The sequence below is a fragment of the Pieris rapae genome, chromosome 15 (genome assembly GCF_905147795.1).
Source record: "Pieris rapae chromosome 15, ilPieRapa1.1, whole genome shotgun sequence".
NCBI lineage: Eukaryota > Metazoa > Arthropoda > Insecta > Lepidoptera > Pieridae > Pieris > Pieris rapae.
In genome coordinates, this window is record NC_059523.1 from 9,028,409 (window position 1) to 9,130,632 (window position 102,224).

General features: G+C 31.8%; 8 protein-coding genes across 14 annotated transcripts; 3 read left to right on the plus strand and 5 right to left on the minus strand.

Annotated features, from left to right (window-relative positions):
* Positions 1-906: 906 nt before the first annotated feature.
* On the minus strand, positions 907-13,669 carry LOC110997213 (acyl-CoA-binding domain-containing protein 5). Of its 2 annotated transcripts, none has more exons than XM_022265258.2 (9): positions 13,322-13,669; positions 7,088-7,199; positions 4,645-4,726; positions 4,408-4,558; positions 3,505-3,602; positions 2,901-2,976; positions 2,729-2,829; positions 2,035-2,156; positions 907-1,860 (listed from the first exon to the last, which is right to left on the minus strand). In XM_022265258.2, coding segments are annotated over exons 1-9 (804 nt in total). In that variant the 5' UTR covers positions 13,383-13,669; the 3' UTR covers positions 907-1,859. The 2 variants fall into 2 exon arrangements, with proteins under 2 accessions (XP_022120950.2, XP_022120949.2); XM_022265257.2 differs by having other exon boundaries at positions 3,493-3,602.
* A 231-nt stretch (positions 13,670-13,900) lies between these two features.
* Positions 13,901-16,201, minus strand: LOC110997227 (nascent polypeptide-associated complex subunit alpha). 2 transcript variants are annotated; one of them, XM_022265278.2, is made up of 6 exons: positions 16,097-16,201; positions 15,598-15,734; positions 15,267-15,388; positions 14,907-15,125; positions 14,409-14,570; positions 13,901-14,108 (listed from the first exon to the last, which is right to left on the minus strand). In XM_022265278.2, the coding sequence occupies exons 2-6, from the start codon at positions 15,713-15,715 to the stop codon at positions 14,094-14,096; spliced, it is 636 nt and encodes a 211-aa protein (XP_022120970.1). In that variant the 5' UTR covers positions 15,716-15,734; positions 16,097-16,201; the 3' UTR covers positions 13,901-14,093. The 2 variants fall into 2 exon arrangements, with proteins under 2 accessions (XP_022120970.1, XP_022120971.1); XM_022265279.2 differs by having other exon boundaries at positions 16,042-16,145.
* Positions 16,202-16,258: 57 nt separating this feature from the next.
* On the plus strand, positions 16,259-20,108 carry LOC110997225 (T-complex protein 1 subunit epsilon). Its single transcript, XM_022265276.2, has 8 exons — positions 16,259-16,483; positions 17,001-17,235; positions 17,421-17,653; positions 17,794-18,307; positions 18,431-18,585; positions 18,828-18,982; positions 19,306-19,397; positions 19,520-20,108. The coding sequence occupies exons 1-8, from the start codon at positions 16,376-16,378 to the stop codon at positions 19,654-19,656; spliced, it is 1,629 nt and encodes a 542-aa protein (XP_022120968.1). The 5' UTR covers positions 16,259-16,375; the 3' UTR covers positions 19,657-20,108.
* Positions 20,109-20,281: 173 nt separating this feature from the next.
* Positions 20,282-22,631, minus strand: LOC110997226 (actin-related protein 6). The gene is made up of 2 exons (XM_022265277.2): positions 21,745-22,631; positions 20,282-21,565 (listed from the first exon to the last, which is right to left on the minus strand). Exons 1-2 carry the CDS (start codon positions 22,427-22,429, stop codon positions 21,066-21,068), a joined length of 1,185 nt encoding a protein of 394 aa, XP_022120969.2. The 5' UTR covers positions 22,430-22,631; the 3' UTR covers positions 20,282-21,065.
* A 953-nt stretch (positions 22,632-23,584) lies between these two features.
* LOC110997219 (cytochrome c oxidase subunit 7C, mitochondrial) lies at positions 23,585-27,982 on the minus strand. Of its 2 annotated transcripts, none has more exons than XM_022265269.2 (2): positions 27,295-27,506; positions 23,585-23,701 (listed from the first exon to the last, which is right to left on the minus strand). In XM_022265269.2, exons 1-2 carry the CDS (start codon positions 27,385-27,387, stop codon positions 23,585-23,587), a joined length of 210 nt encoding a protein of 69 aa, XP_022120961.1. In that variant the 5' UTR covers positions 27,388-27,506. The 2 variants fall into 2 exon arrangements, 1 of the variants encoding a protein (XP_022120961.1); XR_002600324.2 differs by lacking the exon at positions 23,585-23,701 and adding an exon at positions 26,729-26,857 and having other exon boundaries at positions 27,295-27,982.
* Positions 27,983-29,468: 1,486 nt separating this feature from the next.
* On the plus strand, positions 29,469-34,353 carry LOC110997215 (protein CDV3 homolog). The gene is made up of 5 exons (XM_022265266.2): positions 29,469-29,807; positions 30,451-30,615; positions 31,609-31,740; positions 32,956-33,130; positions 33,525-34,353. Exons 1-4 carry the CDS (start codon positions 29,631-29,633, stop codon positions 33,124-33,126), a joined length of 645 nt encoding a protein of 214 aa, XP_022120958.1. The 5' UTR covers positions 29,469-29,630; the 3' UTR covers positions 33,127-33,130; positions 33,525-34,353.
* A 1,830-nt stretch (positions 34,354-36,183) lies between these two features.
* Positions 36,184-59,193, minus strand: LOC110997214 (cullin-1). Of its 4 annotated transcripts, none has more exons than XM_022265262.2 (21): positions 58,939-59,193; positions 56,919-57,084; positions 51,121-51,203; positions 50,163-50,262; positions 49,468-49,560; positions 49,117-49,263; positions 48,467-48,613; positions 47,726-47,905; positions 46,854-46,988; positions 46,094-46,252; positions 43,134-43,263; positions 42,147-42,280; positions 41,362-41,469; positions 40,906-40,977; positions 40,150-40,302; positions 39,281-39,399; positions 38,244-38,364; positions 37,654-37,754; positions 37,444-37,549; positions 36,763-36,876; positions 36,184-36,307 (listed from the first exon to the last, which is right to left on the minus strand). In XM_022265262.2, the coding sequence occupies exons 2-21, from the start codon at positions 56,979-56,981 to the stop codon at positions 36,227-36,229; spliced, it is 2,346 nt and encodes a 781-aa protein (XP_022120954.1). In that variant the 5' UTR covers positions 56,982-57,084; positions 58,939-59,193; the 3' UTR covers positions 36,184-36,226. The 4 variants fall into 4 exon arrangements, with proteins under 4 accessions (XP_022120954.1, XP_022120952.1, XP_022120953.1 ...); XM_022265260.2 differs by having other exon boundaries at positions 56,919-57,088; XM_022265261.2 differs by lacking the exon at positions 58,939-59,193 and adding an exon at positions 58,673-58,821 and having other exon boundaries at positions 56,919-57,088.
* A 557-nt stretch (positions 59,194-59,750) lies between these two features.
* Positions 59,751-63,130, plus strand: LOC110997217 (LHFPL tetraspan subfamily member 2a protein). The gene is made up of 5 exons (XM_022265268.2): positions 59,751-60,081; positions 60,459-60,577; positions 60,861-60,971; positions 61,236-61,349; positions 62,086-63,130. The coding sequence occupies exons 1-5, from the start codon at positions 59,906-59,908 to the stop codon at positions 62,226-62,228; spliced, it is 663 nt and encodes a 220-aa protein (XP_022120960.1). The 5' UTR covers positions 59,751-59,905; the 3' UTR covers positions 62,229-63,130.
* The last annotated feature ends 39,094 nt before the right edge of the window (positions 63,131-102,224 follow it).

The following is a 102,224-nucleotide window of genomic DNA, read 5'->3' on the forward strand; positions in this document are numbered from 1 at the left end:
TATTGGTCTTGCAAAAATGCAAGAACAAGACCAAGACTGCAAGACCAAGACCGATTTTGGGCAACACTAATTGCGACTAAGATTTGGTAAAAAAAAACATTTAATTTTAGTCAGTCATCTGTTTCAAATGAACTATGAGATGTTTCGCCAGATACGTTGATTATGAAAGAGTCAACCGTTTTATCTATTTGACTATCCAGTCCTCCAAATTTTAATTCTTCTTTTATGACGTGGCTTATGCAGTTTTGCCATTTTTCAACAGTGATACTATTTAATCCTTCTTGAAGTATAAATTCAACGACCAAACACACATACCACTCACAACAAACTTAACCTCAAAAACGAAACTACACACGAGCGTATCCCAGCACGGAATTTTCTTTTATTTCAGCGTTGAAAAAGAAATTATGTACTACTTATAACAAAACAAACCAAAGTACATGTGCACCACCACAAGTCTTTATGGTTATAACTAAAAGGTTTACAATCTCTGAATACGGCGGTCACTGCATCTGTGTGAGCGCAACGGCAATATGTTTATGCGCGAGCGACAAAGACATAAGATGAGGGGTCATTCTACGAAATTCTTCGTGCTGCGCGTACGTACTATAGTGACTATCAGTTTTAACAATTTTAATTAAGAAATTTAGGTCCTCGTGAAATTAATAAAATTTGTATTTAACCATTTACAATACATTGCATCTTTATTGGTTATTTCTTATATATGTCTCTTATAAGATTTAAGTTATATTCAGTCTACTAATTTTGAAGTATGTTAACTATTTTGTAGTGCAGTTATTGAGTACACGATAAACATATGTTCATAAAAAAATAACCTTTTCGTAGAAATAACATTAATATGTGTATGCGTTTGAAGGCAAGGGCCTTTTAAAAATAAAACAGTATTATTATAAAACATTTATCATATTGAAAAACATTGAAACAAAGCGAATTTGCACTAAAGAAGGTCTCAAATATGCAAATCAAATGTCACTATAACCTACGTATCACAAATAACATAACCTAAATAATTTTAAACTATACGTAACAGGTAACAATAAAATGTATGGTAAAATATGTGGTAATTCTGATCTTAATAGAAAACTAGATGGCGCTGCATAAAAGTTTTTTACGAAACAGATGGTGCCAACAACATTTTTGTAAGTCAATTGTCAAAGTAGAAATATAAATAAAAAAACTGAAACAAAAGTTTGACACCAATCCACTTATTAAAAAAAATTACACCGTTTTTATAAATGAGGGGACAACCCGTTATAAATTTAGTTTTTTTTAATAAATATAATTTCTTGTTGTGGTTTTAAAACAAAATAAACGCTCTCCGAACATAATAGTTTTGGAGCAATCTCTACATTTTATAAAAAAATAAATAGTCTTAGGAATTTTTACAAAATCATTTTTAACCCCAATTAATTTTAACATTTTTAGACCAAATTTCAAGATCACGATCACCTTAAAAATATAAAAATTATAAAACCCATGATACAAAATACCAGTTTAAACAAAACGAACCCAATGAATACAAAATGCAATACTATCACAAGCAAGCAATATTCTCCAGTTATTTCCATAAATTTATTTGTGTAAACAATAATTTTATGTAAGCTCTACTCAGTTAATTCAATAACGAATTTAATCATGAATAATTGCTCATGAACCCTGATGACGTCATCGAATGGTATGAATACTTAATATTGAATTCGCTGGTATTGCATAATTTTATAACAAAAACTGTTGTTACATAACTTTAACTCAATATTATGCTGAATAATAAAATGATGCTTTATGGATTTTCTAATGTATTTTCAGCACGAATGTACACTTAACTTTACACCTTGTTATCTGAAAAATGAATAATTATATTAAAATTAAAGTTAAAAATAACTTTATTTCTCATAAAAATTTAAATTTCGATTAATTTATAACCTATTTGAATTTCTATTACCAAGTTATCATTAAAGTATTGTTATTTCAAATTTAATTCCTTTATCGACATCTTTAATATTGAAATCTTACTAAGTGCTGTGCCTTTTCGTCCTGTTCATGAGTCTGAAGGCCACAAAAGGCCAGATTATGACAAAGGCCAATGTCGGCGCACTCAGCTCCTGCCACGGCCAACGCCATCCACTTGAAACTTGCTGCAATAAAGATATCTTTAGAAATTATACATATTTAATCTCAAAAAATATTATAAGCATCACTAATTTGAGATAATATTTAAATTTAAAATATATTCCAAGACAAAATCTGTTATAACGACACTGAAGGGTCGTAAAAACCGATAGTCGTAACATTATATTAATAACAATTAACATATTAATTGCCTAATACAATAGAATTGAGCCGAGACCTTTGATTTTGGTAAATATAACCGGTATATTTTTTTCTAATACGACAAGACAGAGACAACTTCAAAAAATGTTTCTTGGTAGTGTCACAATATGTATTAAATGTTATTGTATTAATAATATATAACAAGGTCTACTTACAGGAACATCCAAAAATGGAAAAAAAAGGCTAAAAAAACTTTGTATTGACGCCATCAAGTATCATTAGAAGCATACATATTATATTTTTTTTGGAAACTAAACTTATTAAGGCGCTTTCTCGTCAATGCAATATTTTCTTTGTATGAAAAAATTCAAAGCTTTATATCTTTTTTATTTAAGCGCCATCTCGTGTCAAAAAAATACTTTATTTAGAAACTCACATCTAATATTCTCCTGTCCCCTTCAACCGCCTTCCTCAACGCTGCCACATCGGCTTCTAACCGAGCTAAGGTTCCTGGCAACTGTTCTAGCACCTTCAGATCTGAAGAAAGAAAATATTGTTAGTGTTTTGCAAATATTGAAAATGTACTGTTTCATATTTTTAATACTTACGAGTAAGCTGTGATGTTATTTGATATGCGTGTCCGTTGCTTAGTCTTGGTGCACTCTGTGTCACAGGCTCGTCGATCTAAAGATATTTAATTAGTAAGTGATTTATTGAATAATGTAAATAAAACTTTAAAAATATTCCGGCTCGAATTATTAACATACCCTCATATTCATCAAACCTCAACACCGTTTTTAGCTAAAACACTGATCGTGTCCTTATATTAAACACATTTTGCCAAAAACAATCCAAAATCCCTATCAAATTGTTATTGGATTATGCGGGTAGTTTCAAGTTTAGCGTATTTTAGGAAATTTTGTTTTCAAGTGTCATTTTGAGTACGAATTACAGTCAAAACAGTGCTAAGTATTACTTCGGTGAGTCAAAAACTCAATGGATTTTGACATACGACTTTTCGCACTAAAACTTTACTTAAAATCATGGACTACCCGCCATTTATAACAACAATTAAATAAGGTTATATAATTATAAAAAGTTCGTGGCAACACTATAATGATTAATCTTAGATACCGTTCATGATTTATATACATAATAGTATGTAAAAGTTTAATAAGTGTGCGTGTGTGTAACACGTACTGGGGCACTAACATCTACGGTGTCAATAAACTCATCCTCCGAATCATGCCTAGTCCTCGACGATACTTCATCAGGCACTGGTGATGACGCACCACTCACTGAACGAGAGTCTGAAATTTTATTTATTATATTATGAGTGAGCTGAAAAGTTGACGACAGATGGCGCTTTAAGTAAAAAAATAATATATATCTAGTTAGCCCGAAGCTTCACGTATATACATTGGACAACTGTCGTAATTAGTTCATAGATATATTATTTTGAGTAAAGGATTATTGTGTGTTAATAAATCCTTGCCTTTTAATGAAAATACTACTGAAGCCAAGGCTTGACTTGATAAACATAATTCGGACTGCACCAGGATAATCATCCTTTGAGAGTTGTTACCGACAAAAACATCAAAAAAAGTCCGCAAAATATTTTATTACAACCGAAATGAAAGTTGATGGAAGATTTTCGTGTTATAGAGTACTTCGACTATTTCATATTTCCTCCAAATGTTTTTTTAAATTCTATATTTCTAGGTCTAGAAAATACATTTCTGCTACATATTACATTGACGGGCTTCTGGGAGGAAGTAAAGACTGCTTCCCGTATTTCACTAATTAAAATAAAATTTAAAAAATCTAACCAACTTAAATAAACAGGATGTTAGTAAGCACGTGTGCAAAATTTGATTATATAGTTTATCGAAAACTGAGATTATTATGTTAATCAGGTCCATGCAGTCCTAATTTCATTTAAATCGGTTCAGTATCTTTTGTTTCATTTAATCGGTTGAGCAATTTTCACTTTTCACTTCACTTCGGTTTAATTTATCTAAATATCTTTATTGGACGTAGCTCTTAGAATAATGGGATTGTAACTCTCTATTCAAAGAATATCGACGCTGATCTAAATTGCCGTAAAACACTTACAAGCAGGTGAATTTTGTTGCGATTCCTTTTGACAACGCCCCAAAATGTCGCCAGCAACAAGTTGCAAGTCTGCGCTGGGAAAACCTTCTCCGTTGTCGTTCAACGTTAAGAATGACTCAACGTTCGAATTTAAGGACATCGTTTCGACGATCTGTCGATAACATGAAATTTATGTTTTAATTATATTTTAGTATAAGATACAGATTTAGATTTATATTTTAGTCATAACATACAGACCTTATGTAATTCATCAACATAGCATTCCATCGCTTCTTCCTTTGTCATGTCGCCTAGTTTTGCCCACGCCTCCCATTTCGCCCTAAAACCACAAACCTATGATTATCATCTGCTTTATGTAGATGGTTATCATTAGCTATTTGGATTAATAGCTGGTGTGACTTTTCCTTTTTATTAAGGGAATCAGCATTATGCTGAGTCAGGGCCAATTACAGCCACAGACACACGCATTACACATTTGAAACGATCCAAATGAGAAAAGAAAATTTTATTATTATTCTTTAATTTTTATTGTTTTTGATATCTCATTTTTTTTCAAAACAATAATTGTTATTTTGTGTGGTTATGTGTGAGTGTTTTGTTTGTAATAAATGTTATGTCTACCTGTCTGTGAATTAGTTAAAATAATATTTTGTCAAACTATCCTTTGCTGATACAAAAAATATTCTTATTTTATTTAGATATTTCTTATTTTGTTTAGATTTATATATAATTTATAGTATTGTTACACAAACAATAGTTTTATCATAATATACATTATCCTAGTGTCCACTTATGAACGTCAAAAAAGAAATATGCATTGAATGCTTCTAATTTTAAATTTACTCCCAGTTTCTCAAATCAAGGGCGTAGTACGGAAGAGAAGAACCGGCAATAAACTTTCCGCCACTTTTTTTAATCGCCGTGGAATAATAGATGTTAAAGATTACTGCCGTGTAACTTTTTCAAGAGAAAGGTGATTAAATGTTCAAAGGCAAGATGCCTTTTTGGCGTGGGCGAAGTATACAGACCAGAACATTGACGCCAATTACAAATAACTTATAATTATGTTATCGTTCTTATTATATGACATTGTAAAAACTTATGACATTTGCATTCCTATTTATATATCGCTGATTGTGTAGATTTGTTTGCTGTAATTGTACTTGTACAAATAAACGATTAATAAATGTAATTATTACAAAAATGTGTGTAAAAGAAGCGCCAACAGGGCTATTCTATAAAATTGGGAGTTGAGCAGTAAATATAAATTATCATAATATTGTTAAGTTGGCCTATTATGTACTAAAATTATTTTTTATACCAATGGGATAGTGCGACGTCGAACGCATAGTTTATTTGCAATGACAGATCCATTCCGTTGCAGATCCCCGTTATCAATAACGTTGCGCCCACTATATGCTGTCTCCGTAACTATCGGCATATTAATATATTCGTAAAGTAAATTCACGGTATCGATATTGTGTATATTGTGTGTTTAGTATATTTTATTTTTCTCGAAATAAAGAGTAATGTATTTTTGTAATAAATAAATTTATTTATTTTATTTCACTACTACACTACATTTTTCTATCTTAACAGTAATTACTAATACGATAAAATTCCAAGATCCCACACCAACTATTCTAGATAAAAACATTAAAAAATTAAACTTATATTCCTAAATCTATCTATTCATAACTAACAATATATAAATAACTTCATCTATTCACTAATTTCGATGTAACTCGAGTATCCGCTATTGTCGAATCGAGAATCAAGTTAAGAAAAATCCTGCAAAACTTGCGCAGTTTTAAACGACGCAATACCGAAAACCGCAATATATTTCTATTACACATCATGTTGAGCAAAATGCTCGTAGACGTGTGCTCTTATGACATATTAATTGTATGTTAATGTGTGTTACGAAAAGTGTTCGTAGTGGTTTCCATGGAACTATATCTATATGACTTTTACGGTAACTGATAAAATATGGTAATTATTTCATACATTGTTTGTGATAATTATAAATCAGGTGTTAGCGTTTAATATTGACTTAATTAAATTCTTAACATTTTTTATGAAACACATTCTTAAGAATGTCTACTACACAATTCTACACGTGCGCATGTAGCGTGCGCGCAAACAACCGAACGAGTCAAATGAGTAACTATGCTATAGTTACTCATTTGACTCGTTCAGTTGTTTACGAACTGTTACGAATTCACTCGAACAAGTCCGAAGGGGGGTGCTCGAGTCGGAGTAGGGAATAGATATAAAAGAAGTTATAACACATGAGCACAAGCAATTCCTCTGTTCAAGTTTGATGTTATAGAGTTTACGTGAAATCATAAAGTGTGATTTATAGTGAATCAAGTCATAATTGGAGTGTTTAATTTCTTACTTTAAGAACTAAATCAAGTAGCCTTTACGCAGGGGCATAACAGGAGCAGTCTACCTTTTTAAATTACCGTTCTACGCCCTTGATTTGAAAACCGTCAGGAAATGTAAAATTAGAAGCATTTAATGTATATTTATTTTTTTGGCGTTCATAAGTGTATATTAATTACCTATATGAATAAATAAATTTTGCGTTTTTATCCTGTTTTTTATGTGTTGATACATAAAAAACAGAGTGCGGAGCGTTGGTATATTTTATGAATAAAAATAGATCTGTTTATACCTGTTTATAACGTCCCAGAAACCGGGCTTCGGTTTTGTGCAGGATCCTTCAGTAGCTTGCTTGAAGTAGCTATAGAACTTCAGCATTAGCTCATGGCTAGGCTGGTACGGTCCTGAAAATTAATAATTTAATACGTTAGTTCAAATTCAGTTTCGCCCGGTTTTTACGAAAGAATTACGTTTCCCTTAATTGCTCGTTTAGCAAGCAATCGAAAAACGCAAATTTATTTGAACAAGGAATGCAAGGAGACTTTGGAAAAGTTAAGAAAACTGATTTTAGAAAAAAATATACGGAACCAGTGGCGCATCTAAATATCTCTAGGTCTAAGGCATGTTTCTGTTTCGTGATTACATAACAATTTCTCGTAATATATTGATATAATATATAGAAAGTGAGATAGAAAGATAACTTCGACATTTTAGGACAGGTATTGGCAACCTTTGACATGTTGAGGGGCAAACTTTAGCTTGCAAATACGTTCGCGCGCCGCGTTTAAAAGTACTTAGTGCATTTTAAAGTAGTGATAATATTTGCGATATATATTACACATTAAATAATATGACAATGTTGTTATAGTACCAAACCCACTTGTACATGGACAAAATGAAGGAATAATCTGGAATAAACTAGTGTAAAATAATTAAAAAGCAATAAGTATTTTGATGTGTCGACCGTGAGGCGGCAAACCTTAAAGAATTTGATCGAGTAAGCCACGTGGAGGCGATTATCAAAGAGTGCGGCGGATATTTTTCTGATTTGATGTTTGCCGCGTCACTCCTGTGAGTATAAGTACCGAATGTAATATTTTTTTTAATTGGGTTTTTTCAAGATGTCTCACGGGCCGCATCATAATATCTTACAGATATCCGGTGATTATCCATATGTCTTAGGATATTAAAGGGAAATTTCATGACCTAATAGATTAAATATGTTTATTGCTAACATGAGACCACAGTAATGGGAAGAATGGTTCTAATTACGAATGTTTTTATTGTTGAGCAATAACTGTCGTATCAATTCCATTAAGACAATTTATTAATGTATTTGGATACAAATTAACAGCTCTCTTTATATATAAATATTGCTATGGTGTGGTTAGTAAAGCATTCTCCGAAGATAAGGATATATTTGGCGAATGCATTTTTACTAATTAAATTACGATTAGATGAAGAAATGTTGAGTTCAAAAACGTAATTCCATTTAATAGTTAGTATATTAACGTGCCATTAGCATATTTGCGATGTATATTGATTTAGGTAAGCAGTATTCAATCTGAAGTCAACAAGTTTCTCTAAATACTAGCAATTACTTAGATATTGTGGAAAATTTTCGAGACCTTTTAGGTTCGTTGATCGCACATAATCTTTTTGCCAAAGACAAAAAGTTGTTTTATGTATACAACACAGATGCTTTTGATATTAGTTTCCCTAATGTCTTTCAACCATACGTTTGAATACTCTCTGTGCAATGGATTTTTAACATTTAACACATTATCGTATGGTTAAAGTATGGCGAGAAAATCAAAAACTATCTGCTGCCAACACTGCGATCAACATCCATATTGCAACGGGTTCGATCCCGTTTTACGGAAATAATGTTTATTGTCTGAGTAAGAAAATTAGCTGCCAATATCATATAACAATTTTCAATATTACATGTAAAGTTTGGAAATTGTAGGACTTAAAATATTCACACTGGAAGTTTAGAAGTTTATTGATTTTTATTAGACCCTCGAACAGGTGAATTAATCAGGCGGATTTAGTTTTTTTAATATTTAGATGGAAGAACATATACTTTCATAAGTATATTTTAATTTGGCAGGTCAAGTTGATACATACAATCGGTACTTGCCAACCTAGCAGCCCGCGCAATATTCAACCACCCGAAACCTTTTTCAAGAGGTGAATTTATTTTAAAATACATTTATATTATTTTTTAAGAAAAAATATTATATCTAAGAATATCTTTGTCGAGAAATATGAAACCTTAATAAACACGAAAATAGAAAAAGGATTTGATAAAAAATTATAATATATTTATATTATGTTTACGAGTTTATATTTCATTCACTCACTCGCACACCCACACACGTGTGAAAAAAAGGAAAAAATTACGAAAATGTAATATTCGGAATATATTATATAGAAAAATTACGGAGTCAGTAGTAAAATAGTATAAATTGAAGTTACTTCAAACGTCACAAATAAATAAGATCAAATGTCAAACAGTATCAGCGTACAATGAATCATAAATAATGACATATTTGTTATGATAGCTATTGCGAAAGAGTTTAGATAATTTTATATCAATTTTAATACACAAAGTAATCACCCACTTGTCTAGAAAATGCGAATGAAGAAACAAATGCGATATAAGGCCTTCGTTCTCGCTTATTATTTAATAAACAAACGGTAAATAATATTATTATGTTATAATCGATACTATGCGGATTGCGATCCCGAAGAGAAACCGGGTTAAATAAGACCCTTATATTTAGTTAGTAGTTTAGTTAGTAAAGGGGACTGTCGCACTTGACCACAATTTTTTGATGAGGAGGTGGAATTATCAGTCCTAAGATATTCATAGCAATGATGTCAAGGGCAATTTCCTTCGCTCACTTCACTTTGCTCTCCAATGGTACTGCCATGACGCTGTTTCATAAACTTTTAGGCTTATTCAATAAATGGACGCCAATTTTCAGCTATACAATCTAATATATAAAATTCTCAGGTCACAATGTTCGTTCCTACTTCCTATACTCCTTAGTAACGGCTCGACCGATTCTTATGAATTCTTTTATGCATCTTTAGCAAGTCTTAGAATCGGCTATTATGTATATTTCAAACACTAAAGCAATATGGAGGGGGTGTCCACCCCAAACAAGTAAATAATTTTTTAGACATTTTTTTTGTTTTTCATATATTTATGATACAATATACAAAATTACAATTAAGTAAAGGAAAACTACGTGAACTAACACTAAAAAATAATTTGTAAGAAGTGTAAACTTTAAATACTGGAAATAAAAGGCTTTTTATATATTTATTATACAAAATAATACGATCCAGTTTTATTTTTCATTTGTTGCTAAAGATCTTATAACCTTAACTCTGAGGTTTACATAGAGAAAAATCACAAACCTTAAGTAACAGTTTTCCATCCGGAAAACCGAACAATCTCTGGGGTAGGATAGCAAAATTTTCCATGTTGCTATATACTATAATGGTAGGCTATGCATTAAGGAGAAACGAAGTTCGCGTGGGCAGCTAGTATTTGTATTAACAAAGAAGACAACGATTAACACAATATAATTAAAGTATGGATTGCGTTAACGCAATAACACAGGTATTTACAACAAAACAGTATAAAAAATGAGAATGTGTTCTAAAAAAGAAGTTAAATACTTATAAAATTTTAATGATTTAAGTTGGTACGGTACACACAAGCGATGACCCGAGCTGGTGGTGGTTTTCTCGTTCAAAAAAACCGACGAAATTCTGCCAACGTTAAAGATGCACTGCCACAGGAAAAGTTTTTAAATTTGTTTTAATTTATTTTTATTATTACTATACAGTAGGTTAAGAAAATTGTAAATACTGTATATTTGACTGTTATGTTTAGATTTTAATTTTTATCACTATTTAATTAAACAAAAGAAAATATGTACAATATGTACTTGGGCATTCACATTGGTGTTAAAAGTGTTGGAACACCACCCTCAAGTAAGGACATACAGCTTTGTTTCTTGCTGGCTACAGCCACATCATCTGACCACCACATCTTGGTGCTTACTTACGGCCAGAGCCTGGCATTTTATCACTTTATAAGTCCATTTTCTTGTTGAATATCGGACTAAGTACTTGCCCTTGATAATATTATTCTCCAAAATTCCTCTATATCGGGGACCGGGTTCTAATTATTAATGACAATTTATATTATTTACGAATAAAGTTCTCTTAATTCCACACAGTTTCAAATATGTATTATTTTTATTGCGCTGCGTGTCGGAGGATATTTTCTTGTGAATTTTTACACATGTCCGCAAACTGAACCTTGTAACAGAATGAGTAGAGTAGTTAAGGCACCGAATCGATTCGGTACAACCTTGCAACTTACCCTAGTTAACTATCAAATTATGTGAATATTTTATCTCTAATTTTAACATCGCAGCTTATTCGTGCAGTAATAATTAGTTGCGCACATTTGTGTCTATAAAATTACATAAAACATGCAATTTGAAGGACTAGCCTAAATGCCTAAATTATATTAGATACAAGATAGTTTCCCTGATTCGTGACTTTGAAAAGTTTATAGGGGCTATATATATATATATATATATTCGGGGCTAGACTCTGATCTCCTTTATTTCTATAGAGCTATGACATTGCAATATGGTTTTCACGTAATGACCATGTAGAAATATTAGATTTCGGTACAAGCGTCATCTTCACATACGCTATGTTTTAATTCGATATTTATACGTAAATTCAGTGATTGATAAATAATATTTATAAAATTAAAATAATGCACGTATTTAAGTAACAGACATTATCACTAGATGTGCACAATTATTCACATATGTATTTAATTTATTCCTACCAACTACATAAATCTACTGAGCAATACTTCTAGAACAAAGTGTCTGTAGCTTATTAAACACTTACAAGCACCAATCTAATCTTAGAAAGTAAACATTGAAAGTGACCGAAAAACGGGTGAAAGTTCCGCTACCGAATTGATGGATACAATTTATGTTTCGTAAATATATACTTCATACATAAGTTAGATAGGAATAAAAGCTATTAACGAAAATAAGATACTTTAATAAATCAATGATATTTATTTATTAAATGATTAATAAAACCTGGACATAGCACACAAAAATAACTATAAAAGTATTATTAACAAAAGTATAAAACTATAAATATTTGATTCTTAAGTAAATAAATTTTCAGCTATTGTAATATTGAAAACTGGGTGTCTAAGAGAGGAGGAACGGAACAATATTGGGGATAATTTATTAGGTAACTTAATGCATCCTAAGAATGGTAGGTAGTGTTAGAACCTATAACAGTTCTGTGAAAGGGAATCGCAAAAGGTTTAATAGGAAAACCAAGAGAACTAAAGGAATTCTTAAGATTATTTTTGAGAGAGGACTATACACATTATTATTAAAAATCAAATACTTTTTTTTTAATATCAATAATCCAGTGGTTCTGTTAACCTTGTAATTTTTTAATTCTGCGTAGTGATCACCCTTGTGTTGGGTGTTGTCTAATATATAATGTTCTATACTACAAATATTAGAAAGAGGGAATACCATTGTGTAAAAGGTACTTTATTTGTATGATAAGGAATGTAGTCCGGATGTTCATCTGTACACATAAGCTTAATAATATGATTGGTAATATAACAATGTAATATATACAGTAAATATTTTACTGTGCGCATAAATCACCACTTTATTTAAATTGTACCATTAATCCTGAATAAAAAAGGCAAAATTTTTATTCATGTACGAAACTTATTGGAAAGATTTTTAGTATAAATATTTTTACATATACAATAACAACATACTTAAACATATTTATTTGCTTACACAAACTTCTTTAATTATAACTTTAAAGTAAAGAGCAATTAACCCTACATCATTGATAGCTGTGATATATTTGAAGTTATTTGTATCATTGAAAAAAAATCATCCTTAATATAAATCCAAATAGGATCATTCTCATCTCTTTTATAATATGTTATGAAATATATAAATATTTTGTTGCCCTGTTATACATATTATACAATCTCTATCTTTTAAGTTGAGAAATATCATTAACATAAAAAAAATACTCTACTATAATTATTATATCAATAAATGACACCACAATATGTGAGTTCACAATAAAAACAACTCCTTGTTCAGAATAAAGATTATTTATAATTAAAAAACGAAGATAAAACCATGTTTGAGAAATAGCTGGTACTATATAGGTTATTACCTAATCAATATATTGTGACAATAGGATAAATGTTAAATATTGCAAGTGAAGGACTTTAGTAATTTAATAACTAAATATGTTTTTCACAGCTTACTTCCCTTTTACATTTTTGTTATAATGAATAAAAACAATACTTATTAGTTTTATGTCCAACTAATATAATATATTATTAAACAATGACATATGATTTTGAATACGTTAACTAGGTTTCTCAAGGGTTATTATTTTGTTATTAACATACCACTTTTGGGCAGATTTTTGATGACATTCACAGCAGCATGAAACTTTTCTTCAATGGACATTTTGCACAATCACTTTAACACACGACACACGTATTAATTGTACTTTGGACTTGAAAAATAAACCTAATTGATCATGGAATACATTTCCACAGCTTGCCCTAATAAATTAATTATTGTTGAAATTTTAAGATCAGTCTTATGTTATTTTCAGTATGGATATTTAAGTGCACTTTAATTCAAGTATCAAAGCGAGGATTTACGAAAGTAAATTACAGCAAAAAATATGTTTACTTTTAACAATCAAGCGTAACACGAATTCCATGTTCGAACTTCGAAGTGGACATTCAACATAACAATCAGTCAATCTAGTAATATTTCAAATTATCAATTTGACAACTGACAACGAAGTGTCAGTTGTTTTTGTTTATCTAAGAAACATTAATACTCAAAACTAACCAAAGCTTGTGTGACACCTGGAGTTATATGAAAAAATTTTAGTTATTTGAAAAATAATGGTTAATGGAAAAATTAAGTTATTAATAATACACTTTTATCTCAATAAATAAAACAAGTAAATAATATTATAATACATATAATATTTATTTTGAATGCTATTTACATTCCCATGACCTATCCAAAACATGTTTGGATATTAACTGTTTATAATATATTGTTGGATGTGGTTTTAGAATTAAGACACTTTTAATTTCACTTTAATCATTGTAAGACTTAAAACTAGGAACATAAAGTAACCTTGTGACTATCCTTCTCTTACATTGTCAGTTCCTGTGGACAAAATTTAGGACAATATAAGTTAAAATTTTCAGACAATTGGTTTTTGATTAACATATTATGCCAAAATTCTTTAGTTATAATATTGTTATTCAAATTATTATTAGTGATACTCTTTTATAATTAAAAAATAACTTCTTTAAATAGACAAAATAAATAATTCCATTTATTTTTAATAGGACAAGGGGAAAACGGGCAGGAGCCTCATCTGATATTAAGTGATACCGCTGCCCATGGACACTCTCAATACTATTTATGACTATCAGAGTACAGAAATAGGTAGTTTTAACTTACCATAATAGCATTGACAATATCTGATTGATTGTTCCGAAGTGCCCGAACTGCTTTAGCTCGAGACACATTGGCTTGGGACATGACTATTTCTACATCCTTCTCATCGACACCAGTTTCATCTACTCCCTCTTCATCTTCTTCTTCAGCTATTGGTGCTACCGTCTGTAACAAACCAGTATATAAAACCTCACTGACATATGGATACATTTTTAAATGGACGAAATTTGAGTTGAAAAAAATTGTGGAAAATAAGTCCACCTACCATGGATACATTTTATGAATAAGTTATCTTTGTAACAAAAGAATCAAGATACCACCATAAGTCTGAATTATGTATCACTTATCAGTTCAGGATTAAAAAATAGTTCTATTTTATAGTTGAAATATCTAGTCACGTCTTGAGATGTGGCTGAGAGATGATATCTATATAAAAAGTAGTACATAGCAAACTAATACATAAAAAGGTAACAAAAGTGTTTCCTTAAATAATTTACTAACCGTTCCAGCAGTAGCAGTATCATTTCCAGCTGTTGTAGTTTCAGGTGCTTTGAAACGTTCAGCAGCAGCCATAGTTGCCTGTTGTGAGAGATCTTCAATCTTAGCTTCTCCAAATACTATGTATGTGTCAGAGTGAGGGTTCTTGTATACATCTGGTGAGTTGATAACAAAAAGAATGTTCTTAGACTTCCTTATTGTTACTCTGTTTACTCCTTGTACCTAAAACGGCATTATCAATATAATAATGTATTTGTTACCACATATATGATTTAGCATAGTTAGAGTAACATGCTCAAATATATTTCTCCTGTTATAAAAATATTTTTATGTGATTGTTTAATTTTAAAAGCAATTGCTTACAGGCTTAAGTCCCAACTTGCTCATGATCTTTCGAGCTTTCTTTTCCCCACGAGTTTGCTTTGCTTTAGAGACAATATCAATGCCTGCAATGGGGTTAGTGATACCTCCAGCTCCTGGTGCACCTGAAAAGTAACTAAAATATTACCATACCATAAACCATTTACTATTAAGATACCATATTTTATACAAACATTAAAATATGTGATTTCCAAAAAATTATACCTAGGTTGTTTTAACCCTAAGATTTAATATTTTAATAACATGTACTAGTTACACCGGTAAGCTTATCGTTACGGTTAGTTTAATGTTTAATATGTAACAATCATGCTACCTGCATCTTCCAATTCTGGGATGGAATCATCAGAATCACTGTCTGAAGAGGCTGTCTCTTCCTTCCTCTTCTCAGTCATGGAAGCTGTAGCTTTGTCTAATTCTGTGAGTTCAGGCATTTTATACTGCTATTGGTTCCTGAAATTAGTTTTTATACTGATAATAATAAGTTCTTAGTAACTTGATATCTTTGCCTGTGATAGAAAGTTGCATGCATTTCTTAGGCACATACGATTAAGATGTATTAAGTCTTGATTGCCTGCCATGTACCAAAACAGTGTAAATACAAAATTCAGCAAGAATAGCTTTGTGTTTAAAATTCTATAAATTACAGAAGTCGGCGAAACGCCGCTTCAAATGCGGACGGCAAATAACAATACCAAAATAATCGATGTTAAAAATAAATCACTAAAACAGTCACAAAATAATTAAAGATCACAATTACGTTGTTTATCCTTTAAATTTTAACACAATAAATTAGATTTTAACGGATTATTCACCTTGTACAAAAGTAATACTCGCAAAAAGAATTACTTGAGAATAATTTTAGATGTCAAAATCACTCCCTGCTTGGAAGTTTTGATAGTTGACATCTGTCATGTTAATTAAAACTTTCATTGCGTTAAACTTTTATTTTTCCTCTGTGGTCTGCAACAAATTGTAAATAATAAACACTAATGACTAATGTCAAAAGTGTCTTTGAGTCTTGCTTGCTTACTGAAAATATTCAAGAAAAGAAATCAGTTTGAATCCTAATTGTGTGTTAAGATAATTTTAAAATGTCCATGTTCCCGGGAACTGTGGCCTTCGACGAATATGGTCGTCCTTTTATTATTTTAAGGGACCAAGAAAGCCAAAAACGGATGACCGGTATTGATGCCTTGAAGGTACATTTCTTATATTACGAATTGTGTTATTTTAGTCACAAAACTACATAATATTGCATTCTTACGATCACAGCATAATTCAATTAAATTGTTCTAAGATTCCGTAACATTTTATACACTTTTAGTATTATTGTAACCTTAAAAGTATTTGGGATATTTATCAGGAATATTAGGAAATTTTTTGTCTGATAAACTTACGAACAAGTCATTTTTATGTGGTTTATCAATATATGTTCGTTGTTTTACAAAAAAAAATTATATTTGACATATAAAAATCATTAAAAGTACACAGGTGGTGTTCGGTTTAGTTTAGTTCTGAGTCACATGATACATACAAAAGAAACCGGGCTCGTTTTTGTTTAAAAACTTACAAAAAAAACAGTCAAGTTTCATCTTACAATTGCTGGCTTATTTTATATGTTTACGTATTTATCACTTTTATGCATTTAAAGAAAAATTTGTTTATTAGTAATTTACATTAAATTTCTTAAAGTTTAAAGTGAAAAATGTCTTTTAGTCCCATATTCAAGCAGCACGTCAAATCTCGGGAATCCTCCGAACATCTTTGGGGCCCCGTGGTCTTGATAAAATGATGGTATCTTCTGATGGTGACGTGACAGTCACTAATGATGGAGCTACTATTCTAAAGATGATGGATGTTGAACACCAGATTGGAAAATTGATGGTACAACTAGCTCAGAGTCAGGATGATGAGATTGGTGATGGTACCACTGGTGTTGTTGTCTTAGCAGGTATTCTTTTATATCAGTAATTTTTACCATAATTGAGTCAGCTATATTAATATGACTTCCTGCTTAAAACTTAATTTTAGTTAAGCCCTATTATAATTGTTTTAAGCTGCTTTTTTCTTTCAAAAGTGTTAGAATATTTATATAATAATACAAAACTATTAGTTTTTAACCATAATCTTTTTTAGGGGCTCTTTTGGAACAGGCATCCAACTTGTTAGATAAGGGTATTCACCCTATAAGAATTGCTGATGGTTTTGAGTTGGCTGCAGCAACTGCTTTGGCACACCTAGACAGCATCAGTGAAGCCTTCCCAGTTAGCAAGAACACAAGGGAACATCTTATTAAAGTTGCTATGACAACCCTTGGTAGTAAAGTTGTTGTTAAATGTCACCGTTTGATGGCGGAGATTGCAGTTGATGTAAGTTATGGCATGAATAAATATATCTATTATTGTTATCTCAGATAAATTTTTGCCGGAGTACTTTGTTTTTGAAGAATGAAGAAAGTAGCTACTATGTGTTAAGTTTTTTTTTTAAATAATTAAATTCCTTATTTTAGGCTGTTCTGTCAGTAGCAGACTTAGAAAAGCGTGATGTCAATTTCGAACTGATCAAAGTTGAAGGGAAGGTTGGAGGAAAAATGGAAGATTCCATGCTTGTCCGTGGTGTTGTCATAGACAAGACTATGAGCCACCCACAGATGCCTAAAGTTCTTAAAGATGTAAAACTGGCAATCCTAACCTGTGCGTTTGAGCCTCCCAAGCCAAAGACCAAGCATAAGCTCCAAGTTGGCACAGTTGAAGAATACAGAGACTTAAGGCAGTATGAACATGAAAAATTTATTGAAATGGTCCGCAAAGTTAAGGAAACTGGTGCTACGCTAGCCATCTGTCAATGGGGCTTTGATGATGAAGCAAATCACCTTCTTCTGGCTGAACAGTTGCCAGCAGTAAGATGGGTTGGTGGACCAGAGATGGAGTTAATAGCTATTGCTACAGGTGGTCGCATTGTGCCTAGATTTGAGGAGTTATCTCCAGAGAAACTTGGACACTGTGGACTTGTCAGAGAATTGAGTATGTATTGGTCAAATTTAATTCATTACTTATATGTAAAAACCACTTAAACATAAGAACATTTTTATTGATAAGTCTTTTAATCAACCTTTTAAATTGAGATTTTATAAAAATCAATTACAGCTTTTGGCACATCAAAAGATGAGATGTTGGTGATTGAAGAGTGCTCAAACTCTCGTGCTGTAACAGTTTTGGTTCGTGGAGGTAACCGAATGATTGTTGAGGAGGCAAAACGCAGTGTGCATGATGCATTGTGCATTGTTAGAAGTTTGGTTCAGGTAATTTATATAGAAAAAGTCATAATCTATTCAAAATATCATCTTTATCCTGTGGTCAGTGTTTCGTGTGAAAACTTTTATAACATTATTATGTTGTAAAAGTACAGTTGGTACATTGTGTAATGTTTAGAGGTGTTGTTTTGTAACAGACTTAAAAGTTCTTGTAGGAGGAAACTTGTATTGCAATGTATACCCTATTTTTTATCTAGTTCGTAATAAAAAAATATATTATCTCTAAATAGGACTCTCGTGTAGTATATGGTGGAGGTGCAGCTGAAGTGGCCTGTTCCTTGGCCGTAGCACGTGAAGCTGATAAATTATCTTCACTTGATCAGTATTCCTACAGGGCTTTTGCTGATGCCTTGGAAGCTATTCCTATGGCATTAGCTGAGAACAGGTAACCAGTTTGCTACTTTGCCTTTGTTGCTTTTAAACACTTTACTATGTAACTTTTTAAATTAAATACAAGCTTAGTACAATAGAGAAGTAGAGGTTTTGTAACATGTGTTGCTCTTAATATTTTTTTTGTATAGATGCCAATGATGATAAAATTTCATTATTTAATCATGATATATAATGATTATTGTCCTTGGCTGTGTCTGAGGCATCTTTAAAAGTACTTCGATAAATGTTTTATTTATATTAGTTTGGCACTGCCATAGTCTTGAAATTAAAATAAAGTTTAATCTGTAATTTCAAGAGGAATTCTCCATTTTTCAGTGGTTTGTCTCCAATTGATGCTCTATCAGATGTGAAGGCTCGTCAGGCAGCTGAGAACAATCCTAATCTTGGAATTGACTGCATGAACAGTGGTAAGTTTATGTTAATATATATTATCAAGTGTATTAGCGAATTATAAAATAATATTATATATATATTTAACAAACCTAAGATTTTTTAGAACTTCATACTGATGCAGTTAATTTTTTTACAGATTCAAATGACATGAAAGCACTCAATGTGATTGAATCCCTGCACTCTAAGAAGCAACAGATTGCACTCGCAACTCAACTTGTCAAAATGATACTCAAAATTGATGATGTTCGCTCCCCAGCTGACAATATGCAATAAAATTTATTTAACTAGCCCCCTTAGTCCAAGTATTTTTAAGATGGCTAAAAATATATCTTAGGGAGGGGGGATCTTTAGTATTGTTTTTGTTTGCTTTAATAAATAATACATCTGCAAAAATAAAGCACATATGGAACCTAAAAAAACTGTTTTCGAATAAAATATTAATAATAGCAATTGCTTTATACTGCAACTATAATGTGCATGTAGGCGAAAAGGTTAATAAACAATTTATTTTTAAAACTGAAGTTAAACGTAAAAAGTATTCTCAGCAATTGGTTACACTTTTAAACACATTTAACCAATAGTTGATTTGTTTCGCTTCATCTGTGAATAATTCACAAAGCACTTTATTTTAGCTGTTAATTTACTTTATGTCACATACTAGATGTATTTGCATTTTACATATTTTAATTATTAATTTAATTCTAATAAAACTTATTTTGAAACTAGTGGTGGTTTTAAACATTTAACACAACTTATTTTACGGAGATCTGAGTGAATATTTCTAAAAATTATTAACAATATCAGCTCAATAACACTTATCAATTCTTTCTGTAATTGTGTTAAAACATGTCAGTGTTTTACTTTAAATATTGTGATTTGACCTATAAGTAGACTGATGTACAAATAGATATCTGATCATACAAACCAGGAAATAGCTTTATTTCATTGATAACAGCATAAAAATATACAATAGCATAGTAGGAAATGAATCTTTATTAAGTACACATGAAATGCATTTATCGTTAATAGGAATATTGTTTTGTATTTTTGTACTTAAACAATTTTGCTTAGATTAATATGTAATGGAAGTCTTTAAGATAATAAAATTAATAAACTATTTTGAGTATTTTTTACCAAGTACAATCAGGTATTTCTGTATATAAGGATTTATTTCTAATGAATAATGAATATACATAACTCTACTGCATATTTATATATTCTCTTATCTTTTTACAATATACTAAAAATGTGGAAATTTACATGAAAGATGGACAACATATTTTTAAGTAAGGGATTTCATGCTGAATTATGTAAAAACCTTTACAATAAACTAAGTATTAAAAGCTTCTAACATATATTGTGGTAGAATAAAACAGGTAAATTTCAACTAAGAGCATGCTGAGATTCATCTCCTTTCCACCATGGAAATCTTACCATGACTAAGGGTTATAGATGTATTTCACATATCCTATACTAATTCCAAATAGTGGTATTAATTTCCTTTAATAACATGAAATCTATATCATGGATTGCCCATAACATAATGCTTTTGTTACTTCAAAAATCTGCATGATATTTTTAATTATTGAATTTACATAAATTTTATATAATACTTTATTATAAATCATACATTTACCGAGCGATATCCTTTACTCTGAAGAATTTCTCGCTCGTTTTCTCCGCTATATATCAAACCTTTCAAATGCCAAATTCCTCCCTTCCTCTTCATATTCTTCTTTTGTTAAACAAAATGAGTAAAACTCAGGATCTTTAAACAAATGCTTTCCACCTTCCCAGGCATAGGTAATTGGGTTTTCCGCAATACTAACATTTACATCAAAGTGGTCTAATGCTAAAGCACGAACTTCATTAAAAACTCTATCACGAAAACCAGGAAACAAAGTATTACCACCATACAATATTATATTCTCCAACAGACTTTCCTTATTACCTTCCGGACAGGAATCAATACTATTAATAATTGCCTCTGGTATACCCATTTGAGGAATTCCAACATCTGATGGATGAAACAATAATTCTGGTATGCTAAATCTTTCATTGTTCATCCGTAATGTTTGTTGTTCTAAATCTTCATTTGGTCTAACAATATCTCGAAGATATCCTCTCCTTAATGTGGTGTAATCTGGTAAAACATAGTCCTTAACTATTGTGTTTTTAGAACCTGCAGAACACAAAAAGGTTTATAATAATAAAAATTTATAAGTAAGCTAACAATTTTTAAATTTAGTATTGTATTTTGTAATTAGAGAGTGTAGCACAGTGCAAATGTTGAATTTCCAAATAATTAACCATTCACTTAAGAAATGAAATCCGGGTGAAACCATATTATTTAAGGTTTACCTGTTCTTCTAGTTATTTGCATATCTCCCATAAAATCATGTGATACAAAACAGGAGTCTTCCTTTGCCTGATTAATAACATAACTCTCCTCCATAACATTTAGCTGACGATAACTTAATATCTCCTTTAAATGGTTAGTTAAGACTTTTCCTCCAACATCTATGCGCCTAATACCTTCCTTATACTTTTTTCCATTTATATATGGCACTATATAAGTAAAGCTGTAACCAGAATCAACAACTATGGTACCTTCATTTTTATGAAGTTTTCTATAATGATATTCAGCCAAATCTGTTGCATTAATACGTAATAATGACTGACATTCGTACTCCTCAAAGAAAATTTCCGTCATTGCTTCTTGGATTGAATGAAAGTTAAACAAAGGCTCAGTCAAAATCAATGGAGTTTCACTAAAGTTAACTGGACAACATTCTTTACTAAATATATAGTCCCATATTGTTTTTTGCGTGTCCCAATTGATAAGAAATCCTTTTTGGAATGGTAATATATAAAATAAGCCCGAAGCATCACGACATTCATCAAGCTGTGAGCCTATGAATGGTCGACGGCGTTCTGATTTAGCTTTCATAATACAATTGGGTACGATCTTCGGCTCCATTGTAGATAAACCTACTTTAGCTGTATAAGCTCCATTATCAAGAATATAACATGAAGTTTCACCCATGTTTGTTGAAGGTTACCGGCGAAAAAGTTGGAATGTAATTCTGGATAGAATTATACACAATTTTACCTGTTATTTTTTTTTTTGCCTACAATGTCCAATATTGATAATTGAACATTGCAAAACCGTTTATTGTTTATTTACTAAATACTAGAGGTAGTACAATCACCGACAAAAACAAATTTGGAATATGAGCGAAATGACAATCGACAACACACAGAAAAAAGACACAAGTTAATTTTCACCACAGAATATAATTACCCAATTTCAGACAGAGTAAAGTGCAAATAGTTTTACTTGAAACTGGCATAACTATTGCTATAAAATTAAATAAAATAGGAAAATATAGTATTTTTTAAAGTTTTATTTTTAAACATAACAACTACTAAAATATTCGATTTCTTCATATTAAATAATTTATATAATTCAAAGTATACCTTTAAAATCATATAAGAATAATTTAAATTCTAAATATGTACTTTATTTAGTTCCTCTAGACTTCTAGAGAAGAAATAACTCTTTTATAATATATATATATATGGTTGAAGGGATTTTTACCAACTTTATTGATAATTAAAATTAACAGTTTCTCTATTATAATTTATTACAACATAATACACTTTTCTAGCTTAACCTAAACTGATTAAAGAATAATTATTTGATTACCTGTAACAAAAGAAGAAATATAAACTTTATACTGTACAATATACAGATAAATAACTGGTTTTTTAGAGCACTTTTAATTCAAATTATAACTGTCATAGACTTAAACATGCATATCTAAAAATATATTAATCTTGGAAAAAATGGATATTCTTACAAATAACTTCATAATTATGGGTAACCCTCCTAATGTTGCTTGCAATGTTTAACTAACTAAGATTTCAATGACTCAATAATTTGTAGACATGGCTCTTCCTTACGAAGAAGATATTAGATATGATCTAAGACCCATTTTCTGTGCTAGTGCAATATTCATATTTATTTGATTTTATATATATATATTTATATATAAAATATGCCAAATTAGTTTTAAAATTAAAAACATATTATGATGTCCTGACAAAATAGAGTAGGACATTAACTGAAATGATGCAGTCAGACTAATTTAGTTTTTATGATTAATGGAACAAATCTTATTTAAACAGGTAATACTAATTACTTCTTAAGCAGTTGGTGGCGGGTGATGAGGAAGGGTGCTCCCAGACCGGATCCAATGAAAACAGTAAACAATAAAGTTAGCTTGTGCCTGTTTTGGATGTCAAATGGCAGATTCTGAAAGTTAACATACATACATTAAATTAACAAAAATATTTGTTATATAGAGAATTTATAATATGTGTACTTATTTTGTTATTTTTTACTGTAAAGTGAGAAGTCAATATAAACCAAGCCAAATGTGCATATGAACATATTGCTTCCAAACATAATATAGTGATGAATAGGTAAATTGAAATACTGTTAAAATTATAAACACAAGTAATTAAAAAAAATACTATATATTTTGTACATAGATTTTTTGGTTAAGCAGTTTTCTGACATCTACATTAGAAACATTTAAGGTTACAATATCAGCAGCAATATTAGTTGGTAAAAAATTATATTCACTTAAATTACATAATTGTACCTATTGATTAAGATGCGAAAAATATTAACATACTAATTGGAGTACAAAGTGTTACATGAATTACAGTTTAAATTATAACAAAAGAAGATTATGTAATATTTTGAATTAGGAACTTACCTCACCAGGGACACCACCATGAGAATGGTTTCGCACGAAGTTAGACATAACATTTCTGCCTAATCTAGTCGATAAACGAGATAATGGAGCCTGCATGATTACAAATTAGATTTGATTACTGCAAGATGGAAATTATAAAATTCGCAAAACGCTGTCGCAAAGGATATAATATGTAAAAATCGAACAGCGAACTGTCTCTATCTCTTTCTAGGATTATGCTGTATGCACGCTTTAACTACCATTGCGTTCAAGAAATTTGACAGATTCTTGATCGAAAAATGTGAACGCATCCTATACTTAGAATAAAACAACAAATGTGAGCTCTATAAATTTATTTAGCTATTCATATATAATTTTCTCTTACAAATTAATGGATGATTTTCAGTTACCAACTTTATTTTCTCTTGTTCATGCAAGAATTATATCTGAAAAGAAATTGAAGACTATGAATAAACAATGGTAGGTAATTATTTTCTGTATTCATAATTCACATTGCTCGTAAATCGACGAGATGAAGTGATAGCGTAAAGAAAAAATAGCAAAAGCACGATGTATATGTCTGCTATGCGAAAAAATCCACTGTCGATTTCCAGATTTATTGTCTTTATTAACGTCAGATTTATTAACGTTACTATAGTTTAAACATTTAAACTATAGTAACGTTTACTTCGGTATGTGTGAAGTCACAAGTAAAAAACTGTGATCGTATATACGTTATATTATTCAGTAATATTGTATATAAATAAACACATATACTATATAACATTATACATATACATATAACATTTACAGGCAGTATTTGTCACAACGTATCCCACGTCCTGTCAACTATATCGCCATATAAGATTAAATTATTTCTACATTGGCATATGCTATATGCAAAACCAATTCAATATATTTTAACCTTATGATTTCTTGTAAATGGAAATATTGTCATTCTACCGAAAACAATGGATCGTAAACTTCACGCGGTTATTTCAATCGCTTAAACGTGTCAAACCGGTATCCGGTACAATAGATACATGAACCATTCATATACTATTTTGAAAGTTTCGTATTGAAAACCTATAATTTTGTATTTGATGAATTTTGTTGTATTTAGTCCCAATTAAACATGTTTGTTTTTATTACCTTATTATATAATCAAGCCTTCAGGAAAAAGTATCAAAATTAACGTGATGAACTGAGTCAGTTGGGTATAGGTAATAGGTCAATAAAAAAAAATCACCATGATTTTCTAGTAGTCTAATCGAAAACTTGAAAGATAAATTAGGTAAAACAACAAAATGATTATTGCTGTGTTACGCTTAATCAAGAGAATATTATTGTAATATTGTTATTAATAAAGCAATCTATTAAATTCATATGTAATTGAATAACATACTTGAGAGTTATGCAAAATTTTGATATAGACATGCAGCTATGGAAGTATTTTCATATTGATTTTTGAAGGGTGAACGCACGACATCAACACTATAATCAAATAATAAAGAATGACTCAGATATCATCTTTATAGCATTCTGTCATAAAACCAGGCTCATTCGTGTTAAAGCTTTTGGTACACTAGCCCACCTGCCCGTGTTTGCTTATTTCATAAGAACATAGTTTCCGTTTTGCTAAGTCGAAATTTTAATTAAGGGCTATATAATTACGCCACCATCAATAACCCAGGTTAAATCACGGACTACCACAGTTAAAAATTAAATACTACAATAAAAATTTCACGGCGAATCTAATCTGGATTACGCATTAATGGAATAGGGTATACATATCCTATCCCTTTAATGCGAAAGATACATCTTTGCCTATCAAATTAGGTGTCGTAAACTATGTTTGTGTAAAGCACTATCTGAGCAATATTTGTGTTTTGAATATATAATTAGTATAATAATTTTCATTACAGAGGGTGCTAAAATGAATTTTACTTATATTAAAGAGAGAAATTTGGGTAATATTATTTTAACGAATTGTTTTAATTTACAAAATAGTTTGTAGTTAATTTTATTGACATCAATCATTTCATTTTTGTGCCTATGCCTAAATCACGTAGTAATCCTTAAACTGTTCAAAATTCAGTTAGCAATTTACAGTAAAAGTGCATTACACATAATACTAGTTTAATTTAATTAGTGTCCAGATAATATTGTTTATATCAATAAACTGTTATTCTTATAGTTGTGTTGGAACAACTAATTAAACCTTTATGACTTTACACGGCATCACCGCTATATATATTTACAGCGGTCAAGGAAAATAATAAGCAAATATTTTTCCTGTTGTTTGTTACGAATATCAGACATTTTACTACTGCAATTGAGTTTTTAAAATGCTATACAATATGTAAAAAGAGAGATGATTTTTGTCAATAGGAAGGCACCTAGTTTGTTAGTAAAAAACAACCAGGGACAAAACATACCTTTATGTAAACCATCGCACGGAGGAAATACTACAGAAATTACGAATGACATGCCTCATTGCTATCACATTTTTTATATTAATACGTTTTAGTGATAAAATGACTCCTCAACATGTCATAAGTAGAGCAAATAATTCTTACCTTACATCGCTTCTTTTATTTGTTCATTTGGTAAGCTGTGATGACAAATGGTGATGAAATACCAGTCAAGATGTACAGGAAAAAGTTTACTGTCAATCGTGTTCTGTTGTGAATGTTGAAGGGAAGGTTCTGAAAATTTATTATAACTGCTTCTTTATTCGGACTCAAATATTTGCATTGTTATTTGATTAATTGGTAAATATGTAAAAACAAGGCACGTATATAATGCCTGTGTAATTAGCAAACTTCGAGGAGTATAATGTGAGAGTATCAGAAATTCCCCGGCTGCTTAGTGAAAACGTGTAACATTCATACGATTAGTAGAAACTTCCAAACTTTGATTATAATATTCGTTTAAGTTTAAAGGATGTCAGGGTATTCTTATTTCTAGTAAAATAATATTATTTAATATTTATCTGATAGTTTAAACATATATACCTACTAACAGTTGACAAATTGTTGAACAATGTCAGGTCTAAAAGATTATTTTTAATATACCAGCGTGGTTTGATAATCTAATGTTACGTAACTATAAAGATAAAAATCAATCAAACTTAATAACATACCTCCCCTGGAACACCTCCATGGGATCCATTCCTGATGAAAGTTTTCATCACATTCCTTCCAAGGATGTTTGACTTGGTTACAACACCCAACATAGTTGCTTTGGTTATTTGATCTAAATGAATCCCTTAGCCAGGTAGATTAGATAAATATTGATAAATATCGATACGTCTGTCCCGAGGCGTAGCGATAAGCAAAATGTAACTCATACTGGACAGAGCTTACGTATTTCAGTTATAAAAGTCAGGATTATGTTCGAGGTCAAATCAAATAAGGCTTAAAAGGTCCTTATTAATTATAAGAAGTGGATCTAATAGAGTAAATATAATATTAAAAATTGATATGTTAAAAATATCATAATCAAATTGACGATGGGAAACACATTAAACTACTGTTTGGTATTAAGACTGTTAATTCGTACTGAATAAGTTTTAAGGAAAATAAATTTTTGTTATCAGTCAGTTATATAAATTACGGGTCACGTTGTTTGTCCGCTGTGGACTCGTAAACTACTTGTCCGATTTCAATTTTTCATTACACTGTACGTGTGTAATGTGTATGTCACTGATTTGAATGTTTTTTTGCATGCTTTTGGGTGGAGCCCTAGAGTACAAATCGGCACTCCTCTTAGAGCAACATTAAATTATTTGAATTTTGTATGCAAGAATTTATTGCGAGTCTAAAAATAGCTGGTCCAAGAGGATCACTTTGATGACAACCAACTTCTGAAGTGAGTTCGTAACTATGATAATTTTGATGGCTCTGAGTAATATACTATACTATATTTCTAGAATGTATTCGGAAACCTTTGGCAACGAGGTGACTAAAATTTTTCGTTATTAACTAAATGTAGGTTTGACGTCAACTTTCGACAAAACATTCGATTTTTCGTTTGTAAAAAGAGTGTGCAAAGCGTCTATAGCGGCTTCACAGCCTTTGTGCCAAACCTTTAGTGCCAAAGTCAAGTTGTGTTGGTTCAAAAATTCTCCTTGGGTAGAATGCCTAGCGAACCCCGAGGGCCCATCTTAAGGGCGTGTGATGGGCTGAGGTGGTTTTAGTGGGTAGGGTCTCGCTACCCCTCTGAATAGCAGAGGGTTTTGAGTGTAGATCCAGCCCCACAGTCCCCGCGTTAAGTTCGATTCTTGATGCGGGCCTGCAGAAGTGCATTTCCACCTCATAAAAAAAAAAGGTTCAAAAATTCTATTCAATTTAGTAATTCTATGTTGTACCGCAGTCATCGAAGTTCATCTATAAAAATGCTTCCCAATTGGCCTCACCTCACCATATTTTTTTGCTCAGAGGCACCAAGATTACCCCATATAAAATGGGGGTAATGCCTTTATCTACCTGCAAAGCATATTATTTGTTATATTTTTTTTAAGTACTTCTAAAAGACGAGCGTCTATTTATCAACACTGGATAATGTAAAATCATAGAGATGTTGGGGTGACAGCTCATCCGAGCTTGCAGCTGAACCTGGTTTGAATGAATATCTAGCGTTAAATATTTCTACTGTACACTGAATTTTAAGGCAGGAGACATCAGTGAGACAGTCTAAAAAAGGTGTGTCTGGAGTACTGGTACATTTGTTTGACTTAAGCGCTGTAAGAGCATCTGGGGTGTCAGAGGCCAGTAGGTACATCATTTAAGAAAAAAAATATGCCTATCGATCCCCATCGTAATAATTTTTTTGTTGTAAATGCCGGAATTAAATATGAGTTTATACTTCATTATATATATATATATATATGCTTAACAACATAATCACTTGATTATTATGGTGCATATCTGTTGACTGGATAAATGTGAATTAAAACACACATTTTTGTTAACATATTAATAATAATAAATTATATAAAAGAATATTACAATTAATATCTTTCTTGATTTCAATATCATAATAATTAAGATGCCAATTTATTAATCCCCCCCCACAAGCCCTAAAATAGAAAATTTTATTAACCTAAGGTATAATTGGCGTCTAGATTTGATACAGTTAAAAATATTTCGTACATAATTTAATATAAATATAATAAAAATAAGTACAATTATTTTAAAAGTAATTTTCACGAATTCTACCATTTATATTATTATAGTAGAAAAATCAGCCATGTTAAATATATTATAGCCTTTAGTCTATGCTTGATGCTTAACCCAACTGGCATTTGGCAACACTACTATATGCCATTTCATTAAAAAAGAAACAGTCGGCCACGCTTGCCACTAAATCATTCCGGGGGAGTATTCACGTATTTCCCCCTATTAATTATATTTTATTCCAATATTACTGTTTTTTTACGTTTTACAACAACATTAAAGTTATAACCAAAATTACACAATGGCTGATCTAGATGATTTCTTCGCAAAAAAAGATCGTAAAAAGTCTAAGTCGGTCAAAAAGTTTGCTACTGCGGATGAAATGGCGAAAAAATTGGAGGACACAAAACAGAAAACGGATGTAAGACCGAAGAAAGACAGGCCGGCGACAGAAGGCGAAGAGGCTGGATCAATTAGGGTTAGTTTAAAGTTTTTAAATTACGTGGTGATTATCGACATTTGAAATGCGCGAAGTGTCAAAAGCAGGTGTTCCTTGTTGGAAACCAAGTCTTTTCAGTTGTATCTACAATCACCCGATTATCACCATGATGATTGAGAATGTATTTCGCTTGATTTTGACCTAATTCCTACAGTAGCACATCAGTGACACTCCTTCGCCCCAAATTACAGGTTAAGAAACCCATCTCTCGGAAATGATTTTGTTTCAACATTGTATTTTGAAAAACGTATGAGTTCCTCAATTCTTTATGTACTAATAAAACTACAGTTTAAGTTTATGCAAAATCTGACCTACTTATGCCATTTGTCACTTAATGTCATTAAATACACAATACTGTTCATCATTGTTAATTTAGATAGAAATGTTGATGTAATGCGCTTTATGTTCTATTTTATTATTTCTTGTGCCCATCAACAAGTCTCAAAATTGGTTTAAATCCATGACAAACCTATTTAAACTAAACTTACTTGTTATCAACTGATATCACTTTTGCATTGTTTGTTCCTACTATAACAGAAATTGTTAATGCAATTTGTAAGAATTCGTTTATGAATCGTTATTTCTTTCTTATAAACTTTTTTTATAATAATATAATTTTTAGGAAGAAGAGGAGTGGAAAGAATATGAAGAACCAGTAAAGGATTATACAGGCCTCAAGCTACAGGTGCTGCAGAGAGGTACTAGAGCTCCAGAAAGTGGTCGGGATACAGCAGCTGAAGACTCTACCCCTGAAAACTCTAAAAACAAGGGCCCATGGAACAAGCCAGTGAGTACATATTAAATTGCCAGCATTACAATAATAATTTATTAGACGTTGGAATTAGATATTAGAAGAGCTAATATTTTTTGTTATACATTAATATTATAATTTATTTTTGGTTAGTTCTTGTTCATTCAACTTTCCACAGGAATATCTAATAGATGGAATTTCAAATTCAAAAAAAATAAAACCCTTTTGAATTTTATGGTGTTATATGCCACATAAAGACTTTTTTCAAACTGGGACTCTAAAAATAATAATTGATGTTTTATGCTCTATTATTATAAACATTTTTGACCTTAAATGAATTTATTGAAGGTTTAATGTCCTCATAAATCCTTGTCAAATTCATTTTAATATTCTAGTAAACACTAATTGTCTTTGATTTTGTTATCAGTTTCTTCAGTCAAATTTAACAAAAAAAAAACAACATCACATATTTAACTTATAAAACTATATTTTAGTGCTTTATGTGTTGTGGTATGTTAAATAAAAATAAAAATTTAATATGTCAGAATGGGTTAGTTTTTTACAAAAGTTAGTTTGTATTTAAATTTTAATAAACATTTTCTACTAATTGGTCATTCATTTTGTCATGTTGTTCATACATTTGATGATAATTGGTGTATAAATTAGGTTTATTGTTTTATAGGTATAATTATGAGTCTTAATGTGCCATTTGACCTTCAATAAATTTATACACAATTTTCTACAAAGAAAGTCTCAGCTTAATATAAAGTATGTAAACAAGTTTTCTTCTGTCTGCATGTCTGGTTATTAAATATATCAACTTCACATATTTCATATTCAGATTTCATCAGTATCCCTTTAGTGATGCAGACTGTTTCCTTGAGTATTTTTATAAGCATGTAGAGGTTTGTACATCAGCATTCTGCCTCATGCATGTCATTCAATGTACATGCAAGTGGTAATTAAAGAGATTCTTCAAATTCAAGATAAGTATAAGAAAGTGGCAATATGTATGTTTTTGTTTTATAGGTGGAAGCAGAACAAGTAGTGGTTAAACCTCCGCCACCACCTGTGGAAGAAAAAATCCGTGCGACTTCCACTTATGTCCCGCCACAGTCGAGACAACGCCCCTGTGATGGATCAGTTCGGCGTCCCCAGAATGTAAGTGTGTCAACAAAACTATACATTATTATCAAAAAAGCTTTATTTATTATTCAATACAATAATCATTTACTGTACATTTCTTGATATTAGTTCTGAAAATTTAGGTATATACTATATAGAACTCTGTATTGAACTAGTATTTGAATTTCTGTGTTTGTTGTACTCTTTTAGGGTAAAAGTCCATATTTTTCCGTTTATCTTTAACTTGAGCAACGGTGGTCTAGCTTTTCTCCACTAGTTCTATTACGTCATCTCGCCGTATTTTCCTTAGTCGCCATGTGAATCTCTTTCCAGTAGCTCCAGTCCATTGTCTTTTTAAAGTGTCAATATTTTATTCTGCACTCTAGATATTTGAACTACCAATTTCCATGTACAAATCCATCTGTAAGTTTTGTCTTGTTATGATTATCAATTTTTGTTTTGTTTATACTTCTCAATTTGCATGCTGGCCAGACAGTTTTTTCTTGTTGTTTTACTTGCTACAAAGCCACATTTGGTTTGGATATGTCAATGAAGGTAGATTAAAATCGTGTGTAATGTAGCTTCCTTTTACAATTACTTTGTAGGACTATTAATAAAATAAATAATAATTTATAAACAGATAATTAAGGAGTAGTTATTATATCCATATCTCATTTATAATTCTGTGTACTTTGTTGCTCTTCTTGTGGAAAGATACTTGTTTTCCCCAATTATACCTAGCTATTGACATATTCTATAGGTTTATTGTTTACTCCGATTTGATTACACTGGCTATTGGATTTAATTCTTGGTTTTGTAGTGTTCAGGTGTAAGCCCAACATTGTCTTTCATCATCTAGTGTTAGAAGCAATTTTTTTAGTTTTATAGCATGCACTGAAGACTGTTATATTGTCTGGGAATTTGAGATGACTCGGATGTTTGTGTATGGAATGGACTAATACTATGGATACAAATCATACCATACACAATTACTTAATTTGTGGTAGATATCTTCCATCTACATTTCAACAAGTCAAGATATAGTTTTCAGTATGGACGTACTCAAATGTATATAGAAAAATTAAAACCCAAAACTGTAGGTGTACATTTGATTCAATTGAATATAAACTATTTTCAATGGTATGGTAATCTCCAAAGCTTGTGTAGAAGAACATGTTGAGGACAGTGTTGGCTGTCTGACTTGTAGGTGATAAAGTTGATTTACTAATTGTTTTGACTATGGGCGAACAGAAAGCGTCTCTGGACATCCACAACGAGGACTACTTCCCTGTGCTGGGTGCGGGGGCGAAGCGCGGTGGGGGTTGGAGCACGGCGGGTGGTGCCCCCCCGCCCCGCGCGCAGCACGCCCTCAACCCTCTGGCACTCGGCAACCGATTCACGTCTTTGCCCGATGACAGTTAGCTAGGTAATTTATTTAAAGCATTGCCGTCATTTCGTTACTTTATTTTCTATGTGCACATTTTAACATTTGCTCGAACGGTGAAGGAAAACATCGTGAGAAAATCGACAATCACCTATCCTGATATCCTATTAGATTTAAAAATGATCATGAAACAGATTCAGTAATCTAGAGGCCAGGACCAAAATAGGTTGTAGCGTCACTGATTTATTTATTTATTATTTAAAATAAAATGTACAAGCGGGTAAAAACAAACGATCTCAGGGTTAAATTTTAACCAAATTTCCTAATGTTTGGATATTTCGTCAGTGCTGCTATTACTAGACAGATAAAAGACAAGATAAAATGTAATAGCTTATAGTTTAGATATAGATATAAAATTATTGATTTACAATTCCAGGTCGCAGGACGTTCGATGAACATAAATAATAAAGTGAAGTGTCATTATGGACTTTAAGCAAGCCAGGCATAGTTCCCATATAACTAAACAATATTGCAATCTACCGCGCACTTCCTCACATCTACTCTTAAATATATTATCTGTGACGGTTGCTATTATCTATGAATGCCTAGATGGTGTTCTTATCAAGTGAAAAATTCATATAATATCAATTAAAATGTGATTCCAGCTAAGTGTATAATTGAATGTCAGCTGTCAATCAGTACTCAGAGGCAGAATTTATTTCGCTTTGACATAAACAAAGTCGATCAAATATATTCGATCAATTAGAATGTGTAAACTGAAGATATAACGTTTTTAAGCTCAATCGTCTTTAGGTTTTATGTAAGCGCCGGTCATTTGTATTGAAATATAAATTTTGCGTGCTAGGCCCGGTCCAAATGGCCAGTATCCTTGTTCCATTCATAGACAATAAAGTTTTCAATAATCAGTGTTGCTAGCTAATATTAATAAAGGGCGACTGTCTAAAAAAATCGTAAAAACCGGAAAACGGAAGTGTGCCTTTATGTTTGTTACTTTTTTATGTTTATATTAAAAGTAATTAATACAGTGGCTGTTTCTGAATGTATTAGGTAATCAAAAAAATAGCAGACGTTTAGTGTTACAAGCGTGGATCGACTTCGCTAAAATTAATAAATAGTAATGCGCTAAATTAAATGAAAACCTGGTTAATGAAGTTGGTTACCTCTGTATGTTGACGATAAAAATGTTTATTAACTCTCGGCAAATCATTCAAACATGTACCATAGAAATAAATTATGTATTTAAAGTTTGTGTTTTATTCTTTCTACGACTCCTATCAACAAAGTGATTATATAATTATACCTGCAATGTCGGATTCAAAGGTCTAAAGAGTTTTTTTTAGTTGAGTTTTCCTATAAATGTTTTGTATTTCATCTGACACAAGTAGCACTGATTTTCAGTGGACCTATACTGGAGTGAAAGCTACACTGAACAAACTAATTGAACTGAAACATAACGATCAATTTTGAAATACTTATAATTATTTAAAAGATTTAGGGCCTGTTTCAAAATGTCCGAATAAGTTCCAAATAAGCTATTTGTTACTTATTGGTATGATAAATAGTATTTTGCGTTTCACGACTGTCAGATAGCGCTATACGTCATGAAATTCGAAGAATCTTATTTGGAACTTTTAGCTTTCGAATAATTTATGTGTTGCATAGCTATTTGGCACTTTATCCATACATTGTGAAACAGGCCCTTAGGGTCTGTTTCACAATGGCATAATAAGTTCCAAATAAGCTATTTATTACTTATTGGTAGGATAAACTAGTGTTTGTTGCGTTTCTCGATTGTCAGATAGCGCTATTCGTCAGGAAACGCGAAGTTTCTTATTCGGAACTTTTATCTTCTAAATAATTTGTTTTGCATAACTATTTGGTACTTTATCCATACATTGTGAAACAGATTGTTAAGTGATTTCTAGTTAGATACTATCAATATTAGGCTGAGAGATAGTGACACAAAATATTGGGTCATTTGTATCATGTGGCGGGTCTTAATACGCAATTAAAAAGTGATGGTCATAGCTGGTACCGGCGGCCCAATCGCTTGGGCGTTACTCGAACTCGTCAAACAATTTGTTTCACATTCTTGTATTTTCCGATAGTCCATAAAAAATACAGGCGGTAGTGTCATGGCATACTCTCACGTGTACCTAATATATAGCCATACCGACGCGACTGTGTCAATTAACAATTTGTACCAGACTAATTTTTTGCACAGTTAATCATCGTCGTGCGAAATCTACGAAAATCACTTATGGGACAGTTCCTATTGGCCGCCGAAAATCAGCAAATTTAAAGTGAAGCATAGGCGCAAGAGAGTAAAATTTTTACGAAATGTCACAAAGATGTGCAGTGGTTTTGTCGAAAAGGGAGAGCGATTGCGAGAGAGTGAGAATGGGAGATCGAGAAAAAACAGAGAGACGTCAGAGATTTTTTAAATTAAATTTATCTTCATCTAATGAACTGTGGTGGAGCACTGACGCCACTAGGCCAACACTGATAGGATATGAACCTGAGGTCGTAGGTTCGATCCCGGGCCGGGCACCAATGGACTTTCTTGCTATGTGCGTATTTAACATTTGCTCGAATTGTGAAGGAAAACATCGTGAGGAAACCCACATGTCTTAGACCGAAAAAGTGACCGACGACGTGTGTCAGTCACTGGAGGCTGATCACCTACTTGCCTATTAGATTTAAAAATGATCATGAAACAGATTCAGAAATCTGAGGTCAGGACCTAAGAGGTTGTAGCGCCACTGATTTTTTTTAATGAACTGTGGTACTTTTTATAGATTATAGAACTTTCCTAATTTTAAGGGTCTCTTTGACAATGTCCGGATAAGTTCCAAATAAGCTATTTATTACTTATTTGTAGGATAAAAACTATTTTTGCGTTTCACGACTGTCAGATAGCGCTATACGTCATGAAATGCCAAGAATCTTATTTGGAACTTTTATCTTTCGAATAATTTATGTGTTGCATCTCTATTTGGTACTTTATCCATACATTGTGAAACAGGCCCTTAATCTATCACATAATTAGGGTTGCCGCAAATAAAAAGCATGTCAATAATATTGTTACATTTATTTAGTAATAACGTATAGGTGAGATCACGCAAGGTAGCTGTACGTGTCTTTCTCTCCCTCCGTGCGTTCCAAGTACTCCTTCTCTATCAGGATGTCAATACATTTCTGAAATCAATAATAGCTTTAAAATGTATAGAAAATAACTTATTCGCTAAATTAAAGAACGTATGAATTCATTTAAACCGCAAAACTACTGACAAACAAAATGGCGGATGTTTAAGATCCGTTGTGTTAAATAATTTGTTAAAATACTTTGATTATTTTTAAATCTACTTCTACTGGAATAACAGGTAGAAACTGCTGAGAAACAGAGTAGGGTTGATTTTTAGCAGAAATCGTCAGAATGGCCAAATTAAGACGACTATGTGTTTCAGCAACCCTAAACCCTAAAATATGCGAACATACAGTATTTAGTTATCGCTTAGGGCATTTCAATAGAAGCCTAAACTTACTTGTAAATAATGTTCCTTTTAAGACATAAGGTAAACTGACTGACCAAAGGTGGTCAAGAATTAGTATCAAAACCAAAAAAAGGGGGGGGGGGGGGTTCCCAAACTCACCTTAATAACAGGCACACGCGGCTTGAATCTCGACGATAATTGGTTGAGAACTTCCACAACCAAATGCTGGTGTTTCAGCTTTTTGCGGGTCTTCATTATACGCACGATGGCCGCCTGAAATTATTAATAATAAAATCGATTAATATATAAATTTTATCATAAATATACCAACATCATATCAATTTTTTTAGTCTACAACATTGAGAGTCATATAGTAAATATACGTAGTCAATATATACGTATTTTTATGTTTTAACTGCAAAAAGATAAATCTAAATATTTACTTAGTCAAGTGACCTAAAAAATGTTAACATTACTTGTGTGTTTTTACTGTTTGTGATGGAAAGAGACGTAATTATCACTCGCCGTAAAACCAGAGTTTTAGAGAGAGAAAAACGAGGAGTTAATTTATTAACTTTAATTAACCTTATTTTTTTAAAATAAGGTTAATTAAACGGATATATTCACTAACAAACAAAATGTATGTATAGATTCAGATGTTTAGACTCCTATTGAAATTGAAAAATATGCCCGGCCAAAAAGGTTAGTAATCTGTGACATGTCAAAAACTTATAGCTGTCAGAATTCCACGGAATTAAAATTTATGACATTTTTCCGACTACGATTTATCAGACGTAGCCACGTCAAAATTATAATAATTGGGGATTATCTAATACTCACCTGTATAAGCATCTTGCGGTCTTCCTCGATGTGTTTGTGCGTCGCTTCCTGTTCCACCTTCAGCTCTGTCTTCAGGGGGATGTTTATGTTCACGCGAAGTTTTTTACTAAACAAAATATATATCTTAGCTGTCTTTGAAAGTAGTAATTAATTTAGATTTTTTACTGACTTATTATATTAATTGACACATTTTAATAATTGTTTACTCACTTTTTATAACCTAAATAAAGTTCCACGACCGATGACTCACTCAGCTCGGCTTCATCGTCCTGACAGACCAGCAGTTTCGCCTTCAGCAGGATTTGTAACACCTGAACCAATTAATCGATTTAGAAACATTTATTTACACCGGGAATTGAATCTAGATCTTATTTTAAATTTTAATACTCCAAACATAATCGTTTCAAAATTCAATACAAATTAAGGGACTGAGAAGTCAAGATTGTAAAACTCAATAAACATAAATAAGATTTTTTTTACATGGGTCAAATGTGCAGGAACCTTAACCGATGTTAAGAGATACCGCCACTCATGGACACTCATTCGCGAGTGCGTTGCTGGTCATTCAAGAATTGGCCCTTTGAAGGACCCTAACTCCAATTTTTTGGCAAAAACTATATCTTTCTTTAATCAGCTCGTGGTCAGCAAGGAAACATCTAAACCCAGGTTTCTGTCCAGTGCCTCGCATATAATTGTCCATCAGTCAGTCCTTCGATCGATTCTGGTTGGCCATTTGATCTTTTGCGAACAGATCGCATCGCCTGTGTATAATATAAAATTTTGATAAAAGGAGTACTTACTTGTATCAAGAAGTCTCCCTTGATGCCAGTGTGGTGCTCCAGTTGTTTCACAGTCCACGCTGTGTTGTCGTTGTACTGAAGGAGAACCGCCATTTGGAAGGTACTCGCTTGTAACGTGTATCTATCAATTGAAAACATTCTTAGGGCCTGTTACACAATGTATGGATAAAGTGCCAAATAACTATGCAACACATAAATTATTCGAAAGATAAAAGTTCCAAAAAAGATACTTCGAATTTCATAACGGATAGCGCTATCTGACAGTCGTGAAACGCAAATATACTATTTATCCTACCAATAAGTAATAAATAGCTTATTTGGAACTTATTCGGACATTGTGAAACAGGCCCTTAGAATCCTAGTTGGGATTGTAGATAAGACATTTATATAGACAATAAGGAAACAAAGTTTTTGACATAAGCATGCCCTAAGACGCCTCTAAACTGAATAAACTAATTTTGAATTTGAAAATAAAATTTTGCCTCAAAACTTAATAATAGATGGCGCTACGCACAATTTTACTGAATACCTAAAGGAAATGGTAACCATGGGAACGGTACGCTAGTGCAGTTTATATAAGGCAGGGGTCAGACGATCAATATATATCGTAATCCTCGAGATCTCGTTAGTATTTATTGATGTGTAAACGTTGCAAAAAAATATTGAATGTAGATTTTTTTATCCACCAATATTTATTTACTGTGTGTGTGTTGGAATAGCACTCGGAGTAAGATGTTGTATCACATTTTTTAAAAATTAAACCTACGTAAACTATTTTGTGTTTATGTTTATTAATTATCTGATTACGAAAATGTGTAGTTTATTAAAACAAACTTACTGTAACATAGCATTAAGATAAGTTAGTTTGGCCTGTATTGCCATAATACAGGCATTATTTTATCGTCCATAATTACGAAACATACGTAATAATCTTCCTAACGATATTAACAACCATCTATTGAAAGTGTAGTACGACCAATTGATTCAATACATATTGAAACAGGTATGTACCTGTTATTTTTATATTAAATAATTACCTGTTTTTGAAGCAATTGGTGACAAGCTCGCCTTTGCTCATGTTGTAGAGCCAGTTGAGTTTGCGACCAGAGTGTTGCGACGAGTAGAATGTCGTGAAACGGTGAACGGAACGCTCCAACTGACGACAATTATTTCAATTTATACAGGTTCGATTTCGGGCGAATAACATTGGCAGTTTGATGAGAATTAATATACTGTTTATTTTGTGCCGTGCATTTAATAATAAAGTAAATTAGACTCTTTACCGTGTAGATAAAAAAAGCCGTGATTTTGAACTGAAACTGTATCGTGACAATGGTTCTTAATAGGCAAGCACAACACAAGTTGTTATAGTCTTTAATCGTGTCACTAATACATTAGAAGGTATGTCATCAACAAGTTCAGACGTTAGATATAGATATATAGTTTACCATAGTTCTTATGGGCGCTCTGAAGATAAACTTTCTGCGAACTATAAACTACATGTAGAAGAATGAGCAAGAGAGACAGACATTGCCCTGGTATATCATAACTACGAGAGAAAGAGACAGAGAACGACGTCAGCGCCTCCAACTAATACCAGAACACGAAATCTTTCTCAGTTTGAATTCGCTGACGCCGTCTATTTATACTTTTATGTAAGAAAGAAAAAATATCCTTAACTATGTACACAAGTTAGCAAGTAATAAATAAATATATATACTTTATACATGTATATTTAATTATTTAATAAAAACAATAACTGTTATCTGTGGTTTCTGCTTTCGTCTATTACATTGTCTATGTTAATTTAGAAATACTAACCATTCGAAACAATTCATATCAAATAAGTGTATTCGTAGTTTTTCTTACTATTATTACTACTGCCTAATAAGTATTGCAAACTCACCTCGGTTGGCAGCTGGAAGGAGGTGGACTGTTGGAAGGGCCAGGAGCCAGAAGACAACACCTGGATACTGAAGTCGATATGCAGAGGAATCTCGCTGCTGTTCGCTATGTGCTTGCGGAAGTTCTCGTTTAGGTCTTTAGACACGCCAATGTCCTAAAAGAAATTATTTATTATATAAGAAAAGTAATATTATGAATTAAACCGACTTTAAATACGCGACAAGATTATTTAAAGTACGTAAATAAAACATAACTTATATCAAAAACAAATATTTAAGACTTACAAATATTGTGTCTGTAATAAAATAAACTGATAACTACCTTTTAAAATCGGTTAAAATAACAGTATATAATGTATCGTTGATAATTTATAAACGAATATCAAAATACAATTTTTAATATTTATTATTCAAACAAAACTTTTCATCACAAACAGTATAAAACGCACAAGTTTATATATTTTTTAAAACGATAACTAAATCTAGAATCAAGGCAGTGTTGCCAGCTAAAGAATAAAGTAATCTAAATTTATTTTTTACTTACTTTAAATAAAAAAATTACTTAATTGTAAGTTAATTCGACATAGTGTTCGTGATATTGAAATATTAGTTATTTTTGTATTGATTCTAGAGAGTTAGTGTTTAGATTTACCTTTTTTAGGCAAAATAAAAAAAAATATTTTGTTATACCCTCAAATTTTCTGTGTGACAGAATTCTACAGAATGAAAAATGTGTATAAATTGAGTAAAATATTCACCTGGAACATCCTTTGTAATTTGCTCGTGTATTCAAAACCACACGCCTGCTTCAACTTCGAAATCATTGAGGCCTGAAAACAATTTCAACAATAAAGTTATCACAATCAAGTCAAAGTCAAAATTTATTTATTAATATAGGTAACATAATGTACACGAACGTCAAAAAAAATAAATATTAAATGAATCTAATTTAACATTCACTACCACTTCTCAAATCAAGGGCGTAGACCGTAAGAGAAGAACTGGCAATAAACTCTCCGCCACTCTTTTTAATCGCCAAGTTTTTTTACACAATGTTTGTAAGGAGCTGCAACCACTACACCATGTTCCATATTGAGTAATAAAGAATAAAAAAAAATAAAAAACAAAGATTTGTCCTATAGTATTAAACAAATCCCTTATCCAACAACAACAACAACAACAACAAATACAACAAATCCTTTTAAGCCTTTTACCTCGGCGTCATCGCTAGCAGACATGTGTTGTACGAGTCGTTTGGCCAACATTTTGCTGTAGAATTTCTGGAATACGTCCTTGTCTTCAATGTATTTGAATACGACCATCTGTAACAATATATCATTTCAATTATATAATTATATATACACATATAATATAATTATATAATTGGACAAATTTTAATTCAAACTTATGTGTGTGTGTCTCTAAGTTCAGGTAACAATAGATGGCAAGATGTTTTCATAAATAAAATTATATAATATTTTTCATTCTATAACATTATATGTAATAAAATTAAAGTAACCTATGCTGAAAGTAAAAAAGAGGTGGTTATGCGGACTTCCTTTATTACATAATATTACACAAGAATTATGTATTTTTATTTACTTACTGTATTTATTACTTGTGTTAATCAATATTACGAAAAAGAAATCAGTACACTAGACAGAGTATCTTTTCCTTAATAGTGTAAGTTTTAACTTTCTAATCTTAAATATATTTTTTAGTAAATTGGTAGTTTTTAATTTTTTATTAGTCTTAAGTTGTCAAATTGGTGTTTTGTCTAGAGACAACTTATAAAAAAACATAATACTCAATGTAAGAGATAAATGAAGATAATGATATATAAATGAAGGTATTCTATTTTGTTTGTTTGTAATCAATATACTCCTATATAAGACAGATTTTAATTTAATAAAAACCATATAGGAATTTGTATTATACGAATAATTATAGTTATTTTTTTCCGTTATAGGAATTCTATTTAAATAAATATTAGACTCACCACTTGATTAAGAGTGTCTTCAAGTTCGGCTTCTTCTGGGTTCTTGCTGGATTTCTTCAGCAGCAGGTCACAATACTTGGCTAACAGTTCCGGGCTCTTGGATGATGAGTTGGCGGCTTTTGTCACTGAATTACCTTAAAAAAATATTTATTGTATATTCCTATTTTTCCTCTCAATAACGACATCAATTAAAGTACTTTTAAGTTGCTAAAATTTTTTTTGGGTCCTCGTTCATCTGCAAAACTATAATCAGATCTTTCTGTTTTTATAGTTTTTATAGTTCTTGGTGTTTTTATAGCACAGGGGGCAAACTGGCAGGCTCACCGAAGTTCAGTGATACGCCGGCCATGGACACTCTCAATGCCAGAGGGCTCGCGAGTGCGTTGCCGGCTTTTAATAATCAGGACGCTCGTTTCTTGAAGGGCCCTAAGTCGAATCGGTTCGGAAATACTTCAGTGGGCAGCTGGTTCCACAATGTGGTGGTGCGAGGCAAAAACTGCCTTGAAAAACGCTCAGTTAATTTCGGTTGGGTGCGCTTTCATTGAAAGGCACCTACACATATGTGTTGTTGAAATAGGATTTTACGTTAGTTTCTCTGGTCTAGGTCTAGTATTTGCCATATTTTTAGACGAATTACGTCATCTCCTGGACAACAGATTTTTGGCCAGTTCATTTGTATGTTTTCTTAACATTTCCCGATATACTCCTGTTTTTGCGGATTACTTTTTTTACGGTTAAATACACGTGTATTTCCATGTTTCTGACGTTGTTGTTGAAGTTGCTGAAGTTTATATTTATTCTACTATGTCAGGGGGCCATCGTGTCCAGGGACTTTTCTATCTCACAAATTAAAAAAAAAACAAGAAATACATTTCACTGCTTCCAATACAATATTTCAGAAATGACGCGTCGGGAAATAGGCACCGACTACATCGGTAATATTGAGGAGATCGCAATACAAATAGTTTTTATGTTACGCATACTTACTGTTAATAAAGCGTCCACAAGCCTTGTCTAGTGCAGCCACGAAGCCAGAATCATTGTTGAATGCGACCAGTACCAAAGCATTGTACTTTTTGTGGACTTCCAGTATTGTCGATACATATATCTTTGGATCCTGCCAACAAAAATGTTGTGTGGTTTTATGAAAATAGGGTAAAAGTGAAACTTGTTTTTACATTTTAGATATACTAAAAATTTTTGGAAGAATATTCCATTAAGGGTATATGTAAATCGTTTTATCAATATTAATTTTATACTTGGAAAATTGGAGTGATAATGGGACTAATAAGAGTAGACTAAGTCTCCAACTAATATTTTTATTGAATTCTGTGTCTTAGAGAGTACGACATACATAATACTTAACAATTATTTAGACTATATACACATATTAAAATAGCGTGGAACACTGGTATAAATGAATAATAGTCTATACACTACACGGTCAACTGCTGCGAACTAAGTGCGCCGCCATATTGGCCTTTCACTTTATCCCTACTCCGCGGCCGACCGTCACGCGACATGCGCCAAACAGTTTGAGACGATGTAGGTAATAAAGTTAAGTTTCACTTTAAAACATTATCATCATAATCTAAAAATGATGATTAAAGATGTATAAATGGTATTAGATTTTTGTTAGTACCAAAATAGTACATTTCATTACAAGTGCGGAAAGCCTGTCATTGCAACGAGTTCCGACGAATGTCTACCCGAGCCGAGGCGCAGCCGAAGGTGAGGGTTGACAGTCGGAACAAGTTGCAATGACGGTTCCGCACGTGTACTGAACGACTATTTTTAATACAGTTGCCAAAAAATTAAGCAATTTAATTAAACTATTGCTTTTTTTCTCTTCTCATTTTGTGCAACAAATAACTCAACTCGAAAGAACATTTTTGGAAAATGGCGCCAACCGCAAAGAATATGAACAAAGCTTGTTTTTTCTTTTCTTCACCCATTCTGGGTAGGCAAAGGGAACTTGGCCCATACAGCCAATTCTTCAGTAGACTATTTTTATTGAAAGAAAACCAAATCTAACTCATTGAGTCCAATCATTAAATCTGATATTGAAACAAATAGTAGCTTCTTTTTAAAATATTTGCATGAATCATAAAAACTTCTGTGATTTTTTTTAGTAAAAACTTCATGGTTAGTTTTTTCTTTTTAATATTTTTTTTATTGATATGAAATAAAATAAACCTAACCTAACTTATTGAATCCAATTATTAGTAAACTTTTTAAAAATACGTATTTGCATATATTATAAAATTCTTTTAAATATTTTTTTAATTGATATGAAATGAAAAGAAACCTAACCGAAGTTATTGAATCCAATTATTATAATATTTAGAAATCATATATCATAAAAACTTCTATGAATATTTTTAATAAAACCTTCGTGGTTGGTTTTTTCTTTTTAATACACATTGTTTTGACAGTTGGCAAAGAAAACGCACGAGTGCGGGAATGGCAAAGAAAAAGCACGAGTGTGTAATAGCCCACTTTCCGAACGCTATACCTCCCTGCAATATGCCACTTTTTGAGCAACTGTATTAAAAATATTCATTCGGCTTCAAAAACAAAGGTTTATTATGAAAGATAAGATAGACAGGAATTACTTAGGTATTCCACGACATTAAATTTGAACCTGTTGGCATCCCTACTCATGGGCAAAGAAGAAATGATGGAGGCCGAGAGAAAAAGCCGGCGTAAAAAACTCTCAGTACTCTTTTAAACCAAAATAGGAAATTAACTGGAAAGGAACTTTTAATTAGAGTTTGAAGGAAACTCAAAATATTCGGAGCTGCAAGTTAAGGGTGCCTATCTCCTGCAAGGCCCAAAGAGGCCAATTGCCCATTTCGACTCCGGTATTGTATCACACCGGCACATTCATGTACATTATCAGCAAATGCTTAACATTATAAATCTAATTCATTCCACTTGCTTCGTTTTTCCTACGTATTGGAGGCATGTGGCTTATGTAGGCTAAAGTACTGACAAGACAATTTCAATTACAGTGCAATTAGACTGTAAGGGGCATAATTCCACTATTAACAAGGATGTTAATTATTACTTCCTTATGAATTCTAATCTCTATTTTTATCTCTACTAGCGACCCGCCCCGGCTTCGCACGGGTGCAATGCTGATACTAAATACACTACAGAAAATCTGTGAACGTTGTATATAAAAATGTGGGTTACCATAAGAGATAGACATATTATACCATCACGGACTTTTCTGTAGACCTTTTCAATGTGTACAATACTTAGTACATTATTTGGATAAAACTCGTAGGGTTCAGCCTGCGTTTGCAATGTAAGCGGAAAAAATGTAATTATTTACGACATCAGGTTCCTAAACCTCAAAAATAACAGTACTTCTCCACTATTTAATGGATGTTATTATACATATAAACCACTCTATCTATTAAAAAAACCGCATCAAAATCCGTTGCGTAGTTTCAAAGATTTAAGCATACAAAGGGATATAGGGACAGAGAAAGCGACTTTGTTTTATACTAGTAGTGACATATACAATTTTTTGTAGAACTACCTGTATGTCCCGTGATAGGAGAGATATAAGTCATATAATATCCTACTATTTAGTTATATAATATCCAACTATTTAGTTATATAATATCCAACTATTTAGTCATATAATATCCAACTATTTAGTCATATAATATCCAACTATTTAGTCATATAATATCCAACTATTTAGTTATATAATATCCAACTATTTAGTTATATAATATCCAACTATTTAGTTATATAATATCCAACTATTTAGTTATATAATATCCAACTATTTAGTTATATAATATCCAACTATTTAGTTATATAATATCCAACTATTTAGTTATATAATATCCAACTATTTAGTTATATAATATCCAACTATTTAGTTATATAATATCCAACTATTTAGTTATATAATATCAAAGGCTCACCGTGTGTGCAGTCTCCCCGCACTTGTCGATGGCCTGCAGCCCCTGGGCGTGTATGTGCTGCTCCAGAAGGCGTCGCAGCTCGACCAGGCCGTCGGGAATCCGCGCCACCAGGTTGTACATACGGCCCAGGTGGGAGTTCTTATCGGCGTCCAGTAGTTTCTTTTAACAACGTTAATATATATATCAAATGAAACGCGCACACTTTCAGTGAGAAAGAACGACTAACTTTATTTAAATACATCACAGATACAATAGACCACAGTAATACACTTTGACACAACCATCACTAGATGGCGCCACTTGTACTATTTCTATATTTTGATACTTTCAACAATATATTTAACTAAAGTTCAATGTGTGTGTCTGTTTCGGCATAACTTTTCGATAAAAAGGAAAAAAAAATATTAAATTTAATTATCTTGTTTACTATTTTTAATACCACAGGAGCATCATCTGATGTTAAGTGATACCGCCGCCCATGGATAGCCTCAATGCGAGAGGGCTCGCGAGTACGTTGCCGGCCTTTTAAGAATTGGTACGCTCTTTTCTTGAAGGCCTTTTAAGTGTCCATGGGCGGCTGTATCACTTAACATTAGGTGAGCCTCCTGCCCGTTTGCCCTCTGTTCTATAAAAAAAAGGCCCCTAAGTGGCATTGGTTCGGAAATACTTCAATGGACACCTGATTCCACAAAGCGGCGGAAAAAATTATCTTGGAAAACACTCAGTTGTGGAACGGAAGTCGTGGTGAAACGGGACTCACCTGGAACTCAGAGTGGAATATCTCTAAATGTTTCTCGATAAGCACACGATCGCAGGTCTTGGCCAATCTGTCCATCGTGGTCTCGTGGAGGTACACCTGCACGCGACGCTGTTCCTCCTGGAGTCTTTGTTCAGCCTGAAAGCAAATTCAAAATCATTTATTCATATAGGTAACATAATATACACTTATGAACGTCAAAAAAAGAAATTTAATGTATTAAAATGCTTCTAATTTTACATTTACTGGCAGTTCTCAAATCAAGGGCGTAGAACGGAAGAGAAGAACTGGCAATAAACTCTTCGCCACTCATTTTAATCGCATCAAGCATAAAGACAATCTCCATTCGAACTTTTGAGTACAAAATACGTATAAACGAAAAGGTAAGTAAAAAGTTTCGTATATCCATATTGATAATTATATTACGATTTCTGTTCATAAGTCCCAGAATATCAATTTTCTTGTAATACTCAAATTTGATTATTCCAATTATCGTATCATCATCATTAAATTACGGTAATCATTAACAGAATATTGATTTTAAGTCTTAAAAATATCGGATATGGTTATAGCTTTTTCTAGTATTGAACTATATACGATATATAATACAATATATATACGACCAACACGCGTATACGCAACGTACACTTCAGTACAGCTTCTATATAATGATTTATTTATTTCAGAAATACAATATCTTTACAGCCTTTACGACAATATCAAGAAATATTTAATATAATATAAAAAAGTACATAAAAATTAAACACATACGTTTTAAATTAAAATATTAATCTTTTCTTAGTTACGCATTTTTTACGCTTTCCGGTATTTTACCTTGAAGTTTTCACAGCCTTTAAAGTTACCTTTCTTCATACCTTGATCATATACTCCGTGACGGGGTTATTCCTTAAGAAATCCGTACTTTCGCGGGTGTAGAACCTCTCTGTATCCTCGAGGAAGATGACTTCGAAGGTCTCCTTGTAGACCACCAGGTTCTGGCCCCGTGCCGCCGGCTCTTCTTCGTTCAGCCCGAGTGCCACGTAACAGTTTATTACCTGCATTTAAATACAAACATTACTTCTGGAAACCTCTGTTCAGTTTTTGGTCGGGAAAAGAGGATGAAGAGGGGGGGGTTTTTTGAATGTATATTTTTGTAAAACTACTCTTTTCTTTTTAATAATAAGAGTAACAGACTCGGCCAAGCTTTGCTGTGGCTAAGGTTTTTGTTATATTACATAGTAGCAAACTATTCGAGGGAAATGGTAGGAGAAATTATGTGAAACGTTGGTACTTTTAACACAGCGCCATTTGTTAGAATTGTATCAAATAATAAACAAATAATTTGCAATAAAATAAAATTGCGACTATAATTAAAGATCTAAGCTATCCTATCTCTTAAGTTGGACCAGACTGCTCACGATGTGCCAATTTAAAATCTGTTAAGTATTTTAGGAGTCCATCGCGGACAAACATCTTGACAGGAGATTTATATATATTCTTAAAAGATATTTCTCTAGAAGTTGATATTACAAATTTAATTAACTTCTCTTATCTGGTTCCCTCAGTGAAACATCGCTGAGAGTCTAGAAAATGAGTTTTATAATCAGCAAACTTACGCCAGACACCAGTCTAGTGTTGATGGTCTCTCCATTCCTCTCGCGTTCTATCAACTTCAGAACAGCGTTCGTCACCTGCTTGTTGAGGCACTTGAACAAGTTGTCGCGCCACGTCACTAAAGCCAGTTGGTATATCTCGTATATACCCTGAAAACATTTTATATTGCGTCCTATAAGTGTCTTTACAAAGCAATAATACATAGAAACATAGAAATTGGCTTATGATAATGCATTAATTATTTCTTAAAAATACTGTTCCAATATTACAACCGAGTTCCAGTTGTATTTTTTATATTAATACCTAAGCCGAATTCATTTAATTATGTACAATATGTATGTACAACTTATCCTCTTTGCTTTTGAAGATTTATTTTTATGGAAATTCCTAGCGAGCTAGTATGTTGTAGTCGGCTAGGCCCCTCCTAGACTAACATACTACATAACTTAGTTGCATTGTCTCAAAGCATAATATATTTGTTTAGTGAGTAGACTACAAGATAGAATGGTTTCGCTGAAAATCAGTGTTGCTGGTGATAAGAACTTAAAGCTTGATTGTGTATGTATTTATATATATGTGTGTGTGTGCTTCCTTCCTTGTATATGTATATTAATTTCCTTGAATGAAGAAATGTTTTATTTACAATACAAACCTTCCTGCCTTCCTCACACTCCCGTTTGACCCAATGCCTGTTGAGATAAGCGCAAACGCCGTTCAGCACTCGCGATGAGAACTGATACTCCTCCCACTGCTTTGTATAGAACGCCAACACATCTTCACCCATGAGATCAGAGCCATTCTGAATTAAAATACTTTATATTTATATAGAATTTAAAATTACATTATACAAAAAAATATATATTTTGTCGTATTTATTTTATCAAGAACGTTGGAGTGTTAGAGTACATCTGTCTCTTTTCATGACATCTCAAACGTAATGTGACAGAAAGAGACAAATGTATCCTATGTCAATAAGCAAAGGATAAAGAAATATTATACATACCTTCAATAAATTGACGAGATACATCCTCAGAAACTCCCTTAGCCTCTTGTATAGCTCCAAGCCGACTAGTTGCGCACCACCCGCCACATGGTTCTGAAAAAAATAAAAAAATTACATTTTTGCAAATTCCATAAAGTTCCGGATCAAATTTGCAAATTTGTAAATGCATCAGAATAGATGTTTTCGAAGTTTGCAACCAGGTTTCAAAACTTTTGTAATTATTCCGAGAACACCTTACGCGAAAAAATTATCACGAATTAAAAATAATTATAAAATTTATACAATCGTTCGGTATATTTTTCCGATATATGTGTCAAATTTGCAGAACTTTTGGAACGTTTTCATTCAGATTAATAAAAAAAAAAACATTAATTTTCAATAACAAAAAATGTTCCGTACACTTAGATTGGTTGCAAATTTAATACGTGATATGAAATATTACCCAAGTTTGCAGAACTTTTGATTTTTTTTTCACGACCATACAGCAAAAATTAATTTAATTGCAATTTTAAGAATGTTCCGGACCGCAGAACAGGTTTTCTAAATGTTATAGTTTGTTTTAATACCATTTTCGACCTAACATCAAAATTTGAAAACTTTTGGAATTATGATGTCTAGACTGACTGGACTAATATACTAGCTACTGAAAAGGATAAATTTTCTTGGAGAATTTATAGATGACATATGGAAAATACCTGTTTTTTAGGCGCCGCTCCTCCACTAGGGCGTGTATAGCTCGTCTTCCCACTGGAACCACTTTGCTGATGAACTGATGTACAATAGTTATATACGTGACTGGTTTACTATAAGGAATATTATCATACGAAAATCATCATGGAGTCTCAATTGCCCTTACGCGTTGATTTTAATATTTAGAATCGCTGATTTTGCTACTTGATTGCGACTTAGGACTAAAATGTCAAATAGTAAAAATAGTAATAACAAAGGTCTGATTTTTAACGAACAAGTAATTGGTTTTTGGAATGTCGTAAAGTATTCTATTTTTATATAGTAGGCAAATGAGCCTGTGAGACACCCAAAAGAGTGTCAGCCCATAGACACCCATTTTTACTGGATGCGTCGCCGGCCTTTAAAGGGAGGAGTACGCTCGAACTTGAATACTTTTGAACTATTTCCGAACCAATTCGACTTAAGCTTCTTCAAAGAGCGTAGCAATTCTTAAAAGGGCGTCAACGCATTCGCAAGCCTTCTGGCGTTAAGTGTCCATGGGCGGCAATAACAGTTGAGCCTCCTACCTGTTTGCGGTAGCTCTAAAAAATCTCAAGTCGTTGTCCTGATTTATTATTTATTATTAAATAAAAATATTATTTTGTGTTGTATTCGTAGCTATCTATATGCTGTCATGTTTTGCTTTGTATCTTATTTTTATCAGTGAAAATTTTTGTTGACATATCCAATATGTGAATGTTATTTTTAACTTTTTATTTGATGATGATACAGATGTATCTGTTTTGATTCCTAAATAAATAAAACCTTTTTAATATTGAATTTTGGATAATTTGATTTAAAGGTTAATGAAATGCCGAGGCCATATGTCTAAACTGAACCCGATGTAATAGGAATACAACTACATATGTTTCAAACTTCACGGGAAAATTTTATAAGTGTTAAAAAGCATTTAAAAAAGGATACGTATATAAGTCCATGTATCTCAATTTTGACATCTGTTGTCGTTTGTATACTTGTTCGATTCCTTCCCTTAAGTCGCCCCATATCTGAAAATAAAACAAAATAATTAGTTAGCGGACCAAAACTCGTGTTTTTTCACACTATGTTAGATATTAAAATTTACACTGCATTTTATGCACATACAGCGTATTATGCTTAATACCAAAATATAAATATTTAAGCGAATCCGTCGTAAGAGAATATAATAATATTTTCCATTTCCTAAATTTTCAAGAAACTCGAGAAAATTTCATACATATACAAAATGAAAGGTAGTTAAAAATTCAAACATAAGAAGTTCTGTCTATACTCACATAAGGACGTAAAACAGATTCTGTTTTTGTAAATAAAAATAAGTAATTCAATAAAAATAACAAATATTTATTTCAAATTTAAATATTATACGTAAACGCTGTCGCAATTGACCATCAATTAATTATGTAATATTTTAGACTACCCTCATGTGAAACAGTAGTTTCGTAAAATTAATCAAAATTTAATTTGAACGATAAAGCCGACGTATCGCGTGCATTACAGTCTGCATTGTCACGGTTGAGTGTTAATATGCTTGTATGAAACAGTTATAATGCGGCATATCTCTGAAATTGATAGTAAAGATCGATCTTTATTACTTATCTTATTCTTTATTATATATTAATTATATATATATGTATATACTTTTCTTGTATATATATATATATATATATATATATATATATATATATATATATATATATATATATATAATTGGAATCTCGGAATTGGCTCCAACGACTTTCATAAAATTTTGTATACGGGGGTTTCGGAGGCGATAAATCGATCTAAAAAAAATTAAATTTCTAGATGATGTCATTTTATTCGTGTTTTATCAACTTAAACATAAACTTACTTACTTTTTTTGTAAGAATACTACTACTATACTACTATTCATATTTCATCATATTATAATAGTATGTAATTCGTACTTAAATATAATTTCCAAAAAACAAAATTTATAAAAAAAATAAAAAAGAATACCGAGTCATCCAGGTACTTAATTACTATACGTGATATAATTCTTTTATCCTTATTAATAAATCCTTTTATTATTTGTACTCGTGTAATTTATAATCAAATGAAGGTTTTACTAATGATAAAGTATATGGCTGTTAAAGTCGTATTAGAGCACATGGATATCATTCATGTCATTCATCATTCACTTTCTGCAGACCTTGGAGTGTTTCGAACCTAACATACAACGCTTTATTTATATCCAAGGTGGAAACGTCATCCCGCACCTCCGAAATTGGGTATCATTCGACCCCGAACCCCAATGCAGCTCTATTGCTCTTTCGCTCTCTGCAGAACGCGTACGCGCTTTAGGAATTTTCTGGTCTTCTTCACATCTTTGGTTCTAATTTTACTTCATACATATCAGGGATAACAGATCCCTCACAGTAAACTTTTTTTCTTCAAATAAGTTCTGCAGTTTAGGAGCCTATTTCAAACAAACAAATGCTCCTCTTTATTAAATGTATATGACGCCACAATACTAACATCGATGTTCTGCTATTTATGCAACGAAGACATATAAGTGGACAGAAAACTACTTATCTATAGTATAAATTTCCTATCAACAGTAATTAATAATGACTACATAATTAATCCTATTTATTTGCATAACTGGATTTATATTTCATGCATTGCTTAATAATATTTTACATTAAAAAAGTAGCGTATACTTCTACAGCCGATATAAACGCTGTTATCTATACTAATATTTTAAACAGGAACGACCCGCCCATCCAATCACCGTAACAAACGACAAATTAAAAGCCACCCTCAAAAAATCAGATAAGGAAAATCTTCACCGGGGAGGGCGTGAACCTTTACTTCGTACGTCGCTCACATCAGTGCGTTTCCGTCCTATCCTACAGCGATTGACCACCCGCGACTACCCAAGCTGAGGTCGGAGTGTCGCAGAAGACGCCCTCGCCCTAGTCGCGGGAAAACGCCCATTCCGCTCGAGTTAGGCTCGCCAAAAAACAAAAAAATGAAGTTGTCAACAATGTATGGGTGCTGCTTCCAATACACGAAACGACCCATTGGAGTGTATTATATAAAACAGCGCATTATGTGTCTTCGCAGGAGATATGAATATATAAGTGGTCTCTATATAACTCGCAACTAAGCTGTACTCTTAAATATAGTAATAGGTAACTTTAAAGTCAATAACTCCCGACGCCACAAGACATTAAACTTAGTAGCCCTTTATACAAAATAATGTTTAAAATAGATTGAACAAGACAAATTGAACCTTATAATAATTAATATAAGTGTCAAATTTAAATGGCAAAACTTCCCGTTATTAAAATGAAAATCTAAATATAATAATCGCGAATCTGGGCCGATATATGAGTTTTTTATTCAATAAGATTCACTTGGCAACGTTCCAACGCATAAAAATACTTACAAAATTACGATATATTAATTTTTATTAGCTTTTGCGCTTTGAATAATACTATACTCGTGAAACATAAGGAAGTTTTTCAGTAGAATTTTATAATAAATCTAGTCACAACTGCTTTTGGGTCTTGGCCTTAGATTGTTTATTTTTTTAATACATTGTGTCTAGGCAGTTTTGATAGCAAGTGCTACACACACAGGCTTAATTTGAGTAGGATTAATTTGTTGAAAATATACTTAAAATCCATCGGAATATCTTAATACCGAAAAAAAAAACCACAAACAAAATTGTAGACGACTATTTAATTCCTTTTTATTTTTAAAACGCTGGCTAACAGCAAAAACAACAAAAAAAAGTTTGACACGTTGAATTTACACCTGACTTGACACCATAAACACTTTGTATATTATAGATAATACATTAATCTAGTTTGGAAAAAAATGCGATACTTTAATAATGTATCCCAAAAACTACGTTTAACATACGGTTCATTTGGATAACTATAACGGGACACGGGATGCGAGTGAAAGTTGCACGTGATTGAAAACGGCAGATGTTCAACCGGCGAGAATGCACGCGGTCATTAACAATTAGTAATTTCTTCCTAAATTAGTAAAGTTTAAATTTGTAAACTATTAAAATAATATAATATACTTATTAAGTTTAAGGTTAGTTATTATATTAGATACATTATACACACATATATGTTGTATATATATACATGAAATGGTGATAACATTTACCATCCGCTGACGTAGACGCTAAACTAGGCCTTACAGTTAGTATTTCAAACCTGTAGGCCTTGCAATGCTCACAAACGAATAAAATCACAAGTGACGTTTATACAAGTACGTACACGGGTCACGTTTACCGTTTTTCTAGATATACCTACCTACCTAGTTAGGTATCACAAAGATGGCTGTGTATGTTGATTTTATTAGGTGTAGGATAGGGTTACATTTTATGATCCATAGCTTAGAGGTTTTCAAATTATTATTACGTTCTAATAATAATTTTAATTTATACCATATAATAAAATCGCAAGATTCTTCGATCGGACTTGGTGTTTGGGTAAAAAATGGGGGTTAGATTCAGTAAGGAAACTTAGCGCAAAGTGTGACTCCGGAACGTCAAAACTTTATTGGATTTTGACATATGTGAGTCAGTCTCATTTTTGACTAGTCATGATTATCGCTATAATAGTATATTTAGAAATCACTCCCGAATGCTACCAACGTTGGAGATTTATGTGTAGTTCGCGTTAGGTCTTGACCTAGTCTCAGATTGAATAGTTATGGATAATTAATATCAAGCTATGGGGTAGGTGAGACTACCATGACTGATACGATGTCGATTCGAAAATAAACCTGTTTTCTTCACAAGAAAGTTATTGCCCCCTGTTCTATAAAAATAAAAAAATAGTTTAAAGACGACATTACAACAACTTATTAACAAAACAATAGCATGGCTATGCTCTAGATAATTTAGTTAGTCGTTAAATTTTATATAACCTTTTAAGAGATAAATGGCCGATTACCGAGAACCTAACGAGCCCGTACTCAAATGTAAATGTGTATTAAACATGTCAACGGTAGCAAAGTTACCACAGCGTTAATTTATAACACATGATTAAGAGAAGAATAGGGAGCTTTCTAAGTTTCCGTCTGTTTCTCTGGAGTACATAATTCAACAATTACTTATCTTAACTGTCCTTAAATGCTTAAAGAACGACTCTGTACATTGAATGTTTATCGAAATTTGTCCGGAAGGACCATTTTTGCATAATACAGGTTACAGCAAATGGCGTTTTAATTAAACTCAGTTAGGTAATACAGTAGACGTGGAAACAAAAAGATTACAGTTAGCTAACTGTGTCGGTAAAACAGTACCAAATACGTAACTGACACAAAAACAACGATATTATTCGGTTGATTTTGTCACGTCTTTATTTGTAAATTTGAGTGATGAGGACGAAATAATTAATAGCTATATGAGGTTTATAATTCTAGAATTATTGAAAAACAACAATTAATAACAACATAAACAAAATATTAATTAAGTACAACATCAATAAAAAACTAAAATAGCATTTTGAGGGTACAATTGAATTTAGTATACAATACATAGTATAATAAATTATACACTTAAAACACAAAAGTTAAAAAAATTTGAATATTTAAATCAAGAGACGTAACAAAAACTTCGATCTTAAGTTCATACTAACAAGAGACTTTAATATATTAATTTTACGACTTATTTGTTCAATACGCTAAAACTACGTTTTTACAAATGGCGGTCAGCTTAACATGAGAGGAATATTATTGGTCACAATGGTCCCATATCACAGAATATATTAATATTAATCATGATTTTAAAAAGATATATTCAGTCTGCAGCATATTTGAGACAATAAATTCTGTAATTTCTGTCTGTGTGTCTTTGAAAACTTGTTGGAATCTAAGGGATTAATTTACAACATAAATTTTTAAATATTTGTTACATAATTTTTTTAATGGTTTACATTTCCTTTAAAGTTATTTAAAACTTTAATAGACCCTTGTAATATATGACAGAACACATGTTAAATTAATTTGACAGAATTAAATCATTTAATGCCTATTAAGATTGTTTACCTAGGTCACATAGTATCAAAAAAAAAACTGAACCAATATTGATATAACTGTTGTTCTTTAAGTTGATAAAAACGTAATATTTTGTGGTTACATTAGAAATTTAGTAAATGTGCTTAAAAGCCAAAATAGACCAACAAATTGATAACATTTAATATTATTTGAAGTGTATTAAAAAAAACATTCAATTTTATTTTGTATATGTAAAAAACTGTTGAATATGTAAAAAGCAACAAACACCCACACAAGCTAGTTCCATATTTGGAAACATACAAGAATAACTGAACTCTGATTAGTAATACATGCCAATACAATATAAAAAAGTATTACTGGTTCCAATTTAATTGTACTTAAAACAGATATAAATTACACATGTCCACAGACAAAATGCTCTATGTTCAATTGCCCATGGCAAGTACAAATTTATTTTTAAGTGAGCTTAGTTTAATACTAGAGACTCCAAAGTACATTCATTAGGAAAATACCTCTCAACTATGATTGCAATAAGTCTATGGTGTTGATGTTTTTCTTTATTTCAGTTTCAGTACACCTTGTTGATAATATTTATGTTTTGTGAATCATTTGGAATCAACCAACTGGTCTATAAGGTTGTATTGTTCTTAAAAATGAAAAATGTCACAGACTGTTAGTCTATATTTAAATTGTTTCTAAAACATAAAACATACCTGATCCAAGTCAATCTGTCTCAAAGGTGGTGGAGGCATGTTAAGACGGTTCTGTCCGCTCATTATATAACACACTAGCACTATAAACACTCACTATACACTATACAGAAGATGGATTTCAACTATTTACAGCATAGCTTGGTCAAACTGTCTTGTGCTTCTAGGACTGTCTGAAACAAAAACACACAACAAAGAAATAAATATTTAATTTTTATTTCACCAACTATTAATTAATATACATATATACTTAATACACAATAATTTTCAGCATAAACAGTTGACACTTTACACTATTTACTAAGTAGATGATATTAACTATAGCAAGCAACTAAAATAAAACCACAAAGAAGTTTTATCTTATAATCTGTTTGGGTATGGCTTCATTGAAAAGATCTTATGTGATCACCCTAAACCTAGGTATTATAAGAAAACTTAAAAGTTATCCAAAAGAATCCATGTAAAGAGAGATAGATAACTTTCCTATTTCTACATTAACACCAAAAAAATTATGGTTAAACCTATATAAAACGTATTTGCAAATTGTACTTTACCCAAATGGTCAAACCTCAAAAATTTGGGAATAGATACTATTGATTTTTGTAAGTTTTTTTAAGTATTACACTAACAAAGTGAAAAATTTGAAAATTGTATCTTTTAAATTAATTAACTAATTGTAAATTTAATCAGTATAAAAAGTCTGATTTGGATAAACTACAGAAATTACACAATTTTTCGGGAAACCTTTCCTTGTTTCTAGGGTTTGATTGGGTTCTTAATAATGAAAATAACTTGTAAACTTAGATATAATAAATTAATCTGCACAGTAGAGGTTTTGCAGCAATAAATAATTTATAAGTAATTTCCTAATCCAATATTAATAATTAGTATTGAACCAACCTACAATTCATAGGCTTCCTTGGCACAATTAAAATGAAATCAGTTTATTACAACACAATGTCAAGGCTATGTCTTTGTTTGATAATTACTGAATAGAGCAATAATTAGCAATCAGGTTAAATAGAGCTATCATAATATTGGGTTTAAGTTTACTATTTAAATCACATGAAATTCTTGTTAAACCTATAGGTTACTATACAATATTATAGCTATATTACCATAATAAAAACCTATCATTTTATACTTTTTCGTTGTTTATTACTTGTGATTCTTATAACATAGGTATACTTTCTCATAACAAAATTGTTTATTGTATAGCACTATATATACTACACCAAATATTTAGAAACCAAAGTCATTTTAATTATCTTGATGTTGCTTATTGGTTTGTATCATGTAAACATTAAGGTTGGAGAGTTTGTACCACGAAAATTTAATTGACATACAATTTTTATTTTCCATTTTATACAAATGAGTGTTAGTAGTTCATAACAAGTTTTTGATACTAACATTTACACAACACTTACATAATTTGTATTGATGTAAAGCATTAAGCTTTTCAAGATGTTATTAAGGATAAAAATCAGGTATTTCTGCATTTAAAAATTACCAAACAATGTTTAATCATGCATTAACTGTGCCAATATTATCATATTGTTTTGTTTTACTGTAAGAAAGTTTTCATCAAACTTATCACGCAGTAAGTAGATTCTACGCGCGTATTTTTTTTTTTTTGCAACGGGAAATCGTCACACGAACAATGATTAAAAAGTAAAAGTCTATTCGACAAAGAGATTTTGCAATCAACAAGGGCAAACGAAACATGTTTTTTTTTCTTGTCCTTAGCTAAGACGTACCAGATTCATTTAAATACAGAACACAGGTATGGCACTGATTTGAACACGCGAAAACAATTAAACATTAGTTTTTTACAAATATCATACTTTTAAATGTTGTTCTATAGCTTTTTATGTCGAATACAACTGGGCATCATCTGAATTTACAAGACCTGTCATTATTTATTGTCAGTCTGCTTTTATAATACAACAAAACGAAATGGGATACTAAATAGTTGCTTCGTTTAGAACTAAGGGCAATCACAATTTGTTTAGATTATACTTACGTAGCAAACACCCGTTTTACACTGTCATCGACCACATTTCACTTCAAACACAAAATGATAAAAAAGTAATATATTTTTCCGTTGCAATATCTTCTAGTGAAGAATAAATTGCATTTACTGTAATAGTTCTGTATAAAGTTTAAATGGCTAGAATCATTTCACGTACATTCAAATCACGTTAGAATACAAAGAAAAAGAAAATAAGAGCGAACGCCTAATTATGCCAATATTTGAGAAATTGTCCATTGGTCTTAGTCAATTGTCACTTGAGAGTGGATATGCTATTGATTTTCGGTATTGACACTAGGTGTCGTTCTTATTATTGGTTTAAAGATGCGTTCAATTTGGTTCGATATGATATACGTTGTATTTTTTCTTATATTGTTCTTACTCAAATATCATAAATAATAATTTTAAAACAATATAAAATAAGAATTACTTTAAAATATGGTTCATAACTGTAAAATTCATAAACTAGTCTTAGCGCGAACTTTGACTCCCGTATGTCATACGGCTTGAAACTATTAGCCATATGCTGATGTTATTGTCAATCTGTTTTGTTAGTGTCTTTGTCAATGTATCTAATGTAAGGAAAACAAATTATACTGTTAATTTTAGGTTATTGAAACCTTATATTCATTAAAGGTTTTCTCTTTTTTCATTTTATCTCGTATCTCAATCTCAGTCTGAGGTTAAAATGCAATAAATTATTGACATTGACAATACATTAAATCCAAATGTCAATTTCTAATTTTCAACGACAATCCTGGTAATTGAAATTTGAAGTTTGAAAGAATATAATTGTTTTATTTATTTGAATCTTGATACGCGAATTGTATTTGTATATAAGTATTGAGAGGTAGAACTGAAAAGTTGTGAGCGTTCTACCTTTATGTTTTCTAATCCTCTTAACAGTTTTTAGGAAACTCATTGTATACAAGATATATATTAGAATAATTAGTAAGCTATGTGTTATGTGATTATAACCGGTCGCAGTCTAGCATGGCTGCTTATAAGTTTGGCTGCTTTTATGTTAATTCTGACCGGTGTTATGACGCCTAAATGGTTGCTCGGCCAGCCAAACATAGTGAATGATAACAATATTACCAGTTTTTATGTACCCAGTGTTGGTATCTACAATAGGTTTGTATTCCCGTATTGGTGTCACGTATTGTAACTCGACTTCCTTTTGAGATCAATTTATTATGTGGCCCTATGATGTATGCGACCATTTCCTGATCTAAAGGGATCGCTGCGGCTGCGCTTTTATCATGACTAAATGATACAACTGATTTCAGTTAAAGGGAATGAAATATATTATTTTCACTATTATTTAGGTTTTTCTTGAAGATATTTTCGTTGTTTCTTCTACAATTGTTAGAAGATCATATGGAAGACATTTGGCTTTTACAAATTCATATTTAACAGAGTTTAAAATTTTATAAATCCTAAAAACAATTTTTTTATAATATTATAAACTAATAGAACCGTAAACTATAAAGGAGCTTTTATATTTATAGATGTATTCGTACAGAACATGACCGAAACCATTGTGCTCCATTCTCACTGTATGGACTTGCAACTGATTCATATGTGTATCCTACTCCCTGGAAGGCAGCAATGTTTTTTTTATCCTTTTGTAAGTATTTTTATTACTCTCCTTGTATTGCAGATTAGATGACCCATAAAGTTGATCAAATCAAATAAAAATATGAAATTGGCCTATTGAACAGAAAGTAATGGCAGAAGTGTGTACATAGTGTACATGTGTGTAGCTAGACATTGCTTTTGTTAGGGGATTTTGACTAAAATATGCAAACTATTATATTAATCTCAATGTTTCACATAACTTTATAAAAAGTTACATGGGTAGAAGTGGTATAATAAAATCACATTATAAATACATTTTAATTATTTTTCAGGTGCAGCTATCCAGTTTTCTACAGTACTTGCTGGAGTTTTGGCATGCTGTGTCCAATCTGTATTTAAAAAGAGTGTAATATCACTTGCAGGTGCCACCCAGGCATTGGGAGGTAACTTACAATTTATTAAGATTAAAATTAATTTTCAAACCTTAAAGAAAGCTTTAATTATATACAGCATAGATCGCAAACTTGGGCTAAAACATGTTTTCTTCTCTCATTAATTATAAAACATATATTATTTAATAATACTATTTATTGTTTTAATATTATTTTTTTTTAATAGAATTGATTAGGTAACCAAATTGTAGACAACCAACAGACATGTATGTAGCACTAAGTACTATTAATCATAATTTTTATACTTATAAACAGGTTTGTTTGGTGTGTTTGGTATACTGCTTTATCCTTGGGGTTGGGGTGCTGCCCGAGTAAAGCGGCTTTGTGGTGAATACTCTGAGCCATACATACCAGGGGACTGTTCTATTGGTAAGGCTTATAAATACTAGTCCTATATCCTGCTAATATAGGATTATTAAGACTTATTTTGCAATACAGTAAAAGTTCTTATTTGAGCAGTATATGTTTCATAAATATACCTATCTATATGAGACTATCTAAACCGGCTTACTTTGTTCCCCCTTACAATCTAATAATATCATGTTAACTTTAGTTAAACTTAACTTAGGATTTCTTTAATGTCGCATAGCATTAATACAACTTGGTATTGCAAAAGAAGAATGACAGTTTTACACATTAGGCCTCTTCTCTCTAGCACCAATATTACGATACTGTATGTTAAAGCACTTTCTGATACACAACATTATTTTTATGAGGTAACATGTCGTCGATCAAGATCATAGCCTGGCTATGCATCTCCTCAGTCAACTCAACATCGGAATTTAATATATTTATTGCTATATGATATCTTATCCAATATTTATTTTGCTATTTGGAGCAAAGAAGAATCCACCAAAAAAGAGATAACTAACACGACTTTGTTTTATATATTTAGATTATAGTGGATACTTTATTTAAAGAACTTTGTAAATCTGTTTAAACCATTGCCTATGCATGAAGATTGAAGGAACTTTGAACAGGTTTTGTGCTACAAAAGATTCAGTTGTCAAACATTTGCTTAAAAAAATACCATAGATATTATTATTCATTAAACCTACATTTTAATAAGCAATGACACCTTTTCAAAATTATTTTCTTTTTCCAGGTTGGGCCCTATACATGACAATACTCGGAGTGGGTCTAGTGTTTTTGGCAAGTGCTTTATCAAAGACAGCGGACAAAGCGGCCAATTCTGACAAAGTCCAGTTTCAGATGGATGAAGGGAAACAGCTGATTTGCCTCGCATGATACCTATTAGATACTGGTGAAAATAAGAATAAGGTTGGAAAGGCTTTTGATGGTATTTAGTACTGGAACCAGTGTCAGTTTTTTCACATTTACAAGAAATGTATGAAGTATAATTGTTGAATCACCCTAGTGGTTTCTACATTGCCTTTCCATCTTTATTTATCTAATAGGTAATGGACTGATGCATTTATGCTTTTTCTAAAAAAATTAAATATTAGATTGTATGGCATAACTGGCTAAATAATTGACCAGGAATAGGAAAATAATAATAACAGAGAACTCGGCATTAATATAATTATGAAAATCTAAAATTCAAGTAAAAGGTGTTACTAATAATTCAATAAATAATAGTATATATGTAATATGTATAGATATTCAGCTTATATGTTACAGCTGAATATGTTAAAACAAATGATGAGGCGATGACCTTTAAACTATTTTTTGAAGTTTTCATTAGAGCTTTATGATTATTATTATTATATTTTTTATTATAATTATTATACCATCCTGATTGGCATATAGTCGGTTGATGTTTGAATCAATCAGGAGTTTACTGCATCATCACACCGGCAGTTAGAATTCTTTTAATAAAATTAGTAATCAATGGCCAAAATATACTTTTATAGCGGTTTTGTATTTTTTGTAATAAGCGAACCAACAATTGAATATGTCTATAGTTCCTACAGTTTCTATAATTCACAAATGGTGCTGTTACCAGGTGCATTTATACTTCCTTTCTCTCTAGAATACTCATCACATTTTTGTGAACTTTACTTTAAGATTAATGCTATAATATTGTCGTATTAAATAACAGTTTGTCTTCTGTTTTCTCTTATATTCTATCTTTAGAAGATTTTATAACACAACAGTCAAGTTCAAATTACTATTAAATTGTATTTACACTGAAAAATGGGGACAGATTAGTATTTTAAATTAATTTTTGGACTATTGGGGGGGGGGGGTTTGATTAATTGGGGGGGGGGGGGGTTGTCTCCAACAATTGCGTGACGTAATATTTGCACGTTCCCTAAACATATCCTGTATGATAATTGCTTTGACTTTGTTTACAATCATCAAGGTACTATGTATAAATTGACAATTGACATTTAGAGTATGCAGTGACTTTATTATGTGTAAGATTTTTATTTATGTGTAAAGTATTTGATGCTCAAAAGTGATATGATATTTTTTTCTAGCTATTGCTAATTTTTGTACATCACATTTTTATTATCTATATGTTTTGCAAACCTATTATCAGAGGAGACAATTTAATGTCGTGTCTCGTAAATTATGACTCGAATATACAGACTGATTAATGGCTGCCATATATATTTTTTATACGAAAATATTTCTGTAATGCCTTACTAGTTTTTAAAATCTCGTAAAAGTTTATTGTGTACCTATCTATATTTATTTACTACAAATCTTTTTATATAATTAGACTTTAAAAAACGAAATTATAGATTTTGTTATTTTAAATAATACTAAATAGTTTGCATACATTTTAAAAACTTAAAATTTATGTAGTTGGCTATTTGAAGTATTTGTTACTCGATTTAAGAAACAATATTCAATTTTACATTAGTGCTTTTCGTATTCGAATATCAAACACGTCATTTATGTCGCACACCGTATTGTGCAGTATATTATCATTAGCACGTATACAGTGTGAATATATATGTTTGAATTACGTCCTAAATACATAAATATACAAACGAGAATTTATTTACGAAACTCGAGGTTTCGAATTTACGCATTTAGAGTTTTTATCTGTTAGAAAGTTTATAATTAAATATAAAATTAATAACGTACGCTGCAATATTGGATTTCTGATATGATGCTATTGATGTTGTAAATGGGGTGGTACTGTTAAACTTATTGAGGTTCAACATCAGAACACAACGGGTTTGTAGTTTCGATATAGCCCTTTCAATAGCCGTAGCGCTGATGTCGCCACCTGGAAATCGATTAAAAACTCAAACATTAAATTCCTATTGCTTTTGCTATTGGGATAAAGTAAACTAAGTACTAAAGAAATAATGTTAATTTTTTTTATATTCCATAATGTGTGAGATTTTTACAATACTCTCTGGTCCTGTAATGAAGAATGTAATCTAAACTTTAACAAAATTTAATTTTAGAAAAATTTGTCAGTATTAAATTGGTTTTGTGTATCATATTTTACTATTTAGAATTGTATTTTTTTAAATTTATTTTTTGAGGCGTCAATACAACGTGAAGCCACGTATAAAGTTAACATTAATAAGGCTAAAGACTGTCTGCCATTATTTTTTTAAATCAATACTTATTAAGAAATTTACCAGCGATTTTAGGTGGAGTATATTATTTACTTTATTATGCGTTCTGCACTCTTAGTCCTACCTAATATTGGTGCATAATTTCTACAGTGGGGAAATGTTCCTGCGTATTGTAGAAAAAACTAACTAACTTTTTGTTCATAATAAGCTCACAATTTTATGCTATGACATATCGAAGGATATATAGAAAATGCTAAGAGTGCATAAGTAGTCTATCTTATGTCAAATAGTCATCGGAATTTGACAGATGAACTCAAATGAACTTGTCAAATCATAGCATATTAGCCATATTACAAACTTAGTCTTAAGAGTATTTTATACAATTTTATATTTTGCGACTTTTTGCATGTCTATACACTGTATTTTAATTATACATTTATTATGTAAGAATTATACGAATTAAAAAATATTTTTTGTTTTATTTTTAAATATGCCATATGCTTGTCATATTTGTGACAATCAAATTCTTCTTTTTTTTTTCCCCTTTGGCTCTAACACTGTTTGTGCATTAGCCAGCGTCAAGTATGGGATTTTTATAATTCGTTGTTTTATTTATTTACAGTTTATGCATAATGAAAAAACTAAGGAAACCAATCGCGACATAACATAAATAATTGAAAGCGCATAAATTTACAAAAAATCAGAATAATTAATAATGGAAAAAAATCAAAATTATAGTTTAATGTTATTATTTACAATAAACATACTTATAATACTATACACAAGGGGATTTAAGTCTCGAAGAAGTAAATAAATATTGGTAGGAAGGGGAACGGACAGAGAAACTAAAGAAGTATATAAGGAAGAATGGTCATACTTAGGACAAGAAAAGAAAACATGATTCAAGTCAGAATAGCTCTCGCCACACTCACAGGCGGTACTAGTTACGATACCGAGTTTGTGCAAATGAACTTGAAGGCTGTTATGTCCAAGACGCATACGGATTATAGTAGAAGTGGCAGCTTTACCAAGCGACAATTTGGCAAACCACGGCTTCCTGGGAACGGAAGACTGTATACAAATTCTTCTTATTTTTAAAACATATTTCGTGTAGTGAAATATGTAAATCAATTTTAATAGTTAGTTCTCTGGTCACGATGGATAGAGTTTAGTCTATGCTATACACTTTCTGCTAATCAAATGCCTACCTACCAAATAGTAATAAATAACATTAATTGAGTTCCCTTCTAAATAGCCCTTCCTTGTTACTTCCAGACTAGTAATCGTCCTTTGTTTCATGTTACTCACATCAACACTAACTATGCAAAAATCTCGATTTTGTATCTCGTAGCCCTTTTAAGCCTTATATGCATTATATACATTTCTACTATGTGGCGATTTATATCTGTTAAATTTCCTGATTTTTTCTTTATTACTGGCACTATAATAATTTTCATCATAAGTATTTATTTGCTATCCTACAGCTACCAAAAATATATTTAATAACAAACAATAACACTGAAAATATTGCCAGAAATAGAATATATAATATTTAACTACAAAAAAGTTCAAAAATTTAAACACAAACAAATGATTCAATACATTTAACTAAGTGGTACCGTGCGCGACGCCAAACTGAGTGTTACGAAGGTAGAACAAAGCATGATTATTAATTAATATTTGTAAATAAATAAATATCATATGACCCACGTCTTCGACCATGCACCCAGTAGGTATACTTATACTAATTTCATACTTATATATAAATGAACTATAATTTCACAAATTAATACCTTTTCTTAAATGTATAACTACACGGGTTTGTCATTTGATTCCTAAATCGACAAAATGGCCGCGATTTGTCAATGAATAATTAAAACCCCAACGATCTAGACGTAACCTGTAATAATACATATTTCTTTCTTGTTAGCCTATTATGACATGGCTTTTATAAAGATTATAACAATTTAGGCCGGTAGCACACACGATATAAGTTCTTGATCGGGAGGACTAACGAACATTTATTTATTTACAGAAATTCATACCAATATTATAATGTCGATAATAATAAAGTATGTATATAACATTAAACATATAGTATAGACAATATCGCTACAGTGAATTCACTCTGCAAAGATATAAATATGTCAAATCAAATCAAATCAAAATATCTTTATTCATATAGCCTACACTTATGAACGTCAAGAAAAACAAATTAAATTAATTGTAAATTTACATTTACAACGATAGTGTCACAGACAGCATACAGTAGGCGCAACGTCTTTGATAACAAAGATCTGTGCAACAGATCTGGTTCTGGCCCGGACTGAAAGAGTACCTAGTTCATGGAGTACACTTGCGTTGCACACTATCCCCCGCTAGACTTTCAGGACATAGTATGCCAACTATAAGTTCCATCTGGTTTCGAATTTAATATAAATAAAAAAAAAAGTTTAAACCTTTCTCGATATTTTAGGGGATTCAATAATATAAAACAAATTGAGGAATTATTATTAACATAACTTATTCTATGTGAAGATATTGAAGATATAATATCAAATAAAAAGTCAAAGAATTATATAACTTAGGAAGCATTTAAGTACATACTTCCTGGGAGAGATGATATGACTACAACCCAGACAATTATCACTGCTGCGGATAACTGTGATGTCTCAGCTATTCCACTTGGATGTAAAGAAATAATATCACTGAAAGGCGAAATGTGACATTATTGTGTGGGGGTAACTAAACGTATCGCACGTAGTATTAAAAGAGCGTGTATGCGGTGTTCCTTTCAACAATATTTTTACCCTATGTACTTAAATAACTAAATGTAGGGTTCGAAATTAATTAGCAACTTAGAAATTTAAATTCGAGTCTTATGTAATGACGTATGTTGCTTCTCACAGGTTATTTTCTAATGTTTGACCCAAAATTATTTGTATGACCCTAGTAAAGGTATAAAGTATCTTATTAATTAATGATTCTCAGCTCGAAAATACTTTAGTTACCTATACTTTATAGCAGCCGTTTTACCACTAGCATATGTTCTCTGATTAGCAAAGATTCTGGTATGTTTAGAGCATTTTATCGAGAGTAGAGATTAAAAAAAATATGAGTGTAGGTACTTATGTATAGGCGTTAGAAGGTTTATTTCATTACCATAACACAATACAATATTTTTAAATATTTAATGTTTCACTTTATTCTACGTTTGTAGAAAAAATGACAACAACGAAAAAACGGACATTTTTAATTTTAAAATGTTGACTGCTAACTTCAGGGTGTCTGTTTTACGGTGTTACGGTGTTAGTGGCGCGCGCATCGTATAAATTTACTCTCAATATAATTCTAACGCGCTAAAGAAGTATAACTTTAATAATATGTTTAATGTGGAATATAAGGTACATATATTCCACACTAAACATATTTTTCTAACGTCATTAAATTTGTGTCAATAGCCATCCGTACTAATCGGCAAAGAAGACAGAAGGTGTAGGCCGAGAGAAAAAGCCGACGTAAAAACTCTCGGTTGGTTTTTAAAAGATTTAAATACGTCTCTACCTCGCATATATAAAACTGAAATAAAACACGGGACAGAAGTTGAATGTTAGTTAAATCTAGGGGCCGTCATACTCCCACTAGCGACAGCGATAATTATCGTTTTATACGAGTAATATGGTCGCCTAGAAGAACATTGCTTTTAATTTGATAGTAAAACAAACCAATTAATTATATCTATTTCAAGTCAAAAATCTTAACTTAATACGAAATTTAGGCAGACAACGGACCTTTTGCCCTGTTCTATGAAAAAACGGTAATTTAGTGAATATATATAGTATTTAGAATAACTATGAAACGTTGATATCTGCTTAAACTTATAGGGTAGGCAATTCTTAGTAGTCGTGATCGGTAAATCAATCAGATGAAAACTAGTGATTACGCTTGACGTCGCCAAAGGCGGATAATACATCAATCAAGCTTTTCTTTTGTTTTAAACAGATTTAACGTACAAATTTCATTTAGATATGAAGGTCACATTTTGAAATTTGTGTGAAAGTCCTTTTTGTGCATTACAGTCAGAATAAGCTTTAAATTTGTATTGGCTAAATTTAAAGCTTTTTATTTAAATTTTCGCTTTGTCACTGGATTGAAATACGCAAGTTTATTTATTTATTAACAATTCATTTCATTACAATATAAAAATTGAACACAGTTAACTCGACGTCCGTCGTTCCACAACTGGGCGTTTTTCTAGACAGTTTTCGCCGCGCACCACCACTTTGTGGAACCAGCTGCCCACTGAAGTATTTCCGAACCAATTCGACCTAGGGTCCTTCAAGAAAAGAGCGTACCAATACCAATTCTTAAAAGGCCGGCAACGCACTTGCCCTCTAGCATTGACTGTCCATGGGCGGCGGTATAACTTAACACAAGGTGAGCCTCCTGCCCGTTTGCGCCCTGTTCTATAAAAAAAATGAAAAGGAGAGCTACTGGCGGCCTTATCGCTTTTGAGCGATCTCTTTCAGGCAACTGTAAGTGAAGAAAACAAATGTATTAAATTACATAGGGTATGTAAGGCAAGAAGTGCAAAAATACATAATACATATAGTTATTAAGCAGAAACTAAACTAAACTAAGAAAAAAAAAATACTAAACTGAGACTGGATCCGTGAAAAACAAAAAAAATGCAAACAGATTATACTATGCTTTGGATTTATGTGTCAGATATATTTTATGTTTTATTATTTATTATGTGATGGAAGCCACGGGCAAAAGGTTGTATCATTATTCTCCGTACAAGGTCATAAGTAACAAGTACAACAAAACGAACATACATAATTTCAAATATGGAACCCAGTCGTGACCTACTCGATGCGAGCTCGCGCCTGATTGGTCAGTTATGACATGCGCCCGCGCAGATGTATCGGGTTTCTATTGTATTTTGTTGCTTCGTGATAACATGGTAAATAATGTACTTAAAATGGCGGATACGGTGTAATTTACATCTAGAATAATTAACAAAATACGACAGTTATGATATGGCTCTGTGGTTAATGGTGACATATGGCCTATAACCCCGACGTACTTTTACCGGTGAAAATAAATTATTTTCTGTTTGTACACACATACTGTTTCACATATTAGCTACTAACTTTAAAAGAAAATAAAAATTAAACAGATATACATACAGATCTCGCTCGGTCTGAGCGCCTGTAGGTCTGAGATTTCAAAAAAATGGATAGTTATTATAAACAAACATAGTATGTATTTCTGTAATAAATAAATAAATTGTTTATTTATTTAAATCTTAACATAATCAAATGTATAGTATTTACAATATTCTTCACGTACATAGTAATATTAAAAATAATAAAGGTAATCTTATTACCAAAACTTATTAAAACATTCGAAGTTTTGTTAAGATAAGTTTCGTAATAATTACGAGTGGCACATACGAAAATTATGATATTAATTGATAACTAACCGGCAACGCACTCGCGAGCCCTCTGGCATTGAGTGTCCATGGGCGGCGGTGTCACTAAGCGGCGGGTGAGCCTTCTGCCCGTTAGCCCTGTTCTATAAAAAAAATATTTGAACTTTTCGGGTGTTTCACAGCAGGTAGCTGAGAGATCGCCGTTAAAAATCCAAATTAATGCTTGAATCTATTAAAAAATGCAGCTGTAAAAACAACTTATATACCTTTGATTGTCGCAAGTAATTTTATGTTTCGTGAGCTGAAACATTAAAATCTGTATAAAATATTGGTACATGTCAAAATGCAGCTTGCGGCAATAAAATTTGCATCGTATTAATGATAATATCAATCAAAAATTTGACATATTGTCAATAAAACATCTGCTTATGTTTAACAATAACAAATTTAAAGCCTGCAAATATAGGGGTCTAGGCTCTGAATATGATTTTGTCCCATTCGGTGTCGAAACCCTTGGTCCGTGGGGTCTTAGCCCGATAAGGCTTCTTAGGGAAATATCAAAAAGGCTAGTCGACATCACTGGAGACCGAAGAGCTGGCAGCTTCCTCGCACAAAGAATTAGTCTAGCTATTCAAAGGGGGAACGCTGCCAGTATCTTCGGAACCTTGCCCAAAGGGACCCCTTTTAATAATATATTTTAATAATTAAATTTTAAGGTTAGTAATTAGGTATATTAGAATCACTATATATAATACTATATGTCTATGTTTAAACCATAAAAATAAAAATTTATAACAAATTTGATTACGGATTAGTTTTTATTGTGTTTTTATCGTCTAAACAACTAGGTACATTAAATTACATATTCTTCTTTGTGCCTCTCCATTACTGTCAGTCACTTGAAGCGTGTCTTGTCCTGTGCCAGATGCAGCAACTCTTCCACAGTTGCAATACGCATCCAATCCTTAAAGACGACATGATTTCTTAATACTACCGACACGCCGTTTACCCTGGTTTTTAGTTTTTAGAATTAATTGAAACAAAATTGAAACCATTTATTAATTTGATTTTTTTATAACAACAATAATTTTAAATAAAGTTATAATAAAGTTTTGAAGTTTGTATTTGTAAAAATAGCTTTAAATTTTACACAATTGAATCCGTGTTGTCTTAAAAAATAATTTGTAATAAACAAATAAACACAACACAAAGTTTAGTTTATAATAATTACAATGCGGGAATCAAACATATATGTTGGCCTTATACAACTTTTATAAAAGAATAGTTGTATTGATAATATTAGGTCCTTGCCTTTCGAAATTGACGTTTTGTCGTGTGGCCAAAGTGGCCAGCACTTTGATCTCAAATATCTCCTCCTACTCCTCTTTGGTTAGGAATTAATCCTATTTTTACAGCTTTTTACTCGTAAGGAAAGGAAATGACCAAGGGGAAGAAGAAGTAGAGGGCGCCAGAAGAAAAGGTGGATAGAACAAATAGCGAAGCGGTAACAGGAAGCGAAAAGAAAGGAGGAGAAAGAAAGTCATGGACAGAGTCAGTTGAAAAAAGCTGGAGGAGGCCTTTACCCGTGAAGTGGTTCCGATCGATGGTACTAATTTAGCTAAGATATAGGGATATATACAACAGGATAAATAAAATAATGTTTAAAATGGAAAAAAAATATAATCTATCTGTATACATATTATCTTTTTGTTATGATTGGAAATTAAACGGGCTTTATTATTAGTATTCGTGTTTTTTTCCCGTTAGTAATTTCTTTTCTTTGCGTCACTCTTTTTATAAAATGAAAAGCATTAATTATTGCGTTATTTGTTATTTTTAATCGTTGGCTATGCAGTGGAATATGTATTGTCTTTAGTATTAATGTATACATTACCTTTATATCTAAAGTAAAGGTTTAAAAACAGAAACCTGTTATCAAAACGTAATGTTAGGTCGGAATCTGCCAAAACCCGCAATGCGTGGGAAAGGCAACACTGTAATCAACGCTTCCAATTAATACATACGTTGTTATTACGCATTACGTATGTCAAAAGTAAATTCTATGTATTTGTATTTGATTTGTGTATTACATAGTTAAAACTAAGATTTACAAGAAGTCATAATAAAACAGTCTTTATTCACCAACCAAAAACATTTACATAATATTAACCATAGACAATGACATACATTTTATATAAATATTAAAGAACATTATTTATCAACAGCCAGTTGGAAAGGTTGTCTTTGGATACAGGCTTCCTCTTGTTTATTCTACTCGGCTCTTTCACAGCTAATTTCCATTCTTCCGGCACCGTCTTCCCAAAAAAGAGATGGTAAGACAAGGATTACTTATTACAATATAATTTATAAGTTTAATAATAATATTTCACGTTTTCTGTCGACGCAATGTTATACATATATAATAAATAACCACATCTGTCTCGTATCTCGACGCATTGTTAAATAAATAAAATTATTACAAATATGTACCAATTCTATACGCGTTTAAATATACTTATTACAGTATGTATCATTTAATTCATTCAATTTTAATATTAATAATACTAATGAAAGTGTATATTTTGATATTGATATAACTGTTATTGCAATGTATTTAAGTTCAACGATATTTTTAATTCTAAGAGAACGAATATATCTCTGGACTTGAACAAAAAGTTCCAGCAATTTTCAAATGAAACTAAATAAAATCAAGGGTTTTCGGAATGTACATTTAATTGCGTCTAATTCAGGCCCTGAGGTAATGATTACAGTCGGGAATCAAACCTCGAACGTCTGTGATTTATTGGTTTTGGAATTTTAGAAAATCGCTATATAATAGCGGAAGATAATTGCGACAATTATATTTTCATTGCAATTAAACCAGGATCATATTTTTTTGAGAAAATTATGGTCTGATGTAAAATAGTTGTATTGTATTAGACTGATAAAGAAATATTAGATAATATTAATGAAATAATATCATCCACTCTTTCTACGTTTCCGATCGTTCTAATCAGTCTGTTAGACGACACACATATCAAAATGATTTTTTGGAAAGGTTTTAAAAAAATATTATACACAACAATTATTTTTAATCTTATCATATCAGCTACTCAGCAACAGATGGCGCTCTGTACGACGTTGATTTTGCTCATTCCTAAGAACAAATATAAAGCTAAAGCACATAAAAATAGTTTATAAAAAATTATATGTTAAAAGTAGCTATCTCATGTCACAAAATAAATGAGTTGAGTTCTAAATTTATTTGGAATAGTGCAAAAGATTTTTTTTTTCTAAATTAATTCAAGCAAAACCCGGAATGTTTCACCTATATTAATTACTACATTAAACATTCAATGGGCAAAAAATATTTTTCTTAAAGGATGAATTCGCATAATAAATAATATTTATTGCAATTAACATATGTTAGTAAAAGCGAAAGTGTCGATAGGACTATGTCTAAGAATGTCTATGTACGTTTTGAGACAGTATTTATTTCACAAACCGCAGTCACGCAACCACAGATAAAACAAAGAAATAAAAGTATATAAAACAAAGGAGGCTCGTATATAATTGGCGGGAATCACGCGATCCCGGCACGCAACCTCTTTGGCAATATTTAAATATATTTTAAAATGGGGCTACAGAATAAATATAACTAACACTCCTACTGGTTCTGTTAGTTATGGCACATTCAGTTTGACAATTGATTAAACGACTGGTTTTTGTATGTGGTTTTTAATAAATAAATAAATTAAAGAACAGTAACCTTTTGATAATTTTTAAGTACCTGACAGTCATTATCATTTTGTAGGTATGATATACATTATGCTGAAAAATAGACAAATTCTTTGAAGCTGAATGAACGATCAAGAGTTTTGAGCAGCGTGTCTATCGTATAAGTTTAAACTTATCTATAGCATATTTTACGTCCTATTTTGAATATGAAGTCAAAATGGACTCAAACTCGGATAAGTTTCTTGCGGATATGATTTCCACTGACAATAATTTTTCGCGCCTGTGATGATGCTGTGAATCGAAAAGTCGTACTTCATTTTATATGTTCACATTCAATTTTAGAATACAATTGTTTATGATTAGATCACAAAACTAACAACACTACACTATCGTGTCAGAAAGAGGACAAAAATAATGTTTATGAAAAAATATATTCGAAAATAAGTGTTGTTAAACGAAAATAATCAAACATAATACATGCATACTAAATGCAAATTAATACATTATATATCGATAGACAGAGGTAGCAACAATATTCACGGTCACCAATGAATAAGAGGTCCAATAAAAAATGTGATTGGGGCATGGATGCCTGTTTAACAAAATTTAATTTTTCTATTTGATATTGATATCTTAATACTACTTACCCTTTTTAAAAAGTAATAAAAAAAAATTTTTTTTAGGGAAATATCAAAAAGGTTAGTCGACATCACAGGAGAACGAAGAGCTGGCAGCTACCTCGCACAAAGAATTAGTCTAGCTATTCAAAGGGGGAACGCTGCCAGTATCTTCGGAACCTTGCCTAAAGGGACTCCTTTTAGTAATATATTTTAGTTGTTACATTTTAAAGTTAGTTATTATATTAAAATTAACTACAATTATATAAATTTATTATTTGGCTGGATATGTTTGCAAACGCACTCTAAAAATTGCAATCTACAAAATATTGTCCTGTGGCCTTATATCGCGGCTAAGAACTCGTAAATTTTCTTTTCATTTTTGCTTTTCTATCGTATAACACATATAAGTTAGGTATAAACATATATTCCATATGATTTTATTTGTGGCTGACTCATCAAAATAAAGATAAAACACGAGAAATCGTAAAAGCTAGATCAATAGATGTATTGTTCATAATTATACGTTAGCACCCACGTACAGGGTTTAATAATACCTTGGATTTATCGAGAAAAAAACTAAATTTATTGCCAGACTGCTCTTGATTGATCGGTGATGAATCGATGATAAGGAAGCCGTGGAGTCGCTTTTATATCTTTCACATTTCTTAACAAATCTATACTTATGTATAGACACTAATTTTACCTGCAATACACTATTATTATTATTTTTTACATCATCCCAAAAATTTTAATCCAATTTTAGAAAAATAATAATGTGTCATGTACATATTCACTTTTTCAAAGGTTAGTTATTGCTTTTGGCTAATCGCTTCATATAAGGCTTTATTAAACAATTCATCAAAGACTGACATCGTTTTTCAGGCAAATACGGCTGATCACTTATAACAGCAAAATTCATAAAGAACCAGAGGCAATCTTGTAGAATGTAAAGTAGGCAGTTTTTGCTAGGTATCACTATGTGGAAACAGCTGCTCAGTGAAGTATCTTCGAACCAATTTGACTTAGGGTCCTTCAGGAAAAGACCGGTAGGTCACTCTCGAGGACTGTGGCCATTATCCAGTGTCCATTTCCTTTTATCTTAGGAGTACCTGCTGCCCGATTGCATCCTGTTCTATATAAAAGAGGCACATTAAAGCCAACGATGTACTTTAATCAGTCAAAATGTGCCAAAATATGTACAAATAAATACGCATAAAGTTTTCAAAGCATTTTACCTAATTAGTATCAAAACGCTACTAACTAAAAGTTTAAGAAATTCAATAAAAACATACAACGCAGCTCCATGGTTCTCTAAACACAATTTTAATTGACGGATCGTTTCCTTCATTCTTATTTTTCGACATATTAATGTTTTGAATAAAATTTTTGATTGTATTCTCGATTTTTGATTTAGTGCCGCATGACGTTATCGTTATGAATTATGGATTCGGTGATGCCATATTCGATAAGTTATTGATAATATTATAATTTAAATTAGTGGAAGCTGGCCCGTGCATGTTGGAAAATATATAATACATTATTAGGACAAGATATTGGAGAACTGTTAAGTTCGCAAATAGGTAGACTAACATAGTGTGACTATGTGGAACCAGTTGCCCACCGATGTATATACGAACGAATTCGACTCAGGGTACTTCAAGAAAAGAGCGTACCATTTTTAAAAGACCAGCAATTCCGGCAGAACCCTCTGTCAATGTGTCTATGGGAAGCGGTACAACATCAGGTCTTCTGTCTTTCTGTCTGTTACATAGAAACAACTGTACCTAACGAATTATGAATGATTGTGTTCGTAAAATTGGGAATACACCCTCAAACATGATTGCTGTATATAAAACAAAGTCTTTCCAAAAATTCAAAATCATTTATTCATGTTGGTAACATAATGAACGCCAAAAAATCAGAAATATACATTAAATTCTAATTTTACATTTACTGACAGTTTTCAAATCAAGGACGTAGAACGGAAGAGAAGAACTGGCAATAAACTCTACGCCACTCTTTTACTTTACAGCCTACAGTTGACAGTAGAATTTTCTTACTGCTTAACTGCTGTTGGGAGATTCACTGTAGCAGATATCTCCTTGAGAGCATAGCACGATATGTGTTATGGAAGAGAACATATTTTTTTTACGGAATTAAATATTTTATTTTAACCAAAGATTACTTGGAGAATTGGTCTCCATGATGATGAGATAGTATTTTCTTAATTAGTACTTTTGGGTCAGACACTTCAACTTATAAATTTTAAATCTACAACATACATTTTAGATGTAATTTAATTAAACGAAAGTTATTTTACATTTTCTTGTCAATGTTACAAATCATGAGATAACTCTCCTCCCAGCCATCAAGATGATGCGAACAATATTTTTCGTCACTAAATTATTATTAGATTTACTTATTATTTATCTCATATTTCGCATATTTTGTTGCCTCTTTTTTAACATAATATATTTTAAATAATGTTTTTGTCTACCAAATTCATAAGAATATTTCGTGCACCTAAACCTGTCATACCTTCAAAAAGCCATCCATCTTTATCGGACTCCGTCAAAGCACGATCGAAATTCTAATTTTCGTGCACCGATAAATTTATGTCGATAAATTCATAATTATAGCTTACAACCTACATTTATCGTATTAATCTCTAAATATTTTTGAATTTCGAACCAGAGTTGAGCTTCCGATCAGATTTTTTTAGGCTTTTGATTATTATCTGTTGCTTGTGCGAAAGAGAATTTGTAATCTATGTTACGATGAACCATAGACTATATAGATATATCTAAATAAAGAAATGATTCCCAGGGCCATAATTCACTAGTTAATCATTAACTATTGACGAATATGTTTCACCGTTGCTACCACTAATGTCTTTTAATAACTTAGTTTTATTTAACTAAAGCAAATATTTTACAATTTCTGTTAAATGTGTAGAAATATTGAGGCCGTTTTAGACGTTCAGTAGGTATCTATATCTATCTATATAATGGGCTAGTCAGAGCGTTACACGATGAGGATTCTAAAAAATATATATCTCGTAATATACATGTTATGTAATGTAATAAGAGTATAATAAATACATCATCCAGTTCTAATACAATTTTAAGGAACAAAAATGTTTTAAATTAAAAAAAAAAACAAAAAACAGAAATTAAGAGAGATTGAGAGATTGTAAAAACTTTAATATAAATTAACCTTTATTCGTCGGTTTTTAATAATTTCAAGTATTTAACAACTGATTAAGAGCAATTAAAAATGAATTTAGAATAATTGGACTAACATCAAAGATTTGTCAATATTATTTACTTATACATATTCCAAAAATGCGTGAAACTATCTCAAAAACTACTGAATTCAATTTGATACACTGTTTCCTAGATTGATACAAATTATTTAAATCGAAGGGCTCAATATGTTGTTTAGTTTTCAAGAAATTTGTGGTTAAACACATACCTTTAGTAATGTGCTTGGAATATACAAATACTGTCCAAATGATTGAGTATTTTATGAATTATAAATATATAATACACGCGTACAATTTTTGTAAACAAACGATTTCGGACGAAACAAGTGTGTAGTCATAGAACATGTTATCTCGCCTGTCCTTTGTTTTGTGTAATGAGAGAGCGCTGGAAGCAAAAATATCATTATAATATATTCCGTTTGACCAAACGGCAGGCGTGGTTTCACTGTAACTCCGGGAGTTTTAAACACAGGCTGTTCAAGCTTATAGTCAGTCTTAAGTTCACATAGCTTAGATGTTTGTATATGTGGAGCTGTACAAATATAGTGTAAAACAAAAACATGGCGATTAAAAAGAGTGGCAGAGAGTTTACTCCCAGTTCTTCTCTTCCGTTCCACGCCCTTGATTTGAGTCAATCCATGTAAAATTAGATGCTTTTAGTTTTTTTTTTGACGTTCATATTTAAATAAACTTAGCGGATATAAACGGGTCTCTCGACGTGACAAGTGCTGTTTAGCAGTAGTAATAACTATATGTTGTTATAATTAATGAGCCAGTCACTCTACATATCTTAGTCTTGGCCTGTTCTATTGTGAAACCGTTTTCTGATAGTTTTATTTTAGTAAGTAGTAGGCGAAGAGCATTCTTTGACTCACTTTAATTTTTTGGTCTAACGCATACCAGTTTCCTCACGAAGTTCATTCGCAGCCGGAGTTTGAACCTATGACGTCAGAAATGAGCCACTCAGTCAATTGTCAATAATCGGCTGGAATTAATGAGTTAAGTATTATGTCATCATGTCCGAAGTGACTTTCTAAAGAGATATAGAGGATAACATAAGACTGCTGTAATGTTGTATGTGCTGTGTATATGTTACTAGTAGTTTTTAATGAAACTTAATTAGTATTTAGGTACTGTAAAATTATTGTTATACCTTCCGCTATCATGATTAAAATGTCTTTTATCCTTTTGTGTCGTTAACAATGACACTCATTAGTTATTGTTAAAACGTCAACTACATATAATAATCAAAATGATTTTAGTTATAAAACTAAATCCGTCTTGTGGCTCTCCAGGTGGAGGTACCCGAGAGTCCGTGAGGTGTATTGTGTTGTGCTAGATTCAGCAACCCTTTCACGCAAATATACATTCTCCACTACGTTTTTATTCATTATAATCAGCTGAGTACAAATAGCGGCACGAAACTCTAGCGCTGACCGTTATTGCGCAGAATTAAAAAATAAGGTACCTGAGAGGGGCTAGCGGAATGAAGAGCGTCGATTGGCTCTTCAGTCGCATTTAAACACGCGCAGCAATCCACGTATCGGCCAGCGCTAGACTTACGTGCCGCTGCCTATAAGAGTTGCTAAATCTGGCGCAGGACGAAACGCGCTTCAGAAAACAGACCAACCTCCAGTAATGGAGACTATACTCCTCCTCCAGTAATGGATACTTAAAGAAGAAGATAATCAGCTGAAGAGAGCTGTTATGGCTCTGGTATAAGTGTTTTGTTTTATAATCTGTATGTTAGCTGTACTATTTCTAATAAATAAAAAATATGTCTATGAGCAAACAAATCTCAGAACAAAATCTTTGAAATTTGCCAAGCACATCTATTGCTCCATGAATGAAACTTTGAAGAAATGCATGATTACATAGGACACCATGTATAGTTGTAACGTGTCCAGTTAGCCGCTGGCTGTGTAGTGCTGTATAATTATGGTATCTTTCGGGGAAGGCGCGTCACAGCTACCGACCTTAGATTTTACTCTGATAATTCTGAGAAATTTAGCTTTTTTCTTTGGTCATGTGGAAAATCAGTTTAACATATTAGGTGACATTGACTGAAGTCCTTTGCATATTAAAAGACCTCTGTCCTGTGACTTGATAGAAATAACAGAGACTGGAAGACTATTTGCCAAAGATAGAGAGATATCTGAGGAAAAGGAGTCCTTCACCCAAGACTATCATATATCATGACGCAGCAATGGCGCTGGTATCAGCTGCCATTATCATTATTAAATTAATCAGATTAAAGTCAAATTAGTGAAAAACTATTATATAGTTTACTTTATTTACCTATAATAATAGATAATCAATAACTGAATAACTCAGATAGTAAATAATAATGTATAAATCAATTCAAGATGCAAGACAACTAAAAAACGTATTAAAATATTAAAAATCTTATACATATTTTGACATATTAAACCAATAAAACACCTCCGTAATAGATAACTATTTATGCATACACAACATAAGTTACTTAATAATAATCGGTGTTAATTTTGTTAAGACATTTATTCTTAAAACTTCCGTTTTATTAAATAAAATCTATTTAGAAAATTAAGTAACAAATACATATCAATAATTGCTGAAAAATCATTTATTGAATTGTCTCTTGACTAAGAATTTTTGGGCGTGTTATACTCGCTAATATACTCGTAGACTAGTAGAAAAGTAAGTTAAATCTTATTTTAAGTTTAAAGTTTCCAATAACGTTGCTTCACATATCTGTATGAATATCGTTTTTCAGACAGTATCTGCCGCACATAACTATCTCCAGATACCCATCCATGAAGTATTTCTGAACCAATTCGACTTAGAGTCCTTTAATAAAGAGCGCACCAATTCTTAAAAGACCGGCAACGCCGGGTGCGGGCAAACCCATCACCAAGAGTGTTCGAGGGCGGCCGAATCACAACATCAGGTTCCTTCTGGCATTTCTATAAAAAAACACGGGTATTTAAAAATTAAAAACAAAAGCAAAGAGACGAATGCGTAAATTGTTATAGGGAAGATGGGGTATAGACTACAGATCTAGCTTGCTTTTAACTCATAATATAACTGTCAAAATGACCATAACGTTATTTTAGCATTTATATTCTAGATATAAACTATAAAGTTTGTTAATTATTTACGACCGTAGTTCAAATATACTAGATCAGTTAAACATAATCTAGATAAAAATGTGCAGCAATTATTTTGATGAATCGTAAAGTAATTTAACACTTAAACTATTATTTATTATGGTTTTACGAGCGTTAGACAAATAATACAAAATTATGTTATAAATTAACACCTGCACACATTAATTTTATCAGTAATTAAACAATTATTGTTCACTGTGTTAAGACAGAAACCGGTGGAAACAGATAGTCCGCTCCAGATGTTTTCTTACTGACCACAAAGCTCAGACAGTCAAACATGAGCTGTCGATTGGAGAAAGAGAAGCAATTTGCAATAAAAACCATCTATCGTCGGTTTATCTTCTGCCATTATGATATGCTCCGATGCAGATAAGTCTCCATATCATAAAAAAAAATATTTTGGTTGAATAGTAATTTTCGTATTTAACGCATTTTAATCGTTATGTAAATATTTTATGTACACAACTAAATTACATAAAAATGGTTTACTAAATTCTCTTATGAATATTATTAACTAATCAACACACAATTATACAGTATTTACAATATTCTTAACCTACAATATAATAATTAAATTGATAAATAGCAACTTAAAATAAATTCAAAAAGTTTGGTCCCTGTGGAGGAAATTGGCACACTGTATTACGATACTTATTCGTTGAGCGAAGACAACTTTGTGGAACCAGCTTCCTACCGAAGTATTTTCGAACCAGTTCGACTTAGGGTCCTTCAAGAAAAGAGCGTACAAATTCTTAAAAGGCCGGCAAGGCACTCGCGAGCCCTCTAGCATAAAGAGTGTCTATGGGCGGCGGTATTACTTAACATCAGATGAGCTTCCTGCCCGTTTGCCCCCTGTTCTATAAAAAAAAAGAAGACAGCACTGGTACTATCTACCAGGCACCAACTTACATCTACTCCAAAGGGAACAAAATAATGTACTAAATCATATATCGGTCCCACTATTTCGCATATTTAAAGTAAAACCTTTAACCTGGGTCTGATGAAAACAAAAGATTTTGAGTTTTGAGCTTTTCGTCTTTATTGGTGTCATTGTATTTGTTTACTATCAAGTAGCACTATGATGCAGGTTTTTGGCTGATGATGGATCCTACCGGTAATCTTCACCGTATATCAAATAGATAGATATTATAAATAGAATAAGTTCGGTGGCATTTGTTGCATTGAGATAATAATAATAATAATAATATTTATTTATTTTCTCACAAAGTTACAAAACTTCATAAATGATTTGTTACAATAATTTATCTAAATAATTGTCATTCTTCTTTGGAGTAATTGTTATTGTTTATGTGAGACAGATGTTTAAATAAAACTGATTGAAGATGGTAATGGACTGACTTTAATGGTTAAAAATATGAACTTATAACTAAAACATACTTGGCTTATCTAAGGGTTTATAAATGACATTACATGTCATTGAACATTGTCGAGAAAAATATAATTCATAAGTGTGGTAAAAACTAAAGGGCTCAGATTGGCTTCAAGTGTTTGTTAATGTTTTTGATTAGTAAATAAAATATGTATATGTTACTTACCTAACGTTATGTAATATAACTAATGGTTTAAAAGAAAATTTATACATATTTAATTGTGTTAATATTTATGCGTAATAATATTGACTCTCCTATGACAGCATATATTTACCATTACAAGCAATGTTTGTGTTACAAAGATTAAGAATACAGATGCATTGTATTGAAAAAGTAAATAGATACCAAAATTGTGCATTATATTAAACAGAATATCACAGATACTTACTTTGAATTTTTGATAAGTTTTCGGAATGTTTCCTCAGATTAGATACCGTCATTTGTAACTCAATAATCTGACTGGTGATGAAAAAAAATATGTTAGTAGCCAAAATTTTACATTGTATTGAGTTTTTAGTACCTACTTTTAATGACAGATAATGTGCTTAAGTAGACCCGCGCCTTGAATCAAATCCCTTTGTTATTCAGAGGTTGAGAGAGACCTCAGACCTCCACAAGACCTTAAGATAAGCCTTTGGGGGTCGCCAAGGCATTTCGGCGTTGTCTCCAATTATTGTAGAAAGTTGGTTCTTAATTACGCGTAAATAAATGTATGTATGAAAACGCTTGCCATAATTTATTATCTTTATTTATTTATTTAATTTATTATATGATATAATAATAACCTTATTATTCCATGGAGATCTTTTGAAACATTTATAGCTGCTTGAGTAGATATAATAAAAAAAACTTGTATAGAAATCATAAACATGTTTTTAATCTATGGCATGACAAAGATGGCGACTCGTCACACCTTTGGTTTTACGAATGGGGTGAAACCAGCCCTCAACTGACGTGTAAATTATATATGTATGTGTATTTAGGGAATTAAAATGGCCACCGACATTTGACATATCACCTAATACTAAATTACATACCATTTGCAAGAAGATTTGATGACAAATATAATTGTTAATTTACGCGTGTTATTTTCAAATCAGATGTCCGTTGGATAGATTTTACTTTTAATACTATTTCGTACAGCTAATTAGAAATTACATACAATAGATAATAATTATGCTTATCATATAGCAAAAGATGAAATACGTAATATATACAAAAAGTTTTAATCATTTATGAATCGAAATAATGAAAATTAAAAAAAAACTTAATGCCTAATTTGTGCTGTGTGATGGTGATAGTATGGGTGTGTATGTGGGGTGTGCTCAATATGCAGGTGATTTAGCGCTATGAATATTCTTAATACTCCTAAGCATATTCCACGAAAGACTGACGACGTATGTCAGGCATTAAATCAACTTACATTTAAATCCAGCCTAAATAATACTAAAAACATACACCATAATACAACAACATATGTGCATACACGAAAAGCAACTAATTTATTTTTAAATTTTAAATAAACCTTCACATGGTTACCACGAAAAAGTATTTTCTCTTCGGGAAATAAAAAAATAATTTACGTAACATCAATTTCGTGATTTTTTTTTTGTAGCCATTGATGTCATTTTACAGATATTGCGCCATTGGTTCTGTCATTTATATTTCAATATAAATGTCGGAATAAAATGTTTATGTTTAATAAAACCCTTGTTGGTGAATCCCACGCTGACGTCCCGAAGTTTCTAGATGGTTGCCATAATAGAAATATGTTAATACATTTAATTTATTACATTATATAAAGATTGATCTTTAGTACCTAATATAATATGCGTTTCTCTCGCTGACCATTAGGTAACGCAAAGTTATAATTATAAACTCGCTTTTGTGTGCAGATATAGGTTTCAATAAATGTATTCTTGGTATAATATTCAATGAACCAATTCGACTTAGGTTTCTTCAAGAAAAGAGCGTACCAATTCTTAAAAGGCCGGCAACGCACTCGCGAGCCGCGAGCCCACTAAGTATAAGTATAAAGTATATATATATATATACTTTATACCTTGAGTCATGATAGCGAGCCTTCTGGTAGTGTAAATGTTCATGGGTGGCAAGCAGTAATATCAAACGAGTATCCTACCTGTTTTCTCTCGATTCTATAGAATTTATGCCATAGACATAATATGCATAATCTGCCTGCCTCAGTTGCGCAAAATAAATGTTAAAAGTGAAAGTAATAGGAAAAATTAAATCCTGTTATTTATTTATTATCCACAAAATATTTGAAGAATTTTGGGAGGTTGACTAAGGATGTTTAAGTATCAAATATTTGTAATTCTTTTTTCTTAATATTAATTTTATATTATTTCACAAAAAAAAAATAATTTTCAGGTTTTTCGGAATTGTTAAATTTATATAATTATTCTGCTGCTGGAGGTGATGTTATAATACATAAACTGAGTTTTATCTACTCGATAAGAGATGGCGCTATTAGCCCTGTTAAACGAACGAAATATTTTAAGACAGGACTTTATTTTTGTGGTAGTTTACAGATTGTTTAAAATATATGTATATTTTATATTATGTGTAGCATCTTTAAAAGTAAATTAATATAAATCCAAATTATGATTATCTTTAACCATGCACACGAAAAATATTCTTTTGTAATTTGCGTCGGCATTTGTTCGTCAAGTTATATTTCGCATACCTATACATACTAAATTCTTAATCTGTTATCTTTACAAATTTGTGCATAAAACTGTTTTCACATAATTACTAGTGATATCCGATTCACAGATATGGGACACTAAAAACTCCCAATTATCTGAACACTGCCAATTTACAACAAAGATAGTCGCAATTCTTGTGAAATCTAAAATATCTTCTAAGGTGACCGCTAGCTTTTTAATATCCGAAATGACATAAGCACAGACAATAACACAGGGTACACTATAATTTCATATAATTCCGGACATTTTTTGTCTGTTTGCAGACACATAATTATGTTTTGCTGCGCAGGTCACTTTCCGGTGTTTTTTGTTTTTGATTATAGGTGTTTAGGAAATCATTGTTATTTTTTCGTTTCGAAAATCTTTGGGTTACTTTAATTTGGTATTATTTTTAATTATTTCAAGTGACATTAACAATCAATGACGAACCGAATCCTAAAAAACCGACAACACACTAGCGAATCCTCTGGAAGTTTCAGTATCCACGAAACAACAGATGATCCCATTCGGGCGCTGTTAATTTTTTTTTAAATAATTCTTCGTTTTCTAAGTTATGTATAGGTTGGCATATATATATATATAATCTAGACGAAACTATATTATGTTCTTATTAATTATTAATTTGCAATGAACATCTCCATTGGGACCTTAATGTCATCAAAACAATTAAAAAGATTTTTGGAGCCCATGAACAAAGACTCCATCATCACGTGAATGTCAAGGCTATTCAACTTCTTGACACCAGGGGCCTAGTGAGAAGATAGAAAAGGACAACACCATTTGAATCAGTGTTAGTGCACGTTAGTCTTAAGTGCTAAGTAGTGGTACCTAAGTGAAAAACTAGAAAACAAGAACACAGTTTCTTCCTTTAAAAGAGATTGCAAGGAGGGTTATTGGTCATGTGTATGTTATTGAATCGTAAAGTTCAATAATATCTCAGTCAAAAGAAGATATATATAAAAAAAAGGAAATCTATCCAACCAAAAATTTTATGTACATGCATTGGAGTAATCACCCATTGCTTTTTATTTTTCAGTTACAATCTTTATTTTTGAAGGTCGTCTTAGTGTCACCTGCGCCTGGGTGGTGGTAAGACCTGTAAGGGCCCTTACTTGATCCAGCGAGTCGGTCTCGAAATCTGGTGCCCTCCTGCCCACATGAGATTCTGAAATTCTGGGTCAAAATCATCATCTAAAAAAAAACAGGATGCGGTGTTCAAAGACGATTTTTTACCTGTAACCGTGTTAGTAAGACCCGTTTATTTCCTTCCCATTTTTAATTCAGTATATACACTTAATTCAAAAAAAACTAACGAGGTGCGAATCTCCCATTATTTAAGTTGACTAAAATCTCTCAGCAGAATTTGATTAACTTATGTGCTCATTGTAATAAGCTCCCTCTAATTGTGATGGATGTGACGCGTGTCGCAATTTAAGGATTATTCTATTTGAATTGATGGGAATCGTATTGTGCAATGGTTGTAATAATGAATACTATTATAAAAATAGAAGACATAGACATAAACAAAACATTTATAACTGACATTTCAAACAAAATTACAATAATAAAAAAAGAAAAAAAAGAATGATAGATTTTTTTTCAGTGTGTATGAGTGTGTGTTGTGGTTGTAATTGGCCCTGGCATTATGCTGCGGAGCAGACTGTTCCACAGCTCTGGCTGCCAGAGACCATAGCAGCTAGTTGCGCCTCAGTCGCAAAAATTAAAAATAATAATATTATAAATAAGGAAAATGGTAGCTCTAAGCGCAAGACGCTTACACGTCAGCCAGAAAACATCTGAAGCGATTATGGAGACATTATCTTTCCACTGGTTTTTGTCCAGTACCTTTCTTATGACAGTGTACAGTTTTGTGGAAGATGAATATTTCACCTAATTGGTCCATCTGGTTGGTGGCCAGTTATGTACGTGATCTTTTGCCTTCTGTGCGTCGGTATATCTCTATACAATGTTCTCTACATATTTTATTTTAGTAAAATTTAGCACACTTGCTTGCAGGCCCATACGTCATCATATTGAAGTTAAAAATGTGTAGTTTTCTGTCAAAACTACAGGAAACAGTCATATTTACACTATTAGTTTTTAGATATTCAAAGAAAAATCTGTCATAATTTTAGTCTATGCGCGGTCCATAGTGTTTAGTAGAAAACCAGTGTGTCAAAACCAATGTATTTTTGACATACAGGATCACTTATCTAACAAGCTATAGCATGGTAAAGATGTTCTTTAACTATTTCACCACAAAAGGATATATTAAAGTTTTATTTAATCACGACAAAAATTACAACTTATTAGTCGCAGCAAATTAACGATATACACAGAATAAACGTCCAATTAAAACTATTTTTACACAATTAAATTATTGAATCAATATCACGAAGGAATATTTAGAAAGATTCATAATACATATGTTTGCCAAACATATAGTCTTCCTAGCTAATTCCACAAACAATTAACTAATAATAAATACTTCCCTCGATAGCTTACTTAATATAACTATGATGTTTTCCTTTACCGTTCGAGCAAATGTTAAATGCGTACATAAAAAGAAAGTCCATTGGTGCACAACCGGGGACCGAACCTACGACCTCTGGTATGAGAAGCTGAAGCCACTAGGCCACCACTGCTATAAAAAAGACATAGCTCATTAGTAAGTTAATAATAAGCTATAAATCTTTCTCAATAAATAAAAAAAGAAGTTTGGCTACATCGTAATGTTTCATTATGACTCAGTTAAGACAAATGTATTAAAATTACCATTTTTGAGCAGTATCTTAAAAAATTTATAAAGTTGTCAAGCTTGCAGTTCTGATAGTTTATCCAGTCGGCTTGTGAAAGAACTATCAGGATTTATCGTCTTCTTCGCTGCTGTTGTACTTTATATGTTGGAGACGAGATCCGCCGATGAGATTATCATAGCAGCTGGCTCGATGCAGCTTGTCCATGACTGAGATGACCTGGATCCTTGGAGGCCTTTACCTGATAAACATAGTAATATATTTTCCTTTAAAAATTATGATAGGATTAGGTTTCCTTTTATTCTATTATTTTGAACATTAGTAGCCTAGTGGCTCCAACGTGCGCCTCACTCACTTCCTGAGGTTGTAGGTTCGATCCCCGACTGTGCGCCAGTGGACTTTTTTAGTATATATGCATTTAACATTGACTCAAACGGCGAAGGAAAACATCGTGAGAAAATCAGCCAGTAGACCCAAAAAGTCGACGGCGTGTGTCGGGTTGATCACCTACTTGCCTAATGACAAATAATTATGAAACAGATAGAAAGGTTGTGCCACTGATTTTTTTTATAGGTATTGCAAGAAATAAAAGGCTATTTATTTTAATTATTTTTATAATTATATATTAAACTCTTGCATCGGTCAGAATAAGAATCTAAACATTGCAGGTGCATTGAAAATCAGTTCAATAATGTAAAACAAAAAGGGAAAGACAAAGAAGCGATTCCTTGCATCATTGCGCCAGTGACAATGAACTGTGGTGAAAAAGCGCGGTGCGTTTGGTGCGAGAGAGATGGGGATAGAGAGGGAAAAACCTGCGCCGACAACGCGCCCCGCATTGCTGGGCGGGCATAGAGTGGCCTAGTGACAGAAGTGGCAGAGGTATAGGGAAAATTGTCTGTGATACTTAAATTGTGGAAGTTTAGACAAACATTGTAATGGTGATTCATTTATATTGTTTTTTAAGCTGTATGGATGTGTGTTCAAAATAACATTAAAAGATTTACCATTTATAAGATTTGAATGTACTTAGCTCAACACACGAGTTTAATTCGTTGCGTAAACTTCTTCGTATGTCAAAGCTAATTTCCCCATTGAAATGCCACCTAAGTTATTATATTTTAAGTGCTTTTGAAAAAGAAAATGATTTGTCGATTTAATTCAATAGACATTATATTCTAGGAACTCATAATTATAAAAATAAATCTAATAATGTTTTTTAAATGAACAAAAAGCAAAAAACATGAACACAACTTATCAAAAACGAGTATGAGGTGGGAGAAACTGTTAATCTAGTGTGTGATTCTTGCCCCATCTCAAAACAAAATATCGCTTGCTCAGCGACACGTACGACACTACCAACAAAAAAAACTAAAAAAAATTACGTAAATATAATACCGTTTAATATATGTATGTAATCCTCGACAAATTGACTTGTAATAAATAAAAGTATTTTAATGACCCAAAACAAAAAATTAAAGTAGACAAATTCGGTCACAATTTCTTTTCGAGTGCAATTTCTTGTTCATGTTGCATCTGTATCTTTATCTTTGCCCCCCAGCACACCTTTGATATACCGTGTCGGTGCAAAAACATATCCGCACGTCTACAAGCTGTGTGTGACAAGATTTAATTATAATCTATGCTTAACTGTTCTCTGTCCTAGTAATGCTATTTTTTATCTGCTTGTTGGCTACTTTAAAAATAAAATACGCGTACATCGAAGTAAAATACTGTTGAGATTTTAATAGACTGTAGACTGTGTGTTATTGTTTATTTACAGATTAAAAATATCTCTTTGAAATATTAAAATAAAGTTCCCACCGATAATTAACAGTATATATAAAAAAAGTGACTTAATAAATTAAAAATAAATAAATTTTAGGTTTAGTCAGATACAATATTTTTTATTATGTAGAATATTAGTCTTAGTATTTTAGTTCTTAACAAAACAAAAGTTGCAATGTTACTAACTATGGGATCAACAGGATTTGTGATGGTAATTCTTAAAGGAACCATCTGATGGTAATTCTGGCTTATTTATATAAATAGCTAAATCATAAACATACAGATGTATGACACAAGATATTAAAGTAAATAATAAAATGTAAATCTACTTCTATTTAAATGTAAGTATTTAAATAAGGATTTCCGGATTTTTTCTGCAGCCTCCAGATCTTTCGTCTCTTATATTTGTTTGTCTTATTTGTGATCAGCATATTAAGGATACTATTGATGCCGAAAACCAATGGTACCCTTGTGCCACTGCATACCCTTCGCAAAAAGTAACCTAATATTTAATACGAAGTGATTTCAACGCCTGGGTTAAATAAATCAATGATATTACATATTAAATGTATAGAAAATGTGTTGCATTTCTTTGAAAGATTAAATACGAATTTCATGCTTTCATAGACTTAATATATATAATATATTATAAAATATATATAATATAATAGTAAAAAACACCAGTGGCGCCACAGCCTTTTGGATGTGAGCCTCAAATTTGTGAATCTGTTTCATTTCTATCAACAAGATCAGAATCGAATGGAAGTTGGTAATATCAATACAATACATGAATAAATAAATAAATCAGTGGCACTACAACCTCTATAGGTCTTGGCCTCAGGTTTCTAAATCTGTTTCATGATCAACTTTAAAATCAAATAGGCAAGTAGGTGATCAGCCTTCAGTGCCTGACACACGTCGTCTACTTTTTCTAAGACATGTCGGTTTCCTCACGATGTTTTCCTTCACCGTTCTTAAATGCGCACATAGAAAGAAAGTCCATTGGTGCACAGCCCGGGGATCGAACCTACGACCTCAGGTAAAAGAGTCGTACGCTGCAGCCACTAGGCCAACACTGCTTTATATACAATACATGAAGTGGGTAGAACATTTGTCAGGTTATAAGAAATATATACATACAATACTAATTGTGAAGGGCGCTCAAGCTCCAATTCAAGCGCCATTATGATTACTATTGTCTCACCCTCGTACACTTGTTACTTTTATCGAAATTCAGGGATTGACAAATCTAAAGTCAATCTGAAGTAGGCTTTATCGGCAGAGGGTTCTGGTATGAGCCAGTTGATAATGTGAAATGAAATGTGATGTGTCATTAATGTGTTTAAAAAGAAAATCAGTGGCGCTACAACCTCTTTAGGCCTTGGCCTCAGATTTCTGAATCTGTTTCATGATCATTTTTAAATCTAATAGGCAAGTATCAGCCTCCAGTGCCTGACATACGTCGTCGACTTTTTGGGTAAGACATGTCGGTTTCCTCAAGATGTTTTCCTTCACCCTTCGAGTGAATGTTAAAAGCGCATATAGAAAGAAAGTCCATTAGTGCACAGCCGGCGATCGAACATACGACCTCAGGTATGAGAGTCGCTCGCTGGAGCCACTAGGCCAACACTGCTCATTAATGTGTTTAATGGATTTATTTCTAAGACACATTTTACAGTATTTTAAGATATTTTAAATCGTAGTATTAATTATAAAAAATATTGTACAGTGTGAGTTTGGCGGGCAGCATTTCCACGATCTATTGCGATACTTATAAATGAAAGCACAAGCTCTGGGGTCAGCAGCACAAATAAAATCTATAAATATAAAAATGAATCCCTATTTCCCTTGGTCACGGCATCACGCCTGAACGGCTAGACCGATTTCGCTAATTCTTTTTTTGTTCTATTCGAAGGTCCTTATGAAAGAAAAAATTAAGGGAATTGCGCGAAAAATTAGAAAATTTAAAATTACTTAACCACAATATAAAATTATTAAACTTTTTTAATGGAACCTTAAGACATTTTACATAGAATTGACTGAATGTGTGCTGCAAATATAGTCAAAGAGAAGATAAAAAAATCTAAGAATGTTGTATAGCATAAAGCATTAGAATAAAAAATACTCTTTTTATGAATGATACCAATTCGAATTCAATATTCATAGTCATAATCGGGTCAGCTAGATCAACCTGACAACTTTATATAATAAAACAATTAACTTAATAAAATCAAAAATCTGCTCATTTATGGCGTCTAAGGCGGAACAAAGTTCGCCGGGTCAGCAAGTAATAAATAAATCTGTGTAATCTACTATAATAATCTCTACTCCAACGACAACAGATCTGTTTTTATCTGTAGAAGTTTTATTTAAACCGTTATTCATAGATAATAAACTACGTCTATTATCGATTATTTTCCTGCTTGTTAATGTGCTCATGACCTGTCATAACCTTAACCGATATCAATAAATAAAGGGGAGTGACATTCTAGGATAAAAAAGTACATACCATTGTTTCCCGGTCAATAAAGTTATCACATAAATATTCAATGCATTTATACAATGTAACATTGAGTAAGGGTGCTTTTTTGCCGATTTTCTAGTTCTTTTTATTGTTCTCTAAATTAGTTTTTTTTCTTATCGTTTCGATATTCAAGCCAATTTATTATAGTTTATTTTCAATTAAATAAACACCCTTTAACTTTATAAAAAATAGTAAACTATAATTGAAGAAGAACTCTTCATGAGGAGTAGAGTCATACTATAACCATGTCTACTATTTCCCTCTTTAATCGGCAGCTCATGTTTGAGCACCGTGGTCAGCTAGAAGCATCTGGAGCAGATTATATATTTCCACCAGTTTCTGTCCAGCTGATCTCTTATGACAGTGTGACCCATCTCGTTGGTGAACGGCCACGTGATCTTTTGCCTTCTGTGATACCATCCACGACCAGTTTCTCCAAGTTCTCATCGCCTCTGAGCATTGCTAATACTAGGTAATACTCATAGATATAATTTTAATTCATTAATGATAAATGATTATTTTTTGTGACATTCTGCGCGTCTTTGGCGCACGGCACGGAAATCGCAAAAATCGAATAAATCGCTACACATGTGTGAATTCTTTGTGTGTACCAATAGATCTTCAAGAAGTTTCACGAAAAAGCGTGGAGCATCAAAAGCTTTTATGAATTAGGTTAAGATAGATTTTAATTCCTGAATGATTTATTTATTATTTATCACTGGTAGACACTTTTGTCATGTTTATGCATCAATACTAACATATAGGTACTTAATATATATTTACTCATTATAAAATTAATTTTTCCGCGCACTATGTGGAATGAGCTGCCCTCTGAAGTATCCGAACCAGTTTTTTAAAAGGCCGGTAACGCATTTTCGAGCCTCCTGGCAATGTAAGTATCAATTGGCAGGGGAGCCTCCTGCGTGTGACGTATAAAAACAAAATAGCAAAAACATCTTTTTATGATTAAAAGCTTTATAAGTTTCAGAATAATGGCTCGACGTAGGCTATTACAAAAACTTCTTATGTCCTCATATCATCATTTATACCTGAGATTATGCTAGTTCTTACTTATGCAACAAAGTATGAGCTCATAATTAGCATCCAAGCTATTATTTTTTTTTTAATTTATTATTGGACATTTCATAATCAATAAAATTCACCTTATCAGCAATAATTTCGCTTATAAGTTTTTCGTTAAAAACATACCTAGTAAAAAATAACTTTATTATAATTAATTAAATAAATATAATATAATAATAATAAAACTTTATATAAATATAATAACTAATATATATAATAAACAGCAGTCTTCTAGGCAACTATTCTTCCATATCACATATTAATGTTTTTAGGTACTTGACGTAAATTGTATAACACAATATGAAAACTATTGTCGTACAATTTTCCGTTTCAGCATAGGACATGAATAGAAGATATTAATATTGATTAAGATTATTGAATGTATTTACTTATAGAAAATGGTTAGACGAAGGGGAAAAAGCGTTGGGCGAAGAAAGTGTGTACATTAAATATATTAATACAAAACCACACGAATAATTAAAAACAGTTTCATTTCCGCGACACAACGCCGCCAGATGGCGTAATTAACCTCACAATAGAGGGATTTGAAACAATGGTTGCAATACACAGTCGACATGAGAGCTCTTCAATTTGTTTCTGCTATTGATGGGTACTTAAAACGCTTCGTTTCATTCTTGGGAGTTTCTATATTATATTTACCGTTTTTATTAGATGTTTAAAGAGTAATATTAAGTAAAATAAATTTTTTGTTACCTCCTTAAATGAAGTGAACGGTGTTGCCTAGTTTAGGTGTTACTATAATTTTATTTATTTTAGTTGTAATTTCTACTATTATTATTTTTCTTATCTGTGAAGGATAAAAAAACTTTTTCTATTTTCTTTTTCTCGTCTCTAAAGAGACTCACGTCGAATTAAAATTTCTTTAGCGACAAATTTGCGCTCCATTGTGTGGCAAAATATGAGAATTAACGATTGTGACCTTTCACTTTACACACTTTTGTACCATATTCTTGAAATAAATTATTATTAGTTATTACGGTTGTTCACGAATGGAATTCTCTCAATCATACAACCTCCTCTAAAGCCCATACGGGACTATCTATTTAATAAGGATACTTAACATGACAATGACAAGATAAAAGTTAAGAAAGTTCACAGCTTAGATTATTTAATATTATAATATTTATTTTATTCATATCTGAGAAGCGTACAGCAGATAAGAAGTAATAGTAGAAAACAAATACAATATACAAATAATTGAAACACACACAAGAAAATTTGAAGGCAGTCCTGTGACAGGAAAAGAAGGCTTGTAATAATTACTGTTTAAATATGACCATGAAGTAAAATCTTATGTAAAAAATAAATTGGTCACCGTTTTTCTTTTCATAAAAACTAAATCAGAGATTTTGCATTGCTGTGCTTTTGTCCTTTTTATCAAATTGTGCTTATGCTGTAATTAACAGAGGCAAATGACTGTCTATAGGTGATGCAATTATTATTTTTGGCTTTATTCAAGAAATATATTTTAAAGGTAGTACATATTATAATATCGATAAAATATGTAAAACAAAAAACTTGGCGATTTAAAAGAGTGGCGGAGAGTTTATTGCCAGTTCTTCTCTTCCGTTCTACGCCGTTGATTTGTGAACTGGCAGTAAATGTAAAATTAGAAACATTTAATGTATATTTCTTTCATGACGTTCATAAGTTTACCTATATAAATAAATGATTTTTGACTTTCATTGATAATCATACAACGTTATTTAGATACAGGTTATATTTTTTCTGTGAATACGCTCCCATTACTAGCTTTAAGAAAAGAGCTATAAAATAAAGGCCGGCAACGCACTTGCGAGCCTTCTGGTGAGTGTCTATGGGCCACTTAACTTTTGGCGATCTTCCTGCCTGTTCGCCGTTTTTTTAAAAATATAGCGTACCCGACAGACGTTATACTGCATGATTTTTCAAGCGATCAGGATATTAAACGTATATTAAAACTATGAAATTACCAACTGCAGCGCCATACGGGCGCCAGCAAACTGATTTGTGAATCTAAACCATCCAGGGCACCACCCAAACGCATAAAAAATCATTCAAATCGGTCCAGCCGTTTAAGAGGAGTTCAGTGACATACATACATATAGTCGAATTATATACCTATATTTTTAGATAAGATAGACAAATCTTATACATAAGAAATCAATGTGGTCGATATAAAGCCTAATTTGATTACATATGCAGTTTTTCGATGACAATATATATACAATTTTATCTGTGAACGAGTCTACATTTAAGCATGTCTATATTTTTAGTCTCTCGCCAACTCACCATTAGACAGTATGTGAGTCGACTAAAACGTCACCATATTCTAGAGCTAGAAGACCGCCAGTAGCTCTAGGCAGAAGATGAGTAGATGCTTTCAATGGGAAGTCACTCCATAGGACAGCACCACAGAACAAATTCGCTCATAGCCTGGGCTGATTGCAAATTACCGCAGAGAAAAAAAAATATTTTTAGTCTAGCTTATCGTGAATTTAATACATCATCGCAATCTAATTCTTCTATTCTAGTACTCCTAAACAATAGACAATTTATATATACAAAATGCTGCCATAGGTAAACAAAAGCACATGTATTACATAAGTAAGTAAATTTAGAGCCTCCCCTTGAAATATATTCGTAGGAATAACGCGACCCTACGCCGTTGCCATGGCAACCGACAGTTCCCACCCCAACGTCGAGCGGGGGTAAATGAAGGCTTCAAATGAATTTTTTGACGAAATTATTTGTTAGATAATATTTAAAAATAATTATATTTATATATGATGATTGAGTTTAAATCTTATAGATAGGTATACAAAGCTTATGTTGGTCGAAATTTTGCAGAGTTTTTAACAAAATGTCTTCTTCGTAATCTTTATTAATTATTAATGTATTGTATTGAAATGCTCGCCGCACCTTATTGCTTCTTTTCTTGGATTGTCTCTGGTCTAGTTTCTGATCTGTTGACACCTCTTTTCTTCAGAACAATGAGCAGTTGATTGAGTTGAAAGTTAGCCGTATAATATAATTCTGTCATATAAAGTTGAAAATTATTAAATGGCCAAAAAAGGCTTTACAATAAGTATTACTAGTTATAGGAATTGTATGTGTTAATAAACTCAACGTTTCGAGTTTTTATGTTAAAGTGTTTTAAAAGAATCATTATTATACAGAAATTATTAAATTACTAAGTACATTTGAAAGCCAGTAGTAAAAATAAATAAATGTTATTATGATAATTTATCAAATGTCTTAACCATTGTAAAATTAAAGTTTAATAAAGGGAAAACTCGTGGAAATTCTCATTTGCCGACTTTTCCCTTCGCGACGTATTTCAGGGCATTATAAATGGGTGCGTTGGTAAAATAAAATTTTTACATTTCCATTTTTCATTTCAGAACTCTTTAACTCGGAAAATACATTTTCTGCTTTTTCGATTTTTACGTTTATTGTTTGGAGTTGCGAAAACTATGGCTTTTAACGTGTTATGTATTTATCTATATATTTACTAGCACTGTTGGCCTAGTGGTTTGCGTGTGATTCTCATATCTGAGGTGGTAGGTTCTATCCCCGGATAGGCACCAATAGACGTTCTATGTAATCAAACTTCGCTCGAACGGCGAAGGAAAACATCGTGAGGAATCCGGCTTGCCTTACACCCAAAACATCGACGGCTTGTCAGACACAGGAGGCCTATTAGATTGACAAATAAAACAGATATAGAAATCTGAGGCCTGGACCTAAAACGGTTGTACCGCCACTGATTTATCCGGCAAATGTTTTGGGGATATATAAATTATTAGAAAAACAATACCGCTAATAAATAGGGGTTTATATCTGTTAATTATTCATGTGTATTATTATTACTGAAAATTAAAAGAAAAACCTTTCTTGGTCTTTTTAGGAGCATAAATACTATAGGCCTATTTTCAGACCCGATACACAAGCATTGTTACAAACGCTGGCTGTTTCGAAGTTGGGTTATACCTAAACATTGTGACAAGAATTTTATATATAGGTACTTACGCGATCAAAAGGTCCGTATTGAACCTTCATCAAAATTGGGCTCTAGAAAAGATTCTATATTTGTAGTTTAAAAATGTTGAAGACTAGAGAATATATCTTATTGAACATTTTTAATTTAAATTTGGACGCCATCTTTATCAGGAATTAGTAAAAAACTACATAAGTTCCTTGTAGGGAACTGAAATGGTACTAAAACGTAAATAAATATATTTTTTAAAATTACATTTTAAGATTTGGACTATAATGGCATAACGTTATAAATTATAATGTTATTTCGAAGTCAAAAATTTTCACGTTTCTTTGTAGATTAGTTACATTTAACATTGCTGATATAAATTTGCTGAATAAATTTCCGCTAAAGAGGTTTTATTGTTTAAGGGCCTGTTTCACAATGTATGGATAAAGTGCCAAATAGCTATGCAACACATAAATTATTCGAAAGATAAAAGTTCCAAATAAGATACTTCGAATTTCATGACGTATAGCGCTATCTGACAGTCGTGAAACGCAAAAATACTATTTATCATACCAATAAGTAACAAATAGCTTATTTGGAACTTATCCGGACATTGTGAAACAGGCCCTAATTATGGATATTGTTTTATTACTGAATAAAAATATGTGATTTGATTACTGCCATTGCACCACACCCGCATGCTGTCTTTTACGAGTGGTTGTATTAGTTGTTAAAGTCATATTATAAATAAGCCTAAATTAAAACTTTAAGTATCTAAATTTTCTAGTGGATACCAATGTTATTGTAATTTGAGCTTTTCCATTTTCGTTATTATCGTAAGTTATCGTGCTGTTATTATTAATTAAACTTATAAATAAATAAAAAAGTAAGTTAATTTTCAGCTATGTACATAGTAACCCATATTTCAACTACATTTAGGTAGTTACTATAGTCAGTTTTGTATTCACGTAGTCATATTTCAAATTAGCTACTTATCCTTGTCTTATAAACCTACTTTATACACTTGAAAACGAGACAACATTATTTCATCATTCAACTCTTAATCATATGCAAATGATACTACTTCACTTTCTAACTCTGTGTTTACTGTACGTTAGAGCGAGATAGCTATACATTTGATGCTTTCTTGTTGAATTTAAGACCGTTTCAAGTTGAGCTTCAGATGAGGAAATTCTGTTTAAAATTTTGCTTTAAAGTATAGGGGACTGAAAGGTCACGACAAATTGGTTTTCTTTGTATAATTTTTCATATTAGTTTGATATTTACGTACGGTTGACAGGGTATCTTTGTAATGATTTTGTAATGGCGTCCTTGTGTGATTTATTAGGTTATTAATGTTCTTTGAAAAATAATGTTTTTGTTACGGCAATTTGTCAAATGTTAATTAGAATACTTAATAGGATTAATGTAAGGACATTACCTACTCGATGCACTAGAATTTATAAATTATTTTTTACGTCGATACTGACGACATTTTATGACATATTTAACGACTATTTTCATTTTGACGTTGACATTTTGACGTTGGGCAGGAACAAACATATAACAAGATTGTAACATGGTCTTTCCTTAGGTTTTTTTTTCCAAGATCTTGAACCTCAACAGGATCTTTTAAATTCCATCTGCAAAAACCAACCTAGGAGTTCTAGTTCAATTCTGCACGAAAACAATACAGAGCTTACCTATAGCATATATTCGGAAGTGGGTTCAATTAAAAAAACGCGTTTGTATGTTTGTTAAGCAAAAAATTACTGGTAAAAATTTAAATTCGTAGTCTAATATTTTTATTATTACTTGAAAAATATATTATCACCATAATTGTTATGTATTTTAGAATAGATAGCTTGAAATATATGTTACAGAAAACGCATTATATATGTGGTGAAATGAAATACATAGGCCCTATACGTACGTAATGGTTCTTGGGAATCGTAACTATAGAATATTATTAAACTATGTGTTAAACTTTGTCTGTGTGTGTGTCATAGTCAAGCTCAACTCTGAGTCAGTGGATTCGAATCCCGATGACCAAAAATTGTCGTGTGTCAGGCACATTTGGCGCCATCACAGGGCTGTAGTGGCACAGAATAACCCTTCTTCCAAGTAGAAACAAGTAAAATATCCCCCAATAAAATATGCAAGGCCATACAAAAGAGCTAACAAGCGCATTTTCCACGAGTTTGAATCGAAAAATTGACCCATCCAACAATTTACTTATTATTGTTCTGAAATGCGAGGGTAGTTGCGAATCAAATGTATTGTCCGCGATCAGTCGGCTGCGAACCACGGAGAGGGATGGACGCTCAATTAGGCTATTTTATTTTACTTGACTCTTAACTTGAACATTTTGGTTTATTTATGATAAGAAATAGTGGGTAATGGAACCTATACAATGGGCGCTAATCAATTTCACAGACGCATCTTAAGTATATTATAATTTCACATCACATTTTTAAATATATTTTAACACACTTTAATCGTTTTTTAAGTGTCCAAAGTAAAGCTGGGCTAATCTAACTTCCTATAGAATAGTAATAAAATCCAAATTTTATTGAATTTTATTACTATTCAATTATGTACCTAGGTAGGTTATAAAAAATATCACTAGACCAACTAAAAATTTATCAATTTACAATTAATATATATATGCAAAAATACTGTATTTACAATATTCTTAAACTAGTAATAATAATAATAATAAAATGATAAACAATTAAAAGAAGGTTAAAAAGTTTAGTCCCCGTGGCAGTTTAACTTTAATCCTGGAAGCTAGTTGTTCAGCTCTGGGATCATCGGTATTTAATACCAGGCGCCACGTAAATTAGCTCCTTATTTGATGTTATTTAATGTTATAAGGAATTACGTTGAATTTCTAGAACACTCGATTCTAGAAATTCATTAATGACCATATCAGCATTGACAATTGACGAACATAAATTATATGGCTTAACTGACATTATAGTAAGTTGAGTCAAAGGACAACGCCGGCTCTGCGTTTTTTTGGAATTTTATAAAAAAAAACTAGCTTTATGCTTTAGACTTTGTTCGTAATCACGTTATTTCTAAGTGATCAGTCTTCCTGACATACGCCATCGCATCGGTTAAAATAATCTGTATGGACAGTAATTAACAACTTTGTTATTAATTACTGCCGAAATTGTTAATTTCATCACAACAATGTTATTTGGTACCAGCCCTGATCCGTACGACCTCTGGATTAAGATTCGAATGCTTACCAACATTCGGCATCTTGCAAAACCGCAAATAATTTCAGTTTCGATTCGATTTTGATTGACATCGATTATATATACAACCACAGACTAAAAAACAAACCCTTATTTATTTAACCCGGAAAGCCAAATGACTGTATTTTAAACCGCATCGCGACAGCAGTGTGGCGCCTACGCAGGAAAATTTGAATTTCGAATTGATGCTCCGGGCCGTCATTATAAATAGATCATAGACAATTTTTTGACAAGTAAGGAAAAAAATTAAATGCTTTTTGATTTTATTATAATGATTTTGTTGAATTTCATCGTTTAATGTTAGATTTAATATTTGGTATAAAGGGAGAGGTACTCAAAAATTATTATTTTACGCTGATGTTTTTTCATAAACTAATTAGGTATCATTAATTCTAAGACAGTCCATTTTCCACGCGATGTTTTCTTTCACCGTACGAGTACGAGAGAGTGCTGATTGCGCACAAAGAAAGAAAATTATATTGGCGTACGGCCGTGATTTGAACGCACGACCTCATGGTTGAGTCTTGCCTAGACCGTGTGGTGTGTGTACAAAATTCTAAGTATTTTGCTAAACATTTTGTTCATATCAAGTATAAAAAAAAGGAAAACGTTTATTTTGGAACATAAGATCATCTTGGTATCACTTATTCCACGTCATTAAATTCGAGCCTGTTGGCCTCCCCCCTCATCGGCAAAGAAGACAGAGGGTGTTGGCCGAGAGAAAAAGCCGGCGTAAAAAATTCTACTCGGTACTATTTAAAAAAAAAAGCAAATCATCATCAACATGACATAACAACAGTCAAAATCAAATCCCACAACGGTTCTCTTTACGCAGACTATCGATTTAGAATATCACAAATAGATTTTGTATCTATGGTGCTGGAGGTAATCATAACTCAATTCTTAATGCGTAGAATAAACAAAGTGGGTAAGTTTAATGTCATGAATAATAAACAGACTATTAGAACGAACATTAGCTTCGGCGCCATCCCGACATTATGATAATGTGATTAGTTTTTACTATTATTAAAAAGTATTCGATGGGTTTGGGGCGTTTTAATGTAAAGTATCAACTAAATCTAATTGCACTCCTAATAGATCTCTTCTTGTCAAATTGTGTTTACTGTCATGAAAGAGACACTTAATTTTAGCCTCACATTTCTATGCCTTGATCGGGATCATATCGGGTAGAAGGCACAAGTGGTAAGTGACACCGCCCATGGACACTCACGTTGCTAGAAGACTCGCAAGTGCTTTACCGGCTTTTAAAGAAACGGTACGCTTTTTTCTTGAACGACGCTAAGTCGAATTGGTTCATAAACACTTCAGTAAGCAGCTGGTTCCACATAAGAAGCGCTTATGTGTGGACGGAAGTCGAGGTGATTTTTTTTGTATTCTGCCTTGACGTTCGGTAATGAAACTCAGCTGCAGCTCAGCTCGAAGTCATGGTAAATGAGGTAGAAGATGCAGTGAGACTCAACATGTCTACGCAAGGAACTACAAGGAATCAAGTCGCAAGTGACTATCGTTTCACACCGATGTCTTATACGTATTTGTTTCCCTCGACGCTTTTCTTTAGCATAATTATCGATATATACATATTGAACAGCAAGGTTCAAACACAGCTTCTAGCAGGTAACACTATCTTTAAGTATTGAACATATCTTCCTCGAATTATTGTAAAAAAAATTAACGAATTTTTGACATTACCTTGGCCTTATTTACAAAACGCCGAGTAATTTAAATCATGTTTTAATCCTCATTTATATTTAACCTATACTCTGTTATTACAGTTGTGAATTTTATCGAAAGAAAGCTTACAGAATTTACACTGCATACCAAATGACAAGCAAAAATCCTTTTGCACAGAATATGCAGGATTATGAATTAAGTTCAAATAATACATGAAATCTGGTATTTTTAAGTAACCTTTGGCGTTAGGTTTTAAGTTGTTTTTATTCTAAAATGAAAGAAGTACGCTGTTAAGAGATAGAGAGATAGATT

Coding starts and splice junctions, on each gene's coding strand:
- LOC110997217 (XM_022265268.2), top strand. CDS start 59,906: ATGTGTTATGTGATTATAACCGGTCGCAGTCTAGCATGGCTGCTTATA. Junction 60,578..60,860: donor AATGTTTTTTTTATCCTTTT/GTAAGTATTTTT, acceptor ATTATTTTTCAG/GTGCAGCTATCCAGTTTTCT. Junction 61,350..62,085: donor ACCAGGGGACTGTTCTATTG/GTAAGGCTTATA, acceptor TTCTTTTTCCAG/GTTGGGCCCTATACATGACA.
- LOC110997225 (XM_022265276.2), top strand. CDS start 16,376: ATGTCCATGTTCCCGGGAACTGTGGCCTTCGACGAATATGGTCGTCCT. Junction 17,654..17,793: donor TGGCGGAGATTGCAGTTGAT/GTAAGTTATGGC, acceptor TCCTTATTTTAG/GCTGTTCTGTCAGTAGCAGA. Junction 19,398..19,519: donor AATTGACTGCATGAACAGTG/GTAAGTTTATGT, acceptor ATTTTTTTACAG/ATTCAAATGACATGAAAGCA.
- LOC110997226 (XM_022265277.2), bottom strand. CDS start 22,429: ATGGGTGAAACTTCATGTTATATTCTTGATAATGGAGCTTATACAGCT. Junction 21,566..21,744: donor GCAAATAACTAGAAGAACAG/GTAAACCTTAAA, acceptor TGTGTTCTGCAG/GTTCTAAAAACACAATAGTT.
- LOC110997219 (XM_022265269.2), bottom strand. CDS start 27,387: ATGTTGGGTGTTGTAACCAAGTCAAACATCCTTGGAAGGAATGTGATG. Junction 23,702..27,294: donor ATGGAGGTGTTCCAGGGGAG/GTATGTTATTAA, acceptor GTTAACTTTCAG/AATCTGCCATTTGACATCCA.
- LOC110997214 (XM_022265262.2), bottom strand. CDS start 56,981: ATGAGCGGACAGAACCGTCTTAACATGCCTCCACCACCTTTGAGACAG. Junction 43,264..46,093: donor GCGGGGAGACTGCACACACG/GTGAGCCTTTGA, acceptor TTTTGTTGGCAG/GATCCAAAGATATATGTATC. Junction 38,365..39,280: donor ACCAATTGCTTCAAAAACAG/GTAATTATTTAA, acceptor TTCAATTGATAG/ATACACGTTACAAGCGAGTA.
- LOC110997227 (XM_022265278.2), bottom strand. CDS start 15,715: ATGCCTGAACTCACAGAATTAGACAAAGCTACAGCTTCCATGACTGAG. Junction 15,389..15,597: donor CCCAGAATTGGAAGATGCAG/GTAGCATGATTG, acceptor GTTACTTTTCAG/GTGCACCAGGAGCTGGAGGT. Junction 14,571..14,906: donor ATACTGCTACTGCTGGAACG/GTTAGTAAATTA, acceptor GGTTTGTTACAG/ACGGTAGCACCAATAGCTGA.
- LOC110997213 (XM_022265257.2), bottom strand. CDS start 13,382: ATGTCCATTGAAGAAAAGTTTCATGCTGCTGTGAATGTCATCAAAAAT. Junction 7,200..13,321: donor CAAAAATCTGCCCAAAAGTG/GTATGTTAATAA, acceptor ATTAATTTTCAG/GACCGTACCAGCCTAGCCAT. Junction 2,830..2,900: donor AATAACATCACAGCTTACTC/GTAAGTATTAAA, acceptor TTCTTTCTTCAG/ATCTGAAGGTGCTAGAACAG.
- LOC110997215 (XM_022265266.2), top strand. CDS start 29,631: ATGGCTGATCTAGATGATTTCTTCGCAAAAAAAGATCGTAAAAAGTCT. Junction 30,616..31,608: donor AGGGCCCATGGAACAAGCCA/GTGAGTACATAT, acceptor TTTGTTTTATAG/GTGGAAGCAGAACAAGTAGT. Junction 31,741..32,955: donor CAGTTCGGCGTCCCCAGAAT/GTAAGTGTGTCA, acceptor ATGGGCGAACAG/AAAGCGTCTCTGGACATCCA.